The sequence below is a fragment of the Bombus huntii genome, chromosome 5 (assembly GCF_024542735.1).
Source record: "Bombus huntii isolate Logan2020A chromosome 5, iyBomHunt1.1, whole genome shotgun sequence".
NCBI classification, from domain to species: domain Eukaryota; kingdom Metazoa; phylum Arthropoda; class Insecta; order Hymenoptera; family Apidae; genus Bombus; species Bombus huntii.
The window spans coordinates 1864581-2008759 of record NC_066242.1 but is presented as its reverse complement, the minus strand read 5'-3'; positions in this window follow the sequence as shown (position 1 = coordinate 2008759).

The following is a 144179-nucleotide window of genomic DNA, read 5'->3' as shown; positions in this document are numbered from 1 at the left end:
TTGTATAATGTTATAACGTATTACGTTATATGGTGTAACGTTATAACGTATTACGTTATATGGTATAACGTTATAACGTATTACGTTATATGGTATAACGTTATAACGTATTACGTAATATAGTATAACGTTGTAACGTATTACGTTATATGGTGTAACATTCCAACGTCTTACTTTATATGGTATAACGTTATAACGTATTACGTAATATAGTATAATGTTATAACGTATTACGTTATATGGTGTAACGTTATAACGTATTACGTTATATGGTATAACGTTATAACGTATTACGTAATATAGTATAACGTTATAACGTATTACGTTATATGGTATAACGTTATAACGTATTACGATATAACGTATTGCGTAATATAGTATAACGTTATAACGTATTGCGTTATATGGTACAACGTTATGACGTATTACGTTATATGGTATAACGTTATAAAGTATTACGTTATATGGTATAACGTTATAACGTATTTCGTTATATGGTATAACGTTATAACGTATTACGTTATATGGTGTAACGTTATAACGTATTACGTTATATGGTATAACGTTATAGCGTATTACTTTATATGGTATAACGTTATAACGTATTACGTAATATAGTATAACGTTATAACGTATTACGTTATATGGTATAACGTTATAACGTATTACGATATAACGTATTACGTAATATAGTATAACGTTATAACGTATTGCGTTATATGGTACAACGTTATGACGTATTACGTAATATAGTAAAACGTTATAACGTATTACGTTATATGGTATAACGTTATAACGTATTACGTAATATAGTATAACGTTATAACGTATTACGTTATATGGTATAACGTTATAACGTATTACGTTATATGGTATAACGTTATAACGTATTTCGTTATATGGTATAACGTTATAACGTATTACGTTATATGGTATAACGTTATAACGTATTACGTTATATGGTATAACGTTATAACGTATTACTTTATATGGTATAACGTTATAACGTATTACGTAATATAGTATAACGTTATAACGTATTACGTTATATGGTATAACGTTATAACGTATTACGATATAACGTATTGCGTAATATAGTGTAACGTTATAACGTATTGCGTTATATGGTACAACGTTATGACGTATTACGTTATATGGTATAACGTTATAACGTATTAGGTTATATGGTATAACGTTATGACGTATTACGTAATATAGTATAACGTTATAACGTATTACGTTATATGGTATAACGTTATATGGTATGCCATTATAACGTATTACGTTATATGGTATAACGTTATAACGTATTACGTAATATAGTATAACGTTATAACGTATTACGTTATATGGTATAACGTTATAACGTATTACGTTATATGGTATAACGTTATAACGTATTACGTTATATGGTGTAACATTATAACGTATAACGTTATATGGTATAACGTTATAACGTATTACGTAATATAGTATAACGTTATGTCGTATTACGTTATCTGGTATAACGATATAACGTATTACGTTATATGGTATAACGTTATAACGTATTACGTTATATGGTATAACGTTATAACGTATTACGTTATATGGTATAACGTTATAACGTATTACGTTATATGGTATAACGTTATATGGTATGCCGTTATAACGTATTACGTTATATGGTGTAACATTCCAACGTATTACTTTATATGGTATAACGTTATAACGTATTACGTAATATAGTATAACGTTCTAACGTATTACGTTATATGGTGTAACGTTATAACGTATTACGTTATATGGTATAACGTTATAACGTACTACGTTATATGGTATAACGTTATAACGTATTACGTTATATGGTATAACGTTATAACGTAATACGTTATATGGTATGACGTTATAACGTATTACGTTATATGGTATAACGTTATAACGTATTACGTTATATGGTATAACGTTATAACGTATTACGTTATATGGTATAACGTTATAACGTTATAACGTATTACGTTATATGGTATAACGTTATAACGTATTACGTTATATGGTATAACGTTATAACGTATTACGTTATATGGTATAACGTTATAACGTATTACGTTATATGGTATAACGTTATAACGTATTACGTTATATGGTATAACGTTATAACGTATTACGTTATATGGTATAACGCTATAACGTATTACGTTATATGGTATAACGTTATAAGGTATGCCATTATAACGTATTACGTTATATGGTATAACGTTATAACGTATTACGTTATATGGTATAACCTTATAACGTATTACGTTATATGGTATAACGTTATAACGTATTACTTTATATGGTATAACGTTATAACGTATTACGTTATATGGTATAACTTTATAAGGTATGCCGTTATAACGTATTACGTTATAACGTATTACGTTATATGGTATAACGCTATAACGTATTACGTTATATGGTTTAACGTTATAAGGTATGCCGTTATAACGTATTACGTTATATGGTATAACGTTATAACGTATTACGTTATATGGTATAACGTTATAACTTATTACGTTATATGGTATAACCTTATAACGTATTACGTTATATGGTATAACGTTATAACGTATTACGTTATATGGTATAACGTTATATGTTATGCCATTATAACGTATTACGTTATATGGTATAACGTTATAACGTATTACGTAATATAGTATAACGTTATAACGTATTACGTTATATGGTATAACGTTATAACGTATTACGTTATATGGTATAACGTTATAACGTATTACGTTATATGGTGTAACATTATAAGGTATTACGTTATATGGTATAACGTTATAACGTATTACGTAATATAGTATAACGTTATGTCGTATCACGTTATCTGGTATAACGTTATAGCGTATTACGTTATATGGTATAACGTTATAACGTATTACGTTATATGGTATAACGTTATTACGTATTACGTTATATGGTATAACGTTATAACGTATTACGTTATATGGTATAACGTTATAACGTATCACGTTATATGGTATAACGTTATATGGTATGCCGTTATAACGTATTACGTTATATGGTTTAACGTTACAACGTATTACGTAATATCGTATAACGTTATAACGTATTACGTTATATGGTATAACGTTATAACGTATTACTTTATATGGTATAACGTTATAACGTATTACGTTACATGGTATAACGTTATAACGTATTACGTTATATGGTGTAACATTCCAACGTATTACTTTATATGGTATAACGTTATAACGTATTACGTAATATTGTATAATGATATAACGTATTACGTTATATGGTGTAACGTTATAACGTATTACGTTATATGGTATAACGTTATAACGTATTACGTTATATGGTATAACGTTATAACGTATTACGTAATATAGTATAACGTTGTAACGTATTACGTTATATGGTGTAACATTCCAACGTCTTACTTTATATGGTATAACGTTATAACGTATTACGTAATATAGTATAATGTTATAACGTATTACGTTATATGGTGTAACGTTATAACGTATTACGTTATATGGTATAACGTTATAACGTATTACGTTATATGGTATAACGTTATAACGTATTACTTTATATGGTATAACGTTATAACGTATTACGTTATATGGTATAACTTTATAAGATATGCCGTTATAACGTATTACGTTATAACGTATTACGTTATATGGTATAACGCTATAACGTATTACGTTATATGGTTTAACGTTATAAGGTATGCCGTTATAACGTATTACGTTATATGGTATAACGTTATAACGTATTACGCTATATGGTATAACGTTGTAACGTATTACGCTATATGGTATAACGTTATATCGTATTACGTTATATGGTATAACGTTATAACTTATTACGTTATATGGTATAACCTTATAACGTATTACGTTATATGGTATAACGTTATAACGTATTACGTTATATGGTATAACGTTATAACATATTACGTTATATGGTATAAGGTTATAACGTATTACGTTATATGGTATAACGTTATAACGTATTACGTTATATGGTATAACGTTATAACGTATTACGTAATATAGTATAACGTTATGTCGTATCACGTTATCTGGTATAACGTTATAGCGTATTACGTTATATGGTATAACGTTATAACGTATTACGTTATATGGTATAACGTTATTACGTATTACGTTATATGGTATAACGTTATAACGTATTACGTTATATGGTATAACGTTGTAACGTATTACGTTATATGGTATAACGTTATATGGTACGCCGTTATAACGTATTACGTTATATGGTTTAACGTTACAACGTATTACGTAATATCGTATAACGTTATAACGTATTACGTTATATGGTATAACGTTATAACGTATTACTTTATATGGTATAACGTTATAACGTATTACGTTACATGGTATAACGTTATAACGTATTACGTTATATGGTGTAACATTCCAACGTATTACTTTATATGGTATAACGTTATAACGTATTACGTAATATAGTATAATGTTATAACGTATTACGTTATATGGTGTAACGTTATAACGTATTACGTTATATGGTATAACGTTATAACGTATTACGTTATATGGTATAACGTTATAACGTATTACGTAATATAGTATAACGTTGTAACGTATTACGTTATATGGTGTAACATTCCAACGTCTTACTTTATATGGTATAACGTTATAACGTATTACGTAATATAGTATAATGTTATAACGTATTACGTTATATGGTGTAACATTATAACGTATTACGTTATATGGTATAACGTTATAACGTATTGCGTTATATGGTGTAACATTATAACGTATTACGTTATATGGTATAACGTTATAACGTATTACGTAATATAGTATAACGTTATGTCGTATTACGTTATCTGGTATAACGTTATAACGTATTACGTTATATGGTATAACGTTATTACGTATTACGTTATATGGTATAACGTTATAACGTATTACGTAATATAGTATAACGTTATGTCGTATTACGTTATCTGGTATAACGTTATAACGTATTACGTTATATGGTATAACGTTATAACGTATTACGTTATATGGTATAACGTTATAACGTATTACGTTATATGGTATAACGTTATATGGTATGGCGTTATAACGTATTACGTTATATGGTATAACGTTATAACGTATTACGTAATATAGTATAACGTTATAACGTATTACGTTATATGGTATAACGTTATGTCGTATTACGTTATCTGGTATAACGTTATAACGTATTACGTTATATGGTATAACGTTATTACGTATTACGTTATATGGTATAACGTTATAACGTATTACGTTATATGGTATAACGTTATAACGTATTACGTTATGTGGTATAACGTTATATGGTATGCCATTATAACGTATTACGTTATATGGTATAACGTTATAACGTATTACGTAATATAGTATAACGTTATAACGTATTACGTTATATGGTATAACGTTATAACGTATTACGTTATATGGTATAACGTTATAACGTATTACGTAATATAGTATAACGTTATAACGTATTACGTTATATGGTATAACGTTATAACGTATTACGTTATATGGTATAACGTTGTAACGTATTTCGTTATATGGTATAACGTTATAACGTATTACGTTATATGGTATAACGTTATAACGTACTACGTTATATGGTATAACGTTATAACGTATTACTTTATATGGTATAACGTTATAACGTATTACGTAATATAGTATAACGTTATAACGTATTACGTTATATGGTATAACGTTATAACGTATTACGATATAACGTATTGCGTAATATAGTATAACGTTATAACGTATTGCGTTATATGGTACAACGTTATGACGTATTACGTTATATGGTATAACGTTATAACGTATTAGGTTATATGGTATAACGTTATGACGTATTACGTAATATAGTATAACGTTATAACGTATTACGTTATATGGTATAACGTTATATGGTATGCCATTATAACGTATTACGTTATATGGTATAACGTTATAACGTATTACGTAATATAGTATAACGTTATAACGTATTACGTTATATGGTATAACGTTATAACGTATTACGTTATATGGTATAACGTTATAACGTATTACGTTATATGGTGTAACATTATAACGTATAACGTTATATGGTATAACGTTATAACGTATTACGTAATATAGTATAACGTTATGTCGTATTACGTTATCTGGTATAACGATATAACGTATTACGTTATATGGTATAACGTTATAACGTATTACGTTATATGGTATAACGTTATAACGTATTACGTTATATGGTATAACGTTATAACGTATTACGTTATATGGTATAACGTTATATGGTATGCCGTTATAACGTATTACGTTATATGGTGTAACATTCCAACGTATTACTTTATATGGTATAACGTTATAACGTATTACGTAATATAGTATAACGTTCTAACGTATTACGTTATATGGTGTAACGTTATAACGTATTACGTTATATGGTATAACGTTATAACGTACTACGTTATATGGTATAACGTTATAACGTATTACGTTATATGGTATAACGTTATAACGTAATACGTTATATGGTATGACGTTATAACGTATTACGTTATATGGTATAACGTTATAACGTATTACGTTATATGGTATAACGTTATAACGTATTACGTTATATGGTATAACGTTATAACGTATTACGTTATATGATATAACGTTATAACGTATTACGTTATATGGTATAACGTTATAACGTATTACGTTATATGGTATAACGTTATAACGTATTACGTTATATGGTATAACGTTATAACGTATTACGTTATATGGTATAACGTTATAACGTATTACGTTATATAGTATAACGCTATAACGTATTACGTTATATGGTATAACGTTATAAGGTATGCCATTATAACGTATTACGTTATATGGTATAACGTTATAACGTATTACTTTATATGGTATAACGTTATAACGTATTACGTTATATGGTATAACTTTATAAGGTATGCCGTTATAACGTATTACGTTATAACGTATTACGTTATATGGTATAACGCTATAACGTATTACGTTATATGGTTTAACGTTATAAGGTATGTCGTTATAACGTATTACGTTATATGGTATAACGTTATAACGTATTACGCTATATGGTATAACGTTATAACGTATTACGCTATATGGTATAACGTTATATCGTATTACGTTATATGGTATAACGTTATAACTTATTACGTTATATGGTATAACCTTATAACGTATTACGTTATATGGTATAACGTTATAACGTATTACGTTATATGGTTTAACGTTATAAGGTATGCCGTTATAACGTATTACGTTATATGGTATATCGTTATAACGTATTACGCTATATGGTATAACGTTATAACGTATTACGCTATATGGTATAACGTTATATCGTATTACGTTACATGGTATAACGTTATAACGTATTACGTTATATGGTATAACGTTATAACGTATTACGTTATATGGTATAACGTTATAACGTATTACGTTATATGGTATAACGTTATAACTTATTACGTTATATGGTATAACCTTATAACGTATTACGTTATATGGTATAACGTTATAACGTATTACGTTATATGGTATAACGTTATATGTTATGCCATTATAACGTATTACGTTATATGGTACAACGTTATAACGTATTACGTAATATAGTATAACGTTATAACGTATTACGTTATATGGTATAACGTTATAACGTATTACGTTATATGGTATAACGTTATAACGTATTACGTTATATGGTGTAACATTATAACGTATTACGTTATATGGTATAACGTTATAACGTATTACGTAATATAGTATAACGTTATGTCGTATCACTTTATCTGGTATAACGTTATAGCGTATTACGTTATATGGTATAACGTTATAACGTATTACGTTATATGGTATAACGTTATTACGTATTACGTTATATGGTATAACGTTATAACGTATTACGTTATATGGTATAACGTTATAACGTATTACGTTATATGGTATAACGTTATATGGTATGCCGTTATAACGTATTACGTTATATGGTTTAACGTTACAACGTATTACGTAATATCGTATAACGTTATAACGTATTACGTTATATGGTATAACGTTATAACGTATTACTTTATATGGTATAACGTTATAACGTATTACGTTACATGGTATAACGTTATAACGTATTACGTTATATGGTGTAACATTCCAACGTATTACTTTATATGGTATAACGTTATAACGTATTACGTAATATAGTATAATGTTATAACGTATTACGTTATATGGTGTAACGTTATAACGTATTACGTTATATGGTATAACGTTATAACGTATTACGTTATATGGTATAACGTTATAACGTATTACGTAATATAGTATAACGTTGTAACGTATTACGTTATATGGTGTAACATTCCAACGTCTTACTTTATATGGTATAACGTTATAACGTATTACGTAATATAGTATAATGTTATAACGTATTACGTTATATGGTGTAACGTTATAACGTATTACGTTATATGGTATAACGTTATAACGTATTACGTTATATGGTATAACGTTATAACGTATTACTTTATATGGTATAACGTTATAACGTATTACGTTATATGGTATAACTTTATAAGATATGCCGTTATAACGTATTACGTTATAACGTATTACGTTATATGGTATAACGCTATAACGTATTACGTTATATGGTTTAAAGTTATAAGGTATGCCGTTATAACGTATTACGTTATATGGTATAACGTTATAACGTATTACGCTATATGGTATAACGTTATAACGTATTACGCTATATGGTATAACGTTATATCGTATTACGTTATATGGTATAACGTTATAACTTATTACGTTATATGGTATAACCTTATAACGTATTACGTTATATGGTATAACGCTATAACGTATTACGTTATATGGTTTAACGTTATAAGGTATGCCGTTATAACGTATTACGTTATATGGTATAACGTTATAACGTATTACGCTATATGGTATAACGTTGTAACGTATTACGCTATATGGTATAACGTTATATCGTATTACGTTATATGGTATAACGTTATAACTTATTACGTTATATGGTATAACCTTATAACGTATTACGTTATATGGTATAACGTTACAACGTATTACGTAATATCGTATAACGTTATAACGTATTACGTTATATGGTGTAACGTTATAACGTATTACGTTATATGGTATAACGTTATAACGTATTACGTTATATGGTATAACGTTATAACGTATTACGTAATATAGTATAACGTTGTAACGTATTACGTTATATGGTGTAACATTCCAACGTCTTACTTTATATGGTATAACGTTATAACGTATTACGTAATATAGTATAATGTTATAACGTATTACGTTATATGGTGTAACATTATAACGTATTACGTTATATGGTATAACGTTATAACGTATTGCGTTATATGGTGTAACATTATAACGTATTACGTTATATGGTATAACGTTATAACGTATTACGTAATATAGTATAACGTTATGTCGTATTACGTTATCTGGTATAACGTTATAACGTATTACGTTATATGGTATAACGTTATTACGTATTACGTTATATGGAATAACGTTATAACGTATTACGTAATATAGTATAACGTTATGTCGTATTACGTTATCTGGTATAACGTTATAACGTATTACGTTATATGGTATAACGTTATTACGTATTACGTTATATGGTATAACGTTATAACGTATTACGTTATATGGTATAACGTTATAACGTATTACGTTATATGGTATAACGTTATATGGTATGGCGTTATAACGTATTACGTTATATGGTATAACGTTATAACGTATTACGTAATATAGTATAACGTTATAACGTATTACGTTATATGGTATAACGTTATGTCGTATTACGTTATCTGGTATAACGTTATAACGTATTACGTTATATGGTATAACGTTATTACGTATTACGTTATATGGTATAACGTTATAACGTATTACGTTATATGGTATAACGTTATAACGTATTACGTTATGTGGTATAACGTTATATGGTATGCCATTATAACGTATTACGTTATATGGTATAACGTTATAACGTATTACGTAATATAGTATAACGTTATAACGTATTACGTTATATGGTATAACGTTATGTCGTATTACGTTATCTGGTATAACGTTATAACGTATTACGTTATATGGTATAACGTTATAACGTATTACGTTATATGGTATAACGTTATAACGTATTACGTAATATAGTATAACGTTATAACGTATTACGTTATATGGTATAACGCTATGTCGTATTACGTAATATAGTATAACGTTATGTCGTATTACGTTATCTGGTATAACGTTATAACGTATTACGTTATATGGTATAACGTTATTACGTATTACGATATATGGTATAACGTTATAACGTATTACGTTATATGGTATAACGTTATAACGTATTACGTTATATGGTATAACGTTATATGGTATGCCGTTATAACGTATTACGTTATATGGTTTAACGTTACAACGTATTACGTAATATAGTATAACGTTATAACGTATTACGTTATATGGTATAACGTTATAACGTATTACTTTATATGGTATAACGTTATAACGTATTACGTTACATGGTATAACGTTATAACGTATTACGTTATATGGTGTAACATTCCAACGTATTACTTTATATGGTATAACGTTATAACGTATTACGTAATATAGTATAATGTTATAACGTATTACGTTATATGGTGTAACGTTATAACGTATTACGTTATATGGTATAACGTTATAACGTATTACGTTATATGGTATAACGTTATAACGTATTACGTTATATGGTATAACGTTATAACGTATTACGTTATATGGTATGACGTTATATGGTATGCCGTTATAACGTATTACGTTATATGGTGTAACGTTATAACGTATTACGTTATATGGTATAACGTTATAACGTATTACGTTATATGGTATAACGTTATAACGTATTACGTTATATGGTATAACGTTATAACGTATTACGTTATATGGTATAACGTTATAACGTATTACGTTACATGGTATAACGTTATAACGTATTACGTTATATGGTGTAACATTCCAACGTATTACTTTATATGGTATAACGTTATAACGTATTGCGTAATATAGTATAACGTTCTAACGTATTACGTTATATGGTGTAACGTTATAACGTATTACGTTATATGGTATAACGTTATAACGTATTACGTTATATGGTATAATGTTATAACGTATTACGTTATATGGTGTAACGTTATAACGTATTACGTTATATGGTATAACGTTATAACGTATTACGTTATATGGTGTAACATTATAACGTATTACGTTATATGGTATAACGTTATAACGTATTACGTAATATAGTATAACGTTATGTCGTATTACGTTATCTGGTATAACGTTATAACGTATTACGTTATATGGTATAACGTTATTACGTAAAACGTTATATGGTATAACGTTATAACGTATTACGTAATATAGTATAACGTTATGTCGTATTACGTTATCTGGTATAACGTTATAACGTATTACGTTATATGGTATAACGTTATTACGTATTACGTTATATGGTATACCGTCATAACGTATTACGTTATATGGTATAACGTTATAACGTATTACGTTATATGGTATAACGTTATATGGTATGCCGTTATAACGTATTACGTTATATGGTAGAACGTTATAACGTATTACGTTATATGGTATGACGTATATGGTATAACGTTATAACGTATTACGTTATATTGTATAACGTTATAACGTATTACGTTATATGGTATAACGTTATAACGTATTACGTTATATGGTATAACGTTATAACGTATTACGTTATATGGTATAACGTTATAACGTATTACGTTATATGGTATAACGTTATAACGTATTACGTTATGTGGTATACCGTTATATGGTATGCCATTATAACGTATTACGTTATATGGTATAACGTTATAACGTATTACGTAATATAGTATAACGTTATAACGTATTACGTTATATGGTATAACGTTATAACGTATTACGTTATATGGTATAACGTTATAACGTATTACGTTATATGGTGTAACGTTATAACGTATAACGTTATATGGTATAACGTTATAACGTATTACGTTATATGGTATGACGTTATAACGTATTACGTTATATGGTATAACGTTATATGGTATGCCGTTATAACGTATTACGTTATATGGTTTAACGTTACAACGTATTACGTAATATAGTATAACGTTATAACGTATTACGTTATATGGTATAACGTTATAACGTATTACTTTATATGGTATAACGTTATAACGTATTACGTTACATGGTATAACGTTATAACGTATTACGTTATATGGTGTAACATTCCAACGTATTACGTTATATGGTATAACGTTATAACGTATTACGTTATATTTTATAACGTTATAACGTATTACGTTATATGGTATGACGTTATAACGTATTACGTTATATGGTATAACGTTATAACGTATTACGTTATATGGTGTAACATTATAACGTATTACGTTATATGGTATAACGTTATAACGTATTACGTTATATGGTGTAACGTTATAACGTATTACGTTATATGGTGTAACGTTATAACGTATTACGTAATATAGTATAACGTTATAACGTATTACGTTATATGGTATAACGTTATAACGTATTACGTTATATGGTGTAACGTTATAACGTATTACGTTATATGGTGTAACATTATAACGTATAACGTTATATGGTATAACGTTATAACGTATTACGTAATATAGTATAACGTTATGTCGTATTACGTTATATTGTATAACGTTATAACGTATTACGTTATATGGTATAACGTTATAACGTATTACGTTATATGGTATAACGTTATAACGTATTACGTTATATGGTATAACGTTATAACGTATTACGTTATATGGTATAACGTTATAACGTATTACGTTATGTGGTATAACGTTATATGGTATGCCATTATAACGTATTACGTTATATGGTATAACGTTATAACGTATTACGTAATATAGTATAACGTTATAACGTATTACGTTATATGGTATAACGTTATAACGTATTACGTTATATGGTATAACGTTATAACGTATTACGTTATATGGTGTAACATTATAACGTATTACGTTATATGGTATAACGTTATAACGTATTACGTTATATGGTGTAACGTTATAACGTATTACGTTATATGGTGTAACATTATAACGTATAACGTTATATGGTATAACGTTATAACGTATTACGTTATATGGTATGACGTTATAACGTATTACGTTATATGGTATGCCGTTATAACGTATTACGTTATATGGTTTAACGTTACAACGTATTACGTAATATAGTATAACGTTATAACGTATTACGTTATATGGTATAACGTTATAACGTATTACTTTATATGGTATAACGTTATAACGTATTACGTTACATGGTATAACGTTATAACGTATTACGTTATATGGTGTAACATTCCAACGTATTACGTTATATGGTATAACGTTATAACGTATTACGTTATATGGTATAACGTTATAACGTATTACGTTATATGGTATAACGTTATAACGTATTACGTTATATGGTATGACGTTATAACGTATTACGTTATATGGTATGACGTTATAACGTATTACGTTATATGGTATAACGTTATAACGTATTACGTTATATGGTGTAACGTTATAACGTATTACGTTATATGGTGTAACGTTATAACGTATTACGTTATATGGTGTAACGTTATAACGTATTACGTTATATGGTGTAACGTTATAACGTATTACGTTATATGGTGTAACGTTATAACGTATTACGTTATATGGTGTAACGTTATAACGTATTACGTTATATGGTGTAACGTTATAACGTATTACGTTATATGGTGTAACGTTATAACGTATTACGTTATATGGTGTAACGTTATAACGTATTACGTTATATGGTATAACGTTATAACGTATTACGTTATATGGTATAACGTTATGTCGTATTACGTTATCTGGTATAACGTTATAACGTATTACGTTATATGGTATAACGTTATAACGTATTACGTTATATGGTATAACGTTATAACGTATTACGTTATATGGTATAACGTTATAACGTATTACTTTATATGGTATAACGTTATAACGTATTACGTAATATAGTATAACGTTATAACGTATTACGTTATATGGTATAACGTTATAACGTATTACGATATAACGTATTACGTAATATAGTATAACGTTATAACGTATTACGTTATATGGTATAACGTTATAACGTATTACGTTATATGGTATAACGTTATAACGTATTACGTTATATGGTATAACGTTATAACGTATTACGTTATATGGTACAACGTTATAACGTATTACTTTATATGGTACAACGTTATAACGTATTACGTTATATGGTATAACGTTATAACGTATTACGTTATATGGTATAACGTTATAACGTATTACGTTATATGGTATAACGTTATAACGTATTACTTTATATGGTATAACGTTATAACGTATTACGTTACATGGTATAACGTTATAACGTATTACGTTATATGGTGTAACATTCCAACGTATTACGTTATATGGTATAACGTTATAACGTATTACGTTATATGGTATAACGTTATAACGTATTACGTTATATGGTATAACGTTATAACGTATTACGTTATATGGTATGACGTTATAACGTATTACGTTATATGGTATGACGTTATAACGTATTACGTTATATGGTATAACGTTATAACGTATTACGTTATATGGTGTAACATTATAACGTATTACGTTATATGGTATAACGTTATAACGTATTACGTTATATGGTGTAACGTTATAACGTATTACGTTATATGGTGTAACATTATAACGTATTACGTAATATAGTATAACGTTATAACGTATTACGTTATATGGTGTAACGTTATAACGTATTACGTTATATGGTGTAACGTTATAACGTATTACGTTATATGGTGTAACATTATAACGTATAACGTTATATGGTATAACGTTATAACGTATTACGTAATATAGTATAACGTTATGTCGTATTACGTTATCTGGTATAACGTTATAACGTATTACGTTATATGGTATAACGTTATAACGTATTACGTTATATGGTATAACGTTATAACGTATTACGTTATATGGTATAACGTTATAACGTATTACTTTATATGGTATAACGTTATAACGTATTACGTAATATAGTATAACGTTATAACGTATTACGTTATATGGTATAACGTTATAACGTATTACGATATAACGTATTACGTAATATAGTATAACGTTATAACGTATTACGTTATATGGTATAACGTTATAACGTATTACGTTATATGGTATAACGTTATAACGTATTACGTTATATGGTATAACGTTATAACGTATTACGTTATATGGTATAACGTTATAACGTATTACGTTATATGGTATAACGTTATAACGTATTACGTTATATGGTACAACGTTATAACGTATTACTTTATATGGTACAACGTTATAACGTATTACGTTATATGGTATAACGTTATAACGTATTACGTTATATGGTATAGCGTTATAACGTATTACGTTATATGGTATAACGTTATAACCTATTACTTTATATGGTATAACGTTATAACGTATTACGTTACATGGTATAACGTTATAACGTATTACGTTATATGGTGTAACATTCCAACGTATTACGTTATATGGTATGCCGTTATAACGTATTACGTTATATGGTTTAACGTTACAACGTATTACGTAATATAGTATAACGTTATAACGTATTACGTTATATGGTATAACGTTATAACGTATTACTTTATATGGTATAACGTTATAACGTATTACGTTACATGGTATAACGTTATAACGTATTACGTTATATGGTGTAACATTCCAACGTATTACTTTATATGGTATAACGTTATAACGTATTACGTAATATAGTATAACGTTCTAACGTATTACGTTATATGGTGTAACGTTATAACGTATTACGTTATATGGTATAACGTTATAACGTATTACGTTATATGGTATAACGTTATAACGTATTACGTTATATGGTATAACGTTATAACGTATTACGTTATATGGTATGACGTTATAACGTATTACGTTATATGGTATGACGTATATGGTATAACGTTATAACGTATTACGTTATATGGTATAACGTTATAACGTATTACGTTATATGGTATAACGTTATAACGTATTACGTTATATGGTATAACGTTATAACGTATTACGTTATATGGTATAACGTTATAACGTATTACGTTATATGGTATAACGTTATAACGTATTACGTTATATGGTATAACGTTATAAGGTATGCCATTATAACGTATTACTTTATATGGTATAACGTTATAACGTATTACGTTATATGGTATAACGTTATAAGGTATGCCATTATAACGTATTACTTTATATGGTATAACGTTATAACGTATTACGTTATATGGTATAATTTTATAAGGTATGCCGTTATAACGTATTGCGTTATATGGTATAACGTTATAACGTATTACGTTATATGGTATAACGCTATGACGTATTACGTTATATGGTTTAACGTTATAAGGTATGCCGTTATAACGTATTACGTTATATGGTATAACGTTATAACGTATTACACTATATGGTATAACGTTATAACGTATTACGCTATATGGTATAACGTTATAACGTATTACGTTATATGGTATAACGTTATAACGTATTACGTTATATGGCATAACGTTATAACGTATTACGTTATATGGTACAACGTTATAACGTATTACTTTATATGGTACAACGTTATAACGTATTACGTTATATGGTATAACGTTATAACGTATTACGTTATATGGTATAGCGTTATAACGTATTACGTTATATGGTATAACGTTATAACCTATTACTTTATATGGTATAACGTTATAACGTATTACGTTACATGGTATAACGTTATAACGTATTACGTTATATGGTGTAACATTCCAACGTATTACGTTATATGGTATGCCGTTATAACGTATTACGTTATATGGTTTAACGTTACAACGTATTACGTAATATAGTATAACGTTATAACGTATTACGTTATATGGTATAACGTTATAACGTATTACTTTATATGGTATAACGTTATAACGTATTACGTTACATGGTATAACGTTATAACGTATTACGTTATATGGTGTAACATTCCAACGTATTACTTTATATGGTATAACGTTATAACGTATTACGTAATATAGTATAACGTTCTAACGTATTACGTTATATGGTGTAACGTTATAACGTATTACGTTATATGGTATAACGTTATAACGTATTACGTTATATGGTATAACGTTATAACGTATTACGTTATATGGTATAACGTTATAACGTATTACGTTATATGGTATGACGTTATAACGTATTACGTTATATGGTATGACGTATATGGTATAACGTTATAACGTATTACGTTATATGGTATAACGTTATAACGTATTACGTTATATGGTATAACGTTATAACGTATTACGTTATATGGTATAACGTTATAACGTATTACGTTATATGGTATAACGTTATAACGTATTACGTTATATGGTATAACGTTATAACGTATTACGTTATATGGTATAACGTTATAACGTATTACGTTATATGGTATAACGTTATAAGGTATGCCATTATAACGTATTACTTTATATGGTATAACGTTATAACGTATTACGTTATATGGTATAACGTTATAAGGTATGCCATTATAACGTATTACTTTATATGGTATAACGTTATAACGTATTACGTTATATGGTATAATTTTATAAGGTATGCCGTTATAACGTATTGCGTTATATGGTATAACGTTATAACGTATTACGTTATATGGTATAACGCTATGACGTATTACGTTATATGGTTTAACGTTATAAGGTATGCCGTTATAACGTATTACGTTATATGGTATAACGTTATAACGTATTACACTATATGGTATAACGTTATAACGTATTACGCTATATGGTATAACGTTATATCGTATTACGTTATATGGTATAACGTTATAACTTATTACGTTATATGGTATAACCTTATAACGTAATACGTTATATGGTATAACGTTATAACGTATTACGTTATATGGTATAACGTTATAACTTATTACGTTATATGGTATAACCTTATAACGTATTACGTTATATGGTATAACGTTATAACGTATTACGTTATATGGTATGCCATTATAACGTATTACGTTATATGGTATAACGTTATAACGTATTACGTAATATAGTATAACGTTATAACGTATTACGTTATATGGTATAACGTTATAACGTATTACGTTATATGGTATAACGTTATAACGTATTACGTTATATGGTGTAACATTATAACGTATTACGTTATGTGGTATAACGTTATAACGTATTACGTAATATAGTATAACGTTATGTCGTATTACGTTATCTGGTATAACGTTATAACGTATTACTTTATATGGTATAACGTTATAACGTATTACGTAATATAGTATAACGTTGTAACGTATTACGTTATATGGTATATCGTTATAACGTATTACGTTACATGGTATAACGTTATAACGTATTACGTTATATGGTATAACGTTATAACGTATTACGTTATATGGTATAACGTTATAACGTATTACGTTATATGGTAAAACGTTATATGGTATGCCATTATAACGTATTACGTTATATGGTATAACGTTATAACGTATTACGTTATATGGTGTAACATTATAACGTATTACGTTATATGGTATAACGTTATAACGTATTACGTAATATAGTATAACGTTATGTCGTATTACGTTATCTGGTATAACGTTATAACGTATTACTTTATATGGTATAACGTTATAACGTATTACTTTATATGGTATAACGTTATAACGTATTACGTTATATGGTGTAACATTCCAACGTATTACTTTATATGGTATAACGTTATAACGTATTACGTAATATAGTATAATGTTATAACGTATTACGTTATATGGTGTAACGTTATAACGTATTACGTTATATGGTATAACGTTATAACGTATTACGTTATATGGTATAACCTTATAACGTATTACGTTATATGGTATAACGTTATAACGTATTACGCTATATGGTATAACGTTATAACGTATTACGCTATATGGTATAACGTTATATCGTATTACGTTATATGGTATAACGTTATAACTTATTACGTTATATGGTATAACCTTATAACGTATTACGTTATATGGTATAACGTTATAACGTATTACGTTATGTGGTATAACGTTATATGGTATGCCATTATAACGTATTACGTTATATGGTATAACGTTATAACGTATTACGTAATATAGTATAACGTTATAACGTATTACGTTATATGGTATAACGTTATAACGTATTACGTTATATGGTGTAACGTTATAACGTATTACGTTATATGGTGTAACATTATAACGTATTACGTTATATGGTATAACGTTATAACGTATTACGTAATATAGTATAACCTTATGTCGTATTACGTTATATGGTATAACGTTATAACGTATTACGTTATATGGTATAACGTTATAACGTATTACGCTATATGGTATAACGTTATAACGGATTACGCTATATGGTATAACGTTATATCGTATTACGTTATATGGTGTAACGTTATAACGTATTACGTTATATGGTATAACGTTATAACGTATTACGTTATATGGTATAACGTTATAACGTATTACGTTATGTGGTATAACGTTATATGGTATGCCATTATAACGTATTACGTTATATGGTATAACGTTATAACGTATTACGTAATATAGTATAACGTTATAACGTATTACGTTATATGGTATAGCGTTATAACGTATTACGTAATATAGTATAACGTTATAACGTATTACGTTATATGGTATAACGTTATAACGTATTACGTTATATGGTGTAACGTTATAACGTATTACGTTATATGGTGTAACATTCCAACGTATTACTTTATATGGTATAACGTTATAACGTATTACGTAATATAGTATAACGTTGTAACGTATTACGCTATATGGTATAACGTTATATCGTATTACGTTATATGGTATAACGTTATAACTTATTACGTTATATGGTGTAACGTTATAACGTATTACGTTATATGGTATAACGTTATAACGTATTATGTTATATGGTGTAACGTTATAACGTATTACGTTATATGGTATAACGTTATAACGTATTACGTTATATGGTATGACGTTATATGGTATGCCGTTATAACGTATTACGTTATATGGTATAACGTTATAACGTATTACGTTATAAGGTATAACGTTATAACGTATTACGTTATGTGGTATAACGTTATATGGTATGCCATTATAACGTATTACGTTATATGGTATAACGTTATAACGTATTACGTAATATAGTATAACGTTATGTCGTATTACGTTATCTGGTATAACGTTATAACGTATTACTTTATATGGTATAACGTTATGACGTATTACGTAATTTAATATAGCGTTATGTCGTATTACGTTATACGGTATAACGTTATAACGTATTACTTTATATGGTATAACGTTATAACGTATTACGTAATATAGTATAACGTTGTAACGTATTACGTTATATGGTATAACGTTATAACGTATTACGTTATATGGTATGACGTTATATGGTATGCCGTTATAACGTATTACGTTATATGGTATAACGTTATAACGTATTACGTTATATGGTATAACGTTATAACGTATTCCGTTATATGGTGTAACATTCCAACGTATTACTTTATATGGAATAACGTTATAACTTATTACGTAATATAGTATAATGTTATAACGTATTACGTTATATGGTGTAACGTTATAACGTATTACGTTATATGGTATAACGTTATAACGTATTACGTTATATTATATAACGTTATAACGTATTACGTTATATGGTGTAACATTATAACGTATTACGTTATATGGTATAACGTTATAACGTATTACGTAATATAGTATAACGTTATGTCGTATTACGTTATCTGGTATAACGTTATAACGTATTACTTTATATGGTATAACGTTATAACGTATTACGTAATATAGTATAACGTTATGTCGTATTACGTTATACGGTATAACGTTATAACGTATTACTTTATTTGGTATAACGTTGTAACGTATTACGTTATATGGTATAACGTTATAACGTATTACGTTATATGGTATAACGTTATAACGTATTACGTTATATGGTATAACGTTATATGGTATGCCGTTATAACGTATTACGTTATATGGTATAACGTATTACGTTATATGGTATAACGCATTACGTTATATGGTATAACGTATTACGTTATATGGTATAACGTTATATGGTATGCCGTTATAACGTATTACGTTATATGGTATAACGTTATAACGTATTACTTTATATGGTATAACGTTATAACGTATTACGTAATATAGTATAACGTTGTAACGTATTACGTTATATGGTATAACGTTATAACGTATTACGTTACATGGTATAACGTTATAACGTATTACGTTATATGGTGTAACATACTAACGTATTACTTTATATGGTATAACGTTATAACGTATTACGTAATATAGTATATCGTTATAACGTATTACGTTATATGGTGTAACGTTATAACGTATTACGTTATATGGTGTAACGTTATAACGTATTACGTTATATGGTATAACGTTATAACGTATTACGTTATATGGTATAACGTTATAACGTATTACGTTATATGGTATTACGTTATAAAGTATTACGTTATATGGTATAACGTTATAACGTACTACTTTATATGGTATAACGTCATAACGTATTACGTAATATAGTATAACGTTATAACGTATTACGTTATATGGTGTAACGTTATCACATATTACGTTATATGATATGACGTTATAACGTATTACGTTATATGGTATAACGTTATAACGTATTACGTTATATGGTATAACGTTATAACGTATTACGTTATATGGTGAAACGTTATATGGTATGCCATTATAACGTATTACGTTATATGGTATAACGTTATAACGTATTACGTTATATGGTGTAACATTATAACGTATTACGTTATATGGTATAACGTTATAACGTATTACGTAATATAGTATAACGTTATGTCGTATTACGTTATCTGGTATAACGTTATAACGTATTACTTTATATGGTATAACGTTATAACGTATTGCGTTATATGGTATAACGTTATAAGGTATGCCGTTATAACGTATTACGTTATATGGTATAACGTTATAACGTATTACGTTATATGGTATAACGCTATAACGTATTACGTTATATGGTGAAACGTTATATGGTATGCCATTATAACGTATTACGTTATATGGTATAACGTTATAACGTATTACGTTATATGGTGTAACATTATAACGTATTACGTTATATGGTATAACGTTATAACGTATTACGTAATATAGTATAACGTTATGTCGTATTACGTTATCTGGTATAACGTTATAACGTATTACTTTATATGGTATAACGTTATAACGTATTACGTTATATGGTATAACGTTATAAGGTATAACGTTATAACGTATTACGTTATATGGTATAACGTTATAACGTATTACGTTATATGGTATAACGTTATAACGTATTTCGTTATATGGTATAAAGTTATAACGTATTACGTTATATGGTATAACGTTATAACGTATTACGTTATATGGTATAACGTTATAACGTATTACTTTATATGGTATAACGTTATAACGTATTACGTAATATAGTATAACGTTATAACGTATTACGTTATATGGTATAACGTTATAACGTATTACGATATAACGTATTACGTAATATAGTATAACGTTATAACGTATTGCGTTATATGGTACAACGTTATAACGTATTACGCTATATGGTATAACGTTATATCGTATTACGTTATATGGTATAACGTTATAACTTATTACGTTATATGGTATAACCTTATAACGTATTACGTTATATGGTATAACGTTATAACGTATTACGTTATGTGGTATAACGTTATATGGTATGCCATTATAACGTATTACGTTATATGGTATAACGTTATAACGTATTACGTAATATAGTATAACGTTATAACGTATTACGTTATATGGTATAACGTTATAACGTATTACGTTATATGGTATAACGTTATAACGTATTTCGTTATATGGTATAACGTTATAACGTATTACGTTATATGGTATAACGTTATAACGTATTACGTTATATGGTATAACGTTATAACGTATTACTTTATATGGTATAACGTTATAACGTATTACGTAATATAGTATAACGTTATAACGTATTACGTTATATGGTATAACGTTATATGGTATGCCATTATAACGTATTACGTTATATGGTATAACGTTATAACGTATTACGTAATATAGTATAACGTTATAACGTATTACGTTATATGGTATAACGTTATAACGTATTACGTTATATGGTATAACGTTATAACGTATTACGTTATATGGTGTAACATTATAACGTATAACGTTATATGGTATAACGTTATAACGTATTACGTAATATAGTATAACGTTATGTCGTATTACGTTATCTGGTATAACGTTATAACGTATTACGTTATATGGTATAACGTTATAACGCATTACGTTATATGGTATAACGTTATAACGTATTATGTTATATGGTATAACGTTATAACGTATTACGTTATATGGTATAACGTTATAACGTATTACGTTATATGGTATAACGTTATAACGTATTACGTTATATGGTATAACGTTATAACGTATTACGTTATATGGTATAACGCTATAACGTATTACGTTATATGGTATAACGCTATAACGTATTACGTTATATGGTATAACGTTATAAGGTATGCCATTATAACGTATTACGTTATATGGTATAACGTTATAACGTATTACGCTATATGGTATAACGTTATATCGTATTACGTTATATGGTATAACGTTATAACTTATTACGTTATATGGAATAACGTTATAACGTATTACGTTACATGGTATAACGTTATAACGTATTACGTTATATGGTAAAACGTTATATGGTATGCCATTATAACGTATTACGTTATATGGTATAACGTTATATCGTATTACGTTATATGGTATAACGTTATAACTTATTACGTTATATGGTATAACATTATAACGTATTACGTTATATGGTATAACGTTATAACGTATTACGTTATGTGGTATAACGTTATATGGTATGCCATTATAACGTATTACGTTATATGGTATAACGTTATAACGTATTACGTAATATAGTATAACGTTATAACGTATTACGTTATATGGTATAACGTTATAACGTATTACGTTATATGGTATAACGTTATAACGTATTTCGTTATATGGTATAACGTTATAACGTATTACGTTATATGGTATAACGTTATAACGTATTACGTTATATGGTATAACGTTATAACGTATTACTTTATATGGTATAACGTTATAACGTATTACGTAATATAGTATAACGTTATAACGTATTACGTTATATGGTATAACGTTATAACGTATTACGATATAACGTATTACGTAATATAGTATAACGTTATAACGTATTGCGTTATATGGTACAACGTTATGACGTATTACGTTATATGGTATAACGTTATAACGTATTAGGTTATATGGTATAACGTTATGACGTATTACGTAATATAGTATAACGTTATAACGTATTACGTTATATGGTATAACGTTATATGGTATGCCATTATAACGTATTACGTTATATGGTATAACGTTATAACGTATTACGTAATATAGTATAACGTTATAACGTATTACGTTATATGGTATAACGTTATAACGTATTACGTTATATGGTATAACGTTATAACGTATTACGTTATATGGTGTAACATTATAACGTATAACGTTATATGGTATAACGTTATAACGTATTACGTAATATAGTATAACGTTATGTCGTATTACGTTATCTGGTATAACGTTATAACGTATTACGTTATATGGTATAACGTTATAACGTATTACGTTATATGGTATAACGTTATAACGTATTACGTTATATGGTATAACGTTATAACGTATTACGTTATATGGTATAACGTTATAACGTATTACGTTATATGGTATAACGTTATAACGTATTACGTTATATGGTATAACGTTATAACGTATTACGTTATATGGTATAACGCTATAACGTATTACGTTATATGGTATAACGCTATAACGTATTACGTTATATGGTATAACGTTATAAGGTATGCCATTATAACGTATTACGTTATATGGTATAACGTTATAACGTATTACGCTATATGGTATAACGTTATATCGTATTACGTTATATGGTATAACGTTATAACTTATTACGTTATATGGAATAACGTTATAACGTATTACGTTACATGGTATAACGTTATAACGTATTACGTTATATGGTAAAACGTTATATGGTATGCCATTATAACGTATTACGTTATATGGTATAACGTTATAACGTATTACGTTATATGGTATAACGTTATAACGTATTACGTAATATAGTATAACGTTATGTCGTATTACGTTATCTGGTATAACGCTATAACGTATTACTTTATATGTTATAACGTTATAACGTATTACGTTATATGGTATAACTTTATAAGGTATGCCGTTATAACGTATTACGTTATATGGTATAAGGTTATAACGTATTACGTTATATGGTATAACGCTATAACGTATTACGTTATATGGTTTAACGTTATAACGTATTACGTTATATGGTATAACGTTATAACGTATTACGTTATATGGTATAACGTTATAACGTATTACGTTATATGGTATAACGCTATAACGTATTACGTTATATGGTATAACGTTATAAGGTATGCCGTTATAACGTATTACGTTATATGGTATAACGTTATAACGTATTACGTTATATGATATGACGTTATAACGTATTACGTTATATGGTATAACGTTATAACGTATTACGTTATATGGTATAACGTTATAACGTATTACGTTATATGGTGAAACGTTATATGGTATGCCATTATAACGTATTACGTTATATGGTATAACGTTATAACGTATTACGTTATATGGTGTAACATTATAACGTATTACGTTATATGGTATAACGTTATAACGTATTACGTAATATAGTATAACGTTATGTCGTATTACGTTATCTGGTATAACGTTATAACGTATTACCTTATATGGTATAACGTTATAACGTATTACGTTATATGGTATAACGTTATAAGGTATGCCGTTATAACGTATTACGTTATATGGTATAACGTTATAACGTATTACGTTATATGGTATAACGCTATAACGTATTACGTTATATGGTTTAACGTTATAAGGTATGCCGTTGTAACGTATTACGTTATATGGTATAACGTTATAACGTATTACGTTATATGGTATAACGTTATAACGTATTACTTTATATGGTATAACGTTATAACGTATTACGTAATATAGTATAACGTTATAACGTATTACGTTATATGGTATAACGTTATAACGTATTACGATATAACGTATTACGTAATATAGTATAACGTTATAACGTATTGCGTTATATGGTACAACGTTATAACGTATTACGCTACATGGTATAACGTTATATCGTATTACGTTATATGGTATAACGTTATAACTTATTACGTTATATGGTATAACCTTATAACGTATTACGTTATATGGTATAACGTTATAACGTATTACGTTATGTGGTATAACGTTATATGGTATGCCATTATAACGTATTACGATATATGGTATAACGTTATAACGTATTACGTAATATAGTATAACGTTATAACGTATTACGTTATATGGTATAACGTTATAACGTATTACGTTATATGGTATAACGTTATAACGTATTTCGTTATATGGTATAACGTTATAACGTATTACGTTATATGGTATAACGTTATAACGTATTACGTTATATGGTATAACGTTATAACGTATTACTTTATATGGTATAACGTTATAACGTATTACGTAATATAGTATAACGTTATAACGTATTACGTTATATGGTATAACGTTATAACGTATTACGATATAACGTATTACGTAATATAGTATAACGTTATAACGTATTGCGTTATATGGTACAACGTTATGACGTATTACGTTATATGGTATAACGTTATAACGTATTAGGTTATATGGTATAACGTTATGACGTATTACGTAATATAGTATAACGTTATAACGTATTACGTTATATGGTATAACGTTATATGGTATGCCATTATAACGTATTACGTTATATGGTATAACGTTATAACGTATTACGTAATATAGTATAACGTTATAACGTATTACGTTATATGGTATAACGTTATAACGTATTACGTTATATGGTATAACGTTATAACGTATTACGTTATATGGTGTAACGTTATAACGTATAACGTTATATGGTATAACGTTATAACGTATTACGTAATATAGTATAACGTTATGTCGTATTACGTTATCTGGTATAACGTTATAACGTATTACGTTATATGGTATAACGTTATAACGTATTACGTTATATGGTATAACGTTATAACGTATTACGTTATATGGTATAACGTTATAACGTATTACGTTATATGGTATAACGTTATAACGTATTACGTTATATGGTATAACGTTATAACGTATTACGTTATATGGTATAACGTTATAACGTATTACGTTATATGGTATAACGCTATAACGTATTACGTTATATGGTATAACGCTATAACGTGTTACGTTATATGGTATAACGTTATAAGGTATGCCATTATAACGTATTACGTTATATGGTATAACGTTATAACGTATTACGCTATATGGTATAACGTTATATCGTATTACGTTATATGGTATAACGTTATAACTTATTACGTTATATGGAATAACGTTATAACGTATTACGTTACATGGTATAACGTTATAACGTATTACGTTATATGGTAAAACGTTATATGGTATGCCATTATAACGTATTACGTTATATGGTATAACGTTATATCGTATTACGTTATATGGTATAACGTTATAACTTATTACGTTATATGGTATAACATCATAACGTATTACGTTATATGGTATAACGTTATAACGTATTACGTTATGTGGTATAACGTTATATGGTATGCCATTATAACGTATTACGTTATATGGTATAACGTTATAACGTATTACTTTATATGGTATAACGTTATAACGTATTACGTAATATAGTATAACGTTATAACGTATTACGTTATATGGTATAGCGTTATAACGTATTACGTAATATAGTATAACGTTATAACGTATTACGTTATATGGTATAACGTTATAACGTATTACGTTATATGGTGTAACGTTATAACGTATTACGTTATATGGTGTAACATTCCAACGTATTACTTTATATGGTATAACGTTATAACGTATTACGTAATATAGTATAACGTTGTAACGTATTACGCTATATGGTATAACTTTATATCGTATTACGTTATATGGTATAACGTTATAACGTATTATGTTATATGGTGTAACGTTATAACGTATTACGTTATATGGTATAACGTTATAACGTATTACGTTATATGGTATGACGTTATATGGTATGCCGTTATAACGTATTACGTTATATGGTATAACGTTATAACGTATTACGTTCTAAGGTATAACGTTATAACGTATTACGTTATGTGGTATAACGTTATATGGTATGCCATTATAACGTATTACGTTATATGGTATAACGTTATAACGTATTACGTAATATAGTATAACGTTATAACGTATTACGTTATATGGTATAGCGTTATAACGTATTACGTAATATAGTATAACGTTATAACGTATTACGTTATATGGTATAACGTTATAACGTATTACGTTATATGGTGTAACATTCCAACGTATTACTTTATATGGAATAACGTTATAACTTATTACGTAATATAGTATAATGTTATAACGTATTACGTTATATGGTGTAACGTTATAACGTATTACGTTATATGGTATAACGTTATAACGTATTACGTTATATGGTGTAACGTTATAACGTATTACGTTATATGGTATAACGTTATAACGTATTACGTTATATTATATAACGTTATAACGTATTACGTTATATGGTGTAACATTATAACGTATTACGTTATATGGTATAACGTTATAACGTATTACGTAATATAGTATAACGTTATGTCGTATTTCGTTATCTGGTATAACGTTATAACGTATTACTTTATATGGTATAACGTTATAACGTATTACGTAATATAGTATAACGTTATGTCGTATTACGTTATACGGTATAACGTTATAACGTATTACTTTATTTGGTATAACGTTGTAACGTATTACGTTATATGGTATAACGTTATAACGTATTACGTTATATGGTATAACGTTATAACGTATTACGTTATATGGTATAACGTTATATGGTATGCCGTTATAACGTATTACGTTATATGGTATAACGTATTACGTTATATGGTATAACGCATTACGTTATATGGTATAACGTATTACGTTATATGGTATAACGTTATATGGTATGCCGTTATAACGTATTACGTTATATGGTATAACGTTATAACGTATTACTTTATATGGTATAACGTTATAACGTATTACGTAATATAGTATAACGTTGTAACGTATTACGTTATATGGTATAACGTTATAACGTATTACGTTACATGGTATAACGTTATAACGTATTACGTTATATGGTGTAACATTCTGACGTATTACTTTATATGGTATAACGTTATAACGTATTACGTAATATAGTATATCGTTATAACGTATTACGTTATATGGTGTAACGTTATAACGTATTACGTTATATGGTGTAACGTTATAACGTATTACGTTATATGGTATAACGTTATAACGTATTACGTTATATGGTATAACGTTATAACGTATTACGTTATATGGTATTACGTTATAAAGTATTACGTTATATGGTATAACGTTATAACGTATTACTTTATATGGTATAACGTCATAACGTATTACGTAATATAGTATAACGTTATAACGTATTACGTTATATGGTGTAACGTTATCACATATTACGTTATATGATATGACGTTATAACGTATTACGTTATATGGTATAACGTTATAACGTATTACGTTATATGGTATAACGTTATAACGTATTACGTTATATGGTGAAACGTTATATGGTATGCCATTATAACGTATAACGTTATATGGTATAACGTTATAACGTATTACGTTATATGGTGTAACATTATAACGTATTACGTTATATGGTATAACGTTATAACGTATTACGTAATATAGTATAACGTTATGTCGTATTACGTTATCTGGTATAACGTTATAACGTATTACTTTATATGGTATAACGTTATAACGTATTACGTTATATGGTATAACGTTATAAGGTATGCCGTTATAACGTATTACGTTATATGGTATAACGTTATAACGTATTACGTTATATGGTATAACGCTATAACGTATTACGTTATATGGTTTAACGTTATAAGGTATGCCGTTGTAACGTATTACGTTATATGGTATAAAGTTATAACGTATTACGCTATATGGTATAACGTTATAACGTATTACGCTATATGGTATAACGTTATATCGTATTACGTTATATGGTATAACGTTATAACTTATTACGTTATATGGTATAACCTTATAACGTATTACGTTATATGGTATAACGTTATAACGTATTACGTTATGTGGTATAACGTTATATGGTATGCCATTATAACGTATTACTTTATATGGTATAACGTTATAACGTATTACGTAATATAGTATAACGTTATAACGTATTACGTTATATGGTATAACGTTATAACGTATTACGTTATATGGTATAACGTTATAACGTATTTCGTTATATGGTATAACGTTATAACGTATTACGTTATATGGTATAACGTTATAACGTATTACGTTATATGGTATAACGTTATAACGTATTACTTTATATGGTATAACGTTATAACGTATTACGTAATATAGTATAACGTTATAACGTATTACGTTATATGGTATAACGTTATAACGTATTACGATATAACGTATTACGTAATATAGTATAACGTTATAACGTATTGCGTTATATGGTACAACGTTATAACGTATTACGCTATATGGTATAACGTTATATCGTATTACGTTATATGGTATAACGTTATAACTTATTACGTTATATGGTATAACCTTATAACGTATTACGTTATATGGTATAACGTTATAACGTATTACGTTATGTGGTATAACGTTATATGGTATGCCATTATAACGTATTACGTTATATGGTATAACGTTATAACGTATTACGTAATATAGTATAACGTTATAACGTATTACGTTATATGGTATAACGTTATAACGTATTACGTTATATGGTATAACGTTATAACGTATTTCGTTATATGGTATAACGTTATAACGTATTACGTTATATGGTATAACGTTATAACGTATTACGTTATATGGTATAACGTTATAACGTATTACTTTATATGGTATAACGTTATAACGTATTACGTAATATAGTATAACGTTATAACGTATTACGTTATATGGTATAACGTTATATGGTATGCCATTATAACGTATTACGTTATATGGTATAACGTTATAACGTATTACGTAATATAGTATAACGTTATAACGTATTACGTTATATGGTATAACGTTATAACGTATTACGTTATATGGTATAACGTTATAACGTATTACGTTATATGGTGTAACATTATAACGTATAACGTTATATGGTATAACGTTATAACGTATTACGTAATATAGTATAACGTTATGTCGTATTACGTTATCTGGTATAACGTTATAACGTATTACGTTATATGGTATAACGTTATAACGTATTACGTTATATGGTATAACGTTATAACGTATTACGTTATATGGTATAACGTTATAACGTATTACGTTATATGGTATAACGTTATAACGTATTACGTTATATGGTATAACGCTATAACGTATTACGTTATATGGTATAACGTTATAAGGTATGCCATTATAACGTATTACGTTATATGGTATAACGTTATAACGTATTACGCTATATGGTATAACGTTATATCGTATTACGTTATATGGTATAACGTTATAACTTATTACGTTATATGGAATAACGTTATAACGTATTACGTTACATGGTATAACGTTATAACGTATTACGTTATATGGTAAAACGTTATATGGTATGCCATTATAACGTATTACGTTATATGGTATAACGTTATAACGTATTACGTTATATGGTATAACGTTATAACGTATTACGTAATATAGTATAACGTTATGTCGTATTACGTTATCTGGTATAACGTTATAACGTATTACGTTATATGGTATAACCTTATAACGTATTACGTTATATGGTATAACGTTATAACGTATTACGTTATGTGGTATAACGTTATATGGTATGCCATTATAACGTATTACGTTATATGGTATAACGTTATAACGTATTACGTTATGTGGTATAACGTTATATGGTATGCCATTATAACGTATTACGTTATATGGTATAACGTTATAACGTATTACGTAATATAGTATAACGTTATAACGTATTACGTTATATGGTATAACGTTATAACGTATTACGTTATATGGTATAACATTATAACGTATTACGTTATATGGTGAAACGTTATATGGTATGCCATTATAACGTATTACGTTATATGGTATAACGTTATAACGTATTACGTTATATGGTGTAACATTATAACGTATTACGTTATATGGTATAACGTTATAACGTATTACGTAACATAGTATAACGTTATGTCGTATTACGTTATCTGGTATAACGTTATAACGTATTACTTTATATGGTATAACGTTATAACGTATTACGTTATATGGTATAACGTTATAAGGTATGCCGTTATAACGTATTACGTTATATGGTATAACGTTATAACGTATTACGTTATATGGTATAACGCTATAACGTATTACGTTATATGGTTTAACGTTATAAGGTATGCCGTTGTAACGTATTACGATATATGGTATAACGTTATAACGTATTACGCTATATGGTATAACGTTATAACGTATTACGCTATATGGTATAACGTTATATCGTATTACGTTATATGGTATAACGTTATAACTTATTACGTTATATGGTATAACCTTATAACGTATTACGTTATATGGTATAACGTTATAACGTATTACGTTATGTGGTATAACGTTATATGGTATGCCATTATAACGTATTACGTTATATGGTATAACGTTATAACGTATTACGTAATATAGTATAACGTTATAACGTATTACGTTATATGGTATAACGTTATAACGTATTACGTTATATGGTATAACGTTATAACGTATTTCGTTATATGGTATAACGTTATAACGTATTACGTTATATGGTATAACGTTATAACGTATTACGTTATATGGTATAACGTTATAACGTATTACTTTATATGGTATAACGTTATAACGTATTACGTAATATAGTATAACGTTATAACGTATTACGTTATATGGTATAACGTTATAACGTATTACGATATAACGTATTACGTAATATAGTATAACGTTATAACGTATTGCGTTATATGGTACAACGTTATAACGTATTACGCTACATGGTATAACGTTATATCGTATTACGTTATATGGTATAACGTTATAACTTATTACGTTATATGGTATAACCTTATAACGTATTACGTTATATGGTATAACGTTATAACGTATTACGTTATGTGGTATAACGTTATATGGTATGCCATTATAACGTATTACGTTATATGGTATAACGTTATATGGTATGCCATTATAACGTATTACGTTATATGGTATAACGTTATAACGTATTACTTTATATGGTATAACGTTATAACGTATTACGTAATATAGTATAACGTTATAACGTATTACGTTATATGGTATAACGTTATAACGTATTACGATATAACGTATTACGTTATATGGTATAACGTTATAACGTATTACGCTACATGGTATAACGTTATATCGTATTACGTTATATGGTATAACGCTATAACGTATTACGTTATATGGTATAACGTTATAAGGTATGCCATTATAACGTATTACGTTATATGGTATAACGTTATAACGTATTACGCTATATGGTATAACGTTATATCGTATTACGTTATATGGTATAACGTTATAACTTATTACGTTATATGGAATAACGTTATAACGTATTACGTTACATGGTATAACGTTATAACGTATTACGTTATATGGTAAAACGTTATATGGTATGCCATTATAACGTATTACGTTATATGGTATAACGTTATATCGTATTACGTTATATGGTATAACGTTATAACTTATTACGTTATATGGTATAACATCATAACGTATTACGTTATACGGTATAACGTTATAACGTATTACGTTATGTGGTATAACGTTATATGGTATGCCATTATAACGTATTACGTTATATGGTATAACGTTATAACGTATTACGTAATATAGTATAACGTTATAACGTATTACGTTATATGGTATAACGTTATAACGTATTACGTTATATGGTATAACGTTATAACGTATTTCGTTATATGGTATAACGTTATAACGTATTACGTTATATGGTATAACGTTATAACGTATTACGTTATATGGTATAACGTTATAACGTATTACTTTATATGGTATAACGTTATAACGTATTACGTAATATAGTATAACGTTATAACGTATTACGTTATATGGTATAACGTTATAACGTATTACGATATAACGTATTACGTAATATAGTATAACGTTATAACGTATTGCGTTATATGGTACAACGTTATGACGTATTACGTTATATGGTATAACGTTATAACGTATTAGGTTATATGGTATAACGTTATGACGTATTACGTAATATAGTATAACGTTATAACGTATTACGTTATATGGTATAACGTTATATGGTATGCCATTATAACGTATTACGTTATATGGTATAACGTTATAACGTATTACGTAATATAGTATAACGTTATAACGTATTACGTTATATGGTATGACGTTATAACGTATTACGTTATATGGTATAACGTTATAACGTATTACGTTATATGGTATAACGTTATAACGTATTACGTTATATGGTATAACGTTATAACGTATTACGTTATATGGTATAACGCTATAACGTATTACGTTATATGGTATAACGTTATAAGGTATGCCGTTATAACGTATTACGTTATATGGTATAACGTTATAACGTATTACGCTATATGGTATAACGTTATAACGTATTACGCTATATGGTATAACGTTATATCGTATTACGTTACATGGTATAACGTTATAACGTATTACGTTATATGGTATAACGTTATAACGTATTACGTTATATGGTACAACGTTATAACGTATTACGTTATATGGTATAACGTTATAACGTATTACGTTATATGGTATAACCTTATAACGTATTACGTTATATGGTATAACGTTATAACGTATTACGTTATACGGTATAACGTTATAACGTATTACGTTATATGGTATAACGTTATAACGTATTACGTTATATGGTACAACGTTATAACGTATTACGTTATATGGTATAACGTTATAACGTATTACGTTATATGGTATAACCTTATAACGTATTACGTAATATAGTATAACGTTATAACGTATTACGTTATATGGTATAACGTTATAACGTATTACGATATAACGTATTACGTAATATAGTATAACGTTATAACGTATTGCGTTATATGGTACAACGTTATAACGTATTACGCTATATGGTATAACGTTATATCGTATTACGTTATATGGTATAACGTTATAACTTATTACGTTATATGGTATAACCTTATAACGTATTACGTTATATGGTATAACGTTATAACGTATTACGTTATGTGGTATAACGTTATATGGTATGCCATTATAACGTATTACGTTATATGGTATAACGTTATAACGTATTACGTAATATAGTATAACGTTATAACGTATTACGTTATATGGTATAACGTTATAACGTATTACGTTATATGGTATAACGTTATAACGTATTTCGTTATATGGTATAACGTTATAACGTATTACGTTATATGGTATAACGTTATAACGTATTACGTTATATGGTATAACGTTATAACGTATTACTTTATATGGTATAACGTTATAACGTATTACGTAATATAGTATAACGTTATAACGTATTACGTTATATGGTATAACGTTATATGGTATGCCATTATAACGTATTACGTTATATGGTATAACGTTATAACGTATTACGTAATATAGTATAACGTTATAACGTATTACGTTATATGGTATAACGTTATAACGTATTACGTTATATGGTATAACGTTATAACGTATTACGTTATATGGTGTAACATTATAACGTATAACGTTATATGGTATAACGTTATAACGTATTACGTAATATAGTATAACGTTATGTCGTATTACGTTATCTGGTATAACGTTATAACGTATTACGTTATATGGTATAACGTTATAACGTATTACGTTATATGGTATAACGTTATAACGTATTACGTTATATGGTATAACGTTATAACGTATTACGTTATATGGTATAACGTTATAACGTATTACGTTATATGGTATAACGTTATAACGTATTACGTTATATGGTATAACGTTATAACGTATTACGTTATATGGTATAACGCTATAACGTATTACGTTATATGGTATAACGCTATAACGTATTACGTTATATGGTATAACGTTATAAGGTATGCCATTATAACGTATTACGTTATATGGTATAACGTTATAACGTATTACGCTATATGGTATAACGTTATATCGTATTACGTTATATGGTATAACGTTATAACTTATTACGTTATATGGAATAACGTTATAACGTATTACGTTACATGGTATAACGTTATAACGTATTACGTTATATGGTAAAACGTTATATGGTATGCCATTATAACGTATTACGTTATATGGTATAACGTTATAACGTATTACGTTATATGGTATAACGTTATAACGTATTACGTAATATAGTATAACGTTATGTCGTATTACGTTATCTGGTATAACGTTATAACGTATTACGTTATATGGTATAACCTTATAACGTATTACGTTATATGGTATAACGTTATAACGTATTACGTTATGTGGTATAACGTTATATGGTATGCCATTATAACGTATTACGTTATATGGTATAACGTTATAACGTATTACGTAATATAGTATAACGTTATAACGTATTACGTTATATGGTATAACGTTATAACGTATTACGTTATATGGTATAACATTATAACGTATTACGTTATATGGTGAAACGTTATATGGTATGCCATTATAACGTATTACGTTATATGGTATAACGTTATAACGTATTACGTTATATGGTATAACGTTATAACGTATTTCGTTATATGGTATAACGTTATAACGTATTACGTTATATGGTATAACGTTATAACGTATTACGTTATATGGTATAACGTTATAACGTATTACTTTATATGGTATAACGTTATAACGTATTACGTAATATAGTATAACGTTATAACGTATTACGTTATATGGTATAACGTTATAACGTATTACGATATAACGTATTACGTAATATAGTATAACGTTATAACGTATTGCGTTATATGGTACAACGTTATAACGTATTACGCTACATGGTATAACGTTATATCGTATTACGTTATATGGTATAACGTTATAACTTATTACGTTATATGGTATAACCTTATAACGTATTACGTTATATGGTATAACGTTATAACGTATTACGTTATGTGGTATAACGTTATATGGTATGCCATTATAACGTATTACGTTATATGGTATAACGTTATATGGTATGCCATTATAACGTATTACGTTATATGGTATAACGTTATAACGTATTACTTTATATGGTATAACGTTATAACGTATTACGTAATATAGTATAACGTTATAACGTATTACGTTATATGGTATAACGTTATAACGTATTACGATATAACGTATTACGTTATATGGTATAACGTTATAACGTATTACGCTACATGGTATAACGTTATATCGTATTACGTTATATGGTATAACGCTATAACGTATTACGTTATATGGTATAACGTTATAAGGTATGCCATTATAACGTATTACGTTATATGGTATAACGTTATAACGTATTACGCTATATGGTATAACGTTATATCGTATTACGTTATATGGTATAACGTTATAACTTATTACGTTATATGGAATAACGTTATAACGTATTACGTTACATGGTATAACGTTATAACGTATTACGTTATATGGTAAAACGTTATATGGTATGCCATTATAACGTATTACGTTATATGGTATAACGTTATATCGTATTACGTTATATGGTATAACGTTATAACTTATTACGTTATATGGTATAACATCATAACGTATTACGTTATACGGTATAACGTTATAACGTATTACGTTATGTGGTATAACGTTATATGGTATGCCATTATAACGTATTACGTTATATGGTATAACGTTATAACGTATTACGTAATATAGTATAACGTTATAACGTATTACGTTATATGGTATAACGTTATAACGTATTACGTTATATGGTATAACGTTATAACGTATTTCGTTATATGGTATAACGTTATAACGTATTACGTTATATGGTATAACGTTATAACGTATTACGTTATATGGTATAACGTTATAACGTATTACTTTATATGGTATAACGTTATAACGTATTACGTAATATAGTATAACGTTATAACGTATTACGTTATATGGTATAACGTTATAACGTATTACGATATAACGTATTACGTAATATAGTATAACGTTATAACGTATTGCGTTATATGGTACAACGTTATGACGTATTACGTTATATGGTATAACGTTATAACGTATTAGGTTATATGGTATAACGTTATGACGTATTACGTAATATAGTATAACGTTATAACGTATTACGTTATATGGTATAACGTTATATGGTATGCCATTATAACGTATTACGTTATATGGTATAACGTTATAACGTATTACGTAATATAGTATAACGTTATAACGTATTACGTTATATGGTATGACGTTATAACGTATTACGTTATATGGTATAACGTTATAACGTATTACGTTATATGGTGTAACATTATAACGTATAACGTTATATGGTATAACGTTATAACGTATTACGTAATATAGTATAACGTTATGTCGTATTACGTTATCTGGTATAACGTTATAACGTATTACGTTATATGGTATAACGTTATAACGTATTACGTTATATGGTATAACGTTATAACGTATTACGTTATATGGTATAACGTTATAACGTATTACGTTATATGGTATAACGTTATAACGTATTACGTTATATGGTATAACGTTATAACGTATTACGTTATATGGTATAACGTTATAACGTATTACGTTATATGGTATAACGCTATAACGTATTACGTTATATGGTATAACGCTATAACGTATTACGTTATATGGTATAACGTTATAAGGTATGCCATTATAACGTATTACGTTATATGGTATAACGTTATAACGTATTACGCTATATGGTATAACGTTATATCGTATTACGTTATATGGTATAACGTTATAACTTATTACGTTATATGGAATAACGTTATAACGTATTACGTTACATGGTATAACGTTATTACGTATTACGTTATATGGTAAAACGTTATATGGTATGCCATTATAACGTATTACGTTATATGGTATAACGTTATAACGTATTACGTTATATGGTATAACGTTATAACGTATTACGTAATATAGTATAACGTTATGTCGTATTACGTTATCTGGTATAACGTTATAACGTATTACTTTATATGGTATAACGTTATAACGTATTACGTTATATGGTATAACTTTATAAGGTATGCCGTTATAACGTATTACGTTATATGGTATAAGGTTATAACGTATTACGTTATATGGTATAACGCTATAACGTATTACGTTATATGGTTTAACGTTATAACGTATTACGTTATATGGTATAACGTTATAACGTATTACGTTATATGGTATAACGTTATAACGTATTACGTTATATGGTATAACGCTATAACGTATTACGTTATATGGTATAACGTTATAAGGTATGCCGTTATAACGTATTACGTTATATGGTATAACGTTATAACGTATTACGCTATATGGTATAACGTTATAACGTATTACGCTATATGGTATAACGTTATATCGTATTACGTTACATGGTATAACGTTATAACGTATTACGTTATATGGTATAACGTTATAACGTATTACGTTATATGGTACAACGTTATAACGTATTACGTTATATGGTATAACGTTATAACGTATTACGTTATATGGTATAACCTTATAACGTATTACGTTATATGGTATAACGTCATAACGTATTACGTTATACGGTATAACGTTATAACGTATTACGTTATATGGTATAACGTTATAACGTATTACGTTATATGGTACAACGTTATATGGTATGCCGTTATAACGTATTACGTTATATGGTTTAACGTTACAACGTATTACGTAATATAGTATAACGTTATAACGTATTACGTTATATGGTATAACGTTATAACGTATTACTCTATATGGTATAACGTTATAACGTATTACTTTACATGGTATAACGTTATAACGTATTACGTTATATGGTGTAACATTCCAACGTATTACTTCATATGGTATAACGTTATAACGTATTACGTAATATAGTATGACGTTATAACGTATTACGTTATATGGTGTAACGTTATAACGTATTACGTTATATGGTATAACGTTATAACGTATTACGTTATATGGTATAACGTTATAACGTATTACGTTATATGGTATAACGTTATAACGTATTACGTTATATGGTATGACGTTATATGGTATAACGTTATAACGTATTACGTTATATGGTATAACGTTATGACGTATTACGTTATATGGTATAACGTTATAACGTATTACGTAATATAGTATAACGTTATGTCGTATTACGTTATCTGGTATAACGTTATAACGTATTACTTTATATGGTATAACGTTATAACGTATTACTTTATATGGTATAACGTTATAACGTATTACGTTATATGGTATAACTTTATAAGGTATGCCGTTATAACGTATTACGTTATATGGTATAACGTTATAACGTATTACGTTATATGGTATAACGTTATAACGTATTACGTTATATAGTAAAACGTTATATGGTATGCCATTATAACGTATTACGTTATATGGTATAACGTTATAACGTATTACGTTATATGGTGTAACATTATAACGTATTACGTTATATGGTATAACGTTATAACGTATTACGTAATATAGTATAATGTTATGTCGTATTACGTTATCTGGTATAACGTTATAACGTATTACTTTATATGGTATAACGTTATAACGTATTACGTAATATAGTATAACGTTGTAACGTATTACGTTATATGGTATATCGTTATAACGTATTACGTTAAATGGTATAACGTTATAACGTATTACGTTATATGGTGTAACATTCTAATGTATTACTTTATATGGTATAACGTTATAACGTATTACGTAATATAGTATAACGTTATAACGTATTACGTAATATAGTATAACGTTATAACGTATTACGTTATATGGTGTAACGTTATAACGTATTACGTTATATGGTATAACGTTATATGGTATGCCGTTATAACGTATTACGTTATATGGTATAACGTTATAACGTATTACGTAATATAGTATAACGTTATAACGTATTACGTTATATGGTGTAACGTTATAACGTATTACGTTATATGGTATAACGTTATAACGTATTACGTTATATGGTATAACGTTATAACGTATTACGTAATATAGTATAACGTTATGTCGTACTACGTTATCTGGTATAACGTTATAACGTATTACTTTATATGGTATAACGTTATAACGTATTACGTTATATGGTATAACGTTATAACGTATTACGTAATATAGTATAACGTTATGTCGTATTACGTTATCTGGTATAACGTTATAACGTATTACGTTATATGGTATAACGTTATTACGTATTACGTTATATGGTATAACGTTATAACGTATTACGTTATATGGTATAACGTTATAACGTATTACGTTATATGGTATAACGTTATATGGTATGCCGTTATAACGTATTACGTTATATGGTTTAACGTTATAACGTATTACGTAATATAGTATAACGTTATAACGTATTACGTTATATGGTGTAACGTTATAACGTATTACGTTATATGGTATAACGTTATAACGTATTACGTTATATGGTATAACGTTATAACGTATTACGTAATATAGTATAACGTTATGTCGTACTACGTTATCTGGTATAACGTTATAACGTATTACTTTATATGGTATAACGTTATAACGTATTACGTTATATGGTATAACGTTATAACGTATTACGTAATATAGTATAACGTTATGTCGTATTACGTTATCTGGTATAACGTTATAACGTATTACGTTATATGGTATAACGTTATTACGTATTACGTTATATGGTATAACGTTATAACGTATTACGTTATATGGTATAACGTTATAACGTATTACGTTATATGGTATAACGTTATATGGTATGCCGTTATAACGTATTACGTTATATGGTTTAACGTTACAACGTATTACGTAATATCGTATAACGTTATAACGTATTACGTTATATGGTATAACGTTATAACGTATTACTTTATATGGTATAACGTTATAACGTATTACGTTACATGGTATAACGTTATAACGTATTACGTTATATGGTGTAACATTCCAACGTATTACTTTATATGGTATAACGTTATAACGTATTACGTAATATAGTATAATGTTATAACGTATTACGTTATATGGAGTAACGTTATACCATATAACGTAATACGTTATAACGTTATAACGTATTACGTTATATGGTATAACGTTATAACGTATTACGTAATATTTTATAACGTTGTAACGTATTACGTTATATGGCATAACGTTATAACGTATTACGTTATATGGTATGACGTTATATGGTAAGCCGTTATAACGTATTACGTTATATGGTATAACGTTATAACGTATTACGTTATATGGTATAACGTTATAACGTATTACGTAATATAGTATAACGTTGTAACGTATTACGTTATATGGTGTAACATTCCAACGTATTACTTTATATGGTATAACGTTATAACGTATTACGTAATATAGTATAATGTTATAACGTATTACGTTATATGGTGTAACGTTATAACGTATTACGTTATATGGTATAACGTTATAACGTATTGCGTTATATGGTGTAACATTATAACGTATTACGTTATATGGTATAACGTTATAACGTATTACGTAATATAGTATAACGTTATGTCGTATTACGTTATCTGGTATAACGTTATAACGTATTACGTTATATGGTATAACGTTATTACGTATTACGTTATATGGTATAACGTTATAACGTAATACGTAATATAGTATAACGTTATGTCGTATTACGTTATCTGGTATAACGTTATAACGTATTACGTTACATGGTATAACGTTATAACGTATTACGTTATATGGTGTAACATTCCAACGTATTACTTTATATGGTATAACGTTATAACGTATTACGTAATATAGTATAATGTTATAACGTATTACGTTATATGGAGTAACGTTATAACGTATTACGTTATATGGTATAACGTTATAACGTATTACGTTATATGGTATAACGTTATTACGTATTACGTTATATGGTATAACGTTATAACGTATTACGTTATATGGTATAACGTTATAACGTGTTACGTTATATGGTATAACGTTATATGGTATGCCGTTATAACGTATTACGTTATATGGTATAACGTTATAACGTATTACGTAATATAGTATAACGTTATAACGTATTACGTTATATGGTATAACGTTATGACGTATTACGTTATCTGGTATAACGTTATAACGTATTACGTTATATGGTATAACGTTATTACGTATTACGTTATATGGTATAACGTTATAACGTATTACGTTATATGGTATAACGTTATAACGTATTACGTTATGTGGTATAACGTTATATGGTATGCCATTATAACGTATTACGTTATATGGTATAACGTTATAACGTATAACGTAATATAGTATAACGTTATAACGTATTACGTTATATGGTATAACGTTATAACGTATTACGTTATATGGTATAACGTTATAACGTATTACGTTATATGGTGTAACATTATAACGTATTATGTTATATGGTATAACGTTATAACGTATTACGTAATATAGTATAACGTTATGTCGTATTACGTTATCTGGTATAACGTTATAACGTATTACGTTATATGGTATAACGTTATTACGTATTACGATATATGGTATAACGTTATAACGTATTACGTTATATGGTATAACGTTATAACGTATTACGTTATATGGTATAACGTTATATGGTATGCCGTTATAACGTATTACGTTATATGGTTTAACGTTACAACGTATTACGTAATATAGTATAACGATATAACGTATTACGTTATATGGTATAACGTTATAACGTATTACTTTATATGGTATAACGTTATAACGTATTACGTTACATGGTATAACGTTATAACGTATTACGTTATATGGTGTAACATTCCAACGTATTACTTTATATGGTATAACGTTATAACGTATTACGTAATATAGTATAATGTTATAACGTATTACGTTATATGGTGTAACGTTATAACGTATTACGTTATATGGTATAACGTTATAACGTATTACGTTATATGGTATAACGTTATAACGTATTACGTTATATGGTATAACGTTATAACGTATTACGTTATATGGTATGACGTTATATGGTATGCCGTTATAACGTATTACGTTATATGGTATAACGTTATAACGTATTACGTTATATGGTATAACGTTATAAGGTATTACTTTATATGGTATAACGTTATAACGTATTACGTTACATGGTATAACGTTATAACGTATTACGTTATATGGTGTAACATTCCAACGTATTACTTTATATGATATAACGTTATAACGTATTACGTAATATAGTATAACGTTCTAACGTATTACGTTATATGGTGTAACGTTATAACGTATTACGTTATGTGCTATAACGTTATAACGTATTACGTTATATGGTGTAACATTATAACGTATTACGTTATATGGTATAACGTTATAACGTATTACGTAATATAGTATAACGTTATGTCGTATTACGTTATCTGGTATAACGTTATAACGTATTACGTTATATGGTATAACGTTATTACGTAAAACGTTATATGGTATAACGTTATAACGTATTACGTAATATAGTATAACGTTATGTCGTATTACGTTATCTGGTATAACGTTATAACGTATTACGTTATATGGTATAACGTTATTACGTATTACGTTATATGGTATAACGTTATAACGTATTACGTTATATGGTATAACGTTATAACGTATTACGTTATATGGTATAACGTTATATGGTATGCCGTTATAACGTATTAAGTTATATGGTAGAACGTTATAACGTATTACGTTATATGGTATGACGTATATGGTATAACGTTATAACGTATCACGTTATATGGTATAACGTTATAACGTATTACGTTATATGGTATAACGTTATAACGTATTACGTTATATGGTATAACGTTATAACGTATTACGTTATATGGTGTAACGTTATAACGTATTACTTTATATGGTATAACGTTATAACGTATTACGTTACATGGTATAACGTTATAACGTATTACGTTATATGGTGTAACATTCCAACGTATTACTTTATATGGTATAACGTTATAACGTATTACGTAATATAGTATAATGTTATAACGTATTACGTTATATGGTGTAACGTTATAACGTATTACGTTATATGGTATAACGTTATAACGTATTACGTTATATGGTATGACGTTATATGGTATGCCGTTATAACGTATTACGTTATATGGTATAACGTTATAACGTATTACGTTATATGGTCTAACGTTATAACGTATTACTTTATAAGGTATAACGTTATAACGTATTACGTTACATGGTATAACGTTATAACGTATTACGTTATATGGTGTAACATTCCAACGTATTACTTTATATGGTATAACGTTATAACGTATTACGTAATATAGTATAACGTTCTAACGTATTACGTTATATGGTGTAACGTTATAACGTATTACGTTATATGGTATAACGTTATAACGTATTACGTTATATGGTATAACGTTATAACGTATTACGTTATATGATATAACGTTATAACGTATTACGTATTATGGTATGACGTTATAACGTATTACGTTATATGGTATGACGTATATGGTATAACGTTATAACGTATTACGTTATATGGTATAACGTTATAACGTATTACGTTATATGGTATAACGTTATAACGTATTACGTTATATGGTATAACGTTATATCGCATTACGTTATATGGTATAACGTTATAACTTATTACGTTATATGGAATAACGTTATAACGTATTACGTTACATGGTATAACGTTATAACGTATTACGTTATATGGTAAAACGTTATATGGTATGCCATTATAACGTATTACGTTATATGGTATAACGTTATAACGTATTACGTTATATGGTGTAACATTATAACGTATTACGTTATATGGTATAACGTTATAACGTATTACGTAATATAGTATAACGTTATGTCGTATTACGTTATCTGGTATAACGTTATAACGTATTACTTTATATGGTATAACGTTATAACGTATTACGTTATATGGTATAACTTTATAAGGTATGCCGTTATAACGTATTACGTTATATGGTATAACGTTATAACGTATTACGTTATATGGTATAACGCTATAACGTATTACGTTATATGGTTTAACGTTATAAGGTATGCCGTTATAACGTATTACGTTATATGGTATAACGTTATAACGTATTACGTAATATAGTATAACGTTATAACGTATTACGTTATATGGTATAACGTTATGTCGTATTAAGTTATATGGTATAACGTTATAACGTATTACGTTATATGGTATAACGTTATAACGTATTACGTTATATGGTATAACGTCATAACGTATTACGTTATATGGTATAACGTTATAACGTATTACGTTATATGGTATAACGTTATAACGTATTACGTTATATGGTATAACGCTATAACGTATTACGTTATATGGTATAACGTTATAAGGCATGCCATTATAACGTATTACGTTATATGGTATAACGTTAAAACGTATTACGCTATATGGTATAACGTTATATCGTATTACGTTGTATGGTATAACGTTATAACTTATTACGTTATATGGAATAACGTTATAACGTATTACGTTACATGGTATAACGTTATAACGTATTACGTTATATGGTAAAACGTTATATGGTATGCCATTATAACGTATTACGTTATATGGTATAACGTTATAACGTATTACGTTATAGGGTGTAACATTATAACGTATTACGTTATATGGTATAACGTTATAACGTATTACGTAATATAGTATAACGTTATGTCGTATTACGTTATCTGGTATAACGTTATAACGTATTACATTATATGGTATAACGTTATAACGTATTACGTTATATGGTATAACTTTATAAGGAATGCCGTTATAACGTATTACGTTATATGGTATAACGTTATAACGTATTACGTTACATGGTATAACGTTATAACGTATTACGTTATATGGTGTAACATTCCAACGTATTACTTTATATGGTATAACGTTATAACGTATTACGTAATATAGTATAATGTTATAACGTATTACGTTATATGGTGTAACGTTATAACGTATTACGTTATATGGTATAACGTTATAACGTATTACGTTATATGGTATGACGTTATATGGTATGCCGTTATAACGTATTACGTTATATGGTATAACGTTATAACGTATTACGTTATATGGTCTAACGTTATAACGTATTACTTTATAAGGTATAACGTTATAACGTATTACGTTACATGGTATAACGTTATAACGTATTACGTTATATGGTGTAACATTCCAACGTATTACTTTATATGGTATAACGTTATAACGTATTACGTAATATAGTATAACGTTCTAACGTATTACGTTATATGGTGTAACGTTATAACGTATTACGTTATATGGTATAACGTTATAACGTATTACGTTATATGGTATAACGTTATAACGTATTACGTTATATGATATAACGTTATAACGTATTACGTATTATGGTATGACGTTATAACGTATTACGTTATATGGTATGACGTATATGGTATAACGTTATAACGTATTACGTTATATGGTATAACGTTATAACGTATTACGTTATATGGTATAACGTTATAACGTATTACGTTATATGGTATAACGTTATATCGCATTACGTTATATGGTATAACGTTATAACTTATTACGTTATATGGAATAACGTTATAACGTATTACGTTACATGGTATAACGTTATAACGTATTACGTTATATGGTAAAACGTTATATGGTATGCCATTATAACGTATTACGTTATATGGTATAACGTTATAACGTATTACGTTATATGGTGTAACATTATAACGTATTACGTTATATGGTATAACGTTATAACGTATTACGTAATATAGTATAACGTTATGTCGTATTACGTTATCTGGTATAACGTTATAACGTATTACTTTATATGGTATAACGTTATAACGTATTACGTTATATGGTATAACTTTATAAGGTATGCCGTTATAACGTATTACGTTATATGGTATAACGTTATAACGTATTACGTTATATGGTATAACGCTATAACGTATTACGTTATATGGTTTAACGTTATAAGGTATGCCGTTATAACGTATTACGTTATATGGTATAACGTTATAACGTATTACGTAATATAGTATAACGTTATAACGTATTACGTTATATGGTATAACGTTATGTCGTATTAAGTTATATGGTATAACGTTATAACGTATTACGTTATATGGTATAACGTTATAACGTATTACGTTATATGGTATACCGTTATAACGTATTACGTTATATGGTATAACGTTATAACGTATTACGTTATATGGTATAACGTTATAACGTATTACGTTATATGGTATAACGCTATAACGTATTACGTTATATGGTATAACGTTATAAGGCATGCCATTATAACGTATTACGTTATATGGTATAACGTTAAAACGTATTACGCTATATGGTATAACGTTATATCGTATTACGTTATATGGTATAACGTTATAACTTATTACGTTATATGGAATAACGTTATAACGTATTACGTTACATGGTATAACGTTATAACGTATTACGTTATATGGTAAAACGTTATATGGTATGCCATTATAACGTATTACGTTATATGGTATAACGTTATAACGTATTACGTTATAGGGTGTAACATTATAACGTATTACGTTATATGGTATAACGTTATAACGTATTACGTAATATAGTATAACGTTATGTCGTATTACGTTATCTGGTATAACGTTATAACGTATTACATTATATGGTATAACGTTATAACGTATTACGTTATATGGTATAACTTTATAAGGAATGCCGTTATAACGTATTACGTTATATGGTATAACGTTATAACGTATTACGTTATATGGTATAACGCTATAACGTATTACGTTATATGGTTTAACGTTATAACGTATTACGCTATATGGTATAACGTTATATCGTATTACGGTATATGGTATAACGTTATAACTTATTACGTTATATGGTATAACCTTATAACGTATTACGTTATATGGTATAACCTTATAACGTATTACGTTATATGGTATAACGTTATAACGTATTACGTTATATGGTATAACGTTATAACGTATTACGTTATATGGTATAACGTTATAACGTATTACGTTATATGGTATAACGTTATAACGTATTACGTTATATGGTATAACGTTATAACGTATTACGTTATATGGTATAACGCTATAACGTATTACGTTATATGGTATAACGTTATAAGGTATGCCGTTATAACGTATTACGTTATATGGTATAACGTTATAACGTATTACGCTATATGGTATAACGTTATAACGTATTACGCTATATGGTATAACGTTATATCGTATTACGTTACATGGTATAACGTTATAACGTATTACGTTATATGGTATAACGTTATAACGTATTACGTAATATACTATAATGTTATAACGTATTACGTTATATGGTGTAACGTTATAACGTATTACGTTATATGGTATAACGTTATAACGTATTACGTTATATGGTATAACGTTATAACGTATTACGTTATATGGTATAACGTTATAACGTATTACGTTATATGGTATAACGTTATAACGTATTACGTTATATGGTATAACGTTATAACGTATTACGTTATATGGTATAACGCTATAACGTATTACGTTATATGGTATAACGTTATAAGGTATGCCATTATAACGTATTACGTTATATGGTATAACGTTATAACGTATTACGCTATATGGTATAACGTTATATCGCATTACGTTATATGGTATAACGTTATAACTTATTACGTTATATGGAATAACGTTATAACGTATTACGTTACATGGTATAACGTTATAACGTATTACGTTATATGGTAAAACGTTATATGGTATGCCATTATAACGTATTACGTTATATGGTATAACGTTATAACGTATTACGTTATATGGTGTAACATTATAACGTATTGCGTTATATGGTATAACGTTATAACGTATTACGTAATATAGTATAACGTTATGTCGTATTACGTTATCTGGTATAACGTTATAACGTATTACTTTATATGGTATAACGTTATAACGTATTACGTTATATGGTATAACTTTATAAGGTATGCCGTTATAACGTATTACGTTATATGGTATAACGTTATAACGTATTACGTTATATGGTATAACGCTATAACGTATTACGTTATATGGTTTAACGTTATAAGGTATGCCGTTATAACGTATTACGTTATATGGTATAACGTTATAACGTATTACGTAATATAGTATAACGTTATAACGTATTACGTTATATGGTATAACGTTATGTCGTATTACGTTATATGGTATAACGTTATAACGTATTACGTTATATGGTATAACGTTATAACGTATTACGTTATATGGTATAACGTTATAACGTATTACGTTATATGGTATAACGTTATAACGTATTACGTTATATGGTATAACGTTATAACGTATTACGTTATATGGTATAACGTTATAACGTATTACGTTATATGGTATAACGCTATAACGTATTACGTTATATGGTATAACGTTATAAGGCATGCCATTATAACGTATTACGTTATATGGTATAACGTTATAACGTATTACGCTATATGGTATAACGTTATATCGTATTACGTTATATGGTATAACGTTATAACTTATTACGTTATATGGAATAACGTTATAACGTATTACGTTACATGGTATAACGTTATAACGTATTGCGTTATATGGTAAAACGTTATATGGTATGCCATTATAACGTATTACGTTATATGGTATAACGTTATAACGTATTACGTTATATGGTGTAACATTATAACGTATTACGTTATATGGTATAACGTTATAACGTATTACGTAATAGACTATAATGTTATAACGTATTACGTTATATGGTGTAACGTTATAACGTATTACGTTATATGGTATAACGTTATAACGTATTACGTTATCTGGTATAACGTTATAACGTATTACTTTATATGGTATAACGTTATAACGTATTACGTTATATGGTATAACTTTATAAGGTATGCCGTTATAACGTATTACGTTATATGGTATAACGTTATAACGTATTACGTTATATGGTATAACGCTATAACGTATTACGTTATATGGTTTAACGTTATAAGGTATGCCGTTATAACGTATTACGTTATATGGTATAACGTTATAACGTATTACGTAATATAGTATAACGTTATAACGTATTACGTTATATGGTATAACGTTATGTCGTATTACGTTATATGGTATAACGTTATAACGTATTACGTTATATGGTATAACGTTATAACGTATTACGTTATATGGTATAACGTTATAACGTATTACGTTATATGGTATAACGTTATAACGTATTACGTTATATGGTATAACGTTATAACGTATTACGTTATATGGTATAACGTTATAACGTATTACGTTATATGGTATAACGCTATAACGTATTACGTTATATGGTATAACGTTATAAGGCATGCCATTATAACGTATTACGTTATATGGTATAACGTTATAACGTATTACGCTATATGGTATAACGTTATATCGTATTACGTTATATGGTATAACGTTATAACTTATTACGTTATATGGAATAACGTTATAACGTATTACGTTACATGGTATAACGTTATAACGTATTGCGTTATATGGTAAAACGTTATATGGTATGCCATTATAACGTATTACGTTATATGGTATAACGTTATAACGTATTACGTTATATGGTGTAACATTATAACGTATTACGTTATATGGTATAACGTTATAACGTATTACGTAATATAGTATAACGTTATAACGTATTACGTTATATGGTATAACGTTATAACGTATTACGTTATACGGTATAACGTTATAACGTATTACGTTATATGGTGTAACATTATAACGTATTACGTTATATGGTATAACGTTATAACGTATTACGTAATATAGTATAACGTTATGTCGTATTACGTTATCTGGTATAACGTTATAGCGTATTACGTTATATGGTATAACGTTATAACGTATTACGTTATACGGTATAACGTTATAACGTATTACGTTATATGGTATAACGTTATAACGTATTACGTTATATGGTATAACGTTATATGGTATGCCGTTATAACGTATTACGTTATATGGTTTAACGTTACAACGTATTACGTAATATAGTATAACGTTATAACGTATTACGTTATATGGTATAACGTTATAACGTATTACTTTATATGGTATAACGTTATAACGTATTACGTTACATGGTATAACGTTATAACGTATTACGTTATATGGTGTAACATTCCAACGTATTACTTTATATGGTATAACGTTATAACGTATTACGTAATATAGTATAACGTTATAACGTATTACGTTACATGGTATAACGTTATAACGTATTACGTTATATGGTATAACGTTATAACGTATTACGTTATATGGTATAACGCTATAACGTATTGCGTTATATGGTATAACGTTATAACGTATTACGTTATATGGTATAACGTTATATGGTATGCCGTTATAACGTATTACGTTATATGGTTTAACGTTACAACGTATTACGTAATATAGTATAACGTTATAACGTATTACGTTATATGGTATAACGTTATAACGTATTACTTTATATGGTATAACGTTATAACGTATTACGTTACATGGTATAACGTTATAACGTATTACGTTATATGGTATAACGTTATAACGTATTACGTTATATGGTATAACGCTATAACGTATTACGTTATATGGTATAACGTTATAAGGCATGCCATTATAACGTATTACGTTATATGGTATAATGTTAAAACGTATTACGCTATATGGTATAACGTTATATCGTATTACGTTATATGGTATAACGTTATAACTTATTACGTTATATGGAATAACGTTATAACGTATTACGTTACATGGTATAACGTTATAACGTATTACGTTATATGGTAAAACGTTATATGGTATGCCATTATAACGTATTACGTTATATGGTATAACGTTATAACGTATTACGTTATAGGGTGTAACATTATAACGTATTACGTTATATGGTATAACGTTATAACGTATTACGTAATATAGTATAACGTTATGTCGTATTACGTTATCTGGTATAACGTTATAACGTATTACATTATATGGTATAACGTTATAACGTATTACGTTATATGGTATAACTTTATAAGGAATGCCGTTATAACGTATTACGTTATATGGTATAACGTTATAACGTATTACGTTATATGGTATAACGCTATAACGTATTACGTTATATGGTTTAACGTTATAACGTATTACGCTATATGGTATAACGTTATATCGTATTACGGTATATGGTATAACGTTATAACTTATTACGTTATATGGTATAACCTTATAACGTATTACGTTATATGGTATAACGTTATAACGTATTACGTTATATGGTATAACGTTATAACGTATTACGTTATATGGTATGCCGTTATAACGTATTACGTTATATGGTATAACGTTATAACGTATTACGTTATATGGTATAACGCTATAACGTATTACGTTATATGGTTTAACGTTATAAGGTATGCCGTTATAACGTATTACGTTATATGGTATAACGTTATAACGTATTACGTAATATAGTATAACGTTATAACGTATTACGTTATATGGTATAACGTTATGTCGTACTACGTTATATGGTATAACGTTATAACGTATTACGTTATATGGTATAACGTTATAACGTATTACGTTATATGGTATAACGTTATAACGTATTACGTTATATGGTATAACGTTATAACGTATTACGTTATATGGTATAACGTTATAACGTATTACGTTATATGGTATAACGTTATAACGTATTACGTTATATGGTATAACGCTATAACGTATTACGTTATATGGTATAACGTTATAAGGCATGCCATTATAACGTATTACGTTATATGGTATAACGTTATAACGTATTACGCTATATGGTATAACGTTATATCGTATTACGTTATATGGTATAACGTTATAACTTATTACGTTATATGGAATAACGTTATAACGTATTACGTTACATGGTATAACGTTATAACGTATTGCGTTATATGGTAAAACGTTATATGGTATGCCATTATAACGTATTACGTTATATGGTATAACGTTATAACGTATTACGTTATATGGTGTAACATTATAACGTATTACGTTATATGGTATAACGTTATAACGTATTACGTAATATAGTATAACGTTATGTCGTATTACGTTATCTGGTATAAAGTTATAACGTATTACATTATATGGTATAACGTTATAACGTATTACGTTATATGGTATAACTTTATAAGGTATGCCGTTATAACGTATTACGTTATATGGTATAACGTTATAACGTATTACGTTATATGGTATAACGCTATAACGTATTACGTTATATGGTATAACCTTATAACGTATTACGTTATATGGTATAACGTTATAACGTATTACGTTATATGGTATAACGTTATATGTTATGCCATTATAACGTATTACGTTATATGGTATAACGTTATAACGTATTACGTAATATAGTATAACGTTATAACGTATTACGTTATATGGTATAACGTTATAACGTATTACGTTATACGGTATAACGTTATAACGTATTACGTTATATGGTGTAACATTATAACGTATTACGTTATATGGTATAACGTTATAACGTATTACGTAATATAGTATAACGTTATGTCGTATTACGTTATCTGGTATAACGTTATAGCGTATTACGTTATATGGTATAACGTTATAACGTATTACGTTATACGGTATAACGTTATAACGTATTACGTTATATGGTATAACGTTATAACGTATTACGTTATATGGTATAACGTTATATGGTATGCCGTTATAACGTATTACGTTATATGGTTTAACGTTACAACGTATTACGTAATATAGTATAACGTTATAACGTATTACGTTATATGGTATAACGTTATAACGTATTACTTTATATGGTATAACGTTATAACGTATTACGTTACATGGTATAACGTTATAACGTATTACGTTATATGGTGTAACATTCCAACGTATTACTTTATATGGTATAACGTTATAACGTATTACGTAATATAGTATAACGTTATAACGTATTACGTTATATGGTGTAACGTTATAACGTATTACGTTATATGGTATAACGTTATAACGTATTACGTTACATGGTATAACGTTATAACGTATTACGTTATATGGTATGACGTTATATGGTATGACGTTATATGGTATAAAGTTATAACGTATTACGATATATGGTATAACGTTATAACGTATTACGTTATATGGTATAACGTTATAACGTATTACGTAATATAGTATAACGTTATGTCGTATTACGATATATGGTATAACGTTATAACGTATTACGTTATATGGTATAACGTTATAACGTATTACGTTATATAGTAAAACGTTATATGGTATGCCATTATAACGTATTACGTTATATGGTATAACGTTATAACGTATTACGTTATATGGTGTAACATTATAACGTATTACGTTATATGCTATAACGTTATAACGTATTTCGTAATATAGTATAACGTTATGTCGTATTACGTTATCTGGTATTACGTTATAACGTATTACTTCATATGGTATAACGTTATAACGTATTACGTTATGTGGTATAACGTTATATGGTATGCCATTATAACGTATTACGTTATATGGTATAACGTTATAACGTATAACGTAATATAGTATAACGTTATAACGTATTACGTTATATGGTATAACGTTATAACGTATTACGTTATATGGTATAACGTTATAACGTATTACGTTATATGGTGTAACATTATAACGTATTATGTTATATGGTATAACGTTATAACGTATTACGTAATATAGTATAACGTTATGTCGTATTACGTTATCTGGTATAACGTTATAACGTATTACGTTATATGGTATAACGTTATTACGTATTACGATATATGGTATAACGTTATAACGTATTACGTTATATGGTATAACGTTATAACGTATTACGTTATATGGTATAACGTTATATGGTATGCCGTTATAACGTATTACGTTATATGGTTTAACGTTACAACGTATTACGTAATATAGTATAACGTTATAACGTACTACGTTATATGGTATAACGTTATAACGTATTACTTTATATGGTATAACGTTATAACGTATTACGTTACATGGTATAACGTTATAACGTATTACGTTATATGGTGTAACATTCCAACGTATTACTTTATATGGTATAACGTTATAACGTATTACGTAATATAGTATAATGTTATAACGTATTACGTTATATGGTGTAACGTTATAACGTATTACGTTATATGGTATAACGTTATAACGTATTACGTTATATGGTATAACGTTATAACGTATTACGTTATATGGTATAACGTTATAACGTATTACGTTATATGGTATGACGTTATATGGTATGCCGTTATAACGTATTACGTTATATGGTATAACGTTATAACGTATTACGTTATATGGTATAACGTTATAAGGTATTACTTTATATGGTATAACGTTATAACGTATTACGTTACATGGTATAACGTTATAACGTATTACGTTATATGGTGTAACATTCCAACGTATTACTTTATATGATATAACGTTATAACGTATTACGTAATATAGTATAACGTTCTAACGTATTACGTTATATGGTGTAACGTTATAACGTATTACGTTATGTGCTATAACGTTATAACGTATTACGTTATATGGTGTAACATTATAACGTATTACGTTATATGGTATAACGTTATAACGTATTACGTAATATAGTATAACGTTATGTCGAATTACGTTATCTGGTATAACGTTATAACGTATTACGTTATATGGTATAACGTTATTACGTAAAACGTTATATGGTATAACGTTATAACGTATTACGTAATATAGTATAACGTTATGTCGTATTACGTTATCTGGTATAACGTTATAACGTATTACGTTATATGGTATAACGTTATTACGTATTACGTTATATGGTATAACGTTATAACGTATTACGTTATATGGTATAACGTTATAACGTATTACGTTATATGGTATAACGTTATATGGTATGCCGTTATAACGTATTAAGTTATATGGTAGAACGTTATAACGTATTACGTTATATGGTATGACGTATATGGTATAACGTTATAACGTATTACGTTATATGGTATGACGTATATGGTATAACGTTATAACGTATTACGTTATATGGTATAACGTTATAACGTATTACGTTATATGGTATAACGTTATAACGTATTACGTTATATGGTATAACGTTATAACGTATTACGTTATATGGTGTAACGTTATAACGTATTACTTTATATGGTATAACGTTATAACGTATTACGTTACATGGTATAACGTTATAACGTATTACGTTATATGGTGTAACATTCCAACGTATTACTTTATATGGTATAACGTTATAACGTATTACGTAATATAGTATAATGTTATAACGTATTACGTTATATGGTGTAACGTTATAACGTATTACGTTATATGGTATAACGTTATAACGTATTACGTTATATGGTATGACGTTATATGGTATGCCGTTATAACGTATTACGTTATATGGTATAACGTTATAACGTATTACGTTATATGGTATAACGTTATAACGTATTACTTTATATGGTATAACGTTATAACGTATTACGTTACATGGTATAACGTTATAACGTATTACGTTATATGGTGTAACATTCCAACGTATTACTTTATATGGTATAACGTTATAACGTATTACGTAATATAGTATAACGTTCTAACGTATTACGTTATATGGTGTAACGTTATAACGTATTACGTTATATGGTATAACGTTATAACGTATTACGTTATATGGTATAACGTTATAACGTATTACGTTATATGATATAACGTTATAACGTATTACGTATTATGGTATGACGTTATAACGTATTACGTTATATGGTATGACGTATATGGTATAACGTTATAACGTATTACGTTATATGGTATAACGTTATAACGTATTACGTTATATGGTATAACGTTATAACGTATTACGTTATATGGTGTAACGTTATAACGTATTACGTTATATGGTATAACGTTATAACGTATTACGTTGTATGGTATAACGTTATAACGTATTACGTTATATGGTATAACGCTATAACGTATTACGTTATATGGTATAACGTTATAAGGTATGCCATTATAACGTATTACGTTATATGGTATAACGTTATAACGTATTACGCTATATGGTATAACGTTATATCGCATTACGTTATATGGTATAACGTTATAACTTATTACGTTATATGGAATAACGTTATAACGTATTACGTTACATGGTATAACGTTATAACGTATTACGTTATATGGTAAAACGTTATATGGTATGCCATTATAACGTATTACGTTATATGGTATAACGTTATAACGTATTACGTTATATGGTGTAACATTATAACGTATTACGTCATATGGTATAACGTTATAACGTATTACGTAATATAGTATAACGTTATGTCGTATTACGTTATCTGGTATAACGTTATAACGTATTACTTTATATGGTATAACGTTATAACGTATTACGTTATATGGTATAACTTTATAAGGAATGCCGTTATAACGTATTACGTTATATGGTATAACGTTATAACGTATTACGTTATATGGTATAACGCTATAACGTATTACGTTATATGGTTTAACGTTATAACGTATTACGCTATATGGTATAACGTTATATCGTATTACGGTATATGGTATAACGTTATAACTTATTACGTTATATGGTATAACCTTATAACGTATTACGTTATATGGTATAACGTTATAACGTATTACGTTATATGGTATAACGTTATAACGTATTACGTTATATGGTATGCCGTTATAACGTATTACGTTATATGGTATAACGTTATAACGTATTACGTTATATGGTATAACGCTATAACGTATTACGTTATATGGTTTAACGTTATAAGGTATGCCGTTATAACGTATTACGTTATATGGTATAACGTTATAACGTATTACGTAATATAGTATAACGTTATAACGTATTACGTTATATGGTATAACGTTATGTCGTACTACGTTATATGGTATAACGTTATAACGTATTACGTTATATGGTATAACGTTATAACGTATTACGTTATATGGTATAACGTTATAACGTATTACGTTATATGGTATAACGTTATAACGTATTACGTTATATGGTATAACGTTATAACGTATTACGTTATATGGTATAACGTTATAACGTATTACGTTATATGGTATAACGCTATAACGTATTACGTTATATGGTATAACGTTATAAGGCATGCCATTATAACGTATTACGTTATATGGTATAACGTTATAACGTATTACGCTATATGGTATAACGTTATATCGTATTACGTTATATGGTATAACGTTATAACTTATTACGTTATATGGAATAACGTTATAACGTATTACGTTACATGGTATAACGTTATAACGTATTGCGTTATATGGTAAAACGTTATATGGTATGCCATTATAACGTATTACGTTATATGGTATAACGTTATAACGTATTACGTTATATGGTGTAACATTATAACGTATTACGTTATATGGTATAACGTTATAACGTATTACGTAATATAGTATAACGTTATGTCGTATTACGTTATCTGGTATAAAGTTATAACGTATTACATTATATGGTATAACGTTATAACGTATTACGTTATATGGTATAACTTTATAAGGTATGCCGTTATAACGTATTACGTTATATGGTATAACGTTATAACGTATTACGTTATATGGTGTAACATTATAACGTATTACGTTATATGGTATAACGTTATAACGTATTACGTAATATAGTATAACGTTATGTCGTATTACGTTATCTGGTATAACGTTATAGCGTATTACGTTATATGGTATAACGTTATAACGTATTACGTTATACGGTATAACGTTATAACGTATTACGTTATATGGTGTAACATTATAACGTATTACGTTATATGGTATAACGTTATAACGTATTACGTAATATAGTATAACGTTATGTCGTATTACGTTATCTGGTATAACGTTATAGCGTATTACGTTATATGGTATAACGTTATAACGTATTACGTTATACGGTATAACGTTATAACGTATTACGTTATATGGTATAACGTTATAACGTATTACGTTATATGGTATAACGTTATATGGTATGCCGTTATAACGTATTACGTTATATGGTTTAACGTTACAACGTATTACGTAATATAGTATAACGTTATAACGTATTACGTTATATGGTATAACGTTATAACGTATTACTTTATATGGTATAACGTTATAACGTATTACGTTACATGGTATAACGTTATAACGTATTACGTTATATGGTGTAACATTCCAACGTATTACTTTATATGGTATAACGTTATAACGTATTACGTAATATAGTATAACGTTATAACGTATTACGTTATATGGTGTAACGTTATAACGTATTACGTTATATGGTATAACGTTATAACGTATTACGTTACATGGTATAACGTTATAACGTATTACGTTATATGGTATGACGTTATATGGTATGACGTTATATGGTATAAAGTTATAACGTATTACGATATATGGTATAACGTTATAACGTATTACGTTATATGGTATAACGTTATAACGTATTACGTAATATAGTATAACGTTATGTCGTATTACGATATATGGTATAACGTTATAACGTATTACGTTATATGGTATAACGTTATAACGTATTACGTTATATAGTAAAACGTTATATGGTATGCCATTATAACGTATTACGTTATATGGTATAACGTTATAACGTATTACGTTATATGGTGTAACATTATAACGTATTACGTTATATGCTATAACGTTATAACGTATTTCGTAATATAGTATAACGTTATGTCGTATTACGTTATCTGGTATTACGTTATAACGTATTACTTCATATGGTATAACGTTATAACGTATTACGTTATGTGGTATAACGTTATATGGTATGCCATTATAACGTATTACGTTATATGGTATAACGTTATAACGTATAACGTAATATAGTATAACGTTATAACGTATTACGTTATATGGTATAACGTTATAACGTATTACGTTATATGGTATAACGTTATAACGTATTACGTTATATGGTGTAACATTATAACGTATTATGTTATATGGTATAACGTTATAACGTATTACGTAATATAGTATAACGTTATGTCGTATTACGTTATCTGGTATAACGTTATAACGTATTACGTTATATGGTATAACGTTATTACGTATTACGATATATGGTATAACGTTATAACGTATTACGTTATATGGTATAACGTTATAACGTATTACGTTATATGGTATAACGTTATATGGTATGCCGTTATAACGTATTACGTTATATGGTTTAACGTTACAACGTATTACGTAATATAGTATAACGTTATAACGTACTACGTTATATGGTATAACGTTATAACGTATTACTTTATATGGTATAACGTTATAACGTATTACGTTACATGGTATAACGTTATAACGTATTACGTTATATGGTGTAACATTCCAACGTATTACTTTATATGGTATAACGTTATAACGTATTACGTAATATAGTATAATGTTATAACGTATTACGTTATATGGTGTAACGTTATAACGTATTACGTTATATGGTATAACGTTATAACGTATTACGTTATATGGTATAACGTTATAACGTATTACGTTATATGGTATAACGTTATAACGTATTACGTTATATGGTATGACGTTATATGGTATGCCGTTATAACGTATTACGTTATATGGTATAACGTTATAACGTATTACGTTATATGGTATAACGTTATAAGGTATTACTTTATATGGTATAACGTTATAACGTATTACGTTACATGGTATAACGTTATAACGTATTACGTTATATGGTGTAACATTCCAACGTATTACTTTATATGATATAACGTTATAACGTATTACGTAATATAGTATAACGTTCTAACGTATTACGTTATATGGTGTAACGTTATAACGTATTACGTTATGTGCTATAACGTTATAACGTATTACGTTATATGGTGTAACATTATAACGTATTACGTTATATGGTATAACGTTATAACGTATTACGTAATATAGTATAACGTTATGTCGAATTACGTTATCTGGTATAACGTTATAACGTATTACGTTATATGGTATAACGTTATTACGTAAAACGTTATATGGTATAACGTTATAACGTATTACGTAATATAGTATAACGTTATGTCGTATTACGTTATCTGGTATAACGTTATAACGTATTACGTTATATGGTATAACGTTATTACGTATTACGTTATATGGTATAACGTTATAACGTATTACGTTATATGGTATAACGTTATAACGTATTACGTTATATGGTATAACGTTATATGGTATGCCGTTATAACGTATTAAGTTATATGGTAGAACGTTATAACGTATTACGTTATATGGTATGACGTATATGGTATAACGTTATAACGTATTACGTTATATGGTATGACGTATATGGTATAACGTTATAACGTATTACGTTATATGGTATAACGTTATAACGTATTACGTTATATGGTATAACGTTATAACGTATTACGTTATATGGTATAACGTTATAACGTATTACGTTATATGGTGTAACGTTATAACGTATTACTTTATATGGTATAACGTTATAACGTATTACGTTACATGGTATAACGTTATAACGTATTACGTTATATGGTGTAACATTCCAACGTATTACTTTATATGGTATAACGTTATAACGTATTACGTAATATAGTATAATGTTATAACGTATTACGTTATATGGTGTAACGTTATAACGTATTACGTTATATGGTATAACGTTATAACGTATTACGTTATATGGTATGACGTTATATGGTATGCCGTTATAACGTATTACGTTATATGGTATAACGTTATAACGTATTACGTTATATGGTATAACGTTATAACGTATTACTTTATATGGTATAACGTTATAACGTATTACGTTACATGGTATAACGTTATAACGTATTACGTTATATGGTGTAACATTCCAACGTATTACTTTATATGGTATAACGTTATAACGTATTACGTAATATAGTATAACGTTCTAACGTATTACGTTATATGGTGTAACGTTATAACGTATTACGTTATATGGTATAACGTTATAACGTATTACGTTATATGGTATAACGTTATAACGTATTACGTTATATGATATAACGTTATAACGTATTACGTATTATGGTATGACGTTATAACGTATTACGTTATATGGTATGACGTATATGGTATAACGTTATAACGTATTACGTTATATGGTATAACGTTATAACGTATTACGTTATATGGTATAACGTTATAACGTATTACGTTATATGGTGTAACGTTATAACGTATTACGTTATATGGTATAACGTTATAACGTATTACGTTGTATGGTATAACGTTATAACGTATTACGTTATATGATATAACGCTATAACGTATTACGTTATATGGTATAACGTTATAAGGTATGCCATTATAACGTATTACGTTATATGGTATAACGTTATAACGTATTACGCTATATGGTATAACGTTATATCGCATTACGTTATATGGTATAACGTTATAACTTATTACGTTATATGGAATAACGTTATAACGTATTACGTTACATGGTATAACGTTATAACGTATTACGTTATATGGTAAAACGTTATATGGTATGCCATTATAACGTATTACGTTATATGGTATAACGTTATAACGTATTACGTTATATGGTGTAACATTATAACGTATTACGTCATATGGTATAACGTTATAACGTATTACGTAATATAGTATAACGTTATGTCGTATTACGTTATCTGGTATAACGTTATAACGTATTACTTTATATGGTATAACGTTATAACGTATTACGTTATATGGTATAACTTTATAAGGTATGCCGTTATAACGTATTACGTTATATGGTATAACGTTATAACGTATTACGTTATATGGTATAACGCTATAACGTATTACGTTATATGGTTTAACGTTATAAGGTATGCCGTTATAACGTATTACGTTATATGGTATAACGTTATAACGTATTACGTAATATAGTATAACGTTATAACGTATTACGTTATATGGTATAACGTTATGTCGTATTACGTTATATGGTATAACGTTATAACGTATTACGTTATATGGTATAACGTTATAACGTATTACGTTATATGGTATAACGTTATAACGTATTACGTTATATGGTATAACGCTATAACGTATTACGTTATATGGTATAACGTTATAAGGCATGCCATTATAACGTATTACGTTATATGGTATAACGTTATAACGTATTACGCTATATGGTATAACGTTATATCGTATTACGTTATATGGTATAACGTTATAACTTATTACGTTATATGGAATAACGTTATAACGTATTACGTTACATGGTATAACGTTATAACGTATTACGTTATATGGTAAAACGTTATATGGTATGCCATTATAACGTATTACGTTATATGGTATAACGTTATAACGTATTACGTTATATGGTGTAACATTATAACGTATTACGTTATATGGTATAACGTTATAACGTATTACGTAATATAGTATAACGTTATGTCGTATTACGTTATCTGGTATAACGTTATAACGTATTACATTATATGGTATAACGTTATGACGTATTACGTTATATGGTATAACTCTATAAGGTATGCCGTTATAACGTATTACGTTATATGGTATAACGTTATAACGTATTACGTTATATGGTATAACGCTATAACGTATTACGTTATATGGTTTAACGTTATAACGTATTACGCTATATGGTATAACGTTATATCGTATTACGGTATATGGTATAACGTTATAACTTATTACGTTATATGGTATAACCTTATAACGTATTACGTTATATGGTATAACGTTATAACGTATTACGTTATATAGTAAAACGTTATATGGTATGCCATTATAACGTATTACGTTATATGGTATAACGTTATAACGTATTACGTTATATGGTGTAACATTATAACGTATTACGTTATATGCTATAACGTTATAACGTATTTCGTAATATAGTATAACGTTATGTCGTATTACGTTATCTGGTATTACGTTATAACGTATTACTTCATATGGTATAACGTTATAACGTATTACGTTATGTGGTATAACGTTATATGGTATGCCATTATAACGTATTACGTTATATGGTATAACGTTATAACGTATAACGTAATATAGTATAACGTTATAACGTATTACGTTATATGGTATAACGTTATAACGTATTACGTTATATGGTATAACGTTATAACGTATTACGTTATATGGTGTAACATTATAACGTATTATGTTATATGGTATAACGTTATAACGTATTACGTAATATAGTATAACGTTATGTCGTATTACGTTATCTGGTATAACGTTATAACGTATTACGTTATATGGTATAACGTTATTACGTATTACGATATATGGTATAACGTTATAACGTATTACGTTATATGGTATAACGTTATAACGTATTACGTTATATGGTATAACGTTATATGGTATGCCGTTATAACGTATTACGTTATATGGTTTAACGTTACAACGTATTACGTAATATAGTATAACGTTATAACGTATTACGTTATATGGTATAACGTTATAACGTATTACTTTATATGGTATAACGTTATAACGTATTACGTTACATGGTATAACGTTATAACGTATTACGTTATATGGTGTAACATTCCAACGTATTACTTTATATGGTATAACGTTATAACGTATTACGTAATATAGTATAATGTTATAACGTATTACGTTATATGGTGTAACGTTATAACGTATTACGTTATATGGTATAACGTTATAACGTATTACGTTATATGGTATAACGTTATAACGTATTACGTTATATGGTATAACGTTATAACGTATTACGTTATATGGTATGACGTTATATGGTATGCCGTTATAACGTATTACGTTATATGGTATAACGTTATAACGTATTACGTTATATGGTATAACGTTATAAGGTATTACTTTATATGGTATAACGTTATAACGTATTACGTTACATGGTATAACGTTATAACGTATTACGTTATATGGTGTAACATTCCAACGTATTACTTTATATGATATAACGTTATAACGTATTACGTAATATAGTATAACGTTCTAACGTATTACGTTATATGGTGTAACGTTATAACGTATTACGTTATGTGCTATAACGTTATAACGTATTACGTTATATGGTGTAACATTATAACGTATTACGTTATATGGTATAACGTTATAACGTATTACGTAATATAGTATAACGTTATGTCGAATTACGTTATCTGGTATAACGTTATAACGTATTACGTTATATGGTATAACGTTATTACGTAAAACGTTATATGGTATAACGTTATAACGTATTACGTAATATAGTATAACGTTATGTCGTATTACGTTATCTGGTATAACGTTATAACGTATTACGTTATATGGTATAACGTTATTACGTATTACGTTATATGGTATAACGTTATAACGTATTACGTTATATGGTATAACGTTATAACGTATTACGTTATATGGTATAACGTTATATGGTATGCCGTTATAACGTATTCTGTTATATGGTAGAACGTTATAACGTATTACCTTTATATGGTATGACGTATATGGTATAACGTTATAACGTATTACGTTATATGGTATGACGTATATGGTATAACGTTATAACGTATTACGTTATATGGTATAACGTTATAACGTATTACGTTATATGGTATAACGTTATAACGTATTACGTTATATGGTATAACGTTATAACGTATTACGTTATATGGTGTAACGTTATAACGTATTACTTTATATGGTATAACGTTATAACGTATTACGTTACATGGTATAACGTTATAACGTATTACGTTATATGGTGTAACATTCCAACGTATTACTTTATATGGTATAACGTTATAACGTATTACGTAATATAGTATAATGTTATAACGTATTACGTTATATGGTGTAACGTTATAACGTATTACGTTATATGGTATAACGTTATAACGTATTACGTTATATGGTATGACGTTATATGGTATGCCGTTATAACGTATTACGTTATATGGTATAACGTTATAACGTATTACGTTATATGGTATAACGTTATAACGTATTACTTTATATGGTATAACGTTATAACGTATTACGTTACATGGTATAACGTTATAACGTATTACGTTATATGGTGTAACATTCCAACGTATTACTTTATATGGTATAACGTTATAACGTATTACGTAATATAGTATAACGTTCTAACGTATTACGTTATATGGTGTAACGTTATAACGTATTACGTTATATGGTATAACGTTATAACGTATTACGTTATATGATATAACGTTATAACGTATTACGTATTATGGTATGACGTTATAACGTATTACGTTATATGGTATGACGTATATGGTATAACGTTATAACGTATTACGTTATATGGTATAACGTTATAACGTATTACGTTATATGGTATAACGTTATAACGTATTACGTTATATGGTGTAACGTTATAACGTATTACGTTATATGGTATAACGTTATAACGTATTACGTTGTATGGTATAACGTTATAACGTATTACGTTATATGGTATAACGCTATAACGTATTACGTTATATGGTATAACGTTATAAGGTATGCCATTATAACGTATTACGTTATATGGTATAACGTTATAACGTATTACGCTATATGGTATAACGTTATATCGCATTACGTTATATGGTATAACGTTATAACTTATTACGTTATATGGAATAACGTTATAACGTATTACGTTACATGGTATAACGTTATAACGTATTACGTTATATGGTAAAACGTTATATGGTATGCCATTATAACGTATTACGTTATATGGTATAACGTTATAACGTATTACGTTATATGGTGTAACATTATAACGTATTACGTCATATGGTATAACGTTATAACGTATTACGTAATATAGTATAACGTTATGTCGTATTACGTTATCTGGTATAACGTTATAACGTATTACTTTATATGGTATAACGTTATAACGTATTACGTTATATGGTATAACTTTATAAGGTATGCCGTTATAACGTATTACGTTATATGGTATAACGTTATAACGTATTACGTTATATGGTATAACGCTATAACGTATTACGTTATATGGTTTAACGTTATAAGGTATGCCGTTATAACGTATTACGTTATATGGTATAACGTTATAACGTATTACGTAATATAGTATAACGTTATAACGTATTACGTTATATGGTATAACGTTATGTCGTATTACGTTATATGGTATAACGTTATAACGTATTACGTTATATGGTATAACGTTATAACGTATTACGTTATATGGAATAACGTTATAACGTATTACGTTACATGGTATAACGTTATAACGTATTACGTTATATGGTAAAACGTTATATGGTATGCCATTATAACGTATTACGTTATATGGTATAACGTTATAACGTATTACGTTATATGGTGTAACATTATAACGTATTACGTTATATGGTATAACGTTATAACGTATTACGTAATATAGTATAACGTTATGTTGTATTACGTTATCTGGTATAACGTTATAACGTATTACATTATATGGTATAACGTTATAACGTATTACGTTATATGGTATAACTTTATAAGGTATGCCGTTATAACGTATTACGTTATATGGTATAACGTTATAACGTATTACGTTATATGGTATAACGCTATAACGTATTACGTTATATGGTTTAACGTTATAACGTATTACGCTATATGGTATAACGTTATATCGTATTACGGTATATGGTATAACGTTATAACTTATTACGTTATATGGTATAACCTTATAACGTATTACGTTATATGGTATAACGTTATAACGTATTACGTTATATGGTATAACGTTATAACGTATTACGTTATATGGTATAACGTTATAACGTATTACGTTATATGGTATAACGTTATAACGTATTACGTTATATGGTATAACGTTATAACGTATTACGTTATATGGTATAACGTTATAACGTATTACGTTATATGGTATAACGCTATAACGTATTACGTTATATGGTATAACGTTATAAGGTATGCCGTTATAACGTATTACGTTATATGGTATAACGTTATAACGTATTACGCTATATGGTATAACGTTATAACGTATTACGCTATATGGTATAACGTTATATCGTATTACGTTACATGGTATAACGTTATAACGTATTACGTTATATGGTATAACGTTATAACGTATTACGTTATATGGTATAACGTTATAACGTATTACGTTATATGGTATAACGTTATAACGTATTACGTTATATGGTATAACGTTATAACTTATTACGTTATATGGTATAACCTTATAACGTATTACGTTATATGGTATAACGTTATAACGTATTACGTTATATGGTATAACGTTATATGGTATGCCATTATAACGTATTACGTTATATGGTATAACGTTATAACGTATTACGTAATATAGTATAACGTTATAACGTATTACGTTATATGGTATAACGTTATAACGTATTACGTTATACGGTATAACGTTATAACGTATTACGTTATATGGAGTAACATTATAACGTATTACGTTATATGGTATAACGTTATAACGTATTACGTAATATAGTATAACGTTATGTCGTATTACGTTATCTGGTATAACGTTATAGCGTATTACGTTATATGGTATAACGTTATAACGTATTACGTTATACGGTATAACGTTATAACGTATTACGTTATATGGTATAACGTTATAACGTATTACGCTATATGGTATAACGTTATATGGTATGACGTTATAACGTATTACGTTATATGGTTTAACGTTACAACGTATTACGTAATATAGTATAACGTTATAACGTATTACGTTATATGGTATAACGTTATAACGTATTACTTTATATGGTATAACGTTATAACGTATTACGTTACATGGTATAACGTTATAACGTATTACGTTATATGGTGTAACATTCCAACGTATTACTTTATATGGTATAACGTTATAACGTATTACGTAATATAGTATAACGTTATAACGTATTACGTTATATGGTGTAACGTTATAACGTATTACGTTATATGGTATAACGTTATAACGTATTACGTTACATGGTATAACGTTATAACGTATTACGTTATATGGTATGACGTTATATGGTATAAAGTTATAACGTATTACGATATATGGTATAACGTTATAACGTATTACGTTATATGGTATAACGTTATAACGTATTACGTAATATAGTATAACGTTATAACGTATTACGTTATATGGTGTAACGTTATAACGTATTACGTTATATGGTGTAACGTTATAACGTATTACGTTATATGGTATAACGTTATATGGTATGCCGTTATAACGTATTACGTTATATGGTATAACGTATTACGTTATATGGTATAACGTATTACGTTATATGGTATAACGTTATATGGTATGCTGTTATAACGTATTACGTTATATGGTGTAACGTTATAACGTATTACGTTATATGGTATAACGTTATAACGTATTACGTTATATGGTATAACGTTATAACGTATTACGTTATATGGTATTACGTTATAAAGTATTACGTTATATGGTATAACGTTATAACGTATTACTTTATATGGTATAACGTTATAACGTATTACGTAATATAGTATAACGTTATAACGTATTACGTTATATGGTGTAACGTTATAACGTATTACGTTATATGGTATAACGTTATAACGTATTACGTTATATGGTATAACGTTATAACGTATTACGTTATATGGTGTAACATTATAACGTATTACGTTATATGGTATAACGTTATAACGTATTACGTAATATAGTATAACGTTATGTCGTACTACGTTATCTGGTATAACGTTATAACGTATTACTTTATATGGTATAACGTTATAACGTATTACGTTATATGGTATAACGTTATAACGTATTACGTAATATAGTATAACGTTATGTCGTATTACGTTATCTGGTATAACGTTATAACGTATTACGTTATATGGTATAACGTTATTACGTATTACGTTATATGGTATAACGTTATAACGTATTACGTTATATGGTATAACGTTATAACGTATTACGTTATATGGTATAACGTTATATGGTATGCCGTTATAACGTATTACGTTATATGGTTTAACGTTACAACGTATTACGTAATATCGTATAACGTTATAACGTATTACGTTATATGGTATAACGTTATAACGTATTACTTTATATGGTATAACGTTATAACGTATTACGTTACATGGTATAACGTTATAACGTATTACGTTATATGGTGTAACATTCCAACGTATTACTTTATATGGTATAACGTTATAACGTATTACGTAATATAGTATAATGTTATAACGTATTACGTTATATGGAGTAACGTTATAACGTATTACGTTATATGGTATAACGTTATAAAGTATTACGTTATATGGTATAACGTTATAACGTATTACGTAATATAGTACAACGTTGTAACGTATTACGTTATATGGTATAACGTTATAACGTATTACGTTATATGGTATGACGTTATATGGTAAGCCGTTATAACGTATTACGTTATATGGTATAACGTTATAACGTATTACGTTATATGGTATAACGTTATAACGTATTACGTTATATGGTATAACGTTATAACGTATTACGTAATATAGTATAACGTTGTAACGTATTACGTTATATGGTGTAACATTCCAACGTATTACTTTATATGGTATAACGTTATAACGTATTACGTAATATAGTATAATGTTATAACGTATTACGTTATATGGTGTAACGTTATAACGTATTACGTTATATGGTATAACGTTATAACGTATTGCGTTATATGGTGTAACATTATAACGTATTACGTTATATGGTATAACGTTATAACGTATTACGTAATATAGTATAACGTTATGTCGTATTACGTTATCTGGTATAACGTTATAACGTATTACGTTATATGGTATAACGTTATAACGTATTACGTAATATAGTACAACGTTGTAACGTATTACGTTATATGGTATAACGTTATAACGTATTACGTTATATGGTATGACGTTATATGGTAAGCCGTTATAACGTATTACGTTATATGGTATAACGTTATATGGTATGCCGTTATAACGTATTACGTTATATGGTATAACGTTATAACGTATTACGTAATATAGTATAACGTTATAACGTATTACGTTATATGGTATAACGTTATGTCGTATTACGTTATCTGGTGTAACATTATAACGTATTACGTTATATGGTATAACGTTATAACGTATTACGTAATATAGTATAACGTTATTACGTATTACGTTATATGGTATAACGTTATAACGTAATACGTAATATAGTATAACGTTATGTCGTATTACTTTATATGGTATAACGTTATAACGTATTACGTAATATAGTATAATGTTATAACGTATTACGTTATATGGTGTAACGTTATAACGTATTACGTTATATGGTATAACGTTATAACGTATTGCGTTATATGGTGTAACATTATAACGTATTACGTTATATGGTATAACGTTATAACGTATTACGTAATATAGTATAACGTTATTACGTATTACGTTATATGGTATAACGTTATAACGTAATACGTAATATAGTATAACGTTATGTCGTATTACGTTATCTGGTATAACGTTATAACGTATTACGTTATATGGTATAACGTTATTACGTATTACGTTACATGGTATAACGTTATAACGTATTACGTTATATGGTATAACGTTATAACGTATTACGTTATATGGTATAACGTTATATGGTATGCCGTTATAACGTATTACGTTATATGGTATAACGTTATAACGTATTACGTAATATAGTATAACATTATAACGCATTACGTTATATGGTATAACGTTATGTCGTATTACGTTATCTGGTATAACGTTATAACGTATTACGTTATATGGTATAACGTTATTACGTATTACGTTATATTGTATAACGTTATAACGTATTACGTTATATGGTATAACGTTATAACGTATTACGTTAAATGGTATAACGTTATAACGTATTACGTTATATGGTATAACGTTATAACGTATTACGTTATATAGTAAAACGTTATATGGTATGCCATTATAACGTATTACGTTATCTGGTATAACGTTATAACGTATTACTTTATATGGTATAACGTTATAACGTATTACTTTATATGGTATAACGTTATAACGTATTACGTTATATGGTATAACTTTATAAGGTATGCCGTTATAACGTATTACGTTATATGGTATAACGTTATAACGTATTACGTTATATGGTATAACGTTATAACGTATTACGTTATATAGTAATACGTTATATGGTATGCCATTATAACGTATTACGTTATATGGTATAACGTTATAACATATTACGTTATATGGTGTAACATTATAACGTATTACGTTATATGGTATAACGTTATAACGTATTACGTAATATAGTATAACGTTATGTCGTATTACGTTATCTGGTATAACGTTATAACGTATTACTTTATATGGTATAACGTTATAACGTATTACGTATTATAGTATAACGTTGTAACGTATTACGTTATATGGTACATCGTTATAACGTATTGCGTTACATGGTATAACGTTATAACGTATTACGTTATATGGTGTAACATTCTAATGTATTACTTTATATGGTATAACGTTATAACGTATTACGTAATATAGTATAACGTTATAACGTATTACGTAATATAGTATAACGTTATAACGTATTACGTTATATGGTGTAACGTTATAACGTATTACGTTATATGGTATAACGTTATATGGTATGCCGTTATAACGTATTACGTTATATGGTATAACGTATTACGTTATATGGTATAACGTATTACGTTATATGGTATAACGTTATATGGTATGCTGTTATAACGTATTACGTTATATGGTGTAACGTTATAACGTATTACGTTATATGGTATAACGTTATAACGTATTACGTTATATGGTATAACGTTATAACGTATTACGTTATATGGTATTACGTTATAAAGTATTACGTTATATGGTATAACGTTATAACGTATTACTTTATATGGTATAACGTTATAACTTATTACGTAATATAGTATAACGTTATAACGTATTACGTTATATGGTGTAACGTTATAACGTATTACGTTATATGGTATAACGTTATAACGTATTACGTTATATGGTATAACGTTATAACGTATTACGTTATATGGTGTAACATTATAACGTATTACGTTATATAGTACAACGTTGTAACGTATTACGTTATATGGTATAACGTTATAACGTATTACGTTATATGGTATGACGTTATATGGTAAGCCGTTATAACGTATTACGTTATATGGTATAACGTTATATGGTATGCCGTTATAACGTATTACGTTATATGGTATAACGTTATAACGTATTACGTAATATAGTATAACGTTATAACGTATTACGTTATATGGTATAACGTTATGTCGTATTACGTTATCTGGTGTAACATTATAACGTATTACGTTATATGGTATAACGTTATAACGAATTACGTTATATGGTATAACGTTATAACGTATTACGTAATATAGTATAACGTTATGTCGTATTACGTTATCTGGTATAACGTTATAACGTATTACGTTATATGGTATAACGTTATTACGTATTACGTTATATGGTATAACGTTATAACGTATTACGTTATATGGTATAACGTTATAACGTATTACGTTATATGGTATAACGTTATATGGTATGCCGTTATAACGTATTACGTTATATGGTTTAACGTTACAACGTATTACGTAATATCGTATAACGTTATAACGTATTACGTTATATGGTATAACGTTATAACGTATTACTTTATATGGTATAACGTTATAACGTATTACGTTACATGGTATAACGTTATAACGTATTACGTTATATGGTGTAACATTCCAACGTATTACTTTATATGGTATAACGTTATAACGTATTACGTAATATAGTATAATGTTATAACGTATTACGTTATATGGAGTAACGTTATAACGTATTACGTTATATGGTATAACGTTATAACGTATTACGTTATATGGTATAACGTTATAACGTATTACGTAATATAGTACAACGTTGTAACGTATTACGTTATATGGTATAACGTTATAACGTATTACGTTATATGGTATGACGTTATATGGTAAGCCGTTATAACGTATTACGTTATATGGTATAACGTTATAACGTATTACGTTATATGGTATAACGTTATAACGTATTACGTTATATGGTATAACGTTATAACGTATTACGTAATATAGTATAACGTTGTAACGTATTACGTTATATGGTGTAACATTCCAACGTATTACTTTATATGGTATAACGTTATAACGTATTACGTAATATAGTATAATGTTATAACGTATTACGTTATATGGTGTAACGTTATAACGTATTACGTTATATGGTATAACGTTATAACGTATTGCGTTATATGGTGTAACATTATAACGTATTACGTTATATGGTATAACGTTATAACGTATTACGTAATATAGTATAACGTTATGTCGTATTACGTTATCTGGTATAACGTTATAACGTATTACGTTATATGGTATAACGTTATTACGTATTACGTTATATGGTATAACGTTATAACGTAATACGTAATATAGTATAACGTTATGTCGTATTACGTTATCTGGTATAACGTTATAACGTATTACGTTATATGGTATAACGTTATTACGTATTACGTTATATGGTATAACGTTATAACGTATTACGTTATAACGTATTACGTTATATGGTATAACGTTATATGGTATGCCGTTATAACGTATTACGTTATATGGTATAACGTTATAACGTATTACGTAATATAGTATAACGTTATAACGTATTACGTTATATGGTATAACGTTATGTCGTATTACGTTATCTGGTATAACGTTATAACGTATTACGTTATATGGTATAACGTTATTACGTATTACGTTATATGGTATAACGTTATAACGTATTACGTTATATGGTATAACGTTATAACGTATTACGTTATATGGTATAACGTTATGTCGTATTACGTTATATGGTATAACGTTATAACGTATTACGTTATATGGTATAACGTTATAACGTATTACGTTATATGGTATAACGTTATAACGTATTACGTTATATGGTATAACGTTATAACGTATTACGTTATATGGTATAACGCTATAACGTATTACGTTATATGGTTTAACGTTATAAGGTATGCCGTTATAACGTATTACGTTATATGGTATAACGTTATAACGTATTACGCTATATGGTATAACGTTATAACGTATTACGCTATATGGTATAACGTTATATCGTATTACGTTATATGGTATAACGTTATAACTTATTACGTTATATGGTATAACCTTATAACGTATTACGTTATATGGTATAACGTTATAACGTATTACGTTATATGGTATAACGTTATAACGTATTACGTTATATGGTATAACGTTATAACGTATTACGTTATATGGTATAACGTTATAACGTATTACGTTATATGGTATAACGTTATATGGTATGCCATTATAACGTATTACGTTATATGGTATAACGTTATAACGTATTACGTTATATGGTATAACGTTATAACGTATTACGTAATATAGTATAACGTTATGTCGTATTACGTTATCTGGTATAACGTTATAACGTATTACTTTATATGGTATAACGTTATAACGTATTACGTTATATGGTATAACTTTATAAGGTATGCCGTTATAACGTATTACGTTATATGGTATAACGTTATAACGTATTACGTTATATGGTATAACGCTATAACGTATTACGTTATATGGTTTAACGTTATAAGGTATGCCGTTATAACGTATTACGTTATATGGTATAACGTTATAACGTATTACGCTATATGGTATAACGTTATAACGTATTACGCTATATGGTATAACGTTATATCGTATTACGTTATATGGTATAACGTTATAACTTATTACGTTATATGGTATAACCTTATAACGTATTACGTTATATGGTATAACCTTATAACGTATTACGTTATATGGTATAACGTTATAACGTATTACGTTATATGGTATAACGTTATGACGTATTACGTTATATGGTATAACGTTATAACGTATTACGTAATATAGTATAACGTTATGTCGTATTACGTTATCTGGTATAACGTTATAACGTATTACTTTATATGGTATAACGTTATAACGTATTACTTTATATGGTATAACATTATAACGTATTACGTTATATGGTATAACTTTATAAGGTATGCCGTTATAACGTATTACGTTATATGGTATAACGTTATAACGTATTACGTTATATGGTATAACGTTATAACGTATTACGTTATATAGTAAAACGTTATATGGTATGCCATTATAACGTATTACGTTATATGGTATAACGTTATAACATATTACGTTATATGGTGTAACATTATAACGTATTACGTTATATGGTATAACGTTATAACGTATTACGTAATATAGTATAACGTTATGTCGTATTACGTTATCTGGTATAACGTTATAACGTATTACTTTATATGGTATAACGTTATATGGTATGCCGTTATAACGTATTACGTTATATGGTATAACGTATTACGTTATATGGTATAACGTTATATGGTATGCCGTTATAACGTATTACGTTATATGGTGTAACGTTATAACGTATTACGTTATATGGTATAACGTTATAACGTATTACGTTATATGGTATAACGTTATAACGTATTACGTTATATGGTATTACGTTATAAAGTATTACGTTATATGGTATAACGTTATAACGTATTACTTTATATGGTATAACGTTATAACGTATTACGTAATATAGTATAACGTTATAACGTATTACGTTATATGGTGTAACGTTATAACGTATTACGTTATATGGTATAACGTTATAACGTATTACGTTATATGGTATAACGTTATAACGTATTACGTTATATGGTGTAACATTATAACGTGTTACGTTATATGGTATAACGTTATAACGTATTACGTAATATAGTATAACGTTATGTCGTACTACGTTATCTGGTATAACGTTATAACGTATTACTTTATATGGTATAACGTTATAACGTATTACGTTATATGGTATAACGTTATAACGTATTACGTAATATAGTATAACGTTATGTCGTATTACGTTATCTGGTATAACGTTATAACGTATTACGTTATATGGTATAACGTTATTACGTATTACGTTATATGGTATAACGTTATAACGTATTACGTTATATGGTATAACGTTATAACGTATTACGTTATATGGTATAACGTTATATGGTATGCCGTTATAACGTATTACGTTATATGGTTTAACGTTACAACGTATTACGTAATATCGTATAACGTTATAACGTATTACGTTATATGGTATAACGTTATAACGTATTACTTTATATGGTATAACGTTATAACGTATTACGTTACATGGTATAACGTTATAACGTATTACGTTATATGGTGTAACATTCCAACGTATTACTTTATATGGTACAACGTTATAACGTATTACGTAATATAGTATAATGTTATAACGTATTACGTTATATGGAGTAACGTTATAACGTATTACGTTATATGGTATAACGTTATAACGTATTACGTTATATGGTATAACGTTATAACGTATTACGTAATATAGTACAACGTTGTAACGTATTACGTTATATGGTATAACGTTATAACGTATTACGTTATATGGTATGACGTTATATGGTAAGCCGTTATAACGTATTACGTTATATGGTATAACGTTATAACGTATTACGTTATATGGTATAACGTTATAACGTATTACGTTATATGGTATAACGTTATAACGTATTACGTAATATAGTATAACGTTGTAACGTATTACGTTATATGGTGTAACATTCCAACGTAATACTTTATATGGTATAACGTTATAACGTATTACGTAATATAGTATAATGTTATAACGTATTACGTTATATGGTGTAACGTTATAACGTATTACGTTATATGGTATAACGTTATAACGTATTGCGTTATATGGTGTAACATTATAACGTATTACGTTATATGGTATAACGTTATAACGTATTACGTAATATAGTATAACGTTATGTCGTATTACGTTATCTGGTATAACGTTATAACGTATTACGTTATATGGTATAACGTTATTACGTATTACGTTATATGGTATAACGTTATAACGTAATACGTAATATAGTATAACGTTATGTCGTATTACGTTATCTGGTATAACGTTATAACGTATTACGTTATATGGTATAACGTTATTACGTATTACGTTATATGGTATAACGTTATAACGTATTACGTTATATGGTATAACGTTATAACGTATTACGTTATATGGTATAACGTTATAACGTATTAAGTTATATGGTATAACGTTATAACGTATTACGTTATATGGTATAACGTTATAACGTATTACGTTATATGGTATAACGCTATAACGTATTACGTTATATGGTATAACGTTATAAGGTATGCCATTATAACGTATTGCGTTATATGGTATAACGTTATAACGTATTACGCTATATGGTATAACGTTATATCGTATTACGTTATATGGTATAACGTTATAACTTATTACGTTATATGGAATAACGTTATAACGTATTACGTTACATGGTATAACGTTATAACGTATTACGTTATATGGTAAAACGTTATATGGTATGCCATTATAACGTATTACGTTATATGGTATAACGTTATAACGTATTACGTTATATGGTATAACGTTATAACGTATTACGTAATATAGTATAACGTTATGTCGTATTACGTTATCTGGTATAACGTTATAACGTATTACTTTATATGGTATAACGTTATAACGTATTACGTTATATGGTATAACTTTATAAGGTAAGCCGTTATAACGTATTACGTTATATGGTATAACGTTATAACGTATTACGTTATATGGTATAAAGTTATAACGTATTACGTTATATGGTATAACGTTATATGGTATGCCATTATAACGTATTACGTTATATGGTATAACGTTATAACGTATTACGTAATATAGTATAACGTTATAACGTATTACGTTATATGGTATAACGTTATAACGTATTACGCTATATGGAATAACGTTATATCGTATTACGTTATATGGTATAACGTTATAACTTATTACGTTATATGGTATAACCTTATAACGTATTACGTTATATGGTATAACGTTATAACGTATTACGTTATAAGGTATAAAGTTATAACGTATTACGTTATATGGTATAACGTTATAACGTATTACGTTACATGGTATAACGTTATAACGTATTACGTTATATGGTATAACGTTATAACGTATTACGTTATATGGTACAACGTTATAACGTATTACGTTATATGGTATAACGTTATAACGTATTACGTTATATGGTATAACGTTATAACTTATTACGTTATATGGTATAACCTTATAACGTATTACGTTATATGGTATAACCTTATAACGTATTACGTAATATAGTATAACGTTATAACGTATTACGTTATATGGTATAACGTTATAACGTATTACGTTATATAGTATGACGTTATAACGTATTACGTTATATGGTGTAACATTATAACGTATTACGTTATATGGTATAACGTTATAACGTATTACGTAATATAGTATAACGTTATGTCGTATCACGTTATCTGGTATAACGTTATAGCGTATTACGTTATATGGTATAATGTTATAACGTATTACGTTATACGGTATAACGTTATAACGTATTACGTTATATGGTATAACGTTATAACGTATTACGTTATATGGTATAACGTTATATGGTATGCCGTTATAACGTATTACGTTATATGGTTTAACGTTACAACGTATTACGTAATATAGTATAACGTTATAACGTATTACGTTATATGGTATAACGTTATAACGTATTACTCTATATGGTATAACGTTATAACGTATTACGTTACATGGTATAACGTTATAACGTATTACGTTATATGGTGTAACATTCCAACGTATTACTTTATATGGTATAACGTTATAACGTATTACGTAATATAGTATAACGTTATAACGTATTACGTTATATGGTGTAACGTTATAACGTATTACGTTATATGGTATAACGTTATAACGTATTACGTTATATGGTATAACGTTATAACGTATTACGTTATATGGTATAACGTTATAACGTATTACGTTATATGGTATGACGTTATATGGTATAACGTTATAACGTATTACGTTATATGGTATAACGTTATGACGTATTACGTTATATGGTATAACGTTATAACGTATTACGTAATATAGTATAACGTTATGTCGTATTACGTTATCTGGTATAACGTTATAACGTATTACTTTATATGGTATAACGTTATAACGTATTACTTTATATGGTATAACGTTATAACGTATTACGTTATATGGTATAACTTTATAAGGTATGCCGTTATAACGTATTACGTTATATGGTATAACGTTATAACGTATTACGTTATATGGTATAACGTTATAACGTATTACGTTATATAGTAAAACGTTATATGGTATGCCATTATAACGTATTGCGTTATATGGTATAACGTTATAACGTATTACGTTATATGGTGTAACATTATAACGTATTACGTTATATGGTATAACGTTATAACGTATTACGTAATATAGTATAACGTTATGTCGTATTACGTTATCTGGTATAACGTTATAACGTATTACTTTATATGGTATAACGTTATAACGTATTACGTAATATGGTATAACGTTGTAACGTATTACGTTATATGGTATATCGTTATAACGTATTACGTTACAAGGTATAACGTTATAACGTATTACGTTATATGGTGTAACATTCTAATGTATTACTTTATATGGTATAACGTTATAACGTATTACGTAATATAGTATAACGTTATAACGTATTACGTAATATAGTATAACGTTATAACGTATTACGTTATATGGTGTAACGTTATAACGTATTACGTTATATGGTATAACGTTATATGGTATGCCGTTATAAAGTATTACGTTATATGATATAACGTATTACGTTATATGGTATAACGTTATATGGTATGCCGTTATAACGTATTACGTTATATGGTGTAACGTTATAACGTATTACGTTATATGGTATAACGTTATAACGTATTACGTTATATGGTATAACGTTATAACGTATTACGTTATATGGTATTACGTTATAAAGTATTACGTTATATGGTATAACGTTATAACGTATTACTTTATATGGTATAACGTTATAACGTATTACGTAATATAGTATAACGTTATAACGTATTACGTTATATGGTGTAACGTTATAACGTATTACGTTATATGGTATAACGTTATAACGTATTACGTTATATGGTATAACGTTATAACGTATTACGTTATATGGTGTAACATTATAACGTATTACGTTATATGGTATAACGTTATAACGTATTACGTAATATAGTATAACGTTATGTCGTACTACGTTATCTGGTATAACGTTATAACGTATTACTTTATATGGTATAACGTTATAACGTATTACGTTATATGGTATAACGTTATAACGTATTACGTTATATGGTATAACGTTATAACGTATTACGTTATATGGTATAACGTTATATGGTATGCCGTTATAACGTATTACGTTATATGGTTTAACGTTACAACGTATTACGTAATATCGTATAACGTTATAACGTATTACGTTATATGGTATAACGTTATAACGTATTACTTTATATGGTATAACGTTATAACGTATTACGTTACATGGTATAACGTTATAACGTATTACGTTATATGGTGTAACATTCCAACGTATTACTTTATATGGTATAACGTTATAACGTATTACGTAATATAGTATAATGTTATAACGTATTACGTTATATGGAGTAACGTTATAACGTATTACGTTATATGGTATAACGTTATAACGTATTACGTTATATGGTATAACGTTATAACGTATTACGTAATATAGTATAACGTTGTAACGTATTACGTTATATGGTATAACGTTATAACGTATTACGTTATATGGTATGACGTTATTTGGTAAGCCCTTATAACGTATTACGTTATATGGTATAACGTTATAACGTATTACGTTATATGGTATAACGTTATAACGTATTACGTTATATGGTATAACGTTATAACGTATTACGTAATATAGTATAACGTTGTAACGTATTACGTTATATGGTGTAACATTCCAACGGATTACTTTATATGGTATAACGTTATAACGTATTACGTTATATGGTATAACGTTATAACGTATTACGTTATATGGTATAACGTTATGTCGTATTACGTTATATGGTATAACGTTATAACGTATTACGTTATATGGTATAACGTTATAACGTATTACGTTATATGGTATAACGTTATAACGTATTACGTTATATGGTATAACGTTGTAACGTATTACGTTATATGGTATAACGTTATAACGTATTAAGTTATATGGTATAACGTTATAACGTATTACGTTATATGGTATAACGTTATAACGTATTACGTTATATGGTATAACGCTATAACGTATTACGTTATATGGTATAACGTTATAAGGTATGCCATTATAACGTATTACGTTATATGGTATAACGTTATAACGTATTACGCTATATGGTATAACGTTATATCGTATTACGTTATATGGTATAACGTTATAACTTATTACGTTATATGGAATAACGTTATAACGTATTACGTTACATGGTATAACGTTATAACGTATTACGTTATATGGTAAAACGTTATATGGTATGCCATTATAACGTATTACGTTATATGGTATAACGTTATAACGTATTACGTTATATGGTATAACGTTATAACGTATTACGTAATATAGTATAACGTTATGTCGTATTACGTTATCTGGTATAACGTTATAACGTATTACTTTATATGGTATAACGTTATAACGTATTACGTTATATGGTATAACTTTATAAGGTATGCCGTTATAACGTATTACGTTATATGGTATAACGTTATAACGTATTACGTTATATGGTATAACGCTATAACGTATTACGTTATATGGTTTAACGTTATAAGGTATGCCGTTATAACGTATTACGTTATACGGTATAACGTTATAACGTATTACGTTATATGGTATAACGGTATATGGTATGCCGTTATAACGTATTACGTTATATGGTTTAACGTTACAACGTATTACGTAATATAGTATAACGTTATAACGTATTACGTTATATGGTATAACGTTATAACGTATTACTCTATATGGTATAACGTTATAACGTATTACGTTACATGGTATAACGTTATAACGTATTACGTTATATGGTGTAACATTCCAACGTATTACTTTATATGGTATAACGTTATAACGTATTACGTAATATAGTATAACGTTATAACGTATTACGTTATATGGTGTAACGTTATAACGTATTACGTTATATGGTATAACGTTATAACGTATTACGTTATATGGTATAACGTTATAACGTATTACGTTATATGGTATAACGTTATAACGTATTACGTTATATGGTATGACGTTATATGGTATAACGTTATAACGTATTACGTTATATGGTATAACGTTATGACGTATTACGTTATATGGTATAACGTTATAACGTATTACGTAATATAGTATAACGTTATGTCGTATTACGTTATCTGGTATAACGTTATAACGTATTACTTTATATGGTATAACGTTATAACGTATTACTTTATATGGTATAACGTTATAACGTATTACGTTATATGGTATAACTTTATAAGGTATGCCGTTATAACGTATTACGTTATATGGTATAACGTTATAACGTATTACGTTATATAGTAAAACGTTATATGGTATGCCATTATAACGTATTACGTTATATGGTATAACGTTATAACGTATTACGTTATATGGTGTAACATTATAACGTATTACGTTATATGGTATAACGTTATAACGTATTACGTAATATAGTATAACGTTATGTCGTATTACGTTATCTGGTATAACGTTATAACGTATTACTTTATATGGTATAACGTTATAACGTATTACGTAATATAGTATAACGTTGTAACGTATTACGTTATATGGTATATCGTTATAACGTATTACGTTACATGGTATAACGTTATAACGTATTACGTTATATGGTGTAACATTCTAATGTATTACTTTATATGGTATAACGTTATAACGTATTACGTAATATAGTATAACGTTATAACGTATTACGTAATATAGTATAACGTTATAACGTATTACGTTATATGGTATAACGTTATAACGTATTACGTTATATGGTATGACGTTATATGGTAAGCCGTTATAACTTATTACGTTATATGGTATAACGTTATAACGTATTACGTTATATGGTATAACGTTATAACGTATTACGTTATATGGTATAACGTTATAACGTATTACGTAATATAGTATAACGTTGTAACGTATTACGTTATATGGTGTAACATTCCAACGTATTACTTTATATGGTATAACGTTATAACGTATTACGTTATATGGTATAACGTTATAACGTATTACGCAATATGGTACAACGTTATGTCGTATTACGTTATATGGTATAACGTTATGTCGTATTACGTTATATGGTATAACGTTATAACGTATTACGTTATATGATATAACGTTATAACGTATTACGTTATATGGTATAACGTTGTAACGTATTACGTTATATGGTATAACGTTATAACGTATTAAGTTATATGGTATAACGTTATAACGTATTACGTTATATGGTATAACGTTATAACGTATTACGTTATATGGTATAACGCTATAACGTATTACGTTATATGGTATAACGTTATAAGGTATGCCATTATAACGTATTACGTTATATGGTATAACGTTATAACGTATTACGCTATATGGTATAACGTTATATCGTATTACGTTATATGGAATAACGTTATAACTTATTACGTTATATGGAATAACGTTATAACGTATTACGTTACATGGTATAACGTTATAACGTATTACGTTATATGGTAAAACGTTATATGGTATGCCATTATAACGTATTACGTTATATGGTATAACGTTATAACGTATTACGTTATATGGTATAACGTTATAACGTATTACGTAATATAGTATAACGTTATGTCGTATTACGTTATCTGGTATAACGTTATAACGTATTACTTTATATGGTATAACGTTATAACGTATTACGTTACATGGTATAACGTTATAACGTATTACGTTATATGGTGTAACATTCCAACGTATTACTTTATATGGTATAACGTTATAACGTATTACGTAATATAGTATAATGTTATAACGTATTACGTTATATGGAGTAACGTTATAACGTATTACGTTATATGGTATAACGTTATAACGTATTACGTTATATGGTATAACGTTATAACGTATTACGTAATATAGTATAACGTTGTAACGTATTACGTTATATGGTATAACGTTATAACGTATTACGTTATATGGTATGACGTTATATGGTAAGCCGTTATAACTTATTACGTTATATGGTATAACGTTATAACGTATTACGTTATATGGTATAACGTTATAACATATTACGTTATATGGTATAACGTTATAACGTATTACGTAATATAGTATAACGTTGTAACGTATTACGTTATATGGTGTAACATTCCAACGTATTACTTTATATGGTATAACGTTATAACGTATTACGTTATATGGTATAACGTTATAACGTATTACGTTATATGGTACAACGTTATGTCGTATTACGTTATATGGTATAACGTTATGTCGTATTACGTTATATGGTATAACGTTATAACGTATTACGTTATATGATATAACGTTATAACGTATTACGTTATATGGTATAACGTTGTAACGTATTACGTTATATGGTATAACGTTATAACGTATTAAGTTATATGGTATAACGTTATAACGTATTACGTTATATGGTATAACGTTATAACGTATTACGTTATATGGTATAACGCTATAACGTATTACGTTATATGGTATAACGTTATAAGGTATGCCATTATAACGTATTACGTTATATGGTATAACGTTATAACGTATTACGCTATATGGTATAACGTTATATCGTATTACGTTATATGGAATAACGTTATAACTTATTACGTTATATGGAATAACGTTATAACGTATTACGTTACATGGTATAACGTTATAACGTATTACGTTATATGGTAAAACGTTATATGGTATGCCATTATAACGTATTACGTTATATGGTATAACGTTATAACGTATTACGTTATATGGTATAACGTTATAACGTATTACGTAATATAGTATAACGTTATGTCGTATTACGTTATCTGGTATAACGTTATAACGTATTACTTTATATGGTATAACGTTATAACGTATTACGTTATATGGTATAACTTTATAAGGTATGCCGTTATAACGTATTACGTTATATGGTGTAACGTTATAACGTATTACGTTATATGGTATAACGCTATAACGTATTACGTTATATGGTTTAACGTTATAAGGTATGCCGTTATAACGTATTACGTTATATGGTATAACGTTATGACGTATTACGTTATATGGTATAACGTTATAACGTATTACGTAATATAGTATAACGTTATGTCGTATTACGTTATCTGGTATAACGTTATAACGTATTACTTTATATGGTATAACGTTATAACGTATTACTTTATATGGTATAACGTTATAACGTATTACGTTATATGGTATAACTTTATAAGGTATGCCGTTATAACGTATTACGTTATATGGTATAACGTTATAACGTATTACGTTATATAGTAAAACGTTATATGGTATGCCATTATAACGTATTACGTTATATGGTATAACGTTATAACGTATTACGTTATATGGTGTAACATTATAACGTATTACGTTATATGGTATAACGTTATAACGTATTACGTAATATAGTATAACGTTATGTCGTATTACGTTATCTGGTATAACGTTATAACGTATTACTTTATATGGTATAACGTTATAACGTATTACGTAATATAGTATAACGTTGTAACGTATTACGTTATATGGTATATCGTTATAACGTATTACGTTACATGGTATAACGTTATAACGTATTACGTTATATGGTGTAACATTCTAATGTATTACTTTATATGGTATAACGTTATAACGTATTACGTTACATGGTATAACGTTATAACGTATTACGTTATATGGTGTAACATTCCAACGTATTACTTTATATGGTATAACGTTATAACGTATTACGTAATATAGTATAATGTTATAACGTATTACGTTATATGGAGTAACGTTATAACGTATTACGTTATATGGTATAACGTTATAACGTATTACGTTATATGGTATAACGTTATAACGTATTACGTAATATAGTATAACGTTGTAACGTAATACGTTATATGGTATAACGTTATAACGTATTACGTTATATGGTATGACGTTATATGGTAAGCCGTTATAACTTATTACGTTATATGGTATAACGTTATAACGTATTACGTTATATGGTATAACGTTATAACGTATTACGTTATATGGTATAACGTTATAACGTATTACGTAATATAGTATAACGTTGTAACGTATTACGTTATATGGTGTAACATTCCAACGTATTACTTTATATGGTATAACGTTATAACGTATTACGTTATATGGTATAACGTTATAACGTATTACGTTATATGGTATAACGTTATAACGTATTACGTTATATGGTATAACGTTATAACGTATTACGTTATATGGTATAACGTTATAACGTATTACGTTATATGGTATAACGTTGTAACGTATTACGTTATATGGTATAACGTTATAACGTATTAAGTTATATGGTATAACGTTATAACGTATTACGTTATATGGTATAACGTTATAACGTATTACGTTATATGGTATAACGCTATAACGTATTACGTTATATGGTATAACGTTATAAGGTATGCCATTATAACGTATTACGTTATATGGTATAACGTTATAACGTATTACGCTATATGGTATAACGTTATATCGTATTACGTTATATGGAATAACGTTATAACTTATTACGTTATATGGAATAACGTTATAACGTATTACGTTACATGGTATAACGTTATAACGTATTACGTTATATGGTAAAACGTTATATGGTATGCCATTATAACGTATTACGTTATATGGTATAACGTTATAACGTATTACGTTATATGGTATAACGTTATAACGTATTACGTAATATAGTATAACGTTATGTCGTATTACGTTATCTGGTATAACGTTATAACGTATTACTTTATATGGTATAACGTTATAACGTATTACGTTATATGGTATAAATTTATAAGGTATGCCGTTATAACGTATTACGTTATATGGTATAACGTTATAACGTATTACGCTATATGGTATAACGTTATAACGTATTACGCTATATGGTATAACGTTATAACTTATTACGTTATATGGTATAACCTTATAACGTATTACGTTATATGGTATAACGTTATAACGTATTACGTTATATGGTATAACGTTATAACGTATTACGTTATATGGTATAACGTTATAACGTATTACGTTACATGGTATAACGTTATAACGTATTACGTTATATGGTATAACGTTATAACGTATTACGTTATATGGTACAACGTTATAACGTATTACGTTATATGGTATAACGTTATAACGTATTACGTTATATGGTATAACGTTATAACTTATTACGTTATATGGTATAACCTTATAACGTATTACGTTATATGGTATAACCTTATAACGTATTACGTTATATGGTATAACGTTATAACGTATTACGTTATATGGTATAACGTTATATGTTATGCCATTATAACGTATTACGTTATATGGTATAACGTTATAACGTATTACGTAATATAGTATAACGTTATAACGTATTACGTTATATGGTATAACGTTATAACGTATTACGTTATATGGTATGACGTTATAACGTATTACGTTATATGGTGTAACATTATAACGTATTACGTTATATGGTATAACGTTATAACGTATTACGTAATATAGTTTAACGTTATGTCGTATCACGTTATCTGGTATAACGTTATAGCGTATTACGTTATATGGTATAACGTTATAACGTATTACGTTATACGGTATAACGTTATAACGTATTACGTTATATGGTATAACGTTATAACGTATTACGTTATATGGTATAACGTTATATGGTATGCCGTTATAACGTATTACGTTATATGGTTTAACGTTACAACGTATTACGTAATATAGTATAACGTTATAACGTATTACGTTATATGGTATAACGTTATAACGTATTACTCTATATGGTATAACGTTATAACGTATTACGTTACAAGGTATAACGTTATAACGTATTACGTTATATGGTGTAACATTCCAACGTATTACTTTATATGGTATAACGTTATAACGTATTACGTAATATAGTATAACGTTATAACGTATTACGTTATATGGTGTAACGTTATAACGTATTACGTTATATGGTATAACTTTATAAGGTATGCCGTTATAACGTATTACGTTATATGGTATAACGTTATAACGTATTACGTTATATGGTATAACGTTATAACGTATTACGTTATATAGTAAAACGTTATATGGTATGCCATTATAACGTATTACGTTATATGGTATAACGTTATAACGTATTACGTTATATGGTGTAACATTATAACGTATTACGTTATATGGTATAACGTTATAACGTATTACGTAATATAGTATAACGTTATGTCGTATTACGTTATCTGGTATAACGTTATAACGTATTACTTTATATGGTATAACGTTATAACGTATTACGTAATATAGTATAACGTTGTAACGTATTACGTTATATGGTGTAACGTTATAACGTATTACGTTATATGGTATAACGTTATAACGTATTACGTTATATGGTGTAACATTCTAATGTATTACTTTATATGGTATAACGTTATAACGTATTACGTAATATAGTATAACGTTATAACGTATTACGTAATATAGTATAACGTTATAACGTATTACGTTATATGGTGTAACGTTATAACGTATTACGTTATATGGTATAACGTTATATGGTATGCCGTTATAACGTATTACGTTATATGGTATAACGTTATATGGTATGCCGTTATAACGTATTACGTTATATGGTGTAACGTTATAACGTATTACGTTATATGGTATAACGTTATAACGTATTACGTTATATGGTATAACGTTATAACGTATTACGTTATATGGTATTACGTTATAAAGTATTACGTTATATGGTATAACGTTATAACGTATTACTTTATATGGTATAACGTTATAACGTATTACGTAATATAGTATAACGTTATAACGTATTACGTTATATGGTGTAACGTTATAACGTATTACGTTATATGGTATAACGTTATAACGTATTACGTTATATGGTATAACGTTATAACGTATTACGTTATATGGTGTAACATTATAACGTATTACGTTATATGGTATAACGTTATAACGTATTACGTAATATAGTATAACGTTATGTCGTACTACGTTATCTGGTATAACGTTATAACGTATTACTTTATATGGTATAACGTTATAACGTATTACGTTATATGGTATAACGTTATAACGTATTACGTAATATAGTATAACGTTATGTCGTATTACGTTATCTGGTATAACGTTATAACGTATTACGTTATATGGTATAACGTTATTACGTATTACGTTATATGGTATAACGTTATAACGTATTACGTTATATGGTATAACGTTATAACGTATTACGTTATATGTTATGACGTTATATGGTAAGCCGTTATAACGTATTACGTTATATGGTATAACGTTATAACGTATTACGTTATATGGTATAACGTTATAACGTATTACGTTATATGGTATAACGTTATAACGTATTACGTAATATAGTATAACGTTGTAACGTATTACGTTATATGGTGTAACATTCCAACGTATTACTTTATATGGTATAACGTTATAACGTATTACGTTATATGGTATAACGTTATAACGTATTACGTTATATGGTATGACGTTATATGGTAAGCCGTTATAACGTATTACGTTATATGGTATAACGTTATAACGTATTACGTTATATGGTATAACGTTATAACGTATTACGTTATATGGTATAACGTTATAACGTATTACGTAATATAGTATAACGTTGTAACGTATTACGTTATATGGTGTAACATTCCAACGTATTACTTTATATGGTATAACGTTATAACGTATTACGTAATATAGTATAATGTTATAACGTATTACGTTATATGGTGTAACGTTATAACGTATTACGTTATATGGTATAACGTTATAACGTATTGCGTTATATGGTGTAACATTATAACGTATTACGTTATATGGTATAACGATATAACGTATTACGTAATATAGTATAACGTTATGTCGTATTACGTTATCTGGTATAACGTTATAACGTATTACGTTATATGGTATAACGTTATTACGTATTACGTTATATGGTATAACGTTATAACGTAATACGTAATATAGTATAACGTTATGTCGTATTACGTTATCTGGTATAACGTTATAACGTATTACGTTACATGGTATAACGTTATAACGTATTACGTTATATGGTGTAACATTCCAACGTATTACTTTATATGGTATAACGTTATAACGTATTACGTAATATAGTATAATGTTATAACGTATTACGTTATATGGAGTAACGTTATAACGTATTACGTTATATGGCATAACGTTATAACGTATTACGTTATATGGTATAACGTTATTACGTATTACGTTATATGGTATAACGTTATAACGTATTACGTTATATGGTATAACGTTATAACGTATTACGTTATATGGTATAACGTTATATGGTATGCCGTTATAACGTATTACGTTATATGGTATAACGTTATAACGTATTACGTAATATAGTATAACGTTATAACGTATTACGTTATATGGTATAACGTTATGTCGTATTACGTTATCTGGTATAACGTTATAACGTATTACGTTATATGGTATAACGTTATTACGTATTACGTTATATGGTATAACGTTATAACGTATTACGTTATATGGTATAACGTTATAACGTATTACGTTATGTGGTATAACGTTATATGGCATGCCATTATAACGTATTACGTTATATGGTATAACGTTATAACGTATTACGTAATATAGTATAACGTTATAACGTATTACGTTATATGGTATAACGTTATAACGTATTACGTTATATGGTATAACGTTATAACGTATTACGTTATATGGTGTAACATTATAACGTATTATGTTATATGGTATAACGTTATAACGTATTACGTAATACAGTATAACGTTATGTCGTATTACGTTATCTGGTATAACGTTATAACGTATTACGTTATATGGTATAACGTTATTACGTATTACGATATATGGTATAACGTTATAACGTATTACGTTATATGGTATAACGTTATAACGTATTACGTTATATGGTATAACGTTATATGGTATGCCGTTATAACGTATTACGTTATATGGTTTAACGTTACAACGTATTACGTAATATAGTATAACGTTATAACGTATTACGTTATATGGTATAACGTTATAACGTATTACTTTATATGGTATAACGTTATAACGTATTACGTTACATGGTATAACGTTATAACGTATTACGTTATATGGTGTAACATTCCAACGTATTACTTTATATGGTATAACGTTATAACGTATTACGTAATATAGTATAATGATATAACGTATTACGTTATATGGTGTAACGTTATAACGTATTACGTTATATGGTATAACGTTATAACGTATTACGTTATATGGTATAACGTTATAACGTATTACGTTATATGGTATAACGTTATAACGTATTACGTTATATGGTATGACGTTATATGGTATGCCGTTATAACGTATTACGTTATATGGTATAACGCTATAACGTATTACGTTATATGGTATAACGTTATAACGTATTACTTTATATGGTATAACGTTATAACGTATTACGTTACATGGTATAACGTTATAACGTATTACGTTATATGGTGTAACATTCCAACGTATTACTTTATATGATATAACGTTATAACGTATTACGTAATATAGTATAACGTTCTAACGTATTACGTTATATGGTGTAACGTTATAACGTATTGCGTTATGTGCTATAACGTTATAACGTATTACGTTATATGGTGTAACATTATAACGCATTACGTTATATGGTATAACGTTATAACGTATTACGTAATATAGTATAACGTTATGTCGTATTACGTTATCTGGTATAACGTTATAACGTATTACGTTATATGGTATAACGTTATTACGTAAAACGTTATATGGTATAACGTTATAACGTATTACGTAATATAGTATAACGTTATGTCGTATTACGTTATCTGGTATAACGTTATAACGTATTACGTTATATGGTATAACGTTATTACGTATTACGTTATATGGTATAACGTTATAACGTATTACGTTATATGGTATAACGTTATAACGTATTACGTTATATGGTATAACGTTATATGGTATGCCGTTATAACGTATTAAGTTATATGGTAGAACGTTCTAACGTATTACGTTATATGGTATGACGTATATGGTATAACGTTATAACGTATTACGTTATATGGTATAACGTTATAACGTATTACGTTATATGGTATAACGTTATAACGTATTACGTTATATGGTATAACGTTATAACGTATTACGTTATATGGTATAACGTTATAACGTATTACGTTATATGGTATAACGTTATAACGTATTACGTTATGTGGTATAACGTTATATGGTATGCCATTATAACGTATTACGTTATATGGTATAACGTTATAACGTATTACGTAATATAGTATAACGTTATAACGTATTACGTTATATGGTATAACGTTATAACGTATTACGTTATATGGTATAACGTTATAACGTATTACGTTATATGGTGTAACATTATAACGTATTACGTTATATGGTATTGCGTTATAACGTATTACGTTATATGGTATAACGTTATAACGTATTACGTTATATGGTATTACGTTATAAAGTATTACGTTATATGGTATAACGTTATAACGTATTACTTTATATGGTATAACGTTATAACGTATTACGTAATATAGTATAACGTTATAATGTATTACGTTATATGGTGTAACGTTATAACGTATTACGTTATATGGTATAATGTTATATGGTATGCCGTTATAACGTATTACGTTATATGGTATAACGTATTACGTTATATGGTATAACGTTATATGGTATGCCGTTATAACGTATTACGTTATATGGTGTAACGTTATAACGTATTACGTTATATGGTATAACGTTATAACGTATTACGTTATATGGTATAACGTTATAACGTATTACGTTATATGGTATTACGTTATAAAGTATTACGTTATATGGTATAACGTTATAACGTATTACTTTATATGGTATAACGTTATAACGTATTACGTAATATAGTATAACGTTATAACGTATTACGTTATATGGTATATCGTTATAACGTATTACGTTACATGGTATAACGTTATAACGTATTACGTTATATGGTATAACGTTATAACGTATTACGTAATATAGTATAACGTTATGTCGTATTACGTTATCTGGTATAACGTTATAACGTATTACTTTATATGGTATAACGTTATAACGTATTACGTAATATAGTATAACGTTGTAACGTATTACGTTATATGGTATATCGTTATAACGTATTACGTTACATGGTATAACGTTATAACGTATTACGTTATATGGTGTAACATTCTAATGTATTACTTTATATGGTATAACGTTATAACGTATTACGTAATATAGTATAACGTTATAACGTATTACGTAATATAGTATAACGTTATAACGTATTACGTTATATGGTGTAACGTTATAACGTATTACGTTATATGGTATAACGTTATATGGTATGCCGTTATAACGTATTACGTTATATGGTATAACGTATTACGTTATATGGTATAACGTTATATGGTATGCCGTTATAACGTATTACGTTATATGGTGTAACGTTATAACGTATTACGTTATATGGTATAACGTTATAACGTATTACGTTATATGGTATAACGTTATAACGTATTACGTTATATGGTATTACGTTATAAAGTATTACGTTATATGGTATAACGTTATAACGTATTACTTTATATGGTATAACGTTATAACGTATTACGTAATATAGTATAACGTTATAACGTATTACGTTATATGGTGTAACGTTATAACGTATTACGTTATATGGTATAACGTTATAACGTATTACGTTATATGGTATAACGTTATAACGTATTACGTTATATGGTGTAACATTATAACGTATTACGTTATATGGTATAACGTTATAACGTATTACGTAATATAGTATAACGTTATGTCGTACTACGTTATCTGGTATAACGTTATAACGTATTACTTTATACGGTATAACGTTATAACGTATTACGTTATATGGTATAACGTTATAACGTATTACGTAATATAGTATAACGTTATGTCGTATTACGTTATCTGGTATAACGTTATAACGTATTACGTTATATGGTATAACGTTATTACGTATTACGTTATATGGTATAACGTTATAACGTATTACGTTATATGGTATAACGTTATAACATATTACGTTATATGGTATAACGTTATATGGTATGCCGTTATAACGTATTACGTTATATGGTTTAACGTTACAACGTATTACGTAATATCGTATAACGTTATAACGTATTACGTTATATGGTATAACGTTATAACGTATTACTTTATATGGTATAACGTTATAACGCATTACGTTACATGGTATAACGTTATAACGTATTACGTTATATGGTGTAACATTCCAACGTATTACTTTATATGGTATAACGTTATAACGTATTACGTAATATAGTATAATGTTATAACGTATTACGTTATATGGAGTAACGTTATAACGTATTACGTTATATGGTATAACGTTATAACGTATTACGTTATATGGTATAACGTTATAACGTATTACGTAATATAGTATAACGTTGTAACGTATTACGTTATATGGTATAACGTTATAACGTATTACGTTATATGGTGTAACGTTATAACGTATTACGTTATATGGTATAACGTTATAACGTATTACGTTATATGGTATAACGTTATAACGTATTACGTTATATGGTATTACGTTATAAAGTATTACGTTATATGGTATAACGTTATAACGTATTACTTTATATGGTATAACGTTATAACGTATTACGTAATATAGTATAACGTTATAACGTATTACGTTATATGGTGTAACGTTATAACGTATTACGTTATATGGTATAACGTTATAACGTATTACGTTATATGGTATAACGTTATAACGTATTACGTTATATAGTAAAACGTTATATGGTATGCCATTATAACGTATTACGTTATATGGTATAACGTTATAACGTATTACGTTATATGGTGTAACATTATAACGTATTACGTTATATGGTATAACGTTATAACGTATTACGTAATATAGTATAACGTTATGTCGTATTACGTTATCTGGTATAACGTTATAACGTATTACTTTATATGGTATAACGTTATAACGTATTACGTAATATAGTATAACGTTGTAACGTATTACGTTATATGGTATATCGTTATAACGTATTACGTTACATGGTATAACGTTATAACGTATTACGTTATATGGTGTAACATTCTAATGTATTACTTTATATGGTATAACGTTATAACGTATTACGTAATATAGTATAACGTTATAACGTATTACGTAATATAGTATAACGTTATAACGTATTACGTTATATGGTGTAACGTTATAACGTATTACGTTATATGGTATAACGTTATATGGTATGCCGTTATAACGTATTACGTTATATGGTATAACGTATTACGTTATATGGTATAACGTATTACGTTATATGGTATAACGTTATATGGTATGCCGTTATAACGTATTACGTTATATGGTGTAACGTTATAACGTATTACGTTATATGGTATAACGTTATAACGTATTACGTTATATGGTATAACGTTATAACGTATTACGTTATATGGTATTACGTTATAAAGTATTACGTTATATGGTATAACGTTATAACGTATTACTTTATATGGTATAACGTTATAACGTATTGCGTAATATAGTATAACGTTATAACGTATTACGTTATATGGTGTAACGTTATAACGTATTACGTTATATGGTATAACGTTATAACGTATTACGTTATATGGTATAACGTTATAACGTATTACGTTATATGGTGTAACATTATAACGTATTACGTTATATGGTATAACGTTATAACGTATTACGTAATATAGTATAACGTTATGTCGTACTACGTTATCTGGTATAACGTTATAACGTATTACTTTATATGGTATAACGTTATAACGTATTACGTTATATGGTATAACGTTATAACGTATTACGTAATATAGTATAACGTTATGTCGTATTACGTTATCTGGTATAACGTTATAACGTATTACGTTATATGGTATAACGTTATTACGTATTACGTTATATGGTATAACGTTATAACGTATTACGTTATATGGTATAACGTTATAACGTATTACGTTATATGGTATAACGTTATATGGTATGCCGTTATAACGTATTACGTTATATGGTTTAACGTTACAACGTATTACGTAATATCGTATAACGTTATAACGTATTACGTAATATAGTATAACGTTATAACGTATTACGTTATATGGTGTAACGTTATAACGTATTACGTTATATGGTATAACGTTATAACGTATTACGTTATATGGTATAACGTTATAACGTATTACGTTATATGGTGTAACATTATAACGTATTACGTTATATGGTATAACGTTATAACGTATTACGTAATATAGTATAACGTTATGTCGTACTACGTTATCTGGTATAACGTTATAACGTATTACTTTATATGGTATAACGTTATAACGTATTACGTTATATGGTATAACGTTATAACGTATTACGTAATATAGTATAACGTTATGTCGTATTACGTTATCTGGTATAACGTTATAACGTATTACGTTATATGGTATAACGTTATTACGTATTACGTTATATGGTATAACGTTATAACGTATTACGTTATATGGTATAACGTTATAACGTATTACGTTATATGGTATAACGTTATATGGTATGCCGTTATAACGTATTACGTTATATGGTTTAACGTTACAACGTATTACGTAATATCGTATAACGTTATAACGTATTACGTTATATGGTATAACGTTATAACGTATTACTTTATATGGTATAACGTTATAACGTATTACGTTACATGGTATAACGTTATAACGTATTACGTTATATGGTGTAACATTCCAACGTATTACTTTATATGGTATAACGTTATAACGTATTACGTAATATAGTATAATGTTATAACGTATTACGTTATATGGAGTAACGTTATAACGTATTACGTTATATGGTATAACGTTATAACGTATTACGTTATATGGTATAACGTTATAACGTATTACGTAATATAGTATAACGTTGTAACGTATTACGTTATATGGTATAACGTTATAACGTATTACGTTATATGGTATGACGTTATATGGTAAGCCGTTATAACGTATTACGTTATATGGTATAACGTTATAACGTATTACGTTATATGGTATAACGTTATAACGTATTACGTTATATGGTATAACGTTATAACGTATTACGTAATATAGTATAACGTTGTAACGTATTACGTTATATGGTGTAACATTCCAACGTATTACTTTATATGGTATAACGTTATAACGTATTACGTAATATAGTATAATGTTACAACGTATTACGTTATATGGTGTAACGTTATAACGTATTACGTTATATGGTATAACGTTATAACGTATTGCGTTATATGGTGTAACATTATAACGTATTACGTTATATGGTATAACGTTATAACGTATTACGTAATATAGTATAACGTTATGTCGTATTACGTTATCTGGTATAACGTTATAACGTATTACGTTATATGGTATAACGTTATTACGTATTACGTTATATGGTATAACGTTATAACGTAATACGTAATATAGTATAACGTTATGTCGTATTACGTTATCTGGTATAACGTTATAACGTATTACGTTACATGGTATAACGTTATAACGTATTACGTTATATGGTATAACGTTATATGGTATGCCGTTATAACGTATTACGTTATATGGTATTACGTTATAAAGTATTACGTTATATGGTATAACGTTATAACGTATTACTTTATATGGTATAACGTTATAACGTATTACGTAATATAGTATAACGTTATAACGTATTACGTTATATGGTGTAACGTTATAACGTATTACGTTATATGGTATAACGTTATAACGTATTACGTTATATGGTATAACGTTATAACGTATTACGTTATATAGTAAAACGTTATATGGTATGCCATTATAACGTATTACGTTATATGGTATAACGTTATAACGTATTACGTTATATGGTGTAACATTATAACGTATTACGTTATATGGTATAACGTTATAACGTATTACGTAATATAGTATAACGTTATGTCGTATTACGTTATCTGGTATAACGTTATAACGTATTACTTTATATGGTATAACGTTATAACGTATTACGTAATATAGTATAACGTTGTAACGTATTACGTTATATGGTATATCGTTATAACGTATTACGTTACATGGTATAACGTTATAACGTATTACGTTATATGGTGTAACATTCTAATGTATTACTTTATATGGTATAACGTTATAACGTATTACGTAATATAGTATAACGTTATAACGTATTACGTAATATAGTATAACGTTATAACGTATTACGTTATATGGTGTAACGTTATAACGTATTACGTTATATGGTATAACGTTATATGGTATGCCGTTATAACGTATTACGTTATATGGTATAACGTATTACGTTATATGGTATAACGTATTACGTTATATGGTATAACGTTATATGGTATGCCGTTATAACGTATTACGTTATATGGTGTAACGTTATAACGTATTACGTTATATGGTATAACGTTATAACGTATTACGTTATATGGTATAACGTTATAACGTATTACGTTATATGGTATTACGTTATAAAGTATTACGTTATATGGTATAACGTTATAACGTATTACTTTATATGGTATAACGTTATAACGTATTACGTAATATAGTATAACGTTATAACGTATTACGTTATATGGTGTAACGTTATAACGTATTACGTTATATGGTATAACGTTATAACGTATTACGTTATATGGTATAACGTTATAACGTATTACGTTATATGGTGTAACATTATAACGTATTACGTTATATGGTATAACGTTATAACGTATTACGTAATATAGTATAACGTTATGTCGTACTACGTTATCTGGTATAACGTTATAACGTATTACTTTATATGGTATAACGTTATAACGTATTACGTTATATGGTATAACGTTATAACGTATTACGTAATATAGTATAACGTTATGTCGTATTACGTTATCTGGTATAACGTTATAACGTATTACGTTATATGGTATAACGTTATTACGTATTACGTTATATGGTATAACGTTATAACGTATTACGTTATATGGTATAACGTTATAACGTATTACGTTATATGGTATAACGTTATATGGTATGCCGTTATAACGTATTACGTTATATGGTTTAACGTTACAACGTATTACGTAATATCGTATAACGTTATAACGTATTACGTAATATAGTATAACGTTATAACGTATTACGTTATATGGTGTAACGTTATAACGTATTACGTTATATGGTATAACGTTATAACGTATTACGTTATATGGTATAACGTTATAACGTATTACGTTATATGGTGTAACATTATAACGTATTACGTTATATGGTATAACGTTATAACGTATTACGTAATATAGTATAACGTTATGTCGTACTACGTTATCTGGTATAACGTTATAACGTATTACTTTATATGGTATAACGTTATAACGTATTACGTTATATGGTATAACGTTATAACGTATTACGTAATATAGTATAACGTTATGTCGTATTACGTTATCTGGTATAACGTTATAACGTATTACGTTATATGGTATAACGTTATTACGTATTACGTTATATGGTATAACGTTATAACGTATTACGTTATATGGTATAACGTTATAACGTATTACGTTATATGGTATAACGTTATATGGTATGCCGTTATAACGTATTACGTTATATGGTTTAACGTTACAACGTATTACGTAATATCGTATAACGTTATAACGTATTACGTTATATGGTATAACGTTATAACGTATTACTTTATATGGTATAACGTTATAACGTATTACGTTACATGGTATAACGTTATAACGTATTACGTTATATGGTGTAACATTCCAACGTATTACTTTATATGGTATAACGTTATAACGTATTACGTAATATAGTATAATGTTATAACGTATTACGTTATATGGAGTAACGTTATAACGTATTACGTTATATGGTATAACGTTATAACGTATTACGTTATATGGTATAACGTTATAACGTATTACGTAATATAGTATAACGTTGTAACGTATTACGTTATATGGTATAACGTTATAACGTATTACGTTATATGGTATGACGTTATATGGTAAGCCGTTATAACGTATTACGTTATATGGTATAACGTTATAACGTATTACGTTATATGGTATAACGTTATAACGTATTACGTTATATGGTATAACGTTATAACGTATTACGTTATATGGTATAACGTTATAACGTATTGCGTTATATGGTGTAACATTATAACGTATTACGTTATATGGTATAACGTTATAACGTATTACGTAATATAGTATAACGTTATGTCGTATTACGTTATCTGGTATAACGTTATAACGTATTACGTTATATGGTATAACGTTATTACGTATTACGTTATATGGTATAACGTTATAACGTAATACGTAATATAGTATAACGTTATGTCGTATTACGTTATCTGGTATAACGTTATAACGTATTACGTTACATGGTATAACGTTATAACGTATTACGTTATATGGTGTAACATTCCAACGTATTACTTTATATGGTATAACGTTATAACGTATTACGTAATATAGTATAATGTTATAACGTATTACGTTATATGGAGTAACGTTATAACGTATTACGTTATATGGTATAACGTTATAACGTATTACGTTATATGGTATAACGTTATTACGAATTACGTTATATGGTATAACGTTATAACGTATTACGTTATATGGTATAACGTTATAACGTATTACGTTATATGGTATAACGTTATATGGTATGCCGTTATAACGTATTACGTTATATGGTATAACGTTATAACGTATTACGTAATATAGTATAACGTTATAACGTATTACGTTATATGGTATAACGTTATGTCGTATTACGTTATCTGGTATAACGTTATAACGTATTACGTTATATGGTATAACGTTATTACGTATTACGTTATATGGTATAACGTTATAACGTATTACGTTATATGGTATAACGTTATAACGTATTACGTTATGTGGTATAACGTTATATGGTATGCCATTATAACGTATTACGTTATATGGTATAACGTTATAACGTATTACGTAATATAGTATAACGTTATAACGTATTACGTTATATGGTATAACGTTATAACGTATTACGTTATATGGTATAACGTTATAACGTATTACGTTATATGGTGTAACATTATAACGTATTATGTTATATGGTATAACGTTATAACGTATTACGTAATACAGTATAACGTTATGTCGTATTACGTTATCTGGTATAACGTTATAACGTATTACGTTATATGGTATAACGTTATATGGTATGCCGTTATAACGTATTACGTTATATGGTTTAACGTTACAACGTATTACGTTATATGGTATAACGCTATAACGTATTACGTTATATGGTATAACGTTATTACGTAAAACGTTATCTGGTATAACGTTATAACGTATTACGTTATATGGTATAACGTTATTACGTATTACGTTATATGGTATAACGTTATAACGTATTACGTTATATGGTATAACGTTATATGGTATGCCGTTATAACGTATTAAGTTATATGGTAGAACGTTATAACGTATTACGTTATATGGTATGACGTATATGGTATAACGTTATAACGTATTACGTTATATGGTATAACGTTATAACGTATTACGTTATATGGTATAACGTTATAACGTATTACGTTATATGGTATAACGTTATAACGTATTACGTTATATGGTATAACGTTATAACGTATTACGTTATATGGTATAACGTTATAACGTATTACGTTATGTGGTATAACGTTATATGGTATGCCATTATAACGTATTACGTTATATGGTATAACGTTATAACGTATTACGTAATATAGTATAACGTTATAACTTATTACGTTATATGGTATAACGTTATAACGTATTACGTTATATGGTATAACGTTATAACGTATTACGTTATATGGTGTAACATTATAACGTATTACGTTATATGGTATTGCGTTATAACGTATTACGTTATATGGTATAACGTTATAACGTATTACGTTATATGGTATTACGTTATAAAGTATTACGTTATCTGGTATAACGTTATAACGTATTACGTTATATGGTATAACGTTATTACGTATTACGTTATATGGTATAACGTTATAACGTATTACGTTATATGGTATAACGTTATAACGTATTACGTTATATGGTATAACGTTATTACGTATTACGTTATATGGTATAACGTTATAACGTATTACGTTATATGGTATAACGTTATAACGTATTACGTTATATGGTATAACGTTATATGGTATGCCGTTATAACGTATTACGTTATATGGTATAACGTTATAACGTATTACGTAATATAGTATAACGTTATAACGTATTACGTTATATGGTATAACGTTATGTCGTATTACGTTATCTGGTATAACGTTATAACGTATTACGTTATATGGTATAACGTTATTACGTATTACGTTATATGGTATAACGTTATAACGTATTACGTTATATGGTATAACGTTATAACGTATTACGTTATGTGGTATAACGTTATATGGTATGCCATTATAACGTATTACGTTATATGGTATAACGTTATAACGTATTACGTAATATAGTATAACGTTATAACGTATTACGTTATATGGTATAACGTTATAACGTATTACGTTATATGGTATAACGTTATAACGTATTAAGTTATATGGTGTAACATTATAACGTATTATGTTATATGGTATAACGTTATAACGTATTACGTAATACAGTATAACGTTATGTCGTATTACGTTATCTGGTATAACGTTATAACGTATTACGTTATATGGTATAACGTTATTACGTATTACGATATATGGTATAACGTTATAACGTATTACGTTATATGGTATAACGTTATAACGTATTACGTTATATGGTATAACGTTATATGGTATGCCGTTATAACGTATTACGTTATATGGTTTAACGTTACAACGTATTACGTTATATGGTATGACGTATATGGTATAACGTTATAACGTATTACGTTATATGGTATAACGTTACAACGTATTACGTTATATGGTATAACGTTACAACGTATTACGTTATATGGTATAACGTTACAACGTATTACGTTATATGGTATAACGTTACAACGTATTACGTTATATGGTATAACGTTACAACGTATTACGTTATATGGTATAACGTTATAACGTATTACGTTATATGGTATAACGCTATAACGTATTACGTTATATGGTATAACGTTATAAGGTATGCCGTTATAACGTATTACGTTATATGGTATAACGTTATAACATATTACGCTATATGGTATAACGTTATAACGTATTACGCTATATGGTATAACGTTATATCGTATTACGTTACATGGTATAACGTTATAACGTATTACGTTATATGGTATAACGTTATAACGTATTACGTTATATGGTATAACGTTATAACGTATTACGTTATATGGTATAACGTTATAACGTATTACTTTATATGGTATAACGTTATAATGTATTACGTTACATGGTATAACGTTATAACGTATTACGTTATATGGTGTAACATTCCAACGTATTACTTTATATGATATAACGTTATAACGTATTACGTAATATAGTATAACGTTCTAACGTATTACGTTATATGGTGTAACGTTATAACGTATTACGTTATGTGCTATAACGTTATAACGTATTACGTTATATGGTGTAACATTATAACGTATTACGTTATATGGTATAACGTTATAACGTATTACGTAATATAGTATAACGTTATGTCGTATTACGTTATCTGGTATAACGTTATAACGTATTACGTTATATGGTATAACGTTATTACGTAAAACGTTATCTGGTATAACGTTATAACGTATTACGTTATATGGTATAACGTTATTACGTATTACGTTATATGGTATAACGTTATAACGTATTACGTTATATGGTATAACGTTATATGGTATGCCGTTATAACGTATTAAGTTATATGGTAGAACGTTATAACGTATTACGTTATATGGTATGACGTATATGGTATAACGTTATAACGTATTACGTTATATGGTATAACGTTATAACGTATTACGTTATATGGTATAACGTTATAACGTATTACGTTATATGGTATAACGTTATAACGTATTACGTTATATGGTATAACGTTATAACGTATTACGTTATATGGTATAACGTTATAACGTATTACGTTATATGGTATAACGTTATAACGTATTACGTTATGTGGTATAACGTTATATGGTATGCCATTATAACGTATTACGTTATATGGTATAACGTTATAACGTATTACGTAATATAGTATAACGTTATAACGTATTACGTTATATGGTATAACGTTATAACGTATTACGTTATATGGTATAACGTTATAACGTATTACGTTATATGGTGTAACATTATAACGTATTACGTTATATGGTATTGCGTTATAACGTATTACGTTATATGGTATAACGTTATAACGTATTACGTTATATGGTATTACGTTATAAAGTATTACGTTATATGGTATAACGTTATAACGTATTACTTTATATGGTATAACGTTATAACGTATTACGTAATATAGTATAACGTTATAACGTATTACGTTATATGGTGTAACGTTATAACGTATTACGTTATATGGTATAACGTTATATGGTATGCCGTTATAACGTATTACGTTATATGGTATAACGTATTACGTTATATGGTATAACGTTATATGGTATGCCGTTATAACGTATTACGTTATATGGTGTAACGTTATAACGTATTACGTTATATGGTATAACGTTATAACGTATTACGTTATATGGTATAACGTTATAACGTATTACGTTATATGGTATTACGTTATAAAGTATTACGTTATATGGTATAACGTTATAACGTATTACTTTATATGGTATAACGTTATAACGTATTACGTAATATAGTATAACGTTATAACGTATTACGTTATATGGTATATCGTTATAACGTATTACGTTACATGGTATAACGTTATAACGTATTACGTTATATGGTATAACGTTATAACGTATTACGTAATATAGTATAACGTTATGTCGTATTACGTTATCTGGTATAACGTTATAAGGTATTACTTTATATGGTATAACGTTATAACGTATTACGTAATATAGTATAACGTTGTAACGTATTACGTTATATGGTATATCGTTATAACGTATTACATTACATGGTATAACGTTATAACGTATTACGTTATATGGTGTAACATTCTAATGTATTACTTTATATGGTATAACGTTATAACGTATTACGTAATATAGTATAACGTTATAACGTATTACGTAATATAGTATAACGTTATAACGTATTACGTTATATGGTGTAACGTTATAACGTATTACGTTATATGGTATAACGTTATATGGTATGCCGTTATAACGTATTACGTTATATGGTATAACGTATTACGTTATATGGTATAACGTTATATGGTATGCCGTTATAGCGTATTACGTTATATGGTGTAACGTTATAACGTATTACGTTATATGGTATAACGTTATAACGTATTACGTTATATGGTATAACGTTATAACGTATTACGTTATATGGTATTACGTTATAAAGTATTACGTTATATGGTATAACGTTATAACGTATTACTTTATATGGTATAACGTTATAACGTATTACGTAATATAGTATAACGTTATAACGTATTACGTTATATGGTGTAACGTTATAACGTATTACGTTATATGGTATAACGTTATAACGTATTACGTTATATGGTATAACGTTATAACGTATTACGTTATATGGTGTAACATTATAACGTATTACGTTATATGGTATAACGTTATAACGTATTACGTAATATAGTATAACGTTATGTCGTACTACGTTATCTGGTATAACGTTATAACGTATTACTTTATATGGTATAACGTTATAACGTTTTACGTTATATGGTATAACGTTATAACGTATTACGTAATATAGTATAACGTTATGTCGTATTACGTTATCTGGTATAACGTTATAACGTATTACGTTATATGGTATAACGTTATTACGTATTACGTTATATGGTATAACGTTATAACGTATTACGTTATATGGTATAACGTTATAACGTATTACGTTATATGGTATAACGTTATATGGTATGCCGTTATAACGTATTACGTTATATGGTTTAACGTTACAACGTATTACGTAATATCGTATAACGTTATAACGTATTACGTTATATGGTATAACGTTATAACGTATTACTTTATATGGTATAACGTTATAACGTATTACGTTACATGGTATAACGTTATGTCGTATTACGTTATCTGGTATAACGTTATAACGTATTACTTTATATGGTATAACGTTATAACGTATTACGTAATATAGTATAACGTTATGTCGTACTACGTTATCTGGTATAACGTTATAACGTATTACTTTATATGGTATAACGTTATAACGTATTACGTTATATGGTATAACGTTATAACGTATTACGTAATATAGTATAACGTTATGTCGTATTACGTTATCTGGTATAACGTTATAACGTATTACGTTATATGGTATAACGTTATTACGTATTACGTTATATGGTATAACGTTATAACGTATTACGTTATGTGGTATAACGTTATAACGTATTACGTTATATGGTATAACGTTATATGGTATGCCGTTATAACGTATTACGTTATATGGTTTAACGTTACAACGTATTACGTAATATCGTATAACGTTATAACGTATTACGTTATATGGTATAACGTTATAACGTATTACTTTATATGGTATAACGTTATAACGTATTACGTTACATGGTATAACGTTATAACGTATTACGTTATATGGTGTAACATTCCAACGTATTACTTTATATGGTATAACGTTATAACGTATTACGTAATATAGTATAATGTTATAACGTATTACGTTATATGGAGTAACGTTATAACGTATTACGTTATATGGTATAACGTTATAACGTATTACGTTATATGGTATAACGTTATAACGTATTACGTAATATAGTATAACGTTGTAACGTATTACGTTATATGGTATAACGTTATAACGTATTACGTTATATGGTATAACGTTATAACGTATTACGTAATATAGTATAACGTTATGTCGTATTACGTTATCTGGTATAACGTTATAACGTATTACTTTATATGGTATAACGTTATAACGTATTACGTAATATAGTATAACGTTGTAACGTATTACGTTATATGGTATATCGTTATAACGTATTACGTTACATGGTATAACGTTATAACGTATTACGTTATATGGTGTAACATTCTAATGTATTACTTTATATGGTATAACGTTATAACGTATTACGTAATATAGTATAACGTTATAACGTATTACGTAATATAGTATAACGTTATAACGTATTACGTTATATGGTGTAACGTTATAACGTATTACGTTATATGGTATAACGTTATATGGTATGCCGTTATAACGTATTACGTTATATGGTATAACGTATTACGTTATATGGTATAACGTTATATGGTATGCCGTTATAACGTATTACGTTATATGGTGTAACGTTATAACGTATTACGTTATATGGTATAACGTTATAACGTATTACGTTATATGGTATAACGTTATAACGTATTACGTTATATGGTATTACGTTATAAAGTATTACGTTATATGGTATAACGTTATAACGTATTACTTTATATGGTATAACGTTATAACGTATTACGTAATATAGTATAACGTTATAACGTATTACGTTATATGGTGTAACGTTATAACGTATTACGTTATATGGTATAACGTTATAACGTATTACGTTATATGGTATAACGTTATAACGTATTACGTTATATGGTGTAACATTATAACGTATTACGTTATATGGTATAACGTTATAACGTATTACGTAATATAGTATAACGTTATGTCGTACTACGTTATCTGGTATAACGTTATAACGTATTACTTTATATGGTATAACGTTATAACGTATTACGCTATATGGTATAACGTTATAACGTATTACGTAATATAGTATAACGTTATGTCGTATTACGTTATCTGGTATAACGTTATAACGTATTACGTTATATGGTATAACGTTATTACGTATTACGTTATATGGTATAACGTTATAACGTATTACGTTATATGGTATAACGTTATAACGTATTACGTTATATGGTATAACGTTATATGGTATGCCGTTATAACGTATTACGTTATATGGTTTAACGTTACAACGTATTACGTAATATCGTATAACGTTATAACGTATTACGTTATATGGTATAACGTTATAACGTATTACTTTATATGGTATAACGTTATAACGTATTACGTTACATGGTATAACGTTATAACGTATTACGTTATATGGTGTAACATTCCAACGTATTACTTTATATGGTATAACGTTATAACGTATTACGTAATATAGTATAATGTTATAACGTATTACGTTATATGGAGTAACGTTATAACGTATTACGTTATATGGTATAACGTTATAACGTATTACGTTATATGGTATAACGTTATAACGTATTACGTAATATAGTATAACGTTGTAACGTATTACGTTATATGGTATAACGTTATAACGTATTACGTTATATGGTATGACGTTATATGGTAAGCCGTTATAACGTATTACGTTATATGGTATAACGTTATAACGTATTACGTTATATGGTATAACGTTATTACGTATTACGTTATATGGTATAACGTTATAACGTAATACGTAATATAGTATAACGTTATGTCGTATTACGTTATCTGGTATAACGTTATAACGTATTACGTTACATGGTATAACGTTATAACGTATTACGTTATATGGTGTAACATTCCAACGTATTACTTTATATGGTATAACGTTATAACGTATTACGTAATATAGTATAATGTTATAACGTATTACGTTATATGGAGTAACGTTATAACGTATTACGTTATATGGTATAACGTTATAACGTATTACGTTATATGGTATAACGTTATTGCGTATTACGTTATATGGTATAACGTTATAACGTATTACGTTATATGGTATAACGTTATAACGTATTACGTTATATGGTATAACGTTATATGGTATGCCGTTATAACGTATTACGTTATATGGCATAACGTTATAACGTATTACGTAATATAGTATAACGTTATAACGTATTACGTTATATGGTATAACGTTATGTCGTATTACGTTATCTGGTATAACGTTATAACGTATTACTTTATATGGTATAACGTTATAACGTATTACGTTATATGGTATAACGTTATAACGTATTACGTAATATAGTATAACGTTATGTCGTATTACGTTATCTGGTATAACGTTATAACGTATTACGTTATATGGTATAACGTTATTACGTATTACGTTATATGGTATAACGTTATAACGTATTACGTAATATAGTATAACGTTATGTCGTACTACGTTATCTGGTATAACGTTATAACGTATTACTTTATATGGTATAACGTTATAACGTATTACGTTATATGGTATAACGTTATAACGTATTACGTAATATAGTATAACGTTATGTCGTATTACGTTATCTGGTATAACGTTATAACGTATTACGTTATATGGTATAACGTTATTACGTATTACGTTATATGGTATAACGTTATAACGTATTACGTTATATGGTATAACGTTATAACGTATTACGTTATATGGTATAACGTTATATGGTATGCCGTTATAACGTATTACGTTATATGGTTTAACGTTACAACGTATTACGTAATATCGTATAACGTTATAACGTATTACGTTATATGGTATAACGTTATAACGTATTACTTTATATGGTATAACGTTATAACGTATTACGTTACATGGTATAACGTTATAACGTATTACGTTATATGGTGTAACATTCCAACGTATTACTTTATATGGTATAACGTTATAACGTATTACGTAATATAGTATAATGTTATAACGTATTACGTTATATGGAGTAACGTTATAACGTATTACGTTATATGGTATAACGTTGTAACGTATTACGTTATATGGTATAACGTTATAACGTATTACGTTATATGGTATGACGTTATATGGTAAGCCGTTATAACGTATTACGTTATATGGTATAACGTTATAACGTATTACGTTATATGGTATAACGTTATTACGTATTACGTTATATGGTATAACGTTATAACGTAATACGTAATATAGTATAACGTTATGTCGTATTACGTTATCTGGTATAACGTTATAACGTATTACGTTACATGGTATAACGTTATAACGTATTACGTTATATGGTGTAACATTCCAACGTATTACTTTATATGGTATAACGTTATAACGTATTACGTAATATAGTATAATGTTATAACGTATTACGTTATATGGAGTAACGTTATAACGTATTACGTTATATGGTATAACGTTATAACGTATTACGTTATATGGTATAACGTTATTGCGTATTACGTTATATGGTATAACGTTATAACGTATTACGTTATATGGTATAACGTTATAACGTATTACGTTATATGGTATAACGTTATATGGTATGCCGTTATAACGTATTACGTTATATGGTATAACGTTATAACGTATTACGTAATATAGTATAACGTTATAACGTATTACGTTATATGGTATAACGTTATGTCGTATTACGTTATCTGGTATAACGTTATAACGTATTACGTTATATGGTATAACGTTATTACGTATTACGTTATATGGTATAACGTTATAACGTATTACGTTATATGGTATAACGTTATAACGTATTACGTTATGTGGTATAACGTTATATGGTATGCCATTATAACGTATTACGTTATATGGTATAACGTTATAACGTATTACGTAATATAGTATAACGTTATAACGTATTACGTTATATGGTATAACGTTATAACGTATTACGTTATATGGTATAACGTTATAACGTATTACGTTATATGGTGTAACATTATAACGTATTATGTTATATGGTATAACGTTATAACGTATTACGTAATACAGTATAACGTTATGTCGTATTACGTTATCTGGTATAACGTTATAACGTATTACGTTATATGGTATAACGTTATTACGTATTACGATATATGGTATAACGTTATAACGTATTACGTTATATGGTATAACGTTATAACGTATTACGTTATATGGTATAACGTTATATGGTATGCCGTTATAACGTATTACGTTATATGGTTTAACGTTACAACGTATTACGTAATATAGTATAACGTTATAACGTATTACGTTATATGGTATAACGTTATAACGTATTACTTTATATGGTATAACGTTATAACGTATTACGTTACATGGTATAACGTTATAACGTATTACGTTATATGGTGTAACATTCCAACGTATTACTTTATATGGTATAACGTTATAACGTATTACGTAATATAGTATAATGTTATAACGTATTACGTTATATGGTGTAACGTTATAACGTATTACGTTATATGGTATAACGTTATAACGTATTACGTTATATGGTATAACGTTATAACGTATTACGTTATATGGTATAACGTTATAACGTATTACGTTATATGGTATGACGTTATATGGTATGCCGTTATAACGTATTACGTTATATGGTATAACGTTATAACGTATTACGTTATATGGTATAACGTTATAACGTATTACTTTATATGGTATAACGTTATAACGTATTACGTTACATGGTATAACGTTATAACGTATTACGTTATATGGTGTAACATTCCAACGTATTACTTTATATGATATAACGTTATAACGTATTACGTAATATAGTATAACGTTCTAACGTATTACGTTATATGGTGTAACGTTATAACGTATTACGTTATGTGCTATAACGTTATAACGTATTACGTTATATGGTGTAACATTATAACGTATTACGTTATATGGTATAACGTTATAACGTATTACGTAATATAGTATAACGTTATGTCGTATTACGTTATCTGGTATAACGTTATAACGTATTACGTTATATGGTATAACGTTATTACGTATTACGTTATATGGTATAACGTTATAACGTATTACGTTATATGGTATAACGTTATAACGTATTACGTTATATGGTATAACGTTATATGGTATGCCGTTATAACGTATTAAGTTATATGGTAGAACGTTATAACGTATTACGTTATATGGTATGACGTATATGGTATAACGTTATAACGTATTACGTTATATGGTATAACGTTATAACGTATTACGTTATATGGTATAACGTTATAACGTATTACGTTATATGGTATAACGTTATAACGTATTACGTTATATGGTATAACGTTATAACGTATTACGTTATGTGGTATAACGTTATATGGTATGCCATTATAACGTAGTACGTTATATGGTATAACGTTATAACGTATTACGTAATATAGTATAACGTTATAACGTATTACGTTATATGGTATAACGTTATAACGTATTACGTTATATGGTATAACGTTATAACGTATTACGTTATATGGTGTAACATTATAACGTATTACGTTATATGGTATAACGTTATAACGTATTACGTAATATAGTATAACGTTATGTCGTATTACGTTATCTGGTATAACGTTATAACGTATCACGTTATATGGTATAACGTTATTACGTATTACGTTATCTGGTATAACGTTATAACGTATTACATTATATGGTATAACGTTATAACGTATTACGTTATATGGTATAACTTTATAAGGTATGCCGTTATAACGTATTACGTTATATGGTATAACGTTATAACGTATTACGTTATATGGTATAACGCTATAACGTATTACGTTATATGGTTTAACGTTATAACGTATTACGCTATATGGTATAACGTTATATCGTATTACGGTATATGGTATAACGTTATAACTTATTACGTTATATGGTGTAACCTTATAACGTATTACGTTATATGGTATAACGTTATAACGTATTACGTTATATGGTATAACGTTATAACGTATTACGTTATATGGTATAACGTTATAACGTATTACGTTATATGGTATAACGTTATAACGTATTACGTTATATGGTATAACGTTATAACGTATTACGTTATATGGTATAACGCTATAACGTATTACGTTATATGGTATAACGTTATAAGGTATGCCGTTATAACGTATTACGTTATATGGTATAACGTTATAACGTATTACGCTATATGGTATAACGTTATAACGTATTACGCTATATGGTATAACGTTATATCGTATTACGTTACATGGTATAACGTTATAACGTATTACGTTATATGGTATAACGTTATAACGTATTACGTTATATGGTATAACGTTATAACGTATTACGTTATATGGTATAACGTTATAACGTATTACGTTATATGGTATAACGTTATAACTTATTACGTTATATGGTATAACCTTATAACGTATTACGTTATATGGTATAACGTTATAACGTATTACGTTATATGGTATAACGTTATATGGTATGCCATTATAACGTATTACGTTATATGGTATAACGTTATAACGTATTACGTAATATAGTATAACGTTATAACGTATTACGTTATATGGTATAACGTTATAACGTACTACGTTATACGGTATAACGTTATAACGTATTACGTTATATGGTGTAACATTATAACGTATTACGTTATATGGTATAACGTTATAACGTATTACGTAATATAGTATAACGTTATGTCGTATTACGTTATCTGGTATAACGTTATAGCGTATTACGTTATATGGTATAACGTTATAACGTATTACGTTATACGGTATAACGTTATAACGTATTACGTTATATGGTATAACGTTATAACGTATTACGTTATATGGTATAACGTTATATGGTATGCCGTTATAACGTATTACGTTATATGGTTTAACGTTACAACGTATTACGTAATATAGTATAACGTTATAACGTATTACGTTATATGGTATAACGTTATAACGTATTACTTTATATGGTATAACGTTATAACGTATTACGTTACATGGTATAACGTTATAACGTATTACGTTATATGGTGTAACATTCCAACGTATTACTTTATATGGTATAACGTTATAACGTATTACGTAATATAGTATAACGTTATAACGTATTACGTTATATGGTGTAACGTTATAACTTATTACGTTATATGGTATAACGTTATAACGTATTACGTTACATGGTATAACGTTATAACGTATTACGTTATATGGTATAACGTTATAACGTATTACGTTATATGGTATGACGTTATATGGTATAAAGTTATAACGTATTACGATATATGGTATAACGTTATAACGTATTACGTTATATGGTATAACGTTATAACGTATTACGTTATATAGTAAAACGTTATATGGTATGCCATTATAACGTATTACGTTATATGGTATAACGTTATAACGTATTACGTTATATGGTGTAACATTATAACGTATTACGTTATATGGTATAACGTTATAACGTATTACGTAATATAGTATAACGTTATGTCGTATTACGTTATCTGGTATAACGTTATAACGTATTACTTCATATGGTATAACGTTATAACGTATTACGTAATATAGTATAACGTTGTAACGTATTACGTTATATGGTATATCGTTATAACGTATTACGTTACATGGTATAACGTTATAACGTATTACGTTATATGGTGTAACATTCTCATGTATTACTTTATATGGTATAACGTTATAACGTATTACGTAATATAGTATAACGTTATAACGTATTACGTTATATGGTGTAACGTTATAACGTATTACGTTATATGGTATAACGTTATATGGTATGCCGTTATAACGTATTACGTTATATGGTATAACGTATTACGTTATATGGTATAACGTATTACGTTATATGGTATAACGTTATATGGTATGCCGTTATAACGTATTACGTTATATGGTATAACGTTATAACGTATTACTTTATATGGTATAACGTTATAACGTATTACGTAATATAATATAACGTTGTAACGTATTACGTTATATGGTATGCCATTATAACGTATTACGTTATATGGTATAACGTTATAACGTATTACGTTATATGGTGTAACATTATAACGTATTACGTTATATGGTATAACGTTATAACGTATTACGTAATATAGTATAACGTTATGTCGTATTACGTTATCTGGTATAACGTTATAACGTATTACTTTATATGGTATAACGTTATAACGTATTACGTTATATGGTATAACGTTATAAGGTATGCCGTTATAACGTATTACGTTATATGGTATAACGTTATAACGTATTACGTTATATGGTATAACGCTATAACGTATTACGTTATATGGTTTAACGTTATAAGGTATGCCGTTATAACGTATTACGTTATATGGTATAACGCTATAACGTATTACGCTATATGGTATAACGTTATAACGTATTACGCTATATGGTATAACGTTATATCGTATTACGTTATATGGTATAACGTTATAACTTATTACGTTATATGGTATAACCTTATAACGTATTACGTTATATGGTATAACGTTATAACGTATTACGCTATATGGTATAACGTTATAACGTATTACGCTATATGGTATAACGTTATATCGTATTACGTTATATGGTATAACGTTATAACTTATTACGTTATATGGTATAACCTTATAACGTATTACGTTATATGGTATAACGTTATAACGTATTACGTTATGTGGTATAACGTTATAACGTATTACGTTATATGGTGTAACATTATAACGTATTACGTTATATGGTATAACGTTATAACGTATTACGTAATATAGTATAACGTTATGTCGTATTACGTTATCTGGTATAACGTTATAACGTATTACGTTATATGGTATAACGTTATAACGTATTACGTTATATAGTAAAACGTTATATGGTATGCCATTATAACGTATTACGTTATATGGTATAACGTTATAACGTATTACGCTATATGGTATAACGTTATATCGTATTACGTTATATGGTATAACGTTATAACTTATTACGTTATATGGAATAACGTTATAACGTATTACGTTACATGGTATAACGTTATAACGTATTACGTTATATGGTAAAACGTTATATGGTATGCCATTATAACGTATTACGTTATATGGTATAACGTTATTACGTATTACGTTATATGGTATAACGTTATACCGTATTACGTAATATAGTATAACGTTATGTCGTATTACGTTATCTGGTATAACGTTATAACGTATTACTTTATATGGTATAACGTTATAACGTATTACGTTATATGGTATAACTTTATAAGGTATGCCGTTATAACGTATTACGTTATAACGTATTACGTTATATGGTATAACGTTATATGTTATGCCATTATAACGTATTACGTTATATGGTATAACGTTATAACGTATTACGTAATATAGTATAACGTTATAACGTATTACGTTATATGGTATAACGTTATAACGTATTACGTTATATGGTATGACGTTATAACGTATTACGTTATATGGTGTAACATTATAACGTATTACGTTATATGGTATAACGTTATAACGTATTACGTAATATAGTATAACGTTATGTCGTATCACGTTATCTGGTATAACGTTATAGCGTATTACGTTATATGGTATAACGTTATAACGTATTACGTTATAACGTATTACGTTATAACGTATTACGTTATATGGTATAACGTTATATGTTATGCCATTATAACGTATTACGTTATATGGTATAACGTTATAACGTATTACGTAATATAGTATAACGTTATAACGTATTACGTTATATGGTATAACGTTATAACGTATTACGTTATATGGTATGACGTTATAACGTATTACGTTATATGGTGTAACATTATAACGTATTACGTTATATGGTATAACGTTATAACGTATTACGTAATATAGTATAACGTTATGTCGTATCACGTTATCTGGTATAACGTTATAGCGTATTACGTTATATGGTATAACGTTATAACGTATTACGTTATACGGTATAACGTTATAACGTATTACGTTATATGGTATAACGTTATAGCGTATTACGTTATATGGTATAACGTTATAACGTATTACGTTATATGGTATGACGTTATAACGTATTACGTTATATGGTGTAACATTATAACGTATTACGTTATATGGTATAACGTTATAACGTATTACGTAATATAGTATAACGTTATAACGTATTACGTTATATGGTATAACGTTATAACGTATTACGTTATATGGTATGACGTTATAACGTATTACGTTATATGGTGTAACATTATAACGTATTACGTTATATGGTATAACGTTATAACGTATTACGTAATATAGTATAACGTTATGTCGTATCACGTTATCTGGTATAACGTTATTACGTATTACGTTATATGGTATAACGTTATACCGTATTACGTAATATAGTATAACGTTATGTCGTATTACGTTATCTGGTATAACGTTATAACGTATTACTTTATATGGTATAACGTTATAACGTATTACGTTATATGGTATAACTTTATAAGGTATGCCGTTATAACGTATTACGTTATAACGTATTACGTTATATGGTATAACGTTATATGTTATGCCATTATAACGTATTACGTTATATGGTATAACGTTATAACGTATTACGTAATATAGTATAACGTTATAACGTATTACGTTATATGGTATAACGTTATAACGTATTACGTTATATGGTATGACGTTATAACGTATTACGTTATATGGTGTAACATTATAACGTATTACGTTATATGGTATAACGTTATAACGTATTACGTAATATAGTATAACGTTATGTCGTATCACGTTATCTGGTATAACGTTATAGCGTATTACGTTATATGGTATAACGTTATAACGTATTACGTTATACGGTATAACGTTATAACGTATTACGTTATATGGTATAACGTTATAGCGTATTACGTTATATGGTATAACGTTATAACGTATTACGTTATATGGTATGACGTTATAACGTATTACGTTATATGGTGTAACATTATAACGTATTACGTTATATGGTATAACGTTATAACGTATTACGTAATATAGTATAACGTTATGTCGTATCACGTTATCTGGTATAACGTTATAGCGTATTACGTTATATGGTATAACGTTATAACGTATTACGTTATATGGTATAACGTTATAACGTATTACGTTATATGGTATAACGTTATAACGTATTACGTTATATGGTATAACGTTATAACTTATTACGTTATATGGTATAACCTTATAACGTATTACGTTATATGGTATAACGTTATAACGTATTACGTTATATGGTATAACGCTATAACGTATTACGTTATATGGTATAACGTTATAAGGTATGCCGTTATAACGTATTACGTTATATGGTATAACGTTATAACGTATTACGCTATATGGTATAACGTTATAACGTATTACGCTATATGGTATAACGTTATATCGTATTACGTTACATGGTATAACGTTATAACGTATTACGTTATATGGTATAACGTTATAACGTATTACGTTATATGGTATAACGTTATAACGTATTACGTTATATGGTATAACGTTATAACGTATTACGTTATATGGTATAACGTTATAACTTATTACGTTATATGGTATAACCTTATAACGTATTACGTTATATGGTATAACGTTATAACGTATTACGTTATATGGTATAACGTTATATGGTATGCCATTATAACGTATTACGTTATATGGTATAACGTTATAACGTATTACGTAATATAGTATAACGTTATAACGTATTACGTTATATGGTATAACGTTATAACGTACTACGTTATACGGTATAACGTTATAACGTATTACGTTATATGGTGTAACATTATAACGTATTACGTTATATGGTATAACGTTATAACGTATTACGTAATATAGTATAACGTTATGTCGTATTACGTTATCTGGTATAACGTTATAGCGTATTACGTTATATGGTATAACGTTATAACGTATTACGTTATACGGTATAACGTTATAACGTATTACGTTATATGGTATAACGTTATAACGTATTACGTTATATGGTATAACGTTATATGGTATGCCGTTATAACGTATTACGTTATATGGTTTAACGTTACAACGTATTACGTAATATAGTATAACGTTATAACGTATTACGTTATATGGTATAACGTTATAACGTATTACTTTATATGGTATAACGTTATAACGTATTACGTTACATGGTATAACGTTATAACGTATTACGTTATATGGTGTAACATTCCAACGTATTACTTTATATGGTATAACGTTATAACGTATTACGTAATATAGTATAACGTTATAACGTATTACGTTATATGGTGTAACGTTATAACTTATTACGTTATATGGTATAACGTTATAACGTATTACGTTACATGGTATAACGTTATAACGTATTACGTTATATGGTATAACGTTATAACGTATTACGTTATATGGTATGACGTTATATGGTATAAAGTTATAACGTATTACGATATATGGTATAACGTTATAACGTATTACGTTATATGGTATAACGTTATAACGTATTACGTTATATAGTAAAACGTTATATGGTATGCCATTATAACGTATTACGTTATATGGTATAACGTTATAACGTATTACGTTATATGGTGTAACATTATAACGTATTACGTTATATGGTATAACGTTATAACGTATTACGTAATATAGTATAACGTTATGTCGTATTACGTTATCTGGTATAACGTTATAACGTATTACTTCATATGGTATAACGTTATAACGTATTACGTAATATAGTATAACGTTGTAACGTATTACGTTATATGGTATATCGTTATAACGTATTACGTTACATGGTATAACGTTATAACGTATTACGTTATATGGTGTAACATTCTCATGTATTACTTTATATGGTATAACGTTATAACGTATTACGTAATATAGTATAACGTTATAACGTATTACGTTATATGGTGTAACGTTATAACGTATTACGTTATATGGTATAACGTTATATGGTATGCCGTTATAACGTATTACGTTATATGGTATAACGTATTACGTTATATGGTATAACGTATTACGTTATATGGTATAACGTTATATGGTATGCCGTTATAACGTATTACGTTATATGGTATAACGTTATAACGTATTACTTTATATGGTATAACGTTATAACGTATTACGTAATATAATATAACGTTGTAACGTATTACGTTATATGGTATGCCATTATAACGTATTACGTTATATGGTATAACGTTATAACGTATTACGTTATATGGTGTAACATTATAACGTATTACGTTATATGGTATAACGTTATAACGTATTACGTAATATAGTATAACGTTATGTCGTATTACGTTATCTGGTATAACGTTATAACGTATTACTTTATATGGTATAACGTTATAACGTATTACGTTATATGGTATAACGTTATAAGGTATGCCGTTATAACGTATTACGTTATATGGTATAACGTTATAACGTATTACGTTATATGGTATAACGCTATAACGTATTACGTTATATGGTTTAACGTTATAAGGTATGCCGTTATAACGTATTACGTTATATGGTATAACGTTATAACGTATTACGCTATATGGTATAACGTTATAACGTATTACGCTATATGGTATAACGTTATATCGTATTACGTTATATGGTATAACGTTATAACTTATTACGTTATATGGTATAACCTTATAACGTATTACGTTATATGGTATAACGTTATAACGTATTACGCTATATGGTATAACGTTATAACGTATTACGCTATATGGTATAACGTTATATCGTATTACGTTATATGGTATAACGTTATAACTTATTACGTTATATGGTATAACCTTATAACGTATTACGTTATATGGTATAACGTTATAACGTATTACGTTATGTGGTATAACGTTATAACGTATTACGTTATATGGTATAACGTTATAACGTATTACGTAATATAGTATAACGTTATGTCGTATTACGTTATCTGGTATAACGTTATAACGTATTACGTTATATGGTATAACGTTATAACGTATTACGTTATATAGTAAAACGTTATATGGTATGCCATTATAACGTATTACGTTATATGGTATAACGTTATAACGTATTACGCTATATGGTATAACGTTATATCGTATTACGTTATATGGTATAACGTTATAACTTATTACGTTATATGGAATAACGTTATAACGTATTACGTTACATGGTATAACGTTATAACGTATTACGTTATATGGTAAAACGTTATATGGTATGCCATTATAACGTATTACGTTATATGGTATAACGTTATAACGTATTACGTTATATGGTATAACGTTATACCGTATTACGTAATATAGTATAACGTTATGTCGTATTACGTTATCTGGTATAACGTTATAACGTATTACTTTATATGGTATAACGTTATAACGTATTACGTTATATGGTATAACTTTATAAGGTATGCCGTTATAACGTATTACGTTATAACGTATTACGTTATATGGTATAACGTTATATGTTATGCCATTATAACGTATTACGTTATATGGTATAACGTTATAACGTATTACGTAATATAGTATAACGTTATAACGTATTACGTTATATGGTATAACGTTATAACGTATTACTTTATATGGTATAACGTTATAACGTATTACGTTATATGGTAAAACGTTATATGGTATAACGTTATAACGTATTACGTAATATAGTATAACGTTATGTCGTATCACGTTATCTGGTATAACGTTATAGCGTATTACGTTATATGGTATAACGTTATAACGTATTACGTTATACGGTATAACGTTATAACGTATTACGTTATATGGTATAACGTTATAGCGTATTACGTTATATGGTATAACGTTATAACGTATTACGTTATATGGTATAACGTTATAACGTATTACGTTATATGGTATAACGTTATAACGTATTACGTTATATGGTATAACGTTATAACTTATTACGTTATATGGTATAACCTTATAACGTATTACGTTATATGGTATAACGTTATAACGTATTACGTTATATGGTATAACGCTATAACGTATTACGTTATATGGTATAACGTTATAAGGTATGCCGTTATAACGTATTACGTTATATGGTATAACGTTATAACGTATTACGCTATATGGTATAACGTTATAACGTATTACGCTATATGGTATAACGTTATATCGTATTACGTTACATGGTATAACGTTATAACGTATTACGTTATATGGTATAACGTTATAACGTATTACGTTATATGGTATAACGTTATAACGTATTACGTTATATGGTATAACGTTATAACGTATTACGTTATATGGTATAACGTTATAACTTATTACGTTATATGGTATAACCTTATAACGTATTACGTTATATGGTATAACGTTATAACGTATTACGTTATATGGTATAACGTTATATGGTATGCCATTATAACGTATTACGTTATATGGTATAACGTTATAACGTATTACGTAATATAGTATAACGTTATAACGTATTACGTTATATGGTATAACGTTATAACGTACTACGTTATACGGTATAACGTTATAACGTATTACGTTATATGGTGTAACATTATAACGTATTACGTTATATGGTATAACGTTATAACGTATTACGTAATATAGTATAACGTTATGTCGTATTACGTTATCTGGTATAACGTTATAGCGTATTACGTTATATGGTATAACGTTATAACGTATTACGTTATACGGTATAACGTTATAACGTATTACGTTATATGGTATAACGTTATAACGTATTACGTTATATGGTATAACGTTATATGGTATGCCGTTATAACGTATTACGTTATATGGTTTAACGTTACAACGTATTACGTAATATAGTATAACGTTATAACGTATTACGTTATATGGTATAACGTTATAACGTATTACTTTATATGGTATAACGTTATAACGTATTACGTTACATGGTATAACGTTATAACGTATTACGTTATATGGTGTAACATTCCAACGTATTACTTTATATGGTATAACGTTATAACGTATTACGTAATATAGTATAACATTATAACGTATTACGTTATATGGTGTAACGTTATAACTTATTACGTTATATGGTATAACGTTATAACGTATTACGTTACATGGTATAACGTTATAACGTATTACGTTATATGGTATAACGTTATAACGTATTACGTTATATGGTATGACGTTATATGGTATAAAGTTATAACGTATTACGATATATGGTATAACGTTATAACGTATTACGTTATATGGTATAACGTTATAACGTATTACGTTATATAGTAAAACGTTATATGGTATGCCATTATAACGTATTACGTTATATGGTATAACGTTATAACGTATTACGTTATATGGTGTAACATTATAACGTATTACGTTATATGGTATAACGTTATAACGTATTACGTAATATAGTATAACGTTATGTCGTATTACGTTATCTGGTATAACGTTATAACGTATTACTTCATATGGTATAACGTTATAACGTATTACGTAATATATTATAACGTTGTAACGTATTACGTTATATGGTATATCGTTATAACGTATTACGTTACATGGTATAACGTTATAACGTATTACGTTATATGGTGTAACATTCTCATGTATTACTTTATATGGTATAACGTTATAACGTATTACGTAATATAGTATAACGTTATAACGTATTACGTTATATGGTGTAACGTTATAACGTATTACGTTATATGGTATAACGTTATATGGTATGCCGTTATAACGTATTACGTTATATGGTATAACGTATTACGTTATATGGTATAACGTATTACGTTATATGGTATAACGTTATATGGTATGCCGTTATAACGTATTACGTTATATGGTATAACGTTATAACGTATTACTTTATATGGTATAACGTTATAACGTATTACGTAATATAATATAACGTTGTAACGTATTACGTTATATGGTATGCCATTATAACGTATTACGTTATATGGTATAACGTTATAACGTATTACGTTATATGGTGTAACATTATAACGTATTACGTTATATGGTATAACGTTATAACGTATTACGTAATATAGTATAACGTTATGTCGTATTACGTTATCTGGTATAACGTTATAACGTATTACTTTATATGGTATAACGTTATAACGTATTACGTTATATGGTATAACGTTATAAGGTATGCCGTTATAACGTATTACGTTATATGGTATAACGTTATAACGTATTACGTTATATGGTATAACGCTATAACGTATTACGTTATATGGTTTAACGTTATAAGGTATGCCGTTATAACGTATTACGTTATATGGTATAACGTTATAACGTATTACGCTATATGGTATAACGTTATAACGTATTACGCTATATGGTATAACGTTATATCGTATTACGTTATATGGTATAACGTTATAACTTATTACGTTATATGGTATAACCTTATAACGTATTACGTTATATGGTATAACGTTATAACGTATTACGCTATATGGTATAACGTTATAACGTATTACGCTATATGGTATAACGTTATATCGTATTACGTTATATGGTATAACGTTATAACTTATTACGTTATATGGTATAACCTTATAACGTATTACGTTATATGGTATAACGTTATAACGTATTACGTTATGTGGTAAAACGTTATATGGTATGCCATTATAACGTATTACGTTATATGGTATAACGTTATAACGTATTACGTTATATGGTATAACGTTATAACGTATTACGTAATATAGTATAACGTTATGTCGTATTACGTTATCTGGTATAACGTTATAACGTATTACTTTATATGGTATAACGTTATAACGTATTACGTTATATGGTATAACTTTATAAGGTATGCCGTTATAACGTATTACGTTATAACGTATTACGTTATATGGTATAACGTTATATGTTATGCCATTATAACGTATTACGTTATATGGTATAACGTTATAACGTATTACGTAATATAGTATAACGTTATAACGTATTACGTTATATGGTATAACGTTATAACGTATTACGTTATATGGTATGACGTTATAACGTATTACGTTATATGGTGTAACATTATAACGTATTACGTTATATGGTATAACGTTATAACGTATTACGTAATATAGTATAACGTTATGTCGTATCACGTTATCTGGTATAACGTTATAGCGTATTACGTTATATGGTATAACGTTATAACGTATTACGTTATACGGTATAACGTTATAACGTATTACGTTATATGGTATAACGTTATAGCGTATTACGTTATATGGTATAACGTTATAACGTATTACGTTATATGGTATGACGTTATAACGTATTACGTTATATGGTGTAACATTATAACGTATTACGTTATATGGTATAACGTTATAACGTATTACGTAATATAGTATAACGTTATGTCGTATCACGTTATATGGTATAACGTTATAACGTATTACGTTATATGGTATGACGTTATATGGTATAAAGTTATAACGTATTACGATATATGGTATAACGTTATAACGTATTACGTTATATGGTATAACGTTATAACGTATTACGTTATATAGTAAAACGTTATATGGTATGCCATTATAACGTATTACGTTATATGGTATAACGTTATAACGTATTACGTTATATGGTGTAACATTATAACGTATTACGTTATATGGTATAACGTTATAACGTATTACGTAATATAGTATAACGTTATGTCGTATTACGTTATCTGGTATAACGTTATAACGTATTACTTCATATGGTATAACGTTATAACGTATTACGTAATATATTATAACGTTGTAACGTATTACGTTATATGGTATATCGTTATAACGTATTACGTTACATGGTATAACGTTATAACGTATTACGTTATATGGTGTAACATTCTCATGTATTACTTTATATGGTATAACGTTATAACGTATTACGTAATATAGTATAACGTTATAACGTATTACGTTATATGGTGTAACGTTATAACGTATTACGTTATATGGTATAACGTTATATGGTATGCCGTTATAACGTATTACGTTATATGGTATAACGTATTACGTTATATGGTATAACGTTATATGGTATGCCGTTATAACGTATTACGTTATATGGTATAACGTTATAACGTATTACTTTATATGGTATAACGTTATAACGTATTACGTAATATAATATAACGTTGTAACGTATTACGTTATATGGTATGCCATTATAACGTATTACGTTATATGGTATAACGTTATAACGTATTACGTTATATGGTGTAACATTATAACGTATTACGTTATATGGTATAACGTTATAACGTATTACGTAATATAGTATAACGTTATGTCGTATTACGTTATCTGGTATAACGTTATAACGTATTACTTTATATGGTATAACGTTATAACGTATTACGCTATATGGTATAACGTTATATCGTATTACGTTATATGGTATAACGTTATATCGTATTACGCTATATGGTATAACGTTATAACGTATTACGCTATATGGTATAACGTTATATCGTATTACGTTATATGGTATAACGTTATAACTTATTACGTTATATGGTATAACCTTATAACGTATTACGTTATATGGTAAAACGTTATATGGTATGCCATTATAACGTATTACGTTATATGGTATAACGTTATAACGTATTACGTTATATGGTATAACGTTATAACGTATTACGTAATATAGTATAACGTTATGTCGTATTACGTTATCTGGTATAACGTTATAACGTATTACTTTATATGGTATAACGTTATAACGTATTACGTTATATGGTATAACTTTATAAGGTATGCCGTTATAACGTATTACGTTATAACGTATTACGTTATATGGTATAACGTTATATGTTATGCCATTATAACGTATTACGTTATATGGTATAACGTTATAACGTATTACGTAATATAGTATAACGTTATAACGTATTACGTTATATGGTATAACGTTATAACGTATTACGTTATATGGTATGACGTTATAACGTATTACGTTATATGGTGTAACATTATAACGTATTACGTTATATGGTATAACGTTATAACGTATTACGTAATATAGTATAACGTTATGTCGTATCACGTTATCTGGTATAACGTTATAGCGTATTACGTTATATGGTATAACGTTATAACGTATTACGTTATACGGTATAACGTTATAACGTATTACGTTATATGGTATAACGTTATAGCGTATTACGTTATATGGTATAACGTTATAACGTATTACGTTATATGGTATGACGTTATAACGTATTACGTTATATGGTGTAACATTATAACGTATTACGTTATATGGTATAACGTTATAACGTATTACGTAATATAGTATAACGTTATGTCGTATCACGTTATCTGGTATAACGTTATAGCGTATTACGTTATATGGTATAACGTTATAACGTATTACGTTATATGGTATAACGTTATAACGTATTACTTTATATGGTATAACGTTATAACGTATTACGTTACATGGTATAACGTTATAACGTATTACGTTATATGGTGTAACATTCCAACGTATTACTTTATATGGTATAACGTTATAACGTATTACGTAATATAGTATAACGTTATAACGTATTACGTTATATGGTGTAACGTTATATCGTATTACGTTATATGGTATAACGTTATAACGTATTACGTTATATGGTATAACGTTATAACGTATTACGTTATATGGTATAACGTTATAACGTATTACGTTATATGGTATGACGTTATATGGTATAACGTTATAACGTATTACGTTATATGGTATAACGTTATGACGTATTAAGTTATATGGTATAACGTTATAACGTATTACGTAATATAGTATAACGTTATGTCGTATTACGTTATCTGGTATAACGTTATAACGTATTACTTTATATGGTATAACGTTATAACGTATTACTTTATATGGTATAACGTTATAACGTATTACGTTATATGGTATAACTTTATAAGGTATGCCGTTATAACGTATTACGTTATATGGTATAACGTATTACGTTATATGGTATAACGTATTACGTTATATGGTATAACGTATTACGTTATATGGTATAACGTTATATGGTATGCCGTTATAACGTATTACGTTATATGGTGTAACGTTATAACGTATTACGTTATATGGTATAACGTTATAACGTATTACGTTATATGGTATAACGTTATAACGTATTACGTTATATGGTATTACGTTATAAAGTATTACGTTATATGGTATAACGTTATAACGTATTACTTTATATGGTATAACGTTATAACGTATTACGTAATATAGTATAACGTTATAACGTATTACGTTATATGGTGTATCGTTATAACGTATTACGTTATATGGTATAACGTTATAACGTATTACGTTATATGGTATAACGTTATAACGTATTACGTTATATAGTAAAACGTTATATGGTATGCCATTATAACGTATTACGTTATATGGTATAACGTTATAACGTATTACGTTATATGGTGTAACATTATAACGTATTACGTTATATGGTATAACGTTATAACGTATTACGTAATATAGTATAACGTTATGTCGTATTACGTTATCTGGTATAACGTTATAACGTATTACTTTATATGGTATAACGTTATAACGTATTACGTAATATAGTATAACGTTGTAACGTATTACGTTATATGGTATATCGTTATAACGTATTACGTTACATGGTATAACGTTATAACGTATTACGTTATATGGTGTAACATTCTAATGTATTACTTTATATGGTATAACGTTATAACGTATTACGTAATATAGTATAACGTTATAACGTATTACGTAATATATTATAACGTTATAACGTATTACGTTATATGGTGTAACGTTATAACGTATTACGTTATATGGTATAACGTTATATGGTATGCCGTTATAACGTATTACGTTATATGGTATAACGTATTACGTTATATGGTATAACGTATTACGTTATATAGTATAACGTTATATGGTATGCCGTTATAACGTATTACGTTATATGGTGTAACGTTATAACGTATTACGTTATATGGTATAACGTTATAACGTATTACGTTATATGGTATAACGTTATAACGTATTACGTTATATGGTATTACGTTATAAAGTATTACGTTATATGGTATAACGTTATAACGTATTACTTTATATGGTATAACGTTATAACGTATTACGTAATATAGTATAACGTTATAACGTATTACGTTATATGGTGTAACGTTATAACGTATTACGTTATATGGTATAACGTTATAACGTATTACGTTATATGGTATAACGCTATAACGTATTACGTTATATGGTGTAACATTATAACGTATTACGTTATATGGTATAACGTTATAACGTATTACGTAATATAGTATAACGTTATGTCGTACTACGTTATCTGGTATAACGTTATAACGTATTACTTTATATGGTATAACGTTATAACGTATTACGTTATATGGTATAACGTTATAACGTATTACGTAATATAGTATAACGTTATGTCGTATTACGTTATCTGGTATAACGTTATAACGTATTACGTTATATGGTATAACGTTATTACGTATTACGTTATATGGTATAACGTTATAACGTATTACGTTATATGGTATAACGTTATAACGTATTACGTTATATGGTATAACGTTATTAGGTATGCCGTTATAACGTATTACGTTATATGGTTTAACGTTACAACGTATTACGTAATATCGTATAACGTTATAACGTATTACGTTATATGGTATAACGTTATAACGTATTACTTTATATGGTATAACGTTATAACGTATTACGTTACATGGTATAACGTTATAACGTATTACGTTATATGGTGTAACATTCCAACGTATTACTTTATATGGTATAACGTTATAACGTATTACGTAATATAGTATAATGTTATAACGTATTACGTTATATGGAGTAACGTTATAACGTATTACGTTATATGGTATAACGTTATAACGTATTACGTTATATGGTATAACGTTATAACGTATTACGTAATATAGTACAACGTTGTAACGTATTACGTTATATGGTATAACGTTATAACGTATTACGTTATATGGTATGACGTTATATGGTAAGCCGTTATAACGTATTACGTTATATGGTATGACGTTATATGGTAAGCCGTTATAACGTATTACGTTATATGGTATAACGTTATAACGTATTACGTTATATGGTATAACGTTATAACGTATTACGTTATATGGTATAACGTTATAACGTATTACGTAATATAGTATAACGTTGTAACGTATTACGTTATATGGTGTAACATTCCAACGTATTACTTTATATGGTATAACGTTATAACGTATTACGTAATATAGTATAATGTTATAACGTATTACGTTATATGGTGTCACGTTATAACGTATTACGTTATATGGTATAACGTTATAACGTATTGCGTTATATGGTGTAACATTATAACGTATTACGTTATATGGTATAACGTTATAACGTATTACGTAATATAGTATAACGTTATGTCGTATTACGTTATCTGGTATAACGTTATAACGTATTACGTTATATGGTATAACGTTATTACGTATTACGTTATATGGTATAACGTTATAACGTAATACGTAATATAGTATAACGTTATGTCGTATTACGTTATCTGGTATAACGTTATAACGTATTACGTTATATGGTATAACGTTATTACGTATTACGTTATATGGTATAACGTTATAACGTATTACGTTATATGGTATAACGTTATAACGTATTACGTTATATGGTATAACGTTATATGGTATGCCGTTATAACGTATTACGTTATATGGTATAACGTTATAACGTATTACGTAATATAGTATAACGTTATAACGTATTACGTTATATGGTATAACGTTATGTCGTATTACGTTATCTGGTATAACGTTATAACGTATTACGTTATATGGTATAACGTTATTACGTATTACGTTATATGGTATAACGTTATAACGTATTACGTTATATGGTATAACGTTATAACGTATTACGTTATGTGGTATAACGTTATATGGTATGCCATTATAACGTATTACGTTATATGGTATAACGTTATAACGTATTACGTAATATAGTATAACGTTATAACGTATTACGTTATATGGTATAGCGTTATAACGTATTACGTTATATGGTATAACGTTATAACGTATTACGTTATATGGTGTAACATTATAACGTATTATGTTATATGGTATAACGTTATAACGTATTACGTAATATAGTATAACGTTATGTCGTATTACGTTATCTGGTATAACGTTATAACGTATTACGTTATATGGTATAACGTTATTACGTATTACGATATATGGTATAACGTTATAACGTATTACGTTATATGGTATAACGTTATAACGTATTACGTTATATGGTATAACGTTATATGGTATGCCGTTATAACGTATTACGTTATATGGTTTAACGTTACAACGTATTACGTAATATAGTATAACGTTATAACGTATTACGTTATATGGTATAACGTTATAACGTATTACGTTATATAGTATAACGTTATAACGTATTACGTTACATGGTATAACGTTATAACGTATTACGTTATATGGTGTAACACTCCAACGTATTACTTTATATGGTATAACGTTATAACGTATTACGTAATATAGTATAACGTTGTAACGTATTACGTTATATGGTATATCGTTATAACGTATTACGTTACATGGTATAACGTTATAACGTATTACGTTATATGGTGTAACATTCTAATGTATTACTTTATATGGTATAACGTTATAACGTATTACGTAATATAGTATAACGTTATAACGTATTACGTAATATAGTATAACGTTATAACGTATTACGTTATATGGTGTAACGTTATAACGTATTACGTTATATGGTATAACGTTATATGGTATGCCGTTATAACGTATTACGTTATATGGTATAACGTATTACGTTATATGGTATAACGTATTACGTTATATGGTATAACGTTATATGGTATGCCGTTATAACGTATTACGTTATATGGTGTAACGTTATAACGTATTACGTTATATGGTATAACGTTATAACGTATTACGTTATATGGTATAACGTTATAACGTATTACGTTATATGGTATTACGTTATAAAGTATTACGTTATATGGTATAACGTTATAACGTATTACTTTATATGGTATAACGTTATAACGTATTACGTAATATAGTATAACGTTATAACGTATTACGTTATATGGTGTAACGTTATAACGTATTACGTTATATGGTATAACGTTATAACGTATTACGTTATATGGTATAACGTTATAACGTATTACGTTATATGGTGTAACATTATAACGTATTACGTTATATGGTATAACGTTATAACGTATTACGTAATATAGTATAACGTTATGTCGTACTACGTTATCTGGTATAACGTTATAACGTATTACTTTATATGGTATAACGTTATAACGTATTACGTTATATGGTATAACGTTATAACGTATTACGTAATATAGTATAACGTTATGTCGTATTACGTTATCTGGTATAACGTTATAACGTATTACGTTATATGGTATAACGTTATTACGTATTACGTTATATGGTATAACGTTGTAACGTATTACGTTATATGGTATAACGTTATATGGTATGCCGTTATAACGTATTACGTTATATGGTTTAACGTTACAACGTATTACGTAATATCGTATAACGTTATAACGTATTACGTTATATGGTATAACGTTATAACGTATTACTTTATATGGTATAACGTTATAACGTATTACGTTACATGGTATAACGTTATAACGTATTACGTTATATGGTGTAACATTCCAACGTATTACTTTATATGTTATAACGTTATACCGTATTACGTAATATAGTATAATGTTATAACGTATTACGTTAAATGGAGTAACGTTATAACGTATTACGTTATATGGCATAACGTTATAACGTATTACGTTATATGGTATAACGTTATAACGTATTACGTAATATAGTACAACGTTGTAACGTATTACGTTATATGGTATAACGTTATAACGTATTACGATATATGGTAGAACGTTATAACGTATTACGTAATATAGTATAATGTTATAACGTATTACGTTATATGGTGTAACGTTATAACGTATTACGTTATATGGTATAACGTTATAACGTATTGCGTTATATGGTATAACGTTATAACGTATTACGTTACATGGTATAACGTTATAACGTATTACGTTATATGGTGTAACATTCCAACGTATTACGTTATATGGTATAACGTTATAACGTATTACGTTATATGGTATAACGTTATAACGTATTACGTTATATGGTATAACGTTATAACGTATTACGTTATATGGTATAACGTTATATGGTAAGCCGTTATAACGTATTACGTTAGATGGTATAACGTTATAACGTATTACGTTATATGGTATAACGTTATAACGTATTACGTTATATGGTATAACGTTATAACGTATTACGTAATATAGTATAACGTTGTAACGTATTACGTTATATGGTGTAACATTCCAACGTATTACTTTATATGGTAGAACGTTATAACGTATTACGTAATATAGTATAATGTTATAACGTATTACGTTATATGGTGTAACGTTATAACGTATTACGTTATATGGTATAACGTTATAACGTATTGCGTTATATGGTGTAACATTATAACGTATTACGTTATATGGTATAACGTTATAACGTATTACGTAATATAGTATAACGTTATGTCGTATTACGTTATCTGGTATAACGTTATAACGTATTACGTTATATGGTATAACGTTATTACGTATTACGTTATATGGTATAACGTTATAACGTAATACGTAATATAGTATAACGTTATGTCGTATTACGTTATCTGGTATAACGTTATAACGTATTACGTTATATGGTATAACGTTATTACGTATTACGTTATATGGTATAACGTTATAACGTATTACGTTATATGGTATAACGTTATAACGTATTACGTTATATGGTGTAACATTATAACGTATTACGTTATATGGTATAACGTTATAACGTATTACGTAATATAGTATAACGTTATGTCGTACTACGTTATCTGGTATAACGTTATAACGTATTACTTTATATGGTATAACGTTATAACGTATTACGTTATATGGTATAACGTTATAACGTATTACGTAATATAGTATAACGTTATGTCGTATTACGTTATCTGGTATAACGTTATAACGTATTACGTTATATGGTATAACGTTATTACGTATTACGTTATATGGTATAACGTTATAACGTATTACGTTATATGGTATAACGTTATAACGTATTACGTTATATGGTATAACGTTATATGGTATGCCGTTATAACGTATTACGTTATATGGTTTAACGTTACAACGTATTACGTAATATCGTATAACGTTATAACGTATTACGTTATATGGTATAACGTTATAACGTATTACTTTATATGGTATAACGTTATAACGTATTACGTTACATGGTATAACGTTATAACGTATTACGTTATATGGTGTAACATTCCAACGTATTACTTTATATGGTATAACGTTATACCGTATTACGTAATATAGTATAATGTTATAACGTATTACGTTATATGGAGTAACGTTATAACGTATTACGTTATATGGCATAACGTTATAACGTATTACGTTATATGGTATAACGTTATAACGTATTACGTAATATAGTACAACGTTGTAACGTATTACGTTATATGGTATAACGTTATAACGTATTACGATATATGGTAGAACGTTATAACGTATTACGTAATATAGTATAATGTTATAACGTATTACGTTATATGGTGTAACGTTATAACGTATTACGTTATATGGTATAACGTTATAACGTATTGCGTTATATGGTATAACGTTATAACGTATTACGTTACATGGTATAACGTTATAACGTATTACGTTATATGGTGTAACATTCCAACGTATTACGTTATATGGTATAACGTTATAACGTATTACGTTATATGGTATAACGTTATAACGTATTACGTTATATGGTATAACGTTATAACGTATTACGTTATATGGTATAACGTTATATGGTAAGCCGTTATAACGTATTACGTTATATGGTATAACGTTATAACGTATTACGTTATATGGTATAACGTTATAACGTATTACGTTATATGGTATAACGTTATAACGTATTACGTAATATAGTATAACGTTGTAACGTATTACGTTATATGGTGTAACATTCCAACGTATTACTTTATATGGTAGAACGTTATAACGTATTACGTAATATAGTATAATGTTATAACGTATTACGTTATATGGTGTAACGTTATAACGTATTACGTTATATGGTATAACGTTATAACGTATTGCGTTATATGGTGTAACATTATAACGTATTACGTTATATGGTATAACGTTATAACGTATTACGTAATATAGTATAACGTTATGTCGTATTACGTTATCTGGTATAACGTTATAACGTATTACGTTATATGGTATAACGTTATTACGTATTACGTTATATGGTATAACGTTATAACGTAATACGTAATATAGTATAACGTTATGTCGTATTACGTTATCTGGTATAACGTTATAACGTATTACGTTATATGGTATAACGTTATTACGTATTACGTTATATGGTATAACGTTATAACGTATTACGTTATATGGTATAACGTTATAACGTATTACGTTATATGGTATAACGTTATATGGTATGCCGTTATAACGTATTACGTTATATGGTATAACGTTATAACGTATTACGTAATATAGTATAACGTTATAACGTATTACGTTATATGGTATAACGTTATGCCGTATTACGTTATCTGGTATAACGTTATAACGTATTACGTTATATGGTATAACGTTATTACGTATTACGTTATATGGTATAACGTTATAACGTATTACGTTATATGGTATAACGTTATAACGTATTACGTTATGTGGTATAACGTTATATGGTATGCCATTATAACGTATTACGTTATATGGTATAACGTTATAACGTATTACGTAATATAGTATAACGTTATAACGTATTACGTTATATGGTATAACGTTATAACGTATTACGTTATATGGTATAACGTTATAACGTATTACGTTATATGGTGTAACATTATAACGTATTATGTTATATGGTATAACGTTATAAGGTATTACGTTATATGGTATAACGTTATAACGTATTACGTAATATAGTATAACGTTATGTCGTATTACGTTATCTGGTATAACGTTATAACGTATTACGTTATATGGTATAACGTTATTACGTATTACGTTATATGGTGTAACATTCCAACGTATTACGTTATATGGTATAACGTTATAACGTATTACGTTATATGGTATAACGTTATTACGTATTACGTTATATGGTATAACGTTATAACGTATTACGTTATATGGTATAACGTTATAACGTATTACGTTATGTGGTATAACGTTATATGGTATGCCATTATAACGTATTACGTTATATGGTATAACGTTATAACGTATTACGTAATATAGTATAACGTTATGTCGTATTACGTTATATGGTATAACGTTATAACGTATTACGTTATATGGTATAACGTTATAACGTATTACGTAATATAGTATAACGTTGTAACGTATTACGTTATATGGTGTAACATTCCAACGTATTACTTTATATGGTAGAACGTTATAACGTATTACGTAATATAGTATAATGTTGTAACGTATTACGTTATATGGTGTAACGTTATAACGTATTACGTTATATGGTATAACGTTATAACGTATTGCGTTATATGGTATAACGTTATAACGTATTACGTTACATGGTATAACGTTATAACGTATTACGTTATATGGTGTAACATTCCAACGTATTACGTTATATGGTATAACGTTATAACGTATTACGTTATATGGTATAACGTTATAACGTATTACGTTATATGGTATAACGTTATAACGTATTACGTTATATGGTATAACGTTATATGGTAAGCCGTTATAACGTATTACGTTATATGGTATAACGTTATAACGTATTACGTTATATGGTATAACGTTATAACGTATTACGTTATATGGTATAACGTTATAACGTATTACGTAATATAGTATAACGTTGTAACGTATTACGTTATATGGTGTAACATTCCAACGTATTACTTTATATGGTAGAACGTTATAACGTATTACGTAATATAGTATAATGTTATAACGTATTACGTTATATGGTGTAACGTTATAACGTATTACGTTATATGGTATAACGTTATAACGTATTGCGTTATATGGTGTAACATTATAACGTATTACGTTATATGGTATAACGTTATAACGTATTACGTAATATAGTATAACGTTATGTCGTATTACGTTATCTGGTATAACGTTATAACGTATTACGTTATATGGTATAACGTTATTACGTATTACGTTATATGGTATAACGTTATAACGTAATACGTAATATAGTATAACGTTATGTCGTATTACGTTATCTGGTATAACGTTATAACGTATTACGTTATATGGTATAACGTTATTACGTATTACGTTATATGGTATAACGTTATAACGTATTACGTTATATGGTATAACGTTATAACGTATTACGTTATATGGTATAACGTTATATGGTATGCCGTTATAACGTATTACGTTATATGGTATAACGTTATAACGTATTACGTAATATAGTATAACGTTATAACGTATTACGTTATATGGTATAACGTTATGCCGTATTACGTTATCTGGTATAACGTTATAACGTATTACGTTATATGGTATAACGTTATTACGTATTACGTTATATGGTATAACGTTATAACGTATTACGTTATATGGTATAACGTTATAACGTATTACGTTATGTGGTATAACGTTATATGGTATGCCATTATAACGTATTACGTTATATGGTATAACGTTATAACGTATTACGTAATATAGTATAACGTTATAACGTATTACGTTATATGGTATAACGTTATAACGTATTACGTTATATGGTATAACGTTATAACGTATTACGTTATATGGTGTAACATTATAACGTATTATGTTATATGGTATAACGTTATAAGGTATTACGTTATATGGTATAACGTTATAACGTATTACGTAATATAGTATAACGTTATGTCGTATTACGTTATCTGGTATAACGTTATAACGTATTACGTTATATGGTATAACGTTATTACGTATTACGTTATATGGTATAACGTTATAACGTAATACGTAATATAGTATAACGTTATGTCGTATTACGTTATCTGGTATAACGTTATAACGTATTACGTTATATGGTATAACGTTATTACGTATTACGTTATATGGTATAACGTTATAACGTATTACGTTATATGGTATAACGTTATAACGTATTACGTTATATGGTATAACGTTATATGGTATGCCGTTATAACGTATTACGTTATATGGTATAACGTTATAACGTATTACGTAATATAGTATAACGTTATAACGTATTACGTTATATGGTATAACGTTATGTCGTATTACGTTATATGGTATAACGTTATAACGTATTACGTTATATGGTATAACGTTATAACGTATTACGTAATATAGTATAACGTTGTAACGTATTACGTTATATGGTGTAACATTCCAACGTATTACTTTATATGGTAGAACGTTATAACGTATTACGTAATATAGTATAATGTTGTAACGTATTACGTTATATGGTGTAACGTTATAACGTATTACGTTATATGGTATAACGTTATAACGTATTGCGTTATATGGTGTAACATTATAACGTATTACGTTATATGGTATAACGTTATAACGTATTACGTAATATAGTATAACGTTATGTCGTATTACGTTATCTGGTATAACGTTATAACGTATTACGTTATATGGTATAACGTTATTACGTATTACGTTATATGGTATAACGTTATAACGTAATACGTAATATAGTATAACGTTATGTCGTATTACGTTATCTGGCATAACGTTATAACGTATTACGTTATATGGTATAACGTTATTACGTATTACGTTATATGGTATAACGTTATGTCGTATTTCGTTATCTGGTATAACGTTATAACGTATTACGTTATATGGTATAACGTTATTACGTATTGCGTTATATGGTATAACGTTATAACGTATTACGTTATATGGTATAACGTTATAACGTATTACGTTATGTGGTATAACGTTATATGGTATGCCACTATAACGTATTACGTTATATGGTATAACGTTATAACGTATTACGTAATATAGTATAACGTTATAACGTATTACGTTATATGGTATAACGTTATAACGTATTACGTTATATGGTATAACGTTATAACGTATTACGTTATATGGTGTAACGTTATAACGTATTATGTTATATGGTATAACGTTATAACGTATTACGTTATATGGTATAACGTTATAACGTATTACGTTATATGGTATGACGTTATAACGTATTACGTTATATGGTGTAACGTTATAACGTATTACGTTATATGGTATAACGTTATAACGTATTGCGTTATATGGTGTAACATTATAACGTATTACGTTATATGGTATAACGTTATAACGTATTACGTAATATAGTATAACGTTATGTCGTATTACGTTATCTGGTATAACGTTATAACGTATTACGTTATATGGTATAACGTTATTACGTATTACGTTATATGGTATAACGTTATAACGTAATACGTAATATAGTATAACGTTATGTCGTATTACGTTATCTGGTATAACGTTATAACGTATTACGTTATATGGTATAACGTTATTACGTATTACGTTATATGGTATAACGTTATAACGTATTACGTTATATGGTATAACGTTATAACGTATTACGTTATATGGTATAACGTTATATGGTATGCCGTTATAACGTATTACGTCATATGGTATAACGTTATAACGTATTACGTAATATAGTATAACGTTATAACGTATTACGTTATATGGTATAACGTTATGTCGTATTACGTTATATGGTATAACGTTATAACGTATTACGTTATATGGTATAACGTTATAACGTATTACGTAATATAGTATAACGTTGTAACGTATTACGTTATATGGTGTAACATTCCAACGTATTACTTTATATGGTAGAACGTTATAACGTATTACGTAATATAGTATAATGTTATAACGTATTACGTTATATGGTGTAACGTTATAACGTA